We start from the raw sequence: 144179 nt of genomic DNA on the forward strand, positions 1-144179 counted from the left end.
TCCCAAATACTTCATAGGAAAAAACTGATGTTTGTACCCAGTGATCCTACTAATCATCCTTCTTCTATTCTCATGTGAATGAGTTGTAGTTAATAGAACACTTTTGTCAATATTGATCTCTTGACCAGATACCCTCTCAAACTGCTTTAGAATTCTAGTGATCATTTTGATGGTTCTCTTGTTTCCAGATGAGAAAATTACTGTCATCTGCATAACATAGATGATTGATTAAAGACCCTTTCTGTTGCATAGTGCAACCAACGTACCTTTCCTCGTTGTGTAGATTATTCAATGCCTTGGACAAAGTCTCAGCTGCCAATACAAAAAGTCCAGGTGACAAAGGGTAACCTTGCTTAAGACCTCTGGTAGAATGAAAGAAACCATGTCTCACACCATTGATCATGACTGAGTACCAAACCTCAGAAATGAGTCTATGAATGACATCAATAAAAATTTCAGAAAAAACCATTTTCTTATAGCAGCTTTGAGAAATAGCCAAGAAACTTTGTCATAGGCCTTGGCCATGTCTAGTTTCATAACTATATTCCCATATTTGTTATTCTTCTTGATGGCCTGGACTAATTCTTGAGTAAGTAACACATTATCTGTTATCAGTCTGCCTTTAATTAACCCAGTCTGATTATGAGAAATCAGTTTAGGTAACAGGTTAGTCAGTCAGTTGGAAATAATTTTAGAAATTACCTTATTTGAGAAGTTACTCAAACTAATAGGTCTCATCTGAGAGAAACTACTGGGAGAGTCCACCTTAGGTAATAAGATCAGGCAGGTATGGGTAAAAAACTTGGTGAGTTTTCCCCCTCTGAAGAAATCCCTTACCATATTATGGACATCATCTTTGATAATCTCCCAAGTAGCTTGATAAAATCTTCCATTAAAACCATTAGGCCCAAGGGCACTGTCAGGATCCAAGAAAATAATAGCTTGGTAGGTTTCCTCCATACTAGGGATAGCCACAAGATTCTTATTATCCTCATTAGTCACCTGTTTCTCAATATTATCCAGGATCTTGAATTCAGTGAACTGATCAGGCTGTGAGAACAATCTATTGAAATGTCTGATGGCAGCATCAATAATTCTATCATCCTCTTCAAACTCATTTTTGATCCTGTATAGGTGAGCTTTTTTCCTCTTATGTCTAATAACACTATGAAAATATTTAGTGTTACTATCTCATTCTTCTTGCCACTTAATTCTGGCTTTTTGTCTGAGAATAACAGTCTCCTTGTTCATCCAAAGTATTTGCTCTGCATATTTAGCATGGAGAAGACTTCTATTTTGGTCAGTGTTCTGATAGATGTATAGACTTTCTGCACTTTCCACTTGACCTTCAAGATCCTTCACTTTATCAAAGACATTGCTAATGTTTTTGGACCACTGGCTAAAACAATTGCTAAGTCTCTTCAGTTTCTGTTGCATGATCCATATGGGATTACTCCTTACTTCTATTTGCCAAGAATTCTTCACTGTTTCCAAGAAGATATCCTGGTCAGTCCAAAAGTTCAAGAACTTGAAAAATTTAGCCTTTGGAGGTTCCATGTTACCACATTTCGTAAAGAGGGTCCTATGGTCAGATCCTTTTCTTGGAAGATGCCTCACATTGACAATAGAGAAGCTCTGAGACCACAAGTCATTATACATGACTCTATCCAGCTTCATAAGGATCCTTCCCCTCAATCTTCTAGCATTAGTCCAAGTGAAATTATCACCAGAGTACCCAGCATCCATCATGTTGCAATCCTCCATACATCCTACAAAATCTAGACTTCTGCTTAGTCTATGCTGTCTTCCCCCTTGTTTCTCTTCTGCTTCCATGATGCTATTGAAATCCCCCATGATGGACCAAGGCTTGTTAATGTGACTATTCACTTTTATTTTAGGTACAATACCTTTTTTTTAACCTTTGAAGAAATCATGCTGAATTGCCTTGGTAGTTAATTTCTTTAAGAGCAAGTACTGTCCATGTTTACTTTTGTTACTTGCAACATAAAGTACAATGCCACCCTTTTTGTACTATTAACTTCTCACGTTTCATGCATCCATTTTTTTTCATGTTAATTGCTTTGTTTTCTTTATCTGGTTGAGCAAGTACAATCTACTTCTTGCTTTATGTCACATCCAAAAAAGTACATTGTGTAATTGTTCTTGTGAACATAACCCAGAAAGAGTTTGAATTTTGTCTTCCTTACCATCTGTATTTTTGATATGGTAAAGATTTAATCACAAACCCTAACATAGAAAAGTCAAGAATGATGGCCCACATAATTGTAATGTTTGCTCTCCCTTCTTGTTATGAACGTAGCCTTGAACTGTTTTTTTTTTTTTAAATTTACAGCAACCAACGTTCTCCTTTATTTAGGCTGTTGCTTTCCTATCTTCCTTCAATTATGTGATGTAAAGCTTCTCATGTTTAATATGCAGCACCTTCCCCTTATCAACATAGTACTTCACCGTATTTGCATAATGGCTGTGATGACTTTTATCATTTGTACGCACTTTTTTTTTTTAAAAAATTCATCTCATGACAATGAATTATTTTTACTGTACATTGTATAGCTTCGTCCTCGGTGTATTTGTTTGTCTTTGGTATTTTCAGAAGCCAACTCAATCTGTCTTGGATTTTTTTTTTTTGAGCTCTGCCGTGAACAAATTTAAAGACTCCGATTTTTTTTTTTTGAAGCAAATACCAATACAACTTATGAGCTGAAGACTTTAATTTGTCCGAAACAAAGGCCATTACACCGTCTGAGTCAAAGACCCCTTTTTTTTTTAATCCGAAGCAAGGCCATTACACTGTCTATGCGAAGGAATTTTACTTTTTTTTTGTTTGTCCGAAGCAAGGCCAATACACCGTCTATGCTAGGACCTTTTTTTTTTTTTTTTTTTTTTGTCCGAAGCAAGGCCATTACACCGTCTATGCTAAGGACTTTTTTTTTTTACTTGTCCGAAGCAAGGCCATTACACCGTCTATGCTAAGGACCTTTTTTTTTGTCCGAAGCAAGGCCAATACACCATCTATGCTAGGACCTTTTTCTTTTTTTTTTCTTTTTTTATTTGTCCGAAGCAAGGCCATTACACCGTTTATGCTAAGGACCCCCTATTTATTTTTTTTGTCCGCAGCAAGGCCAATACACCGTCTATGCCAGGACCATTTTTTTTTTTGTCTGAAGCAAGGCCAGTACACCGTCTATGCTGAGGACTTTAACGCTTTTGTCTGAGGCAAAGACCACTACACCTTCTAAGTCAAAGACCCTTTTAATCCGAAGCAAGGCCAATACACCGTCTATGCTAAGGACTTTAACCTTTTTTTTTTTTGTTTGCGGCCATACAATGCTTGAATTTAAAACCATGATTATTATTTTATAAAGTTAAGGTGCTGATAAGTTCTCCCTTTTGTTTTTACAGTTTGAATCATGGTTTAATTCAAAGGTTCGACATATTCTTCTTCCAAGGCACAATATCCTATAATATCGGAACACAAGGTCAGCAAAGTGGAGACGAGATTGCTTGTCGAAACACCTTTAGTTGGACAATATGTTGCTTTGCGGCCTCCTTTGGGGAATCCATCTACTTGGAGTAATTGGACTCTTGAATACCATAGCCGTCTGCCCAAAACGTGGGAGCTTCGCTCCTCTTTTCATCATACTAAAAATTTTGCAAGTTCTTTACCATGCTTGGGGCGATGAATTCTGAATGGAGAAACTAGTTGGAGTGATACTTTCACACTTGGTGGCGAGTTTCATTACATGCCTGGTTATTGGGAGTGGGCTGAAGACATTCTCAGCAGGAGTCACAAAACTTTGAAGGAAGCAAAAATTTGTGATGTTGTGTATAAGTCCCTTTTTACTTATGACCGTAATACAAACATCATGCAAGCCTTCTGCGAAGCTGGGTGTCCACTTACAAACATATTACTTACTTCAGCTGGAGAAATATATGTGTCACTTTGGGACTTAAACGTACTTGGTGGGCTACCCATAGCAGGAACTCCGTACGAAGAGGTTGTGCCAAGGACAAAAGGTATCTCTCTCAAGTTTGTGAGCATTTATTTCACGTCTTCCATCAGCTACCAGAGGGAGGTAGCAATAACCTACATGTTCCCATGAGAAAATAGGTAATGTTTTGGTGTATGAAAGCTGCGAAGTATGAACAACCTCCGCCAAGAAGTGAAACGAAGTCCGCTCATTTCAAATCATCGCACAATCCAACTGGGGAATTTGATGAGGCTGTTAATTGGTCGACTACTGAAGAAGCCTTGTTACAAAAGTTAGGGATTATGGGTCACAAGAATGATGAAACAGAAGTTAGGGATTATGGGTCACAAGACAGATGAAACATACTTGGCTGCCTTTTTGTTTTGTTGGTTGTGTATATTTGTGATGCCTAGAGGGGGAGACTTCATTCGTCCGGGCGTTTTCAAGCCTGCATGCCATCTTGCATGTGGAAAACGAGTTGGCCTTGCAATTCTAGTTTTAGCTAGCATTTACAGGGGTCTGAACACAATTTCGCAGTGCCCACAACTTGATCTTAACCAAGCTTGCTTCCCGGCCCACTATGTGTATGCTTGGTTGCCTTATTATTTCAAGACTCACTATCCATTAGCAAATACGCCAAATGACCATATCATGACCTTTTATTCGGGAGAGGGTGCTGCAAAGTATTTTGGAAAAGAGGAAGCAAGGAAGCGTATTCACAAAGGTGAGAACATTTCTTGGGGTGCAACAATGGTTGAAAGGCCTGATCCGTATTTCTACTATGATGATGGCACTGCTATGGAGTATCTGTCAAATAAATTTTTAAGTATTCGTTTGAACTATCTTCCCTTGGGGGATGGGGGAGCCTGTATTATTGAGCCTTATTGTCCTCTTAGGTTTACCCACCAAATTGGTTATTTCCAAGTTGTCCCCGGTCGATTGGATCAAGATTTCATGAGGCTTCATTAGAAGATGGGTTAAGACTTGCACGAATTTGTGTGCTAACTAAATCCAAGGCAAGAGTAGTATTTCCTCCTAGAGGGACCACTTTGAAGAATTTCTTATCGCCGAATTATAAATCCTAGTAAGAGAAAGTGCATGAGAGCTTTCTCGAAAGTCGCATGCAATCCTTGGTAAATGCGGTTGAGTCAGTTACAAATGTCCTTCAACAACGTGAAAATGAGGTTTTGGCGATTGATAAGCCTCCTGTTTTGCAGTCCAAGGTTGTTGTGCTGAAGAAAAGTAAAGGACCTCCAGATGAAGAAGGTCAAAAAGAGAAGGCACCTACTCAGGCTCGTCAAGCTTCTAACAAGCAACTATCACGAGATGAAAGCGATGACAGGGATGTAGATCGTAATTTTAAGAGAGTGCAAGCATATCCAAGCAACTTGGGAGACACTAATTCAACTATGGTTGACAGCATTGGTAGTTCTTCAAGGATTTTGACGACTATTAAAAAGGTTATAATCATGAACCTCTCATCTTCAAGCCATGACTAAATAACTTTGCTACTAATTTTGTTTTTTTTAGCCAAATGCCGTTGAGCATCAAATGGGAATGCCTCATAAAGGACCACAAGCTAGTGATGAATCTATTGTAGGGCCAAAACATAAGGCAAAATCATCTTCAACTGCTGGGCGAAGACAAGAGACATCCTCTACTTCCTATGACTAAGTTTTAAAAGGGGAAGCTCCTGGTTTGAATGAGATCACTCGAGTCCTTCCAAAGCCAAATGCAGTTGTATCTATTTTTGAAGGAAAAGGCGTTGTCTCTAACCACAAAAAGAAGTAAATCTTGGGCCTTTGGATGAAGATTTGTGATAAACTTTCCAGAATTTCTCTAGAATCTATTTCATCTTGTAAAGAGGATATTTATGAGATTTTCAAGAAGATGAATGAGGTCCATTTCTTAGATCTTTCATCTTTGAAGAACTTGGTAGATTCTCTTTTCGAGCTTGCTACTTCATATGATCAAGAACAGTCTAATTCAGCCGACAAGACGTGTGAAAACAAGAAGCTAGAATTGCTTTCCAAGGCTAAGGAACGTCTAAGGCTAAAGAACGTCTTGAATCATTCAAATTGGAAGAAGAAGGGAAGGCTAAACAAGTTTCTTCTAAACAAAAATCGCTAAGGAAAGTTATGAGGAAGTTAAAGATGCTACAAGAAGAGAGGGACACACTTGAAGCTTCTATAGAAGTTGTTAAAAAGGAGATTGAAGAGATTCAAGCCAAGATTTCAGTTGCAGAGGACGAGGTGTCTTCATATGATAGCATGGATTTGTTGACTGCTGATGATTCAACTCGTCTAGAAGAGAAGAGGGATTGCTTGGAGGCTAGCCGTCAAGATTTAATCAACTACAAATTATGCTTAGACTAGACTTTCCTCTTTTTTTTTTCTTGAATTTGATTGGTCCAAATAGATGCTTTTATAGTAATAAAGTTGCTTTTGTCTCGCTTTATATTGTGCCTTGTGATCTTCATTATGCTTTTCAACTCGATTTTTTTTCTTCTTTGGGTTGCAAGCCTTAACAGTTCAAAATCAGATCATTCAGCATGTTAAGCATGCAAATGAGAAGAAAAATAATGGAAACCTCTTTCTTTAGTTGATGATGATGCCTATCTTGCATATTTTATAGAAGTTAATCACATCTGCTGCCATGTTTGTATCCATCTTTGCGCACTGTTTCCGAAAATTTCATATATTGAGCTTCAAAATCGTGTTTGGCCTTATATAATGAACATACTACAAGCATACCAAGTGTAGAGGCTCAATTCGAGTCAGACAAATACTTGTAACTTTTTATTGATATCGTATGCATTGAAAAAAAATTCTTCCAACTTGATAGAAACGTTCAGAGCGAGTTTGTTATATCCCGTATTTTTGAATGTCGGATTATTTGTAAGCTGAGGTGGGGCCCACACGTCAAGATTTTTTTTGGAACATGTGACAAGCTATATGAATCACATATGTAAAGTTAAACACAACTCATGAAGGACCCTTGGGCCAAATCAAAGTGGAAGCCCTCCAAACGAATATTTTTAAGAAAACGTTTCCGGGTGACCTGACTTGGAGGGGACAAAACGATATTATAAGTTTGGAATTTGGAAACATACCAAGAGATAGAAGTTATAGATAATTGAATGAGCTTTCCAACCATAGGTCGTGGGTTCCTAGGTGAAGTCGGTACAAGGAGATATGGACGTTTTAAGGTCGAAAGGTCAGTGGGCTATGCCCAACTCGGGACCAACCGGTTTGGCCCAAGAAAAATGAAAAGGAAAAAAAAAATGAGGCCCAAGTTTAAGAGGGTGGCCGGCCAAATCCATGGCCCAAACCCACAAAAAAATTAATGAATTTTCCATGTGTTAAAATAGATGAAAGGGACCATATATTATCACTTATCCATTAGAATTTTCAAGAAACACAAAAGATGAAGAACAAAAACAAAGGGCCATTTCGGCCAAGACCCATGGAAATTGAGTACCTTAAATATTGTTCCAAAAATTGTTTTCTTGTAGTATTCCTACCAATTCAAGTACCCTCTACAACGTGGTATGATTATTTCGGAAGATGGTTCATCCGTTTCATCGTTTCCGCACTTTGGTTAAGTGAAGAAGATTGGAGAAAAAGGTAAGAATTCATTCCATGTTATTATGTTATGAAGGTTTGTTTGTGTTGTAGTATGTAGAAATGAGTAGAAAGTATGGAAATATGGAAGTTTGCAAAGTGGGTATGTAAGTTGGCATGTAGCCGTGTGTGTATGTATGTTAGATACGTATGGTGAGTTAAATTTATGTTGTATTCTAGTTGTGAGTATGATGGAATTCATATTGAGAATGAAAGTTGAATGAATTTGGTTGAAGTTGGAAATATAGGTATTGGCCGTGTGGTATATGGAGATTAGAATGGGAATGAATTAATTTTGTTTAATATGTTGGTTGTGTTGTTGCGATCCTTATAATGTAAAGGAAGGTAATATGATTTAAGTTGGCATTGAAATGGAATGTAAAATGTTATGTCATTCTAATATGATTTTATGATATTGTGGACATGAAGTGGTAAGGTGTAAATTATGATGATTGTTGATGAAGTTGGAAGATAGAAACATGTTATGAAAATGTTTGTTAAAGATTAGAAGTTTTGGTGGAATTATGACTTTGGTGGAAAGCTTGTATATTGTGTATATCTTGTGAATATTTTGTGGAATTGATATGAAATGCTTCCAAATTATATTGTGATGATCTTGATTAATGATGAATGTGAAACCCTTGAGATTTGTTTGGAAATTTGAAGTTGAAATGGAAGTATCGCACTATGTTAGAAAGGGAACTAGTTGTGCCATATTGTGTCTTGTAGTTATTGTTGTTGTTGTTAGTGTTGTTATTGGGTTATTGTTGATTGTTTTGGCCGAGTTGAATTCTCGGGGATGCTATATGTATAGGGAAATGCTGCCCAAATTTTTGTAGAAAAGTGTTGATTTGATATTTAAGTCCTAAAGTCTTAGGGTTAACATTTGGTAAATGTGACCATTTGTAGATTTTGGACGAAACGGGAAGTGAACTTGGAAAGGCGTAAAAAGCATAAAAGGTATGTAAAGCTATCCCAATTCGTCTTTTGGCATGTCCTAGATGTACTAGGATCGGATTCGAGCCTCGGGAAATATTCTGTCTTTCGAAATCCGCGTTTCAAATTGTCCCTTCTTCATTCACTGGAATTGAACCCTATAAGTATGCTTTGTTAAAGAATTGTGTAAACTTCCGCAAATTGTCTATGAAATGTCCCTAGGACCTCCGTAGGTGACTCCATAAGCTTAATATACGTAATTTGAGCCCACCGCTTAGGTTGTCCCGAGGTGGGCCCACTATTTCCGACTTTACCCTTTTTGTGTTTATAACTTAATTTCAAGCGGTTCTAAAGGAAACGCCTTAACTACTCTTCTAACTACCAATGATATTTATTCTAAATACTTTATTGAATCTCTGTAAAGGTATGATATTTTGTGTCTCATTTAGTCTCCCACTATTCCCGCTTTGCCTTTTAGTGTACTATTGCCTTATTTTCGAACAATATAAAATGAAACGTTTTAACTATCCTTTTAACTACTAAGGAAAATTGTTTTAATGATTCCCTCGAGTCTGGTAAACTATTTTGGAATATGAAAATGATCCCAGAAGGATTATTCTTCCGTAACTCATTATGACATACGACATACCCTTACTATGATTCTGTCCGATTTCATTGGTTTGATTTGTCATCCGATATGCCTCATTGAGTCTCTGGAAATATATGGTATTTTTATTGATTTAGTTTCTCACTACTCCATTCGTGGATGCCTCAATGTTTCCCCCACTGAGCCCGGGCCAGGATATGTTGTCAAGCGTATTCCACTGCATTGTTCGCCGTGCCTCGATGTGAGGGGGCAGGTATATATGTACATGGGTTGTGGAGTATGCTGTGCCATGTACACACATTCTGATATGATATGATCTGATATGGCCATCTGATATGTTATGTTACGGGGTTATCCCCTATTCTGCTCCTTATGTGTGGTGGCACCAGCGTCGGGGGGTGGCCACGTTCTGTTTGCCGAGTCCCTTGGCAGGGGTCGGATATGATATGGTATATGTTTCTGTACACACTCCTCATGTTTTTAAAATATGCATTTGATACTTCTGATGTTACACTCACTTCTCTGTAAGTTTTGTTTCGGTTATGATCTTGTTCCGTAATGGGACCAGGTACGACATATGCTTTCAGCGAATACTATTTATGCTATATGATCAGCATTTTGCTAATCTGGATATTCAGTTCATTTTCTGTATCTTCTGCTTCGATTATGACTTTGTTTACTACGTTCCGTGCTTTACATACTCAGTACATATTTCGTACTGACCCCCTTCCTTCGGGGGCTGCTTTTTCATGCCGCGCAGGTACAGACGACAGATTTGCTGACCCGACTGCCTAGGACATCTATTCTGCTATTTTGGGAGTGCTCTTTTGTCCAGAGCCTATATGTTGGTACAGTCTGCTGCTATTATATATATGTATGCTATTCAGGGGTATGACGGGGCCCTGTCCCGTCTTATGATTCTGTTATAATCTGTAGAGGTCTGTAGACATACTTGTGTGGGTTTTGTATATGTTTTGGGATGATATGATCTGTGACAGCCTTATCGGCTTCCATGTACTATGTCGGTTCATTTATGATGATTACTAACGCCAATTGACTTTTACATTTAAAAAAATATTCTGCTGATATGCTAGTCTGGGTTATTGGGTACGTTTGGGTGTCCAGCACGGACACTAGTCGCGGCCTACGGAGTTGGGTCGTTACAGAGTTGGCAACAACTCCTTTCTTCTGATTACTTTCATGAATCGGGATGTCGGATAACAATTGTTTCTTTTTTTATCCTTCACCTATGATCGACATATCAATCTCTCAATATTGAGCCAATTTATTCGATAACTTTATCAACTCAATCTAATCATCACATAACACCATGCATATAATTTGTTTTTTACTCATGCGACTGAACTTAGCATAAAACTCTAAGCACCTACGTACCTGGGTGAAGAGGATCAAGTCATGCCATAGTTCAGAAAAGTGGTTTTTTTTTCCGACTGAACTTGGAATTAATCTCTAAGGGCCTACGTACCTCGGTGAAGGGAATCAAGTCATGCCATAGTTTAGAAAAGTGAGTTTTTGTTTTAGTCCTAACTTTTTTGTTATATCCCGCATTTTTGTGCATTCGGATAATTCAAGACAAATTGCGGGAGGTTAAGTGCAAGCATACACTTCAACCTTGATTAGTACACAAGATGTTTGTAAGAATTATGGACGCGAAAATATGGGGGAAGACGAAGGGCAAATTTGGAAATTGGAAAAATAATTTTGTTCATGAATTGTAGAAAAAAAAAAGAAAAAAGAAAAAGAAATGGGTGGACTTGAGTTTGGGCCAAGTTGGCCATCCAAATTGGTGTGGGCTTAAGCCCACATAAAAGGTTAATGAACAATATTAAAAGAAGACCAAGTCTTCTAATTGTCCACATAACATTCTAGACATTTCAAGACTTGGAAAAAAAAAAAGAAGGAGAAAGCTCTAGGCCATTTTCGGCCAAGCTCAAGACCGGGGAAAAAAATCCCTTCAAAAATCATTTTCTACCAATTTAATGGTCCTTAGCAAGTTGGAGTGCTTATTGGAACAAGAAAAATTCATAATCTTGCAAGTTGGAAGTTTTAGCCAAGTGAAGAAATTGGAGGAAGGTAAGAATTGCATTCTTTTTATGGAAAACTTATATTGTTATGATGATTAGAATTTAGAGAAAATTTTAGAAGTGTTGTGTGTGGTGTCCAAGCCATGTGTGTGTGTGTGTGTGTTGAGGCCGTGGGGTGCTATATGGTGAAGGGGAGATGAGTCGATTTTATTTGGTATGTTAGTTGTGTTGTTGTGACCTTGTGATGCAAATGGAAGAGTTCTAGTTCAAGTAGCATGAAAAATTTGTTGTTGAGTTGTTGTCGGAAAGTATGTGATTCTATTATAAATTATGTAATTGAGGAAATGAGGTTGTTAAGGTGCAATTGTGACGATTGTTGATGAAATTAGAAGATGGAAACATGTTATGAATTAGTATGTTAAAGATTAGAAGTTTTGGATGAATTATGCCTTTGGTGGAAAGTTTGTATATTTTGTATATCTTGTGAATATATTGTAGAAATGATATGAAATGCTTCCGAATCATATTGTAATGATCTTGAATGGTAATGAATATGAGCATGTTGGTATTGACTTGAAAATGTGAAGTCGGAATGGAAGCTATTGCATTATGTTGGAAAGAAAACTAGTTATGGCATATTGTGATTTGTAGTGATTGTTGTTGTTATTGTTGGGTTGTTGTTGAATTATTTTGGCCGAGTTGAATTCTCGGGGTGTCGTATTTATAGGGGAGGTGCTGCCGAAATTTTGGTAGACAAGTACTAATTCAGGATTGGGTGCCAAAAGCCTTATAGTAACATTTGGTAAATGTGACCATTTATAGGTTTCGGACGAAACGGGAGTTGAGGTTTGGCGAGCGTAAAAGGCAAGAAAGGTATGTAAAGCTCACCCTTTCCTTCTCTTGGCATGTCCTAGATGTATTAGGTTTGAAGTGGACCTCGGGGACTACTCTACTCTTCGGAATCCGCGTCTAAATTTGCCCCTTTTCCATTCAGTGGAATTGAACTAATTATGTTGCAAATGGTTAGGAAAGTTGTTTAAATACCTAGAACTTGTGTAAATAAAATCCGATTACCTTAAAACCCTCATAAGAGACTCCATAAAGTTTATTACACATACTTTGTGTCCGGCACCTCGTTTGACCCGAGGTGGGCCCACTACTCCCAGATTTTTCTGATTTGTTCCGTTTGACTTGTTCTGAAGTAGAATTCAAAGGAAACTCTTGGCTACTCTCCTAACTACCATATGACGTTTGTTTGAATTATTTCGTTGACTTCTATAATGCATTTTGAAACATGAAAACGATTTCAGAAAGCTTATTTTGATATAAACCATCGTGACATCCGAAAGGCATACGCTATGATTACCGTTCAATCTCTTTTATATGATTTGCCATCTGAGTTATGCTATCGAGATTCTGTAAATGTTATATTTTGATATGTTCAAACAATCCCAAAAGCTTTAATTCGATATAATCCCCCGCGACATCCGAAAGGTACGTGCTATGACTATCGTTTGATTTCTTTCTTAAATGACCTATCATTCGGATTATTCTGTCGAGTCTTTGTAAATATTTTATGATGCAAAAGTTTCTCACTACTCCACTCGTGGATGCCTCAATGCTTCCTTCACTGAGCCCGGGCCAGGATTTTTTATCAAGCGTATTGCACTGCATTGTTGGCCGTGCCTCGATGTGAGGGGGCAGGTATGACATGTACATGGGTCCGGAGTATGATGTGCCATGTACACCTATGTTCTGATATGATATGATATGGTATGATATGATGTGGCCATCTGATATGTTATGATATGTTACGGAGCTATTCCCTACTCTGAAGTATGACGTGTTGTGGCGCCAGTGACGGGGTGGCGCCACGTTCTGTTCACCGAGTCCCGTATTGGGGCCGGATTTGGCATATGTTTCTGCATGCATTATTTACGTTTTGTAAGTATACATTTTGATATCCTGGACTTTGCACTCATTTCCTGTATTTTCTGTTCCGGTTATGATTTCGTCTACTGTACTTCATGCTTTACAAACTCAGTACATATTCCGTACTGACCCCCTTTCTTCGGGGGCTGCGTTTTCATGCCGCGCAGGTACAGACGACAGGTTTGCTGATCCGCCCGCTTAGGACTTTGTTCTGCTATTTTGGAGCGCTCTTTTATCCGGAGCCTATATTTTGGTATAGTATTCTGCTATTGTATATATGTACGCTATTCAGGGGTACGACGGGGCCCTGTCCCGTCTTATGTTTCTGTTATTACTGTTCGTAGAGGTCTGTAGACACATATGTGGGTTGTGTATATGTTCTGGGAAATACGTATTCTGTGATGGCCTTATCGGCTGTTGTGCGCTACATCTGCTTATGTACGATAGCTTGTGAGTCCGTTTGGCTTTATATATTTATGTATCTAATTTATATGTTGGTTTGGGGTTACTGGGTACGTAAGGTGTCCTTCTCGGACACGAGTTGCGGCCTACGGGGTTGGGTCGTGACATTTTTCCTAGGCCGCCTCTTTCGAGATTTTCAACCTAGCGGACATTTTGTTTTGGGCCGTGCACAGTTTTTACTCTTGCGGGCCAGGAGTTACATTGAGTTTATGCTCGTGCCTTAAGGAGCTATTTCTTCTCTTCAAGAATAATATCTCTTCACGAATTTCCCATTGATGGGCCCAATCTGCAAGCCTTCTGAGTCAACAAGCTTATAAGCGCCACTTGAGTATACTTCTTGCACAACATATGGCCTATCTCATTTAGTAGAAAACATTCCCCAGATCGACAAGAAGTAACAATTGTCCTTCTTACAACAAGGACTTGGTCACCCACTAGGAAGCATCTTAGACGAACCCTCTTCTTGAAAAATCGAGATAGACGGGCTTAATATCATTACAGGCTTTGTTGAGCTTCTAGCCTCTTTTCATCGAGAGCTTCAAATTCTTCAAGGCGCAATCTGGCATTTTCTTCATCAGTGAGTCCTTCTTGAATAGCAAGCCACAATGATGGGATTTGACGCTCAAGTGGAAGGACTGCTTCAACTCCATAAACAACCGAAGAAGGAGTCACTTGTGTTGTGTGCGATAGGTGATCCTGTATGCCCAAAGAGCTTCTTCCATTCTTTCATGCAAATCTCTCTTAGATTTAGAGATGACTTTCTTCAACAAGTTGCAGAGTGTCTTGTTAAATGCTTCAACGAGGCCATTGGCAGCGGCATAATACATAGAAGAATTACGTTGCTTGAAACCAAAAAGGTCACAAACCTTAGTCATCAACTTGTTATCAAATGGCTTGCCCTTATCTGTCAATATATATCGAGGAATGCCCAAATGATAGATAATATTGACTCGGATGAAGTTTGCCACATTCTTTTTCTTTACTTCTTTAAGAGAAACAGCTTCTGCCCATTTCGAGAAGTAATCAGTTGCAGCTAAAATGTATAAATGCCCGCCAGAAGACTTCGACTATGTCCCAACAACATCCAAACCCCAAACTTTAAATGGCCATGATGCCACGGTAGGGTGAAATACTTCTGGTGGTTGATGTATGAAATTAGCATGGAATTGACAAGATTTACACCTTCGAGCATAATCCAAGCAGTCTTTCACCATAGTTTCCTAATAATACCCAATTCTTTTTATATGAAAATGAAGTTTTGGCCCAGATTGATGCGCCCCACATACTCCAGAATGCGCTTCTTGCATGGATTGAACGGACTCATCTGCCCCCAAACAACGTAAGAGTACTCCATCAAATGATCGTTTGTAGAGTATATTCTTATAGTAAAGGAAACGAGGGGCTCGCCATCAGATTTCTGTCTTTCTTCAAAGATTTTATGGAAATATCCCATAACACAAGTAATCAATTATTGGTTGTCGCTAATCTTCAATTTCAACCTCTGAAGTGGTGATGGCATGCTCAACTTCTTCCTCACATTCATTTGGTGGTGGTACTACCCATCTATGGCAAACGACAACTTGCATTTAATTAGGTGATACTAATGCAGAAGCTAAAGCTGCTAATGTATCAGCCTTTTTATTTTCCTTTCTAGGAACATGTTGAATAGTCACCACTCCGTGCCAACTTATCAATTTCTGAGCATAGTTGCGATATGGCAGCAGCTCTAGCTTCTTGACCTCATAACTACCCAAAACTTGATTGACCACTAACTTGGAATCTCCAAAAATTTGTACCTGTAATTGTTTCATGTCAACAGCCATTTCGAGCCCAGTGTGAGTGCTTGATATTCAGCAACATTATTGGAGCAGTGTGGTGTCAGAGTGAAGGAGTATGGCAAGACCTCCCCTAAGGAAGTGACAAACACTATTCCAGCACCAACTCTTTCACAATGTGCAACACCATCAAAGTACATCTTCCAAGGAGGTTGAATTTCAACAAGCATTGCATCTTCATTAGGTAACTCATCGGATAACTCCCAATCATCTGGAATTGGATGGTTGGCCAAAAGGTCGGCTAGCACTTGTCCTTTTACCGGCCTTTTGTGAAATATTCAAATTGTTGAAATCGGAGGTACCACTTTGCTAACCGATCACTTAGGACGGGTTTGGACATGACAAACTTGATAGGATTTGCTTTCGAGATGAGTCGCACCACATGAGCTTGGAAGTAATGCTTCATCTTCTAAATTGATAATACAAGTGCCAGACATAACTTCTCTATAGGTGAATAATTTATCTCGTTCGGTGTCATCATTCTACTCAAGTAATAAAGGGCATTTCTTTTCCCTTCATCGTTTTCTTGGGCTAGAAGTGCTCCTACTGACCTTTCTTGTGCCGCAATATATTATATCAATGGTTTTCCAGGTATCGGAGATACAAGTACTAGAGGCTTCATCAAATAAGATGTGATGCTCTCGAAAGCATTCGTGTAGGCTTGGTCCCATTCAAAAGGAACATCTTTCTTCATAAGACGACTGAATGGCTGACATCTCCCAGCTAGATTTGAGATGAACCTCCTGAGGTATGCCAACTTTCCTTGCAGGCTTTTTAACTCATGGACATCTTTAGGTTCGAGCATCTTCAGAATAGCATCGACCTTAGCTTGATCAATTTCGATCCCTCGCTGTCGAACGATATAGCCAAGGAACTTTCTAGAAGAAAACTCCAAAGGCACACTTCAAAGGATTCATTTTGAGTTGGTACCGTCGAAGCCGTTCGAACACCATTCTCAAATCTTTCAAGTGGTCATCTCTCTCTCTTGATTTCACCACCAAGTCATCAACATAACACTCGGCGTTTTTATGTAGCATGTCATCAAAGATGTTCTACATAGCTCGTGGATAAGTAGCACAAGCATTCTTTAAACCCAAAGGCATCAACTTGTAACAATATATACCTTTAGGGGAAGGTAGTAAGTTCTTCATCCCTTGGTGCCATGCAAATCTGACTGTACCCAGACGAACCATCCATGAAAGACATTGCCTCATATCCAGTCGTGGCATCAATCATAAGCTCAGGGATTGGAAGAGGAAATTCATCCTTAGTGTATGCATTGTTAAGATCCCTAAAGTCAACACAAACTCGGATTTGACCATTCTTCTTTCTTACAGGTACGATGCTCGACATCCATGTGGGATACTTAACTTCACGAATGAAACCCGCCTCAATGAGTTTATTCACATCAGTTTCAATCAAGGGAAATAGTTCAGATCTAAAGTGACGTTGAGCTTGCTTAACAGGACGAGTACCTTATTTTATGACGAGATGATGAAATGCAACTTTGGGATCTAATCCTGGCATCTCCTTGTAACTCCAAGAGAAAACATCTTTGAACTCCATAAGTAGCTCAACATATTTGTTTTCTTCATCAACATTCAGTGAGTCACTTACATGTGTGGGCCTTGGGTCTTCACCAGTTCCAAGATTAACTTCCTTTAATGCATCAACAGTTGTCTTTACCCCTTCCTCAAACTCAGGCGGTGCATCTTTAGCGTTTTCATCTTCTTGGGATCACCATAATTGAAAGATATGTGATGACATGCATGAATATCAATAAACTTTTCCTCAACTCTTGAATGATGTGTAGCGCTTCGTTCGTCCCAAATTGCGATGTGATATGATGATCCTACACTTTTCTCATCTTTATCACGCTCCTTGGAATGGATTATGGTACGTGTTTTTGCTTTGAGGACCTCCCCACATGAGACTACAAGTTTTGTTTCTCGCCTTATTCTAAAAGGAATCAAACTTGGGAAATCCCCAAAAATGTTTCACTTTTGAGCATAAACAGGCGTTTCCATCTTTCTATTATTCCCTTGGCGCTTGTGTTTCTTCTTCAATGGTCCTAATCTATCAAACACTGAAGTCCTTGGAGTTGGGTTAGTAAGCCAATCAAACACAGAAATCCTTTGGTTAGACGCTGTCGACTCTTCTTTGGTGGTAATGTAGTTGCTGCTTGCCCTTCTTATAGAGATGTGGATTGGTGAAGGTTATTTGTAACCTAAACCTTCACGCGATTTTTTGACGGCATACCCTTTCTCTGTCATCATCCTCTGAGTAGGGGTTAGTCCATGATTTCCCTTTCCAACAGCTTCTGGCGGGAGCTTCCCTAATTTAGAAGGCTCATTGGGATTATATCTAGCTTTCTCCAATAACTTGTAGGCGTTTGGTTCAAAACCCTCATCTGTGCGCTTTTTAGGAAGTGATTCGTGTGAACTTCAATTGGATAATTTGACAAATCCTTCTACCATTTTTGAAGATGATTTGATTGCATCAATTTGCTTCATAGGAAAGGTCAGCCCACTTAACGCACTAGCCTGCAACTCAGAAGAATGGCCTTCACCCTTCTTCGCCTTTGAAACATAGTGATGAAAAGCAGTAGTTTCTTGCTTGTAGATGTCATTTTTATCTTGGGTACCTTGCTTATGTTAGAAAGTGGTTGATCCTTTTCAACTATAACCTTCACCTTCCCAGCTGCTATATCATCCTTCTTTGTAATATCAACCTTTTTCAGTGGCATCGTTTTATCAACTTTAACCTTCTTCGAGACACTGTTCTTCAAGTAGAATTTCGCATCTGCAAAGTGTGCTTCTGTTTCAGCAAAAGGTTCATCATCAGCAACTATCTTCTTTTGGACCCCATCTTCAAATTATTTAAAGCATTGATGATAGGTGGATGGAACCACTTTTTTTCCGGGTATCCATGGCCTTCCCAACAAAATATTATATGAGGTCTTTGCATCAATCACGTACATCTATGCGCTTGAACACATATCTCCCATATTGATTTCCAGCTTGACAACACCTATATCTCTTTGCCTCCCTTGATTAAATCCTTGAATCATCAAACGACTTTCAGATAGTTCATCTATCGAGATTCCAATCTCTTTCACAGTGTGAATTGGGAGAATGTTGACTCCAGACCCATCATCAATTATAAATTTGTTTACCCTCTGCTCATGCACAAAACCAACCATATATAAAGGACGATTATGCAATTTTTTGCCCAACAAAAGATCATCATTAGTGACGATGATTTTTGCATCACAAGTGTCCACTTCTTCAGAGTGAGCCTCGATGATGTCTTCATGCAATGGAAGTGATGGCAATACCACATCTTCTTTTTTTATCTCTTCTTCGTCAATGTTGCAACATGAGGCCTTGGTACCATAGTGATAAATCTTCACGCGAAACCAGCTTGGCAAGAATTCCTCTAATGTTACCGGACAACGTGGCTTTTGATAGTAAGCCTCTTCATTTGTTGATTTCTTCACATTCTTCTTTATCCTTCGCTTGTTGGGTCTTTTTATCATCTTTCCTCTTGTCACTTGTTTACTTGGCTCTCTTCGTGAGCTCGTTTTGCAGCGTCTCCACCGAGTAACTAAAGTCCATTCATCATCATCAGTTTGATCAACATACGATTGACTTTCTTCTAAATTTTTCTCCTTCACAATTACATCATGCATTATAGGAAGGAAAAATGGCATGTTGACATTGATGGGATTGAAGTCCCCAAATTTAATCAGCTTTGGTAGTGACGCGGTCAGAATATCTCCACATTCATGTACTTTAGCAAAGTTGCAAAGAACTATGGGATCCAGCGAGCCAAATGTGACTGAGACTTGATTTGAACTTTCCTTCTCATCTCCGAGCAATATCTTACCTTCACGGGCCAAATCCATAACCTTTTCTTTGAAGATGAAACACTTTTCAATAGGGTGACCCATCAATCGATGATACTTGTAGTAATTTGGATCATTAGTCCTCCCAGCTTCATCTGGCTTCTTCATTTCGGGTAACTCAACAAGCTTCAATGCAAGTAGTTCTTTAAATATTGTTGGAACATCTGAGTCTAGGAATGGATATTCTTTTGCTTTCATGTCCTTCAAAGTTAACTTTTTGCAACCATTATTTTGGAAAGATGTAGTCTTCACACTTTTCTTCTTGCTTAGCTTTGTGGTGACCTTTAATGGTGCAGAATTAACATTCATCGACTCTTTGCTTTCAAACTTTGGCACAAACCTACCCCCCTCTTTACTTCTAATTTTTCTTTCCCTTTATGAGGCTCATAAACTGGCTGCCTTTGATTTCCATTTGAGGACATGCTTAATTCCATATCGTGAGCACGTGTAGCAAATTCTTCAAAAGACTTAGGCTTGATTCCTTGTAGGATATAAAGAAGTACCAGTGCATTCCTTGGATACACATTTCAATGCCAGAAGCCTCACTAAGTCTATCTTTGCAATTGAGGCTTGCATTCCTCCATCGACTGATGAAATCAATGATAGTTTCATCCTTCCATTGATGCATATTTGTAAGTTCAACCATGCTTACAATATGCCTCGTGCTATAGAAGAGATTGAGAAATTCATGTTCAAGTTGCTTCCCAACTATCAATGGAACCAACATCGAGATCTGTATACTAGTCAAATGCATTCCCTTGCAAGGAGTGCACAAACTACTTAACAAGATAATCTCCGTATGTTCTAGCATTATTACAAGTTTCCACAAAGTGAGAAACATGTTGCTTCAGATTTTCTTTACCATCAAATTGTTGAAATTTTGGAGGTTGTTAACCTGCATGCATCTTTAACCCATCGATCCTTGAAGTGTATGTATTGGCGTATGTAACCGAAGACTTGGCAAGCAACATCATACTTGTCTTTAATGGTTCCCATAATGAAGTCCTTCAGTTGATGAATCGGGATTAATCCTTCAAAGGATACTTGTAGCTCTTCAGCAACATGCACTTGTTTTGTAGACGGATCTTCTTTTTCTCGTCCCATAGGATGCTTCCCAAGAGTATAACTCAAATCCCCCTTCATCACGCTATCAAATCTGTCTGTCAACTTGACAATTCCATTATCTTGGTTTTGCACATATTTCGTCAAGTCACCAATCGCCTTCGTCAAGCTCGCAAGTTGTTCTTCAATAGTTGAGGTGTTAGTCATCATTTCTTGGATGGCTGTTGTAGATGATGGAGCGAAACATGGATTTTCCCTCAAACTGAAATTCAAAAGGAAAAGATTTCGTAGAGTGATTGGGGCAGATCTGGTGATCAAGGTATCATCTTCATCTTGGATGATGAAATTCTTAGTTTGGAGTGGGCTAAGCCAAGCCAACGTCTTTGCAACGATCTCAGCGATATTCTCTCCTTCTTCTAATCCATCTGGAAAGACTCTTGCCCCTTTTGAGGATTGAAGTTCAAAGGCAGGAACTGATGCGGATGGCACTTGAGATGCTCGTTATTCTAGTAAGTTCGCTTTGTTCTTGCTGACGGGTCCCAAACTTCCTATAGTAGTTTCCAATATGTTCTCCACCTCAGAGGAAAACTTGGAATCAGTAGCCTCAACAACAGTAGACTTGGAGTTGATCTTCTTGGATGACATTTCAGTGGTCTTGTGATTTGACGATTAATATGAAGAGATGAGAGGTAGAGATGGTCCCACTCGGCGTGCCAAAATTGTAACCAACAAATTTTCGAGTCTTAGAAAAATAAATAATCAAGACAGGAAAAATGAGTAACAAAATGTAGTATTTTATTTCAAGAACGTTGAATGTTACAATCTCTATATAATCCTCTGATTCTCCAACAATAATGTAAACTATGTTGAAACTTTGAATTTGATTTAGATTCAAGGGCTTCAGCAGCTTGATCTTGAATCTTCGTATTTGAATTTGGAGTTACATTATTTGCCACGAACAAGTAACTTGATCTTGAATGCCTTTGTATTTGCCTTCGCTCTTAATCTTGAACTTGAACTTGAGCTTGAACTTGATTGCTTGAACTTGTAGCTTGTAGAGAAATATGTAGACTTTGATCCACGAGATCTTTTCTTGCTTCTTGTTGTTAATTCCTCCTTCTTTGTGAGTTATGAGGACCCCTATTTATAGTTTTAGGGAAGGTGTAGCTTTGTGATTTGATTGGCTAGAGCATGTCATCCGTACACTTGGTATGATTTCATTGGCCCATTAATTTGACTTGGATTGCCACCTCACTTGACATGTGGCATGGGCCTGAATTTTAAGATGGGCTTGGACCTTGGGCTATTAAAGTGGGCTCATTATTTGGAGCCCAATTAAATGGACTAGCCCAATATATTTAGGATTGGATGAATAATCCAATCATATTAGACACGTTATTTGAACTATTTTCTTGAATTTAATATAGTCCAAATTAATTTATGGATTTATATCCAATAAAATTTAAATGACTACAGACACCATGCCAATAAACTTATCTTTCTTGAAGAACAATCCCAGAAAGATCACTGTAGAACAGAATCAAAGCCTAGAGCAATTACCTAAAAACGAAGAGGTTAGAGAAACAATATTTGGCCTTAATGCAGAAAGTGCAAGCAGTCCAGATGGTTTCACTGGACAGTATATAAGAAATGTTGGGACATAGTTGGTAATGACATTACTTTGATGGTAAGGGCAGTTTTTTGGGGGTATGAACTTGCACAATTGATAACATACAAAAACTTGGTGTTTATATTTTCATACGTTGGGATTTGTCGTAGTAAATCATATGAGCTTGAAGGGATTAAGGTCATTCATGAAGTTATAAAGGGTTTATGACTGTCCTATTGTAAGATCCCATAAGTTTGACAATCTTGATACGATTAGATATTATTTTGATATGACGTAGATATCCTTTTAAGTAAAACCTCTTGGTAAAGATTTGATAACTATGATTTCGGGTAGTTACTATTATTACTACACACAGATATGTTTAAATTATACACTTGATATGAGGAAGTTTATAAATGAGATTTTCTTTATTATGATGACAGAAATTATTTTTGCATAAGAAAAAAAAGCTATCTTTTTACCGTTTTGAGAAGTAATAGTACAAAAGTTTGTACTTTTGATATAATACTGAAAATATTAGAATATGATGAATTATATTTTTTTAGATATCTCCATATTTATGAAATGTTAGTATGTGTTATGAGATATTTTTGATTTATTAGTATTTTAATTGTGTGTGTAATTAGTTAGATATTGGATTATAGTAGAAAATAGAAGAATTAATTAAAGCTATTTTTAGATAATTGGTGAGGGGACAACATGTCCACGTGTCACCATGGGAGAAAAGTAACAAAGTGACTATGCATTTAATGGGTAGTAAGAGCATATTTGAAAGGACGAGAGCTTAACTTGCTAGCATGTGGACCCCACGGTCAACAATTATATGGCATCATTTGAGAGCTTATTTTTCTCTTAGTATGTAAACATATGCAGCAATTTTCTGGAATTAAAAGAGTTCATCAGAAAAGTTGCCTGCAACTATATGTAGAAAACAATGAAGGGTCTTTTTCCTCTTTCTCATTTTAGTAAGCCTTGATGTTCAGCATCTAAATACTTAGTAGCAACAATGATTATTTCCCTTTATAGCAGCAACGTGCTATACAAATGTAGCAGCAACATTGATTCTCCCTTTTGAGATTAGTAACAATGTTTCTATCCAATTTAGACTATTTTAGCTAAACGATTGTGTTTCTCAAGAAAGGTAGCAGCAACGTACTACTATTTTCATATGCATCAACTTGACGTGCATTTTGAGATGAAATTTATAATTTTTCTCAAGAACAATATTTGGGTTTTGACCACCGCTTCGATCTCGTTGTTTCGATTTGTCGTGTTGCTGAATCTGGGCTTTCTTCGAAATAAAGTAAGGTGGAAGAAGAGTAGTTCTTGTATAATATTGGTTATGACGAGGAGGACGCAATCGTCGTCATAGAAGATTCAAGTTTAAGGTGTGTAATGGCTATCCTTTGTTTTCTTGGCATGATTCGTAGACAGTAAGCGTTTATAGAATCTTAAAGAAAGAGAACTATTGTTTAGAGTTGTCATAGAGGTGTAACGTTTCTAGATGTGGTATTATATCTTCCAAGGGATTTATATCCGCTTCTTAGTTCATTGCTAGTAGAAGAGTTAGAGAGAAACATGTTGACGTCTTCATATATTTCAGCTTACACTTGATATACAACATGATATAAATATATTTTCTTTAGCATGACCACTTGGTCAGAGAGATGGATATGCCTGGCCTGCGGGTCAGTGAGATAGATTTTTCTGGCCTTATGATCAGTGAGATTTATTTATAAATTAAGAGCTTATCAAACTTCTTAAAGCGAGATTATCGATTGGAGCATGTCTTAGAGGCGTATAGCCTCCCAATGTTGTGTTGTATTTCCGAGAGACTCTTATCAGCTTCTTGTGTTCATGATCCTAGAGAAAGGTATAAAGAGACATGTTGTCGTCTTCACATATCTCAGTTCATACTTGACATGTTTTGAATAAGAAATTTCTAGTAAAAGAACTTGTTTTTTCAAAAGAATTCCACTTCCCTTTCTTTAGAATTATATTGCTATTATCTTATTTGTCCCTTGTCGGGAGTACTATCAGTGTTAGATCTCATGGTTATGTAATAGAATTATGATAGTTTGGTATAGATGTTGTTGACAGCATGTTGGATTGGTATAAGAGAATGGCACCGAGCCTGTACGGCCGGGTAGACAGAGCACCGAGCCTCCGGTGGCCGGGTAAAGATTGCACTGAGCCATCTATAGCCGGGTAGAGATGTACCGAGCCATGCATGGCCGGGTAGTTCGCACCGAGCCTCAGATATGGCTGGGTAGACTCGATAGTACAGTTTTCTTGTGAGTTGAGTAGAGGCAGATAGATGTATTTCTCAATTTTCTCTAATCCTTGTTTATTTAAGAAGATTTATGCATTTCAAATTCAGTTGTACTTCAGTTTCAGTTATCTATTGCCTTACTTACTCAGTACATTATTTCGTACTGACATACCTTTTGCAGGGGCGCTGCATTCATGCCTGCATGTACAGATAGACAGACTGGCAGACCTCCCTAGTAGACAGGACCCGATGTCAGCTGATTGGTGAGCTCCCTTTATTCAGAGTTGCTAGGTCTTTTGGAGTCTTTCATTTGAGCTTACAGACTTGATGGGTAGGCCGGAGCCTTATCCCGTCCATGATACAATTATGCTTTCTTTAGAGGTTTGTAGACGAGACCTATATATGGTGTGCCAGTGTGATACCCTTGCTGGATTGTGTATACCTATTTTGGTACTGCTATTTTTGTACGATCATAGAAGCCTAGTCGGCTTGCTCAGTTATGTATACATGTTTAGGTGTGTGTGCCTAGTTCAGACGAGAAAGTGTTTATGTTTATCCAGATTGCGGCCTTGTCGGACGGTTCGTATTGTCTCTATGCAGGTAGGCCCTATCGGCCTAAGTTAAGGGTTGCCTCTCTAGAGTTACAGATTTCAGGGTGGTTCGCTCGGGCCGAGTATGGCATCGGGTGCCGGCCACGCATCTCCAGATTTAGGGCGTGACACTTGTTCCTGATTCCAAAAAGAGGAACAAATTACTACTTTTTGGTGATATAAGACCTATTAGTTTAAATTCATTTTCAAACAAGATTCTATCAAGAGTCCTTCATGAGAGACTAGTAGGTTTTCTACTTGATCTAATATCTCCTACACAAACTGGATTCGTTAACGGGAGGAATAAATGATCTGTTGGCCAAAGAAGTCATCACGGATATCATGTTGAGAGCCAACCATCTTAATTTGATTATTAAAATAGACATGGCTAAGTCCTATGATAGATTGTCTTGGTTAAAAAGCTTTGAGACAGTTTTGCTTTAGTGAAGTGATAGAAGACATGGTTTTGTGATTTGTTTCTAATAATTGGAACTCTATGTTAATTAATGGTCAAAGCCATGGTTTTTTTCAGAAGATCAACAAAAGGAGTGAAACAAGGAGATCCATTATCACGTACATTGTCTATCCTAGCAGCAGAGGTCCTATCAAGAAGTCTTAAGGCATTACATGAGAAATCAAGTTTACTGGATATGGGTTACCAAAATAGAGCCCCCAGTGAATCATTTATCCTATGCTGATGACACCACTTTGTTTTGTTCAGGAAATAAAACATCATTAAAGTTAATGATGAGCAGATTGAGAAAGTATGAGGCCTTATCTGGACAGATAGTAAATATGGACAGGAGCAATTTTTACATACATCAAAAGGTGGATCGCCTTATAGAAAGGATAATTCGCAGGATAACAAATATGAGAAAGGGTTCCTTTCCATTCACCTTTTTTGGTTTCCCTTCGTTTTATGGAAGAAAAAAGACTATATACTATGTTGATTTGGTGAAAAAGGTAATGAAAAGCATGCTTCCATGGCAGAATAGATTTCTATCTTTTGGTGGTAGGTACATTCTTATTACTCATGTTTTAGAAACCATGCCCATATATCAACTATCTGCCATGAATCCACTATTAGGGATTATTAATCAGTTGCACAAGTTATTTGAAAAATTCTTTTGGAATAATGCAACAGGAAGAAAAAAATAAGCATTGGGTGGCATGAGACAAACTCTTATTTCCTAAGGAGGAAGGTGGACTTGGGTTCAGATCATTACATGATATTTTTAATGCTCTTTTTGCTAAGTTATGGTGGAGTTTTAAAACTTCACACAACTTATGGAGTGCATACATGTGGAATAAATATTGTAAAAAGTTGGATCCAGTTATTGCACAATGCAGGGGATGATCTAATGCATGGAAGAAGATGATCATAGTTAGGGAACATGTTGAACACAACATTAGGTGGAAGCTAAAGAATGGTAGCTCTAGTTTTTGGTTTGAAAATTGGACCAAACTAGGGGTTCTATTCTATGTGATCCCAGATACTATTTTAGAAGAGGAAGTGGAAGTGAAGGAGAATGTAGTTGTAGGTATATAGAATCTAGAGAAATTATCTGAAGCTTTTCCTGAGGATATTGTACTGCATATTCAGCAACATATTACAGGACCTACAGAGGGTTGAGAGAATGACAAAGCATGGTGACAATTGATAAAAAAAAATGGGCTCTTTACAGTCAAATCAGCTTGGGAGTTCATGAGGCATAGAGACGAAAGAAGGGAGGTATTTAATTACATTTAGGAAAAAGGAGTTCCAAAAAAGATTAACTACTTTATGTGGAGGGCATGGAAGGGAAGGATTGATACAGATGATATTTCTAAGAGAATGAGAATTCCATCCCTTCCAGATGTTAGTGATGTGCCAACCCACAACAAGAGACCATGTCACATCTATTCCTAACTTCTCATATAGCTATAAAGCTATGGAGAACTTTTGCTTCTTGCGCGAGTCTTATCATTGGAGGAAGGCATCTACACCAGGTGATCTTAACATAGTGGTCAGCAGATGTCAATACCAAGTTGCATGTTATATTCAGAGCACTTCTATCAATAATTATGTGGGAGCTATGGAAAAGAAGAAATGCAATCAAACATGACAATAATTTTAAATTTAGCAGGTTACAATATCAAGTTTTGCACACCATTCATCAACTGTACAAAATAAGATATCCCTGGTTATGTAATATTCCCATGGAATGATCAGCTTTGGTACAATACTGTAACGACCTGCCCGGTCGTTATTAGACTCCCCGCATCACGCATATAAAAATCGAGTTGATTTGCCATATGATTGGTCCACAGGGAAGTTTTACGTGTAAATTAGATTATAGAGGAATCGCTAAGGATTAAAAACTATGGGGCCGGATATGGCCGCTTCATTGCAGAGGTCAAAGAACCGCTGTAGTGAGACCTCCCCAGTGGACGAGAAGACCGCTGAAGGGGTCGATGCGAACTAGACCCTGTTTAAAAAACCTTATTTCAATATTTAATCCCACATTTCCTCCAAACCTTCTCTAAGTTGTCACTTTGGAGAATTTTTGGGTAGAACGCATAGGGACCTGAGCAAGGTAACCCTTCTAACCCTTTTATGCTATCTTTTCTACAGTTAATCCCTCACTGTTAGGTCTGACCTCATGATGATAATAAATATGGAGTTCTTGAATTGGGAATATAAAGGCAAGGATATTCAACTATATAATCTAGATTTCTGCGCATGATTTATATTGACTCTTGTTTTAGGAATTCGTACTATTCCTAGACTGCTCCGTCGTGGTTCCTAGAGTTGGAAGCAGAAAGATGAAGACTCCATTACTGTTCGTGGCACTTGCTTGGCCTCGAGGTAGGTTATGGTTTACTTGAGTTAGACTTTGATTAGTGAGTCGTATATGTGTTATATATTTGACGGGAGAAAGCACGACTAGGTCTTCGGACACGGAGCTCGGTTGGAGTTTATCTAGGCTAGTATGAATGTTGTTTTGTGGGCTAGTTGCCATTAAATGAGAAGTAGAACCAAAACGTGTAGTAGTTATGCTTGAGGAGAAGGAGGTGTTATGTATATATTCTTGGTGCGGATTAGTTAGTGTGGGGTAGTCGTCTATTACTGAACTGGCCATAATAGGGTCATGTTATCCCATATGCTGGGGTGACTCCTACTTTGAATGTAATTGACTTCGTTGTGTATCCATGATGTTGTTGAGTTGGTTCTGTGAGTCTATCATGAAACTGTGAAATTGGGGTCTTCCATTCATTGGCATTGGTACTCTTCTTGTGGATTGAGATGGTTGCATATTCTTGTTATTCTTGAGTTGAATCATCTGAGTCTTGTTATAACTTGTGGCATGATACCTTGTATTTCTTGGCATCGACATTATTGACTGATTTTGTTCTATATTAACTGTTGAACTGGAAATACGTTGAGATTGAGATTCACGTTGTGATCAGATACAGAGACATAGATACAGAGAAATATATATATATATATATATATATATATATATATATATACACAAATATTATAAGGCACATTTGACAGGGGGTGAGGATGTGACCTAGTTACAGGCGCATGATCCGCGGTCAGTTTCAGAGCAAGTGATATATGGACACTATGGGTCCCCTGCAGGTCATGGCTAATTGGGAAAACATTACCAGTTGGCATGTGTGTGGACAGATGTGATACCATTATTATTGCATTGGACTCATATTATGTCACGCCCCAAATCTAGAGAGATGTGGTCGGCACCCGGTGCAGCACTCGTGTCACGACCCTACTAGAGGCCGTGTCGAGGGTCCGATACTACTATACCGAGCACCTCTTATCTCGTATTCCATTCTTATTACTAAGTGGGCCACATGGAAGATACAAGCATATTTTACTCAACGTAGTCAGCAATAGCATATCCATAAGTATGTCAATAAGCTTTACCAAAATATAAGATAACGACAGGGACGAACAAAATTATGAAAACATCGATCCACATACGTCTGTCTACGAGCCTCTAAATAAGATACATATGTCCATAAGGAGGGGCCGGATTTCACCGTGCCCAAACATGTACACAAAAGTAGTACCAATAAACTGGAGCTCTGGAACAACTGGAGCGCTCTTAATATGCCGCTGGTGGAGCTCCTAAGGATCAGACGCATCTACCTGTTTAGCTGCGGGCATGAACGCAGCGTCCACAAGAAGGGACTTCAGTACGAGTAATGTACCAAGTATGTAAGGCATAAACAATAACATAGTAAGGAATACAAAGCATGAGTAATAATAGAATGGAAATATAGAGCATATCGTGAGATAAAGAGTAACCTGTACATATGAGTGCCTCTTAGGGCGGAAGCCATGCATGCTTAGCTTTCTTTGAACAAAATTTCTTGTTCATGTATACATAAAATAGAACATATCATATTTCCGAGGAACGTCGGCTCCGATTCATATAACCACATATGTCTCGCGTCCGGATGATATCATATTACACCAACTGATCAGGTGGTTATGCGTCTATAGCGCCTCAACCTTTTTCCCCATATTCCCCATATACATATACATATACATATATCATATAAGCAACATGCAGGAGAGCCTAAGGAAGATTATGTCTCTATCGGAGTGACGTAAGGTCGGTAATCTCCGATTATATTATGGAATAATCATCATCGCTTTGTCTCACCTTAAAGGAACAATTAATGTAAGGTGAGACTATCAATGAAGAATAACATCAAGAGAAAACATAGAATAAGATCATAAATCTCATAAGGCGTCAATTCATATACTTTGGAATCTTTAAAAAAAAAGTCATTATCCATGAATAAAATTGAGAAATCAAGAAATAGCTCAACATTCTTATACCGTCATTGAAAACATAAACTTGGAACCTTTAAACATCAAATCGTTTTCATCATAGTCATCATAGTAATATTCTCCTCTTTTGTATCATTGTCATCATGATAAAAACATGTCCATCATTGTTGTCATAAGAGCATACAAAATCATAAACCTCTGTTTTTGAAAAAATATGAACATTTTGGAAAACATTTACAGGTTATCGGGAAAGGAATCATGCCTTGGAATCATAGACCTCTAACTTTTGAAAACAAAGAAGTTATGGAAGCATTTATGAAATTGTAACACAGGAATCATGCCTTTGAAAGAAAGGGACGAGCCTTAACATACTTGCTCGACATCCTATTAGCTACGTTTATCCGCCCGAGCTCGTAAATCTACATTCGAGAGGATTCACACTAACGTTAGTCTTATCATCACACACTTGTCCTAGTTTTCAAATGAAACTATTTTATATTATGCAGAAAATCGGGCAGCATCTCCCCTGTTTATACGCCTAGCCCGAATTCTTAATCCAACAACCAACAACAACAACAACAATACCAACATCAATAACATCATTTCTTATACCAAAGTATTCCAAAAGGCCACACGCTGTTTTCCAATTTCCATGACTAATCAACTCACTATACAATCATTTAACCACTCTATCTTTGTAGATAAGCTGGTATTAACATAAATAGGAAGAGATCCATACCTTTCTCCCGTTAAGATTGTTGTATCTTCACTTTTCCACCTTAAGTTTAGGCCACAACACACCGCTATATGATTCCGCAACAATAACTATACGCTATCCGGACCGAAATTTGGAAATTAGACCTGGTTTTCGCTTAAAAGTGGGTGTGGGAAGGTTGGGGAATTTTCCAGAGAATTTGGGAGGTTTTTGGGTGTGTTTGGCTAAGAAATGGGGGGTGACCCCCTTTTTTATAATGGTACAGGTTCTGCCTGGACCGACTTAAAATTAACTCAGCGCGTTTGCGCCACCTTCTGGCGCATTCACGCTGAGTTCCAGGGTCATGCCCTGCGCGTTCGCGCCACCTTTTGGCGCATTCGCGCAGGGTTAATTCCCTGCCCTGACAGCCGATATTAAAACGAGCATAACGTAAGATACTGATATCATATGAGGGCCCACGAACTATGGTTAGAAAGCTCTTTCAATTATCTACAACTTTCATTCTTGATGTTTTTCCAAATTCAAAACTTATAGCGGCGTGTTGGCCTCTTCAATTCAGATTGTCCGAAAACACCTTCTTACTTTACCCTTTTGGAGGGCTTATGCCCATATTTAGCCTAAGGGTCCTTCTTAAGACTTGCTCAACTTCCCATGTACTACTCATATTACTTTCCATGTGTCTTTTGTAAAATCCTGGCGTGTGGGCCCCACCTTAGCTCTCTTGATTTCTTTGTGCTCAAACCTTTCCATGACCTATTATTCAAACTTAAGCCCAATGATCATAGGATGATCATATATATAACGTCGTACATCCTTAACTACACCCCGCGCCCGCAATAGTACGACTATCACCTAGCGAATCTTAACGTGCCAAACTGCGAGGTGTAACATTCCTCCCCCCTTAGGAACATTCGTCTTCGAATGTTAGACTCTTACGGGCCTCAAAATTTTTTACCGGAGTTTCCCCTATAACTGTACCACTATTGTCTTGTCACAACAATCCAAAATTCGATCAAAGAATCATTTTAGAGAAGTATTACATACCTGAGGGTACTGAGGGCTCTGTTTGCACATCTTTTGGGGGCTGAAATAGATGCGGGTACTTAGACTTCATTTCTTCCTCAGCTTCCCAAGTTATTTCTTCTCTGTTATTATTTCTCCACAGAACTTTGACTGAAGCCACGTCCTTGGTTCTAAGTCTTCGGACTTGTCTATCCAGAATAGCAACCGGTACTTCCTCATAGGACAGTTTCTCCGTGACTTGTACATCGCCCACAGGCATAATCCTGGAGGGATCTCCGACACACTTGCGTAGCATGGATACGTGAAATACTGGGTGGACTGATTCTAATTCTGGAGGTAAATTCAACTTATATGCTACTTGGCCTACTTTGCGCACAATCTCATAAGGCCCAATATACCGAGTACTAAGCATCCCTTTTTTACCAAATCTCATCCCCCTTTCATTGGTGATACTTCCAAGAACACCCAATCATTGACTTTGAATTCTAAATTTCACCGACGATTGTCCGCATAGGATTTCTGACGACTCTGAGCTGTTAGTAGCCGTTCTTGAATAAGCTTGACCTTTTCTACCACTTGCTAAATTAAATCTGGGCCTACTAACTGTGCCTCTCCTACTTCAAACCATCCAATAGGCGATCTACACTTTCTCCCGTACAGAGCTTCATATGGGGCCATTTGAATGCTAGAGTGATAGCTATTGTTGTACGCAAATTCAATAAGTGGCAGGTGATCATCCCAATTGCTTCCAAAATCTAGCACGCATGCCCTTAGCATATCTTCAAGGGCTTGGATAGTGAGCTCCGCCTGTCCGTCGGTTTGCGAATGGAATGCTATACTGAGTTTCACCTGCGTTCCCAAACCTTCTTGAAAGGATCTCCAGAAATTAGTCGTAAATTGTGCTCCTCTATCTGTAATAATAGACACTGGAATCCCGTGAAGTCACACCATCTCTTTGATATATAACTTTGCATAATCTTCTGCTGAATACGTCGTTCTGACTGGCAGAAAATGAGCGGACTTCGTGAGTCTATCTACTATCACCCATATTGAATCATATTTACACCGGGAACGAGGTAAGCCTGTAATGAAGTCCATGTTAATCGCCTCCCATTTCCAAGTGGGGATCTCTATAGCTTGCAGTAATCCTCCAGGCTTCTGATGCTCTGTTTTGACTTGTTGGCAATTTGGACATTGGGAAACAAACTCCGCTATGTCCCGTTTCATGCCATGGCACCAATATAGACATCTGAGGTCATGATACATCTTCGTTGACCCCAGATGTATAGAATAACGGGCATAATGTACCTCACCCATGACCTGTCGTCGTAGCCCGGCAACATCAAGTACACATAATCTACCTCTATACCGTAGTACTCCGTCAGGTGCAACCTCGAATGGTGGCTTTTCCTTTTGAAGAGCTGTATACTGTGCTAGAACAGGGTCCTTGTACTAACATCTCTTTACCTCTTCTATGATAGAGGACTCAGCAACTCCCCGGAGAGAAACTCCATTATCTCCAGAACTAGCCAAACGGACTCCAAGGCTAGCTAACTGGTAAATCTCACGAACCATCTCCCTGCTTTCTGGCTGCACATCTGTCAAGCTGCCCATAGATTTATGGCTAAGAGCATCTGCTACAACATTTGCTTTCCCTGGATGGTATAGGATGTCCACATCATAATCCTTTAGCAGTTCTAACCACCGTCTTTGTCCTAAATTCAACTCCTTCTGTTTGAAGATATATTGTAGGCTCTTATGATCTATATAAATGTCCACATGAACACCATATAAGTAATTGCTCCATATCTTCAATGCGTGAATAACCGCAGCTAATTCTAAGTCATGGGTTGGATAATTCTTCTCGTGTTTCTGTAACTACCGTGAGGCATAAGCAATTACTTTGCCATGCTGCATCAACACACAACCTAGTCTGACACCTGAAGCATCACGGTAAATAAAAAAGCCCTTCGATCCTTCGGGGAGTGTCAGAACTAGAGCCGAAGTCAACCTGGTTTTCAGCTACTGGAAACTGCGCTCACACACATCTGTCCATTGAAACTTAGCCAATTTCTGAGTCAGCTTCGTCAGTGGTGCAGCGATAGAAGAAAATCCTTCCACGAATCTTCTATAGTAACCGGCCAACCCCAAGAAACTACCGACTTCTGTAGGCATTGTAGGCCTTGGCCAATCCTTCACAGCTTCAATCTTCTGAGTATCTACCCGAATTCCATCAGCGGAAATAATGTGACCTAGAAAAGTCACAGAATTCAGCCAAAATTCACATTTTGAGAATTTGGCATATAACTCCCGAGCTCGAAGGATTCCAAGAACAGTACGCAGATGGTCTGCATGCTCCGCCTCTGATCGGGAATATACCAAAATGTCATCAATGAACACAATCACGAACAAATCTAAGAAAGGCCTAAATACATTGTTCATCAAGTTCATGAATACCGCCGGAGTGTTGGTCAGGCCAAATGACATTACCCGGAACTCATAATAGCCGTATCTCATTCTGAAAGCTGTCTTTGGAATGTCCTCCTCCTTTACCCTCACTTGATGATACCCCGATCTTAGATCTATCTTCGAGAACCACTTGGCACCTTACAGTTGGTCGAATAAATCATCGATCCTTGGGAGAGGATACTTATTCTTTATGCGCACCTTATTTAATTACCTATAATAGATACACATCCTTAAGGAACCATCTTTCTTTCTTACGAACAACACAGGCGCTTCCCATGGCGATGAACTTAGTCTAATAAAGCCTTTTTCAAGTAAATCCTTCAATTGCGCCTTTAACTCCTTTAATTCTGCAGGGGCCATTCGATATGGGGGAATAGATATGGGCTCAGTATCAGGAAACACATCGATGGTAAACTCAATCGCCCGCTCTGGTGGTAGACCTGGAAGCTCGTCTAGGAACACGTCTGGAAACTCGTTCACTACAGGAACAGATTGAAGAGTTGGTGTTTTTGCTTCTATTTCTTGGACCCGAACCAAATGATAAATGTAGCCCTGGAAATCATCTTTCTCGCTTTAAAGTAGGAGATAAATCGACCCCTCGGAGATGCCGTATTGCCTTTCCATTCTAACACTGGTTTTCTTGGGAACTGAAATCAAACCACCTTTGTTCTACAATCAACGTTAGCATAACAGGAGGCTAGCCAGTTCATTCCCATAATGACATCAAAATCTAGCATCTCTAGCTCATGTAGATTAGCAGTAGTACAACAATCGCAAATTACGATCACACAATCCCTATATACCCGCCTAGCTATTATTGGGTCTCCCACAGGTGTAGCCACCTCAAAAGGTGTAATTGGCTTCGGTTTCATCCCAATGCAGTTAGAAACATAAGGAGTAATGTATGACAAAGTAGAACCTGGATCAATCAACGCGTACACATCATATGAGAATACCGATAATATACCTGTAACCAACTCTGGGGAAGATTCAAGATCCTGCCGTCCTGCCAGTGCATAGATACGATTTTGAGGGCCGCTTGAACTGGGTGTTCCTTCTCTGCCTCGGCCACGGCCTACCGGAGTCTGGGAAGTTTGTCCAAGAGGGCGCATGGACGATGATGAACCAATTGCCGATCCGGCGGGCTGAGCCTTGTCTCCATCATTCCTCAGTGGACAATCATGCATCAAATGGCCAACTCGACCACAGGCAAAACAAGCACCTGTATCTAAGCGACACTGTCCAGAGTATGGCCTGCCACACCAAGTACACCGTGGTAGGGGTGGTCTTGTCCTGCTAGAATCAGCTTTATACTGAGACCTTGAAGCTCTAGAACTCTGGCCTGGTCCTGAATAGTTAGGACGATCAAATCTTTTACTCGCGAATCGAGGAGGTGCGCTGGCCACTGATTGGCCCGAATACCTGGAATATTGTTGTGTCTGCCCTCCTTTATACTCACTACCGGCTCCAAAAGATCTGGACCTTTTGCTGCGCCCCCTATTAGAATCACGTTCACCTCTTTGCGGCCGCTGCTGTTCCTCCAGGTTCTGGACATGGGCCTGAATGCGAATGATATCTATCCCATCCTGGAGTGAGGCCATCAAGCAATCCTTAACCAAATGTGGCCCCAACCCGCTCACGAACCGATGCACACGATCCCCCATGTCAGCTACCATGGCTGGGGCGTACCTGGCCAAAGAATTAAAATGGAGACTGTATTCTCAGGCGCTCATATTCCCCTTCTTGAGATTTAGAAACTTATCGGCTCGGGCCCGTCGGACCTCCGGTGGTAGGTAATGTCGCAGGAATGCATCGGTGACTCTTGTCAAACTAGGGGAGGTGCATTTTCTCCCCTCGAAGATATCCAAGCATTATACCGCTGAAAAGCTACATCCCGCAATCTATACGAAGCCAATTCTACTGACTCCGTATCCGAAGCATGTATCGTCCTCAGCATCTCGTCTATGAAGCCTTGCCGGTCTTCATCGGGTTTCGACCCATAGAACTCTGGAGGATTTAGATTGATAAAATCGCGGGCTCTTGCAGTGACCGCCCTGTCACCTTGGCCCGTACCTTGCCGCTGAGCTTGCGCAGCAACCAACTGGGTCAGCAACTGAATAGCTTCTGTTATCTGCTGGCCCGGAGCTTCTGGCGATGGAACTGGAGGTGTTGGGGCTGGAGCTGAAACTCTTTCCTGCTCTGCTGACACGGGTGAAGCATGAGAAGTCCGAGAAGGTACTTCGTTATGAGACTCGCCCTCTTCTACCTCCACCGGTGGCTCCCGTTCAACTCTTCTTTCAGCCACCGTCTTGCCCTTTTGGGCCGCCGTAGCTTTCCTCTTCACAGGCATTGCTGAAATCATAACACACGATTAAGAAAAAAGGGGAACCTGATAACATGGCTCTATCGCACGCTTTAGAGTACAAAAAAGGTTAATTATTGCTAAATGCCCTGTAGCCTCCTATTTATAGATGTGCCGCGCTTCACACCCATAAATAGGACTCTACCGGACACGGCTCGTAGACATACCCTAGGATGAACTGCTCTGACACCAATTTTGTCACGACCCTACTAGAGGCCATGACGGGTGCCCGATACTACTATACCGAGCACCTCTTATCTCGTATTCCATTCTTATTACTAAGTGGGCCACATGGACGATACAACCATATTTTACTCAACGTAGTCAACAATAGCATATCCATAAGCGTATGTCAATAAGCTTTATCAAAATATAATACAACGACAGAGACGAACAAAATTATGAAAACATCGATCCACATACGTCTGTCTACGAGCCTCTAAATAAGATACATATGTCAACAAGGAGGGGCCAAATTTCACCGTGCCCAAACATGTACACAAAAGTAGTACCAATAAATTGGAGCTTCGAAACAATTGGAACGCTCTCAATATGCCGCTGGTGGAGCTCCTAAGGATCAGACGCATCTACCAGTTTACCTGCGGGCATGAACGCAGCATCCACAAGAAGGGACGTCAGTATGAGTAATGCACCGAGTATGTAAGGCATAAAAAATAACATAGTAAGGAATACAAAGCATGAGTAATAGCAGAATGAAAATATAGAGCATATCGTGAGATAAAAGAGCAACCTGTACATATGAGTGCCTCTTAGGGCGAAAGCCATGCATGCTTAGCATTCTTTGAAAAACATTTCTTGTTCAAGTATACATAAAATAGAACATATCATATTGCCGAGGAACGTCGGCTCCGATTCATATAACCACATATGTCCCGTGTCCGGGATGATATCCTATTACACCAACTGATCATGTGGTTATGCGTCTATAGCGCCTCAACCTTTTTCCCCATATTCCCCATATACATATACATGTATAATATATAAGCAGCATGCAGGAGAGCCCAAGGAAGATTATGTCTCTATCGAAGTGACGTAAGGTCGGTAACCTCCGATTATATTGTGGAATAATCATCGCTTTGTCTCACCTTGAAGGAACAGTTAATATAAGGTGAGACTATCAATGAAGAATAACATCAAGAGAAAACATAGAACAATCATATACTTTGGAATCTTTAAAAATAAAGTCATCATCCATGAATAAAATTGAGAAATCAAGAAATAGCTCAACATTCTTATACCGTCATTCAAAACATAAACTTGGAACCTTTAAACATAAAATCGTTCTCATCATAGTCATCATAGTAATATTCTCCTCTTTTGTATCATTGTCATCATGATAAAAACATGTCCATCATTGTTGTCATAAGAGCATACAAAATCATAAACCTCTATTTTTGGAAAAATACGGACATTTTGGAAAACATTTACAGGTTATCGGGAAAGGAATCATGCCTTGGAATCATAGACCTCTAACTTTTGAAAACAAAGAAGTTATGGAAGCATTTATGAAATTGTAACACAGGAATCATGCCTTAGAAAGAAAGGGACGAGCCTTAACATACCTGCTCGACCTCTTATTAGCTACGTTTATCCACTCGAGCTCGTAATTCTACATTCGAGAGTATTCACACAAACTTTAGTCTCATCATCACACACTTGTCCTAGTTTTCAAATGAAATTATTTTATATTCTGCCGAAAATCGGGCTGCATCTCCCCTGTTTATACACCTAGCCCAAATTCTTAATCCAACAACCAATAACAACAACAACAATACCAACATCAATAACATCATTTCTTATACCAAAGTATTCCATAAAACAGCCCACACGTTGTTTTCCAATTTCCATGACTAATCAACTCACTATACAATCATTTAACCACTCTATCTTTGTAAATAAGCCGGTATTGACATAAACAGGAAGAGATCCATACCTTTATCCCGTTAATATTGTTGTATCTTCACTTTTCCACCTTAAGTTTAGGCCACAACACACCGCTATATGATTTTGCAACAATAACTATACGCTATCCGGATCAGAATTTTGAAATTATACCTGGTTTTGTCTTAAAAGTGGGTGTGGGAAGGTTGGGGAATTTTCCAGAGAATTTAGGAGGTTTTTGGGTGTGTTTGGCTGAGAAATGGGGGGTCACCCCCTTTTTTATAACGGTCCAGGTTCTGCTTGGACTGACTTAAAATTAACTCAGTGCGTTCGCGCCACCTTCTGGCGCGTTCGCGCTGAGTTGCAGGGTCTTGCACTGCACGTTCGCGCCACCTTCTGGCGCGTTCGTGCAGGGTTAATTCCCTGCCCTGACAGCCGATCTTAAAACCCGCATAACGTATGATACCGATATCGTATGAGGGCCCACAACCTATGGTTGGAAATCTCTTTCAATTATCTACAACTTTCATTCTTGGTGTTTTTCCAAATTCAAAACTTATAGCGGCGTTTTGGCCTCTTCAAGTCAGATCATCCGAAAACACCTTCTTAGTTTACCCTTTTGGAGGGCTTATGCCCATATTTGGCCTAAGGGTCTTTCTTAAGACTTGCTCAACTCCCCATGTACTACTCGTATTACTTTCCATATGTCCTTTATAAAATCCCGACGTGTGGGCCCCACCTTAGCTCTCTTGATTTATTTGTCCTCCAACCTTTCCATGACCTATTATTCAAACTTAACCTCGATGATCATAGGATGATCATATATATAACCTCGTACATCCTTAACTACACCCCGCGCCCACAATAGTACGACTATTACCTAGTGAATCTTAACGTGCCAAACTGCGAGGTGTAACAACTCGGCCCAAGCGAACCACTCTGAGTCTATAACTCCGGAGGGGTAACCCTCAACTTAGGCCGACAGGGCCTACTTGCACACGGACAATGCCAAAAAGCCAACAAGGCCATACTCTGAGAATATGTGTAAATTGGCTATCTCATCTGAACCGAGCCCACACATCCGAACATATTAACGCTCCTTAGGTTGTTAATGAAGTGCTAAACAAGTGCTAAGAAGGTCCATAAGGATTTGAGATCAAATGAAATGACGGAAATAATTTCAGAAAAGTGGAGTTATACGACCACTTATACGGTCCGTATAACTTTGTATGGTCCGTATATAACCTCAACAGGAAGGGACGATCCCTGATGGTGAAGTACGATCACTTATACGGACTGTATACGTATCCGTATAGCACAATCGGGACAACTTTTTTTCAAAGTATAAATAAGTGATCCAAGTTATTATTTTTCATTTCCCAACTTCTCCACCTTTATCAAGAGCTCTAGAACATTCCATATATCATACCAAAATAAATTCAAGGTGAATCCAAGATCAAACACCTATAATTAGTGGAATCAAGTGCAAGAATGCTAACAAAGGTTCATGGAAGCTAGAAATTTCCTTGGAACTGAAGCTAGGGTTTTCTCCAAGTGCAGCAATTCCATCCAAAACCCATTCCTTCACAATCAAAGGTGAGTTTTATGTTCATTTCATGCTATTAAGAGTATTGAATGGTTGAAAGACTTCGATTATGGAAGAAAGTAGAAAATGGGTTACAAATATAAGAATAGTGGTATTCTTGAATAGAAGTTTGACATGGATCATGATTCTTGAGATGTTATGAGTGATATCTTGTTGTGAATGATACAAATGATGTTAATGAGGTATTATATGAGAACGAATACGACGTTATGCCATAGCTATGGTCATGAATCATTTTAGTAAGGAATTGTGGGAATTGAATAATGTTGAACTTGTCGAAGTTATTGATTATGATATAATAAATGTTGTTATTGATGGTTGGGAGCTGTTATATCATATGGAGGAAGTTGTAGAAACAAAGGAAATGCTTCCCAATTTTCATTAGCTTTAGCTTAAGCCTAAGTATGTTCCAATTATCTAATCTTAGTACGATTTCTCTTGAATGTAGAATCGTGAACATCGGAGGAAAGCATTTAATTGATAAAGTTGGAGAGACGAAAAGGTATGTGAGGCTAGTCCCTTCTTTTTCTAAGGCATGATTCCTATAATATGACCTCCTTTATCTTCCCATGACTTTCTCATATTCCGAAAATTATAAGCCTATGACTATTAAGAACTTATCATGAGATAAAGATAAGCGATATGTTATGAATATGATAATGATGATGATGAGTCTAAGTCTAGAGATTCTAAAGCTGATGATACGATATTCCTACGAAGCTAATGATCCTTTTACGATTCTTTGATGTTGTTCATTGTTGCAAGACTTACCTTATAATGTTAGTTCCTTCAAGGTGACACATGATGATCATGACTAATCCATAATGGAATCGGGGGTTCTCGACCTTACATCACCCCGATAGAATTGTAGTATGTAACGGATTTCTAATGCATGCTTTATGATGAGTATATGATGGTTAGATTACACCGTGCCTAGATGGCCGGGCATGACACCGCTAAGGCGGGAGGCTTATGACTACACTGTGCCTAGATGGTCGGGCATGACACCGCTAAGGCGGGCGGCTTGAGATAACACCGTGCCTAGATGGCCGGACATGACACCACTAGTGGGCGGCGTGCGATAGTTACCCGGACGCGGGTTAACGATGATGGTATATTTGGTATGCATAACATGTGTTTTCTATTAAAAGCTAAGCAGGTTATATCTTCACCTCATGTCTCATTATCTCTTTAATATGCTAGTATTACTCATGCCTTACATACTCAGTACATTTTTCGTACTGACGTCTTTTCTTTCTGGACACTGTGTTCATGCCCACAGGTAGATATGGTGACTGTGCAAACCTATAAGAGCTTATCAGCAGATTCAAAGGAGCACTCTCCCACTCCGGAGGTGCTACTTATGGTCATATTCTTTTGTGTATATATTTGGGTATGACGGGGTCCTGTCCCGTCCTTATGTCTCAATACTCTAGTAGAGGCTCGTAGATACGGATGCGTGGGTAGTAGTTATCTCATGGATACATCAGTGTATATTTTTGTATATCATTTTTGCAGCCGTGAGGGCTTATATATATATTATATGTATGTATGTGTTGCCTTCGAGATTGTGTATGTTCAGGTTGGGTATAATGATTAGCATAATGAGTGGTGCTCGGTAGTCAGCTCCGGGTACCCGTCATGGCCCCCTAGTCGGGTCCTGACAAAAGCCGGAAAGGCTATCACACTGACATAGTATATAAAGGACTCGTCTACAAGCCTCTTAAGAGAACATAACTGCATCATGGTTGGGATATGGCCCTGGCCTACCCATCAAGTCTGTAAGCGCAAAAAAAGGACTCCAAAAGACCTGGCAACTCCGAATAAGGGAGCTCACCGAACAGCTGATATCAGATCCTGTCGACTGGAGATGTCTGCCAGTCTGTCTATCTATACCTGCTGGCATGAATGCAACGCCTACGGTAAAAGGGGCTTTAGTACAGAACAATGTACCGAGTATGTAAGGGAATAGATAACTGAAACTTAAACTGAACTAAGAGCATAATAATATGGAGGTCAAATATTGTCCTTAATACCTCACCTGACTTGTCTTGTATGAAATGCAATATAATAATAATGTATATCTCACTGACCAAGTGGCCAGACAACTGTAAAATCTCACTGACCATAAGACCAAGCAATCTGTCTCACTGAGCCGTTCGGCCAGGCAAATCTATCTCACTGACCTGTAGGCTAGGCATATCTGTCTCACTGACCAAGTGGTCGGGCTAAATAAAATTTCTCACTAGGCTAAAGAAAATGTCTCACTGACCAAGTGGCCAGGCTAAAGAAAATATATGTATATATCATGCTGTATATTATGTGTAGACTGAAATATATGAAGATGTCAACATGCCTTTCTCTAACTCATCTACCGACAATGAACTAAGGGGCAGATAAGAATCACTGGGAAGATACAAAAACGTTGCACCTCTATGATAGCTCTAAACAATAGTTCTCTTTCTTTAAGATTCGATAAGCACTTACTGTATATGGATCATGACAAGAAAAGAAAGGATAGCCATCACATACCTCAAGTCTTCAATACAATCCAACAACAAACTCGTCGTAACGCTTACAACAATCCTATAACAAGGGAATATTTATATAAACTTAGATGTCGCTAGTATATCGTGTATATCAAATGATAAATGCGTTTTACGTTGAAATGGGCAACATTTCCCCTATTTCTTAATCACTACAACACATCCAACAACCAACAACAACAACAATAACCTCATATAAGCCTATTTAAACTCACATCAAAAACATTTAGAGATGTACAACAAAACAACCCAATATACTCTTCGTAGACGATACTTAATACACTTCTTTATTCCAAATTCACTAAGTATACCAAAAAAAACACAACAACAGCATGCTAAAGTCCTCTTATCAATTACGAGCCATAAAATACTACAAGAATATCCTCTAACAGTTCGACAAGCAACAACAACACAACTACGATTTCCGACTAATATTTCACGGGGTTTCAAATGTACAAGCTAGCTACAACATCTACAAGATCAAATACATAAAGGAAGAGTATAATCTTACCTTAATCCACTTAATATAGCAGCCAACACGAGCTGGAGTAGCCTACAAATCCACAACAACAACAAGAACTCGAATCTCAGTAGCATCACGGGATTCCCGATATTTGATTTGCTTCCTTCGAATGAACCCCATAATTTGAGAACGTGTTGTTGCTTCATCCCAAAGTGAACAAGTTTTCTAGTAACATTTTACTTCATCAAAGTGTAATATTTTATTTCCCAAATGAAAGGGAGGTTGCTATATAAGTTTATACGAGCTTATCTATATTTTGGTTATGGGTGGTTGTGTTTACATGTAACTTCATGGCTCCGTTGACTAATGAGGAAAGGTGGTGTTGGAGTGATTTCATTTAGCATTGTTCAGGTTTGGAAGTACGGTTGAGATACTGCCGTTGGTTGTATTGCATTTGCTTAGTTTTTCTATTTGATAAGTGATTTATAACTAATGTTTGATGTGGGTTGTCGTGCTGTTGTGTCTATTTGTCAAATTACGAGTCTGTTAAATTAAGGAGGAAAAATGTAAAAATTAGTGGTCGTACTTAGTATTGGTTGATATGGAGGTTGATGTCTGTTCTTTATAAATTGATGTGGATTAGCTAGTCTTGGAGTCTATCTTGAATGTAACTGTTTGTTGTCTGTTGATCCTTACATCATGTAGTTGCGTTGACATGGTAAAGGGATATGAGCATGTTTATGTTGGAACTGGTAAAGTATGGGTAGCATTTAGAAAGGTGTTATGACTGTACTTATCTGTTGATTCTGATTGACTCTATATCGTATTGCGTGAACTAATCTTAGTCGGCCTATGATGCTTACCAGTACGTATGGTGTACTGATACTACTTTTGCTACATCCTTTTCGAGGTGAAGATGTGTTTCAGGTTACGGCTTGAAGGTTTCGATAGAGGAAGGGGCATACATCTCTCTATAGCTTCTGTGTGTCTTATTCCAATGCAAAAGTGGTGTCATTTTATTTTGAGTTTACTCCTTTGTATTGTAGAAGCTCATGTACATGTCTAGACTAGGTCCCGAGAATTATAATTTCTAAATTTATAAAGAGGGTCATTTATGTTTCCTCACTTATTTTTATGATTATCAGTTATTGAATTGAGAAACAAGTTTTAACAACGAGTTGGTTGGTAATGGTTTGCCTACTAGGTGAGAATAAGGTAGGTGCCAGTGCGAGCCATAAATTGGGTCGTGACAAATACTTGGGCAATGACAAACCTAGATTGTTCTATGTCAAAGTACAATGGAACACACCAATGAATGAGATGTTGAAATGCAATACAACTAGAGCTAGTAGAGGAAATATCATATGCATTCTGTGTAAGGAATCACACTAATGATCTTACATATCCACAAGAAGAGGAAATCCACATGGCAACATATATGGAGACAAAGGCAGTAGCAATCAGGCAAGCTTTATTATTTTTCAGATATGACCAAATAACAGACTTTCATACTGAAATAAATTCAAAGGTTCTTTAGCAAATCATACAAAACAATAAAAACCACCATGAGAGCTCATAGAACTGATAGAAGTAATTTAAAGGGACATAGAAACTCGTGAAGCACAAATAAAACACATTTTCAGAGAAGGTAATCAACTAGCAGATTGCTTGGCCAATTATTCCTTGGACAACATGGAATATTTCAAGCATATCAGTTCAAAGATTTACCAACAGCAGCTAAGAAGATACTTAACATGGATAAAGCTCAATGTCATATTTAAGGATACGGACCAGGCTAATACTTTATGAATGAAGACGAAAAAATCGTAGGAAGTGAGGGATAGGCAAAGAACCCTCACAACACAACAATAAAAAACAGATTACCATAAGCAGCGGTAAGTACTCACTTAATGGTTCCAGATCCTTGTTGTTCTTCAAAAGCCGCAATGGAATCTCAGATGTAACACAACATCGATGGCATCGAAAATAAGTTGAAGGTCAAATGGTAAGTACACACAAGGAGGACAATTAAGCTGAAACTGAAATATTAAAAGTTGAAGATCGAACGAAGCAACAAACATTGGGAGCAATTTGGGGGATTTTGGAGATGGAGGGTCCTAGATCCCATCTTCTTGTTTTTTTTGGTAGTTTAGCTTTGTTGTATTTATTTGTTTTGAACATCCTTTTTATTTTATTTTTTGTTTTAATATATAAAAGTCCCCACTAAGTACGCTTAGTGGAAATTAATTTAAAAAAAATGTAATGTTTATGTTCCAATTTGTTATGTTTGAGGAGTTGTGGTGAAAATAGTTGAACTAAAAGATAATAGTACCGAATAATAAAGAAAAATAATGTCAACGATTTTTGAATTTTGGTTTAAATTAATAAATGTTATGTGTTAATTAATGAAATACCCAAGGATTTACTAAAATCACTAAAGAAATTCAGTAGAGGACTAAAATGTGGCATCACACACACACACACACACACACACACACATATACATATATATATATATATATATATATATATATATATATATAGAGAGAGAGAGAGAGAGAGAGAGAGAGGGGTTATGAGTATAAATATTACGTACTTATAATACTAACTCTTTTTTTTTTTTTACGCAGATTGCCTTTCATTTGGGGTGGTCTTTAATTTTTGTCCTTCAATTTGGTGGTCTTTAACTTTTGCCCTTCGTTGCAAATCTTCCCATACAAATTCTGCCTTTATATATATATATATATATATATATATATATATATATATATGTAAGGCAGAATTCTGCCCAAGTTCTGCCTTAGGGCATATTTTTACAAATTCTATCCATGTAAATTATGCCTTGTGAAATGTTGTGGGCAATTTGCAGGATTGCCCTTCGCTGTGGTGGTCTTTAACGTTTGTAGCGAAATTCTGTCTTAAGGAAGAATTTGTAAATTTTTGCCTTAAGGCAGAATACTTTCCATGCAAATTCTGCCTTAAGGCCCAAATTCTGACTTAAGGCAGATTTGTAAAATTCTGACTTAAGGCAGATTTGTAAAATTCTGACTTAAGGCAGATTTGTAAAATTCTGTCTTGTGATTTTTTTTTATTGAGCTGGTGTTCGAACACACAACTTCAGGGTATTAGGCGAAGGGAAAAATTTAAAACCACCGATTTGAAGGACAAAAATTAAAGATCACCCCAAATGAAGGACAATCCGTGCAAATATATATATATATATATATATATATATATATATATATATATATATATATATTTGCAAAGGCCGAAGATAAAAATTAAAAACCACCGATTTGTGGGACAAAAGTTAAAGACCATCCCTGGCAGAGCAATCCTGCAAATTGTCCATACTAACTAGCAATTCTTTTCAAATTACTAAGCACCTGTTGGGGAAAGAAAAACAAAAGCCCTAAACGTGTTGTAGAATGGTGGATGGGAGTAACATTGATGTGGAGAAACTGAAGTTGTTTAGTAAAGATCTCGTTGATTTCCTGAAGGATGATAAAGACGTTTGTTTCTTCAAACAGTGTTTAGAGCAGTCTAATGCTCTTCAATCACACTCTCATTCTCAGCACCAGACCCTTCAAGATTCCGTTCAAGGTAAGGTTCTTGTTTTTTCCTTCTCAATACTATATTTGGTTTTACTGAAATTGTTTTTGTTGGCTTAAAGTTGGAATATCAGTGGCCTGAGGTCGTTGGGGTTTTCTTCAACAAGTTAGCTTAAAGATTGAAAGTGGGAGTTTTCTCAAAATTTTTTGTGGATTTCTTGGCTTAATGTTTGAATATCAATCGTTGTTTTCCCTAATCCTCATAAACTATGTGAGAAAGAACAAGTTAGCTTAAAGGTTGAACCTTTGAAATAGTATAGACAATGTTTACCTCGTATTTGGATAATCAATTAAATTTATGGGTGAGGTATAGGATATGTGGTTGAGCCTCAATTTATTTGATAGAGAAAAGGCATATCTGAATATGCTATGAAGGAGCAACTGAGAATCAGTGGTTTTCTATAGATTTGTATCTAGTAATATATAAATATTGTTTGATCGAACAGATCTAAAGGATGAACATGCTAATCCGGACCAAAATCAGATGTTAGAGAGGGAGATTTTATATATTTAGCTATTACAAAGTGTTCTTAATATGAGGAAGCCAACCCCTCAAAAGTAGGGCAATGAGCCCTATTTATAGTATTGCCCCATGGGCTTCATACAACATGAGAAACTAAAAAATAAAGAAAAAACTCTGAAATGGATTAGGTTGGGTTAGGTTGGCCGTACGGTCTGACACCCGTACGATTGGCAGTTGAGCATGGCAGGACGTTATCGACGCGTGGCAATCGCGTAACGGATCTCCCGGACTAACGGCCACGATCAAACGGACTAACAGCCACGATCAAACGGAGGAACGGTCATGATCAACTCGGCTATGGAAAAATCGGACCAAACAATGTTCTTCCCTTTCCTCGGTTCAAGCACTCCTCCGATCCAGAAAGTAAATCTCCATACCCGTGTTGATCTCTTTCTTCCCTCGGTCACCGGTCTCACCAGTCTACCATATATTCGATTTTTACCGTATACAAATAGTCTCCACACTTTCCGGACCGAAGTTTTATTGGAGTAACGGGAAGTGGATGAATCAAGAAACCGGTGACTCCATTTATCCGTTGTTATATTTTCATTTTGGTGGGAACCGTTGCGTCACGTCCCTATGCCATCGACCACGTGTCTCACCCCGGATGGTCCGCGCTGACAACCGCCGCAATGCACGTCGCTTTAAGTTATTCCTCATTAATGATGGGACACGTGGCACTCCCCGATTGGTCGGGAACTGTAACCGTCTCAACCCCATGTCTATATAACGTCTTCCAACGCTCCATTTTTCCATTTTACGATCCCCTTAATCTCAGCTTCAATCTTTCATTTCTTACAGCTTCAGTTCTTCATTTCTTCTCCTCACTTACCATCTTCCAATTCACATCTCTCGTTGATTTGTTGCTTGTAGTACGTAAAAAGGAACGATTCTGCCAACTTCTCCACTTTAACCATTTTTGTTGAGTAGGCTGCTGCTTCTCCCTCTCATTTTCTGCCATTTTTGAATTCTCTGTCTGTTCTCTTACTTCACTTTTTAACTTCTCTTTCGAATTTTGCCAAATCTTTCTTCGTAATCTCCAAATGTCTGATAACACTGAAACCACTTCCCACGATATTCCCTCGGTTTCGTCTCAAGGAACTGAGCCAACTTCTCCACCTAAGAAAAATAGCACTTTCGAGCCCACAGCCTCGAACATTATACCGGCCAAACCTAACTTCAACAAAGATTTTGAGGTCGAAAAACCTTCTCCGGTATCCGATAGAGGGTTTGATGTGAGACGCTATCCCTCGTCCATTACCGAGGGAAAACTCGACTTAGTCCGGGCTGATTGCGGGTGAGACACCCGTTCAGTTTAAGTTTTTGCCCCCGGGCTAAGCGAATCAGTCACTGACCATCGGGAAGGTTTTTTATACGTTTATACTTACCCTTTCACTCTCAAGCTCGACCCCCTGGTCGATCCGGTCATCTTAGACATGTGTCGGACCTATAACGTAACCTTGGCACAGATTGGTCCGATTGTTTGGAGGGTCATGGCCTGCCTCCGGCTGTTGGCCAATAATACCGGGAAGGAGCTTACGCTGGCCCACATGATACGCTTATATTCTCCGAGGTTATTCTGGGGTGGCGTAATAAAACTCGCAAAGCGTAGCCAGAATCCATTTTTCTCAAAAATGGACGGAGATAGAGACAGGGGCTGGTTGGAGCGATATGTCCAGGTGCGGACCTCGGACATTATCCCGGACAACTGTATGCCTTTTCCGGAAAGGTGGAATAATAATCGTAAGTCTGAATTCTTTTAATAATTGCTAGTGTGTTTTGTTGAACTTCAGTTTATCCACATTCTCACTACTCTTCTTATATATGTTAGCCGTGGGTTGGATTCCTCCGGTCATCCGAGATCTCAACGATTGGGTTACTGCTCTCCTCAGCCAACATGCCCACGACGATCAGATGTGAGGACACCTGTCACGTGTCCGATGGGTCGCCCAGAATCACGGTAAAACCCAGCTTATATCCGTATTCATTGCATCTTCTACCCTTCTGTAACATCTTCGATTTTCAGGTCTACCTAAGGGCTCGGTGGATCCAAGGCCGGAGTCAGCAGCAGAACCAGCAACGTCGGCACCCAAGTTCGATTCGGCGGGTGCATCCCGTATCCTTGCTGCTGCTGCCAAGAGAAAAAGGCCCTTGGACAAAGGGCAGAAACCAAAGAAAAGGGCAAGGAGCGTCGTTAGGACTTTAAGGGATGAAGCAGAGCCCCAACTCCTCCTTCAGAGTATTAGTGCGACCCCTTCCGTGGCTCTCATTCCGGAGGAGGGCATCACCGTTTCACCCCTTCCTTCAGCCGGGGAAGGACCTTCGGTTCCGGCATTACACACAGGTGCGGAAGAAATTCTTTACCCGACTCCTCTAAGGTCGATTGAATTCGTCGATTTTTCAGGTGAAGCTTCTTCCGAAGAAACCCCCCTGCAAAGGACAAGAAGATCCGGGGGGGGGGGGGTAGCTGCTGCCGAAGCTGGTCAAAGAACTGAGCCGGCCCCCGAGAGTGAAGATCCAATGGCCATTGGCCCGTTTCCTGACTACGAGACAGCTGCAACTACGGAGACCCCTACCTTCTCTGAAGCTACTGAGGCCGCTCCAAGTTCTCCAACTCCGGCTTCAAGGTCGGATGAGTTTGAGGACATGTTCTCGGGCACTCCTCCTGCAACCGGCGAAGCTGCTGGTTTCAGAAATCTCCCAATCCGTCGAGCTACGAGGGCTGCTAATCGGACCACCGAGCCCGGTGCTAGGGATAGCTTGGTCCGTACCTTTTCGGCCCCAAGTATGGAATCGAGGAGGACAAGGTCGGTTGTGATCACCGTTCCCGAGGATTGCAGCTTTCTTTCTGGCCCGGTGAGCGTGGCGAGCTACCTGAGGCCCCTTGTCTCGGACTCGAACAAACGAACGATGAGCGGATTCCCTTGGCAATGCCTCATCAACGAGGGTATGTACGCAGGCAATCGGGTAAGTTTATCAACCATCCTTTCATGATTTCATTTAGAATTTTAATCACATTTATTCAAGTTTTTGACTTCTTTTGCAGAGTGTGGTGCTCGTCAATGAGGCTTTCATCCGTGCCCAGTAAGAGGTCGATGATCTCAAGGGCCAGCTGGACGCTCAGACGGAGAAATTTCTGCACCTTCTGCGGGTGAAGGAGGATGAGTTGAACCAAGCAGTTACTCTTTACAACCTCCGACCCGAGCTCGATGGAACAAAGGCCGAAAATCGTCAATTAAAGGGTGAGTTGGTCGAGATGGTCAAATATAACCGGCGTCTCGAAGCGGGCAAGATCAGCCTTAGCCGAGACAACGCTCACTTATCCTCAAGGCTTGGCGAGCTTGAAACCACCGTCACTCAACTCCAGGAGGAGCTGGACTCTGTCAAGTCCGATGCTACGAGCATGGCCGAGAGGCATCGACTGCTCGAATCTGAGAATGCCCGGTACAAAGAGCGTATGAGGGTGCTCGAGGAGAAGGTGGTGAAGAGGGCCCAAATATGTGATGATCTAAAAATCGAGCTCCAGGAGACGGTCGATGCTAATGACACTCTCAAGGCCGAGCTCGAGTCACACATTCAAATGCGAAGTGTCCTCGAAGAGGCTCGGGATGTTCTGGTGGCAAAGCTAGCCCGGGCCGAGGCCGATTTGGAAGAAGATCTAAAGAGCGTGGAGGCCGCCGAGGCTAATACTACTATTGTTGCTGAGTATGAAAAGTGAAAGTCTCGGAAGATCACCCTTGAGCAAGCCGAGCATGTCTTTGCGGATCTTCCGGCCCTGATCCTTGAAGCAAAAAGAATCGAGGAAGAGGCTAAGGGTGCCCTCGGGGCTGACTCCGACGACTCCTAGTGGACAGTGTCCGAGCACTTCGGATCCATCCATACCGGATAGATTAAGGCCCGTACTTAGCTTTTATTTTTTTTGTCTTTGCGGGAGTCCCCAATGTAAAATCCTTTGTATAAATAGAACATGCGTTTTTCTTGATTCTTTACTTTGTTTGAATGTTTGCTATGATTTCTTTCCCGAATTGTCGGTCTGTTTTAAGGAGTCATTATTTCTGACTGTGCTTGAATATCGGCTTTTCTCTTCATCCGGTACATTTTGTCTGGGAATTTTATGGAGTTTTTGCCTGTGGGACTTATCTTATGCTTTGTGAATTCAGACGTCTCCGAATCACTTTGAACATTTTTAGGGCCGGTATTTTTCGGACACCTGAATCTCAGCCTTAGCTAAATTTTGATGTAACAGTCCCCATTTGAGGGGTTAACAATTTTGGCTCGGTTCACTATGACCTTGTTTCCTTTGTCGAATTTCGACCGTAGTGCTCGGAATAGGGTATGTGAATGAAGTAATGCCGAAATATGGCGATAATCATCGGGGTAGTGTTTTAATCAAGAAGACATCCGAGATATCGTTATCCGAACTTTTGATGATTTTTGTATTGCAAGTATTCGTACATACATTATGGGAATTTTGTTTCCTTCTGCTTTTGCCGTAGCAAATACTAAATGGACACGATTCATTCTGATCGTTTGGCCCTTACATTGAAGCCTACTGCAGAAGGTCCGGTCTTGGCTTTGCCGTAGCAAATATTGAGTGGGCACGATTCATTCTGATCGTTTGGCCCTTACATCGAAGCCTTATATAAAAGGTTCGGTTTTGTTTTGTTTAGCTCCTCCGATTTCCGCTAATCGGGGTAAGCTTCGAAGTGGGTACAATAGTCCCTTAGTGCTTATCCGAGCTGCAAGGTCGGGTGAGTGCTATTAAGTCCCCACTCGTAGGGTGTGACCCCGAGTTTCCGGGCGTTTGTCCTTTATCTTCGTCGAGTAACACGTTGTACTTGTTGCCTCATTAAAAACCCTGTTGGAAAACTCATTTAGGGACAAAACCGTACTAAGGAAAAGAGTGCAACACGTGTTTTCAGACCTAGATTCTAACTTTATCCGGTACTTGACCTCCTGCAAAAGAAAAAGTTTAAAAGAAAAACACGGGGAGTCCATACCTTAACAGTAGTATCTTTTCAGATGAGCCACATTTCAGTTATTGCGCAACCGTTGCCCGTCCATGGATTCCAACTGGTACGATCCTTTGCCCGTTATCTTGGTTATCTTGTACGGTCCTTCCCAGTTCGGACCCAATTTTCCTTCGTTGGGATTCTTGGTGTTCACGGTAACTTTTCGAAGCACCAAGTCCCCAACTTGGAAATGCCGAAAATTGGCTCTCCGATTGTAGTACCTTTCCATTCTCTGTTTCTGGGCAGCAATACGGACCAACGCGTTTTCGCGGAGTTCATCCGTGAGGTCGAGTTTTACGGCCATGGCCTCCTCGTTTGACTCCTCGGTGGTATAGCTGAACCGGAGAGTCGGTTCACCAACTTCTATGGGAATAAGGGCTTCGGCCCCGTAGAACAACGAGAAAGGAGTTTCCCCCGTGCTAGTTTTCGATGTGGTTCTGTAAGCCCACAATAACTCCGGTAATATTTCGCTCCAGTGATGCTTTGATGCTTCGAGTCTTTTCCTCAGATTTTGGATTATTGTTTTGTTCGTGGATTCCGGCTGTCCGTTCGCACACGGGTGATATGGAGTTGATACAATTTTCTTGATCTTCAACCCTTCAAGAAAATCACTGACTTTGCCGCCCATGAACTGAGGTCCATTATCACAAGTTATTTCGGCCAGGATGCCGAACACTGATGATGTGATCCCATATGAAGTCAATGACTTCCTTCTTTTTTCAGAGGCCTGCGCTTCAACCCATTTGGAGAAATAATCAGTCATAAACAAATTAAAATGGTCTTTACCTGGTGCCTATGGTAGTCGACCGACAATGTCCATTCCCCACTTCATGAAAGGCCAAGGTGACACCACCGAATGCAGCAACTCCCCGGGCTGATGAACCATCGGAGCATGTCTCTGACACCCGTCACACTTCCGGACAAAATTTTTTGAATCCTCCTCCATCCGGTTCTAGTAGTAACCGGCCTTATAACTTTTCGAACCAAGGCTTCTGAACCGGAGTGGTTGCCGTAAGTCCCCTCGTAGAATTCTCTTAAAACATAGTCCGTTTCTATGGGACCCAAACACTTGGCTAGGAGTCCGAAGAAAGATCGTCGTTATAATTGGCGATCTACCAAGCAGAAATGCGCAGCTTTTGTCCTTAGTGACCGGGATTCCTTTGGGTCACTCGAGAGCTTTCCATCTCTTAAGTAATCGACGTACTTGTTGCGCCAATCCCAAGTTGAACCCGTTGTGTTTATTTCGGTATACCCGTTGTCTATCACCGTATTCATTAAGCGCAGTGTAGTACCAGGGTTAATTTCTCCCCCTTCGAGGGAAGATCCCAAATTGGCCAAGGCATCGGCTTCGCTGTTTTGCTCCCTCGGTATATGTTGAATGGTCCATTCTTTAAACCGGTGTAGTATCACTTGGGTCTTCTCCAAATACCTTAGCATCCGTTCATCTTTGACCTCGAAGATGCCATTCACCTGGTTAACGAACAAAAGCGAGTCGCACTTTGCTTCAATTATTTCAGCCCCCATACTCTGGGCTAATTGCAAACCTGCAATCATAGCCTCATACTCGGCTTCATTATTAGTCAATTTAACAGTTCTAATGGATTGTCGAACGGCATCCCCGGTCGGGGTTCTAAGGACGATTCCTAGCCCGGAACCTTTGAGGTTCGAGGCTCCATCCGTGTGTAGTGACCAATTACCCGAGGCTTCCCCTGAGGTTAGCAAAGGTTCTTTCTCAACCTCGGGGACCATAGCCGGGGTGAAATCCACCATAAAATCGGCCAAGATCTGGGACTTGATGGCCGTTCGAGGTTTGTATTCGATATCATATCCGCTAATTTCTACGGCCCATTTAGTCAGTCTACCCGATAATTCCGGTCTGTGCATGATGTTTTTTAAGGGATAAGTAGTCACTACACATATCGGATGGCATTGGAAATAAGCTTTGAGCTTTCTAGAAACACTAACCAATGCCAATGCCAATTTTTCCAAGTGGGGATAACGGGTCTCCGCATCCCCCAAAGTTCTACTTACATAATAAATAGGGAATTGCGTACCTGATTCTTCTCGGACCAAAACGCCACTTACCGCTACCTCGAAGACAGTAAGGTAGAGAAAAAGTTGCTCGTCCGCCTTTGGTGTGTGCAACAACGGCGGGTTGGACAAGTATCGCTTTAATTCTTGCAAAGCTCTTTGACACTCCGGTGTCCAAACGAAATCGTTCTTCTTCCTCAGTAAGGAGAAGAAACGATGACTCTTATTCGAGGACCTCGATATGAAGCGACTCAACGCCGCTATCCTTCTGGTGAGCCTCTGCACTCTTTTGACGTTATTCACTACCTAGATGGCCTTGATTTTGTCCGGGTTGATTTCAATCCCCCAGTCTAACACCATGAAGCCCAAAAATTTTCCAGACCGGGCACCGAAGGCACATTTTTCCTGGTTGAGCTTCATGTTATACTTTCAGAGCACATCGAAGGTTTCCTGCAAATGTTTCAAATGGTCCTCTGTTTCCAGGGACTTGACTACCATGTCGTCAATATAAACTTCTATTTTTTTCCCTATTTGTTCTTCGAACATCCCATTAACTAGGCGTTGGTAAGTTGCACCGGCATTTTTTAGTCCAAAAGGCATGACATTTTAACAGTAAGTCCCATATCGGGTAATAAAAGATGTTTTCTCTTGATCCTCCGGGTGCATCCGAATTTGGTTATACCCGGAGTAGGCATCGAGAAAACTTTGCATCTCATGCCCGGCCGTCGCATCGCTCATTCTATCGATGTGAGGCAACGGAAATTAATCCTTCGAGCATGCTTTGTTTAGATCCTTGTAATCAACACACATTCGAAATTTATTACCTTTCTTCGGCACCACTACTACGTTAGCTAGCTAGTCCGGGTACTTTACCTCCCGGATAGAGCCTATGTTCAAAAGCTTTGTTACCTCATCTTTTACGAAGGCGTGTTTTGCTTCTACCATGGGCCTTCTCTTCTACTTTACCGGGGGAAACCTCCCGTCTAAACCGAGCTTGTGAGTTGTTACTTCCGGTGGTATACCTGTCATATCTATGTGGGACCATGCAAAGCAATTGGCATTAGCTCGAAGAAATTCAATTAACTTGTTCCTGAGCTCCGAGGTTAACCCCGTGCCCACGTATACCTTTCTGTCCGGTAAATATTCGAACAAGATGATCTTCTCCAGATCCTCCACTGTTGACTTGGTTGCATCCGAGTCATCTGGCATGACGAATGATCTGGGTACACCAAAATCATCCTCTTCATACCCCGAATCTGACCCCGACTGCTTTGATTGCTATTTGGTGTCCTTTTCTCCGGCTGAATCGTCTTCCTTTTGACCCGATTTTTTAGGCTGATGTGTCGCTTCCTCGATCGCGAACATCTCCCTTGCAGCGGGTTGTTCGCCTCGGATGGTTTTTACCCCCTCCGGAGTTGGGAATTTCAGCAGTTGATGTAATGTGGACGGCACGGCCCTCATGCTATGTATCCAGAGTCTACCCAGTAATGCATTATACTTCATATCTCCTTCGATTACATAGAACACCGTTTGTTGGATAGTGCCATCGATGCTTACCGGCAATGAGATCTCCCCCTTTGTGGTTTCGCTCGCCATGTTGAACCCGCTGAGTACCCGAGCTACCGGTATAATCTGATGGAGTAGCCTTAGCTGTTCGACCACTCTCCACCGGATGATGTTGGCCTAGCTACCTAGGTCAATCAAAATACGTTTAATTTGGGTTTTAAAGATAAGAATAGAGATTACCAATGTATTATTGTGCGGTTGAATGATGCCTTATGCGTTCTCGTGGCTGAAAGAGATGGAACCCTCGGGTGTGTAATCCCGGCCGCATTTTTCACTCACAGCAGAGACCTTGGTTCGTTGAATCACCGACCCTCGTGGGGTATCGGTGCCCCAAATTATCATGTTGATTATATATTGGGGTTCTACTGGCTCGGCCCTTTTAGGGGTCTCCCTTTCCTTGTAGTGACCTTTGGCTCTTTTACTCAGCAATTCTCAGAGATAGCCATTCTATAGTAACCGGGCTACCTCCTCTCTTAACTGGAGACAATCCTCAGTTCTATGTCCATGGGTTCCATGATATTCACACATCATGTTTGGGTCCCGCTGGTCCAGATCCGACCTTAGAGGTCTCGGCCATCTTACATCCGGAATACGGCCAATGGCCGATACGAGGTCCGAGGTGTTGACGTTGAAGTTGTACTCCGATATCCTCGGAGAATCTTTGTTGCTGGCAGAGCTTCCGGTATCACTCCTGAATGAGAGACCTCAATTGTTCGATGGGCGCTCGACCCGTTTATCACCCCGACCGGAGAAATGGCTCGGGCCAACCCTGGATTTCTCTGACCTGAAGCTTGGTTTCTCCGAATGAGAATATGGCCGATACCTTTCCCTCGATGACCTTGCCTCCGGTTCGTAATTTTTCCTTAGTCTCTCAAAACTTTTGTTCATGTTTACTGGCCCCGGGGGAAGCTCGAGTTGGTCATCCTCCACCCGAATCTTCGACTCGTATCAGTTATGGACATCTGCCCATGTCACAGCCTCGTATTCCAGCAAGCTTTCCTTTAATTTGAACGAAGCCGTCGAGCTCCGAACATTGAGCCCCTTTGTGAAAGCTTATGCAGCCCATTCCTCCAGAATCGGTGGGAGCTCCATTCGTTCCCTTTGGAACCGGTTGACAAATTCACGCAGTAACTCATCGTCTCTTTGGGCTATACGAAAAATATCCGCCTTCCGAGCCTGCACCTTTTTGGCTCCGGCGTGTGCTTTTATGAACGCATCGGCGAGCATTTCGAAAGAAGTGATTGAATGCTCGGACAGATAGTCGTACCAAGTCAATGCTCCTTTTGATAGAATTTCCCCGAACTTTTTCAACAATACGGATTCGATTTCATCCTCTTCCATATCATTGCCTTTTATAGCACAGGCGTATGAGGTCACGTGTTCGTGAGTGTTATATCCCATATTTTTATACGTTGAATTATTCGTAAGCTAATCGACATAAGTTAAGGACGAGATTATTTTTGGGATATGAGACAAGGACTTTTAATCACAATTTTAATAAGTACACGATTTTCTTGTAATTCCAATTAGTGTGGAAATATTAATGGAGATTAGAGATTAATTAATTATGATTAGATTATTAAGTGGAGATTAGTGACTAAATTAAGATTAATTAAGTTAGCTAACTATATAGTTAAAGTGGGCCCCCACCCGATTCTTTAATTAAAAAAATAAAAATAAACAAATATATTAAAATGATGATTCACCATGGAGGGCACATGTAGGGCTAGTAGGATTCATATAAATAGTAAAGCTAAAGACCAAATTTAGCATTCATTTCATTTTGCAAATTGAAGCTTAAGAGAAAGAGAAAGAAGAGCATAGCCATGGCTGCTGCTCTCGGCTAGCCATGGCTGCTGCTCTCGGCTAGCCATGGTTGTTGAAGAAAAAAATATGTTTTGTTGCTTTGATTAAATTCTAAGGTGATTTGCAAGTCCAAGGAGGTGATAGCAACATTGGATATTGAATTGAGGAAGAAGAAATAGTGAAATTGGTGCAAGTGAGTGTAGAAATTGCTCCGATTAAATTAAGGTAAGATTTTCTCATTTTATGGTATAATTGGATTAATGGTATTGTAATGGAAAGATTAAAATTGTATTAGATGAAATTGGAAGTAAGAAATTGTATGAATTCGTTGATATTGGGAGTTGTAGTTGTTATGTGGAATTGTTGAGTTGAAAAGATTAAAAGTGTGGTTTTTGTTCATATGTTGTTGTTCGTCTTGTTGTCGTGTTGTCGTGTTGTCGTTGATATGGCTTCTAAATTTAGAAGAAAGAAGTGTATAACGTATCGTATACAAAGCGTATGTTGGTCTGTTTGATGTATAATCTTAAATGTTAATGATTTGGATTGGAAAAGGATTAAGAAAGGCTATTGGGTTGTTTTAGTTGTTTATGGGCTGGATTGTAAGGATATGATATGAATATTTCTATTACTGTCGTTTTTGGTATTGCTGTGTTAACAGGAGATTAATTGGAAGTTCGGGTTAGGCGAGTTATATAGGGGAAATGCTGCCCGATTTTCGTTATGTTCTTAACTAACAAAAATCCTAATCAAGAAAGTTTGAACTAAAGAATGATTCCTATAAGCGATTGGTTGTAGATTTATAAGCTAGAAAGTATAGTTTACTAACGATAGCGTTACTTTCATATTAAATAGGCTAAAGGGACGACAAAGCGAACTTGGTTACGGTTAACCTATAACAGGTATGTAAAGCTAACCCTTCTTTCATTTTGGCATGATCTTTATGAAACAAACAGACGACGTATATATATGACTCCAAAGAAGCTCCTATTCTTAGAGCCACTAGGATGGCTAATGTTCTTGATTTCTAGAAGCTATTTCATTATGTCTTAATACGTGTCTATGATTCCAGAAGTTGTATTTTGATATAATCCATTGTGACATTCGAAGGGTAATCTACTCGTGCATGCCTCAATACATCTTTCACTGAGTCCCGGGCCAGGATACGTTCTCATGCACAGTTTACTGCATTTTTCACCGAGTCCCTCACTAGAGGACCGGGAGACGGTATATATATATATATATATATATATATATATATATATATATATATATATGATGTGATGGTGTGATGATGTGATGATGTGATGATATGATGATGTGATTATGGCACCAAGGATGGTATGTGGCAACCTTATTCACCGAGTCCCATAATCGGCCGGATATGATATAGGATATTGATATGCATGATTTTCATTTTATAAGGCAAGTGTATTGATATTTTAAAAGTCATACTTATTTCCGGTAATCTCTATTTCAGTAATGATCCTCTTTATTGTATTTCATGATTTATATACTCAGTACATATCTCGTACTGACCCCCTTTCTTGGGGGGGGGGGGGCTGCGTTTCATGTCAGCAGGTACAGATAGTCGGTTTGGTGACCCCTTAGCATAGGACTTCCACTCAGCTGTCTTGGAGAGCTCTGTTGTTCCGGAGCCTAGACTTTTGGTACAGATCTTATGATGTATGTATATTTTTGCCCAGGGGTACGGCGGGGCCCTGTCTCGTCATATTTCGCTATCGATACTCTTAGAGGTCTGTAGATATATGTGTGGGTTGTGTATAAGTTTGTTCAGCTATGTCTATACGATGTGCTATGGATATGTTCGTATGTAGTGGCAGCCTTGTCGGCTTGCGCATGATATTGATATGTAGTGGCGGCCTTTTCGGCTTGCGTATCATTTTATGATTTGATCAGTTGTGACTCCTCAGGAGACAGTTATCTGGAAATATATATATGATGACGTAATGAACCTTCGGAGTTCTTTTGCAAGTTTCCATATTGTTCATAGTCAATTTGGCTATATCTAACAGGTACGTGTATGAGTGTCCAGCTCAGGCACTAGTCATGGCCTATGGGGTTGGGTCGTGACAAATGTGGTATCAGAGCAGTTCATCCTCGGAATGTCTACAGACCGTGTCTAGTAGAGTCTTATTTATCGGTGTGTTGTGCACCACATCTATAAACAGGAAGCTACAGGACATTTAGGATGTTACCTTTCTTTCATATCTAAGATCGTGCGATAGAGCCCAGCTATAGGAAATGAAATTCCTTATACTAACCCTTTTTTCAGCTGAAGAACGACATCGCCAGAAGAAAGTGACTGATGATATTGGAAGCTACAAAGTACATAGGTAAGCAACGGTGCGAAAGAAGCATGTCAGATAAGGTAAGAATATTGAAGTATGATTGAAATGTAAAGTTGAAGAATGAAAGGGAAGGTAGATAGGAAGGTACAACAGGACAGATCGTTAAAGGATTAGCTACGTCTCGAGGTGTGATATGTGAGGTAAGTTTCGACATCTTTATACTTTTACTTGAAATTGGGAGCCCTGTGTGGCTATGATATGATATGATATATACGTATATATGTTGGCCCTGTGAGGCATTGTTGGTATTTCCTGCGTGCAGGTGTTGGGATAGTAAGAAATATAGAGGAAACTCTGTCAAAATTTTCTTAGAAATAAAAAGGGAATGAGATATAAGTTCGTAATATGTCTTGAAAGGTTGTGTCAATAGTAATGATAGGATTTGACCAAGTTGCAAGTCTGACTTCGAGAAATAAGTTAACAGTTGAATTGATGGTAATAGTAATTACGAGGTCAAGATCAATATGGTAAAAATGAAATGTTAAGACAATTTGGAAGGGCTTGTGATAATAAAAGATGATTTAGAAAGGGCTGGCAAATCTTAATAGAGTGTTATGTTGAGATATCAACTGAATTGATCAGTAGGGATAAATTACGACGAGTCTATAGTTAAAAGGAGTAATAGTATGATTGAGACAAGAGTACGGAGGAGGAAGAATTGTGACGAATATGAATGTATTGATAAGACAGCCTGTGAGGTATTAAGGCTAAGATTAATCAGAAAGGGTAAAAGGGTTAAGTACGCCTATTCCACAGAGTGTAATTAAACCATAGTAAGAATCTTGAATCCTTAAGGTTAAGAAGTGTTACACCATAGGATTAATTACGAACAGGATATTATGTGAATACAATAAGGATTGTTATGAAAATGAGTAAAGCCTAGTGAGGAAGTGACTAAAGGATATGACGTGGTCTATGCGACTGAGGTATAAAGGCAAATGCGAAATGGAAAGGCAAGGTATAGAACGAATAAGAAAGACTTATAAAGTTCTTTTATAAGGAAGGTTCAGAATACAGATTATGTGGTAACGGAAATGAAAGCGAGCACAAGAAAAGAAGGAGTTAATTGAAAGAAGGAAATAAGAAGAAAGCAAGCGAGATAACAGTGTAGCAACAGGTTATGACGTAGCCGAGAACACGAGTAATATAAATGGCATAACTTGTGAAAGACCAAGCTACAGAAAAATGATCAACGAGGTAGAATGAGTGCTAGAAAATGACTAGTATGACAAGAACAAACAGGGATGAACAGAATACGTTTAGAGGATGAGAAAAGGGGTTATGCAGAAATAGTGTTTTCCGAAGGATACAGGAGTAGCATGAGATTCCTCATGCACAGAATGAAAGATGGACATAGACTGGAGAAATGGTAAGGGAATACTAAAGGAAGCACCCTAAATAGACAAAATTAATTGAGTACGAGTATAAAATAGAAAGGAAAATATATAGCTACGAACATAAAGGTGCAGTACGACGACAAGGTGGTAAGATAAGACCATTATTAAGATGAATTCGATATGATTTTGAGTAAGTTAGAAGTTAGCGTTGGGTACACAACAAGGGTGAAAGAGCATAAGACATAAAAGAGTACAGCGCGTATACGACTTTACCTGTGAAATCCTTAAGGGACAGGGACTGTAGGTTGAGGAACAAATGATGTATTGTAAATTCATTAGAGGAAACATATGATACAGGTTAGGATAAAGATAATGTTACAAGAGAGCTTTGAACACTTATCATCAGAATATAGGTGCTACCTAATTGAGAATTTGGAACGACTATAAGTACTAATTAATTACTGGTTGGAGTAAGTGGAATGTGGCCTTGGACGAGCTGCTACATGGGTTGCATTACTTGAGTAGAGATGATTAGATGGGATTTTGTACCATACATAGAAGAGTTCTCATCGCTTCGAGATTTTGTTAAGATTTCGTACCCAGATAATCAAAGTTATAGATTATAAAGGAAGGACGCAGATATGGCACAGTTGGGATCAAATGAATTTGAGATTGGAAATAGGGACATAAAGTAGAATATAAACAGATAATGGTATAAGTACAACCCCAAAAGGGGGAAGCAGGTGAGAAAAGTGCAAGTGTAAGATGGAAACGATTGACGCTACAATATATTTGATATGGATGCTTAAACTTCAAGTGAGATCCCTTGCTAAAACAAGTTAGTAAGATCTGAAGGTCAACAATAAACGGATAGAAGTCAGGATGGTATTTGAGACAAGACCGAGGATCATTTGTAAAGATCTTATATGATATGACATTAGGAAGTGGGTGCTTGTAAAAAGAAAGAGTACGACAAGAGAATGGTAACGAGTAACTTAAGAGATATTATAAAGGATAGCTACGCTATACTGGGTTAAAGACTAAGATGTTGGCAATAGAGTTGTTCGCTAATGATATTGCGACTTATAAGTAGTAAGGAGAAGGGATAGAGAATCTCCTATAGTAGAATACAAGAAAAATCAAAGGGTGAATAAGGGAAAGGAAAGGAGTATGACAAGATAGGCTACGAGCGAGTTTTAGTACGGATGAGATATGTAAAGCAGAATGAGTCAGGAGAAGGAAAGACTATGACTAGGATTGGATATATATTATACAAGTTGTACAAGAATAGTTATGAAACCTACGAATATTTGTATGCTAAGGATGAGACCAAGTGAGTACTTGATAAGAAGAGTAAGGATTCAGTAATAGCAATGCGGTAATGATATTTTGGGTACATTAAGAAAAGGTGTAAGATGGTTTGAGAAAAATTACCGAGATAGAATTAGTACTGAGGGAAAATAGGACATAGCCATAGTTGAGCCCCGATACCGATTGAAAGATACAAGAGGAGGATGCAAGGTAAGGCATAAGGACTAGTGAAACGACGCTAAGGTATTTGAGAACCTTCGCACATTCTTGTAAAGATTGTAACATAATGTGTGACAGGAAAACTAGAAACAAAATCTGAGTAAAGGGGCAATAGAATATGCCTAAAGTGTTACAAGTTGGGTTAAGGGAAATTGTGAAATGGTTTAGGCGAGACGATCAGAACAAGCTGGTTACTGGATGACAGTGAATTTATATGTCAAATCAAAAATTCTTTCAGAATTATACCAACTAATGATAGACAGAGCACAGAGCAGCTATGTAAAGTTATAAAATGAGGAAACTCCAGCACTACTTGATCGCCAACTCTAAGGATTGAAATTAAGAGATAAAAGCAAGTGAAAGTTAAAAACCTTTAAGATAAAGTAGAGAAGTGATACATGATGCGGAAGATTTCAGAATACGGACTGTAACAGCAGGACATAGCAAGGTTATTGGAGTAAAATAATATTACGCCTTGGGGAAATTTCATTTTATTCGAAGAGTTACGAAGGGCCTACAGGTTACCAGAGGCATAAATACCCCAAGGATTGTAAAGTATAATGAATCGATGAGGAAAATCTGCCCGTTATAAAATCTTAATTAAGGATTAAGAGGTAAGATGAAGTGAACGATACATCTTAAGAGAGTAACTATAGGAGAAGAAAGAGAGCCGAGTTATGACTGAGAGCACCATGAATACAAGTCAGAATCAATCAGTGCCAGTACAACTGAACAGTATGCATACAAGAGAGATAGTAACATTTCAGCAGAAGCGCTCGCAATACAACTGACAACCGATTGCGAAATGAAAGGGAGAGTAAAGACAACGACGTGGAATTACCACCTCGAGAGGAAAGGGCAAGAACAAATATTATGGAAATGGTTACTAAGAGAGCTGGAATGCGTTATAATAAAGTGAAGGGATCGACCAATGAAAGAGGCATGTGGAGGGCATAATTCAGTAAAAGAACATTTAAGAAAGTATTGGGAACGCAGGACTAGTTTAACATTCGAGGACGAATGTTCCAAAGGGGGGGAGGATGTTATATCCCGTATTTTTATACGTTGAATTATTAGTAAGCTAATCGACATAAGTTAAGGACGAGATTATTTTTGGGATATGAGACAAGGACATTTAATCACAATTTTAATAAGTACACGATTTGCTTGTAATTCCAATCAGTGTGAAAATATTAATGGAGATTAGGGATTAATTAACTATGATTAGATTATTAAGTGGAGATTAGTGATTAAATTAAGATTAGTTAAGTTAGCTAACTATATAGTTAAAGTGGGCCCCCACCCGATTCTTTAATTAAAAAAATAAAAATAAAAAAATATATTAAAATGATGATTCACCATGGAGGGCACATGTAGGGCTAGTAGGATTCATATAAATAGTTAAGCTAAAGACCAAATTTAGCATTCATTTCATTTTGCAAATTGAAGCTTAAGAGAAAGAGAAAGAAGAGCATAGCCATGGCTGCTGCTTTCGGCCAGCCATGGTTGTTGAAGAAAAAAATATGTTTTGTTGCTTTGATTAAATTCTAAGGTGATTTGAAAGTCCAAGGAGGTGATAGCAACATTGGGTATTGAATTGAGGAAGAAGAAATAGTGAAATTGGTGCAAGTGAGTGTAGAAATTGCTCCGATTAAATTAAGGTAAGATTTTCTCATTTTATGGTATAATTGGATTAATGGTATTGTAATGGAAAGATTAAAATTGTATTAGATGAATTGGAAGTAAGAAAATGCATGAATTCGTTGATATTGGGAGTTGTAGTTGTTATGTGGAATTGTTGAGTTGAAAAGATTAAAAGTGTGGTTTATGTTCATATGTTGTTGTTCGTATTGTTGTCGTGTTATCGTTGATATGGCTTCTAAATTTGGAAGAAAGAAGTGCAGAACGTATCGTATACAAAGCGTATGTTGGTCTGTTTGGTGTATAATCTTAAATGTTAATGATTTGGATTGGAAAAGGATTAAGAAAGGCTATTGGGTTGTTTGAGTTGTTTATGGGCTGGATTGTAAGGATATGATATGAATATTTCTATTACTGTCGTTGTTGGTATTGCTGTGATAACAGGAGATTAATTGGAAGTTCGGGTTAGGCGAGTTATATAGGGGAAATGCTGCCCGATTACCGTTATGTTCTTAACTAACAAAAATCCTAATCAAGAAAGTATGAACTAAAGAATGATTCCTATAAGCGATTGGTTGTAGATTTATAAGCTAGAAAGTATAGTTTACTAACGATACCGTTACTTTCATATTAAATAGGCTAAAGGGACGACAACGCGAACTTTGTTACAGTTAACCTATAACAGGTATGTAAAGCTAACCCTTCTTTCATTTTGGCATGATCTTTATGAAACAAACAGACGACGTATATAAATGACTCCAAAGAAGCTCCTATTCTTAGAGCCACTAGGATGGCTAATGTTCTTGATTTCCAGAGGCTATTTCATTATGTCTTAATACGTGTCTATGATTCCAGAAGTTGTATTTTGATATAATCCATTATGACATTCGAAGGGTACTTGATATGATTATTGTCTTGATTTTCAAATGATAGTTCATCTTGATTATTCTATCGAGTAATAGATATGACTTAGTTTGCATATGGTTGCTCACTACTCTACTCGTGCATGCCTCAATACATCTTTCACTGTGTCCTGGGCCAGGATACGTTCTCGTGCACAGTTTTACTGCATTGTTCACCGAGTCACTCACTAGAGGGTCGGGATACGGTATATATATATATATATATATATATATATATATATATATATATATATATATATATATGATGTGATGGTGTGATGATGTGATGATGTGATGATGTGATGATATGATGATGTGATGGTGTGATGATGTGATGATGTGATGATGTGATGATGTGATGATATGATGATGTGATTATGGCGCCAAGGATGGTATGTGGCGACCTTATTCACCGAGTCCCATAATGGGTCGGATATGATATATGATATTGATATGCATGATTTTCATTTCATAAGGCAAGTGTATTGATATTTTAAAAGTCATAGTTGTTTCCGGTAATCTCTATTTCAGTTATGATCCTCTTTATTGTATTTCATGCTTTATATACTCAGTACATATCTCGTACTGACCCCCTTTCTTCGGGGGGGGGGGGGGGGGCTGCGTTTAATGCCCGCAGGTACAGATAGTCGATTTGGTGACCCTTCAGCATATGACTTCCACTCAGCTGTCTTGGAGAGCTTTGTTGTTCCGGAGCCTAGACTTTTGGTACAGATCTTATGATGTATGTATATGTTTTCCCAGGGGTACAGCGGGGCCCTGTCCCGTCATATTTCGCTATCGATACTCTTAGAGGTCTGTAGATATATGTGTGGGTTGTGTATAAGTTTGTTCAGCTGTGTCTATACGATGTGTTATGGATATGTTCGTATGTAGTGGCAGCCTTGTCGGCTTACGCATGATATTGATATGTTGTGGCAGCCTTTTCGGCTTGCGTATCATTTTATAATTTGATCAGTTGTGACTCCTCAGGAGACAGTTATCTGGACATATATATATATATATATATATATATATATATATATATATGATGACGTAATGAACCTTCGGAGTTCTTTTGCAAGTTTCCATATTGTTCATAGTCAATTTGGCTATATCTAACAGGTACGTATATGAGTGTCCAGCTCGGGCACTAGTCATGGCCCATGGGGTTGGGTCGTGACAGTGAGGGTCCGTTGTGCCGTCATATTTTTGGATATCCGGCATTTTGAACTTCTTTGGGATCAATTTCGAAGCTGCACTCGTAGGAAAAGGCCTTTGGATGTACCTCTTTGAATCCGGCCCTTTCAAAATAGGCGGAACCCTCGGGATTTGATCCACCCGAGAGTTGTATGTTTCCATCGTTTTTTCGATCGAGTCTACCCGTTTCGCCAACGTTTCGAGCATTCTCAGAACCTCGGTGGATGAACCAACTACGGACCCATTGCTTTCAACCTTCCTTGCCTCATCTCTTCTGGGTTCAGCAACACCCTTCGCCTCTTCCAAGTTCGTTTTATCTCTTCCGTTTTGCAACTGGGCTATTGCGATTCCCTGTTCGGAAATCGCCGCTCTCTGTTCCTACAACATTTCAAAAATTAAACGTAAGTCAATATTATCATTCGGGGTATCTGGTTCTTTCCGGCCCTGTGTCCGGGACAAAGTAATTGAATTGTGAGTATTTAAAGGGTCAGTAGCCGGCTGGGCGGCATTCTCCTGGTCCACGGTGTTTTGTCGGTTGAGGCCCTCCTTCGAATTAACGGGGTTCGGGTAAATGGGGTTTGGTAATCCTCGTGGTCCGCTGCCTTCATTTTTGGCCACGATTTCGTTGTTGTTGACGTGACCAGATTGCCCACTGCTAGCCATTTGGTCCGTTTTTCCAGAGACGAACAGAAGACGTTTTTGGTTTTGACCGGTAAGATAAAGATCAAGATCAAAGACCACTATTATCCTGGCCCCACGGTGGGCGCCAAACTGTTTACCCTGTATTTGGATAATGAATTAAATTTATGAGTGAGGTATAGGATATGTTGTTGAGCCTCAATCTATTTGATAGAGAAAAGGCATATATGAATATGCTATGAAGGAGCAACTGAGAATCAGTGGTTTGCTATAGATTTTGTATCTAGTAATATATAAATATTATTTGATCGAACAGATATAAAGGATGAACACGCTAATCCGGACCAAAATCAGATGTTAGAGAGGGAGATTTTATATATTTAGCTATTAGAAAGTGTTCTTGATATGAGGAAGCCAACCCCTCAATAGTAGGGCAATGAGCCCTATTTATAGTATTGCCCCATGGGCTTCATATAACATGAGAAACTAAAAAATAAAGAAAAAACTCTGAAATGGATTAGGTTGTGTTAGGTTGGCCATACAGTCTGACACCGGTACGATTGGCAGTTGAGCATGGCAGGACGTTATCGACGCGTGGCAATCGCGTAACGGATCTCCCGGACTAACGACCACGATTAAACGGACTGACGGCCACGATCAAATGGAGGAACGGCCATGATCAACTCAGCTATGGGAAAATCGGACCAAACAATGTTCTTCCCTTTCCTCGGTTCAAGCAGTCCTCCGATCCAGAAAGTAATTCTCCATACCCGTGTTGATCTCTTTCTTCCCTCGGTCACCGGTCTCACCGGTCTAACATATATTCGATTTTTACCATATACAGACAGAGTTTACAATGTGCTTTGCTGTTGGATGCAGTTTTTTCTCATAGCACCTTTGCTTTATAGATACTTCTTTTCACTTGGAACTAAAAAACCCATTATTTGGTTAAAAAATTGAAATTTGCTTTTTAATGATATCATTATTTCTGGATGTTTCATTTAGTAACATTTCTTTGACAAAAGAGTAAATGGGGATTGAGTCAACTTCTTTCTAGATTAGTTAGCTTAAATATTGTTCTCAAGGGACATCTGTTGCCAAGAGCCTATAAATCGAACCACAACACACAAGGTCAAACTCAGGGTCAGCACTACGCAATAGGATTTTCCTTGTAGTGAAAAAACAAAAACTCTTTGGCTAAAGATTGCAATTTTGAATCAATGTAGACAAACTTCACAATGTTCTTGCTGCTGGAAGATTCTTATTAGTAGATATTTCTCTTTACATGGAACTGAAACACCATTTTCTGTTTGCTTGTGTACTGGAGTGTAGGGTCAAAATTGCTTCTTTCAAAATATCGTGATTTCCGGATGTTTCTCTTATTACTACATTTTGGGAATTGTGGAGTCTCTGTCTGTCTTTTATACCTTTAGTACTACTGTTGGAATCTGGATGCTCTCATGCCAACCCTCATGGGATATTGTAGTAAGTATTATATGTAGTGTAAAATTGATGCTAGTAGTTTTGGTATACTTTGTTTCTGAGATGAAGTTCTTTTAGCCAATTATAATGCAAATATAAGAGTAGAAGTCCAGTATGTGCGTCTAGTGTTTTGTTTAATGAATAGCTCAACAGACACAACACTGAGCTTATGAACTCCCTCGGTTATACATGTTCTTTTATTATTATTATTATTATATAAGTTGGAAATGTGTTGCCATGGTATTTAGTGGCTTTGTTCGAGCATTAATTTATGATTGTGGAAATGTCCGGATTTCTGAATTTGAAAGTATTAAATATAATTAATTTCAAGTCATTACATCTACTTAGATTACCAAGAAAAGATAAATGTGTGCAAGCAAAGAACAACAGAAACACAATCTAAAGCTACTGCATATGCTGATATAGATAAGCTGCAGAAAGAGTTAGAACATGAGATCCAGAGAGAACAACTGCTAAGAGAAGAACTTAGATAAGTATATTTAACAACTTTAGATACATGTCTGATAATTTTGTATACGGTAAAAATCGGATACACTTTAAACCGGTGGGACCAGGAACCGAAGGAAGAAGGGGACAAGAACATGCACGAGGACTTTCATTCTGAACCGGAGGAACGCCCAGACCAAGGCCGAGGAAGGGCATCATTTGATCCGGTTTCTTCATGGCCGAGTTGATCCGTTTGGTTGTGGCCGTTAGTCCGTTTATTCTTGACCGTTGGTCCGGGAGATCCATTGCGCGATTGCTACGCGTCGATAACGTCCTGCCGTGCTCAACTGCCAATCGTACGGGTGTCAGACCGTATGGCTAACCTAACCCAACCTAATCCAAGTTAGATTTTTTCTTTATTTTTAGTTTTCTCTTATTGTATGGAGCCCATGAGGCAACACTATAAACAAGGGTCAGTGCCCACTTTTTAGGGGTTGGCTCCTCAACATCAAGAACATTCTTTTATACTAGAAATATATACAAATCTCTCTCATTATCGTGTCGCAATCCGAGTTCATTGTGTTCATCTCTATTACATTTCTTCAATCAAGTAACACACCTATATTAGTAAACATACAAGTATATAGAAAACCACCAATTATTAGTTGCTTCTTCATAGTACATTCATATATTTCTTTTTTCTATCAAAGGGATTCAAGGCACAACCACATATCCTATACCTCACCCACAAATTTAATTGATTATCCAAATTCGGGGTAAACAAGTACATTCATATATTTCTTTTTTCTATCAAAGGGATTCAAGGCACAACCACATATCCTATACCTCAACCACAAATTTAATTGATTATCCAAATTCGGGGTAAACAGTTTGGCGCCCACCGTGGGGCTAGGATAATAGTGATATTTTATCTCGATCTCTACCTTACCCATCAAAATCGAAAACTTCTTCTATTCGTCACTGAAAAAATGGACTAAATGGCTGACAGCGGGCAATCTGGTCATGTCAACAACAATGAGATCGTGGCCGAAAATGAAGGCAGAGGTCCACGAGGACTACCAAACCCCGCTGATCCTAACCCCGTTAATTCGAGGGAGGGCCTCAACCACCAAAACACCGTGGACCAGGAGAATGCCGCCCAACCAGCTACCGACCCTTTAAATACACACAATTCGATTACTTTGTCCTGGACTCAGGGCCGGAAAGCACCGGATACCCCGAATGGTAATGTTGACTTACGTTTAATCTTTGAAATGTTGCAGGAACAGAGAGCGGCGATTGCCGAACAGGGAATCGCAATAGCCCGGTTGCAAAACGGAGGGGATAAAATGACCTCGGAGGAGGAAAAGGGTGTTGCTGAACCCAGAAGAGATGAGGCACGGATGGTTGAGAGAGATGGGTCCGGAGCTGGGTCCTCCACCGAGGTTATGAGAATGCTCAAAACTATGGCGAAACGGGTAGACTCAACTGAGAAGAGGGTGGAAAGGGCCGGATTCGAAGAGGTATATCCAAAGGCCTTTTCCTTCAAGTGCAACTCCAAAACTAATCCCGAAGAGGTTCAAGATGCCGGATATCCAGATATATGACGGCACAACGGACCCACACGAACACGTGACCTCATACACATGCGCTATAAAAGGAAATGATATGCAGGAGGACGAAATTGAATCAGTATTATTGAAAAAGTTCGAGGAAACTCTGTCGAAAGGAGCATTAACATGGTACGACCATCTGCCCGAGCATTCGATCACCTCATTCGAAATGCTCGCCGATGCCTTCATCAAAGCTCACGCCGGTGCCAAAAAGGTGCAGGCCCGTAAGGCCAACATTTTTCATATAGCCCAAAGAGACGACGAGTTACTGCGAGAATGCGTCAACCGATTCCAAAGGAAACGGATGGAACTCCCCCCAGTTCTGGAAGAATGGGCTACACAAACTTTCACAAAGGGGCTCAATGTTCAGAGCTCAACGGCTTCGTTCAAATTAAAGGAAAGCTTGCTAGAGTACGAGGCTGTGACATGGGCTGATGTCCATAACCGATACGAGTCGAAGATTCGGGTGGAGGATGATTAATTCGAGCTCCCCCCGGGGCCAATAAATGTGAACAAAAGTTTTGAAAGACCAAGGAAAGGTTACGAAACGAAGTCCGAATCGTCGAGGGAAAGGTATTGGCCATACTCCTATTCGGAGAAGCCAAGCTTTAGGTCGGAGAAATCAAGGGTTAGCCCAAGCCATTTCTCCGGTCGGGGTAATAAACGGGTCGAGTGCCCGTCGAACAGTCGGGGCCTCTCATTCAGGAGCGATGCCGGAAGCTCTGCCGGCAACAAGGATTTACCAAAGATATCGGAGTACAACTTCAATGACAGTACCTCGGGCCTTGTCTCGGCCATTGGCTGTGTCCCAGATGTAAGATGGCCAAGACCTCTAAGGTCGGATCCGGGCCAACGGGATCTGAGCATGGTGTGTGAATACCATGGAACCCATGGTCACAGAACCGAGGATTGTCGCCAGCTAAGAGAGGAGGTAGCCCGGTTACTGAAGAATTGTCATCTCCGAGAATTGCTGAGTGAATGAGCCAAAAGTCATTACAAGGAAAGGGAGGCTCATCGAAGGGCCGAGCCAGTAGAACCCCAGCATGTAATCAACATGATAGTTGGGTGCACCGATGCCCCTCGAGGGCCGGTGATGAAACGGGCCAAGGTTTCTGTTGTTTGCGAAAAACGCAGCCGAGATTATTTACCCGAGGGTTCTATCTCTTTCAGCAACGAGGATGCAGAAGGCATTATTCAACCGCACAATGATGCATTGGTAATTTCTATTCTTATCTTTAAAACTCAGATTAAACGTATTTTGATTGACCCAGGTAGCTCGGCCAACATCATCCGGTGGAGAGTGATCGAACAGCTAGGGCTGCTCGATCAGGTCGTACCGGTAGCTCGGGTACTCAGCGGGTTCAACATGGCGAGCGAAACCACAAAGGGGGAGATCTCATTGCCGGTCAACATCGATGGCACTATCCAGCAAACAGTGTTCTATGTAATCGAATGGGACATGAAGTACAATGCAATTCTGGGTAGATCTTGGATACATAGCATGAGGGCCGTGCCCTCAACCTTACATCAGCTGCTGAAATTTCTGACCCCGGAGGGAATAAAAACCATCCGAGGAAAGCAACCCGCTGCAAGGGAGATGTTCGCGGTTTAGGAGGCGAAGCCTCAGCCTGAAAATCAGGTCACAAGGAAGGAGATCCAATCGGGGAACCAAACACCAAATAGCAATCAAAGCACTCGGGACTGGATCCGGAGTATGAAGAGGATGATTTCGACGTACCCAGATCATTCGTCATGCCAGATGACTCGGATGCAACCAAGTCGACAGTAGAGGAGCTGGAGCAGATCATCTTGTTCGAGTATCTACCGGACAGAAAGGTATACCTGGGCACGGGGTTAACCCCGGAGCTCAGGAACAAGTTAATTGAATTTCTTCGAGCTAACGCAGATTGCTTCGTATGGTCCCATATAGATATGACAGGTATATCACCGGAAGTAGCAACTCACAAGCTCAGCTTAGACGGGAAGTTTCCCCCGGTGAAGCAGAAGAGAAGGCCCATGGCGAAAGCAAAACACGCCTTCGTAAAAGACGATGTAACAAAGCTTTTAAAAATAGGTTCTATCCGGGAGGTAAAGTACCCGGACTGGCTAGCTAACGTGGTAGTGGTGCCCAAGAAAGGTAATAAATTTCGAATGTGTGTTGATTACAAGGATTTAAATAAAGCATGCCCGAAGGATTCATTCCCGTTGCCTCACATCAATAGAATGATCGATGCGACGGCCGGGCATGAGATGTTAAGTTTTCTCGATGCCTACTCCGGGTATAACCAGATTCGGATGCACCCGGAGGATCAAGAGAAAACATCCTTCATTACCCGATATGGAACTTACTTTTATAATGTCATGCCTTTTGGATTAAAAAATACCGGTGCAACTTACCAACGCCTAGTTAATGAGATGTTCGAAGAACAAATAGGGAAAACAATAGAAGTTTATATTGACTACATGGTGGTCAAGTCCCTGGAAACAGAGGACCATTTAAAACATTTGCTGGAAACCTTCGACGTGCTCCGCAAGTACAACATGAAGCTCAACCCGGAAAAATGTGCCTTCGGCGTAAGGTCCGACAAATTTCTGGGTTTCATGGTGTCAAACCGGGGGATCGAAATCAAACCGGACAAGATCAAGGCCATCGAGGATATCGAGGTTGTGAATAACTTCAAAGGAGTACAGAGGCTCACCGGAAGGATAGCGGCATTGAGTCGTTTCATATCGAGGTCCTCGGACAAGAGTCATCGTTTCTTCTCTTTACTAAGGAAGAAGAACGACTTCGTTTGGACACCGGAGTGCCAAAGAGCTTTACAAGAATTGAAGAGTTACTTGTCTGGCCCCCCCCCGCTGTTGCACACACCAAAGGCGGACGAGCCGCTTTTTCTCTACCTTGCTGTCTCCGAGGTGGGGGTAAGTGGCGTTCTGGTCCGAGAAGAATCAGGTACGTAATTCCCTATCTATTACGTAAGTAGAACTTTTGGGGATGCGGAGACCCGTTATCCCCACTTGGAAAAATTGGCATTGGCTCTAGTAAGCGCTTCTAGAAAGCTCAAGCCATACTTTCAATGCCATCCAATATGTGTAGTAACTACTTACCCCCTGAAAAACATCATGCATAAACCGGAATTATCGGGTAGACTAACCAAGTAGGCCGTCGAAATTAGCGGATATGATATCGAGTACAAACCTCGAACGACCATCAAGCCCTAGATCTTGGCCGATTTTGTGGCAGATCTCACCCCGGCTATGGTCTCCGAGATTGAGAAAGAGCTTCAACTAACCTCGGGGAAAGCCTCGGGTATTTGGTCGCTGCATACGGACGAAGCCTCGAACCTCAAAGGTTCCGGGCTAGGAATCGTCCTTAGAACCCCGGTCGGGGACGCCGTTAGGCAGTCTATTAGAACTGCTAAATTGACTAACAACGAAGCCGAGTATGAGGCTACGATTGCTGGTTTGGAATTGGCCCGAAGTATGGGGGCCGAAATAATCGAGGCAAAATGCGATTCGCTCTTGGTCGTACACCAGGTGAACGATGTCTTCGAGGTCAAGGACGAACGGATGCAGAGGTATCTTGAAAAAATCCAAGTGATACTACATCAGTTTAAAGAATGGACCATGCAACATATACCGAGGGAGCAGAACAGCGAAGTCGATGCATTGGAAAATTTAGGATCCTCGGTCGAAGGGGAAGAAATCAACCCCGGGACTACGGTGCACTTGTTGAACACGGCAATAGAAAACAAACATGCCAAAATAAACACAATGGGTTTAACTTGGGATTGCCGCAACAAGTACATCGACTACTTGCGTGATGGAAAGCTCCTGAATTACCCAAAAGAATCACGGTCATTAAGGACCAAAGCTGCGCGTTTCTGCTTGGTAGACCGCCAATTGTATCGACGATCTTTCTTCGGCCCCCTAGCTAGGTGTTTGGGTCCCGGAGAGACGGAGTATGTGTTGAGAGAGGTACACGAAGGAACCTGTGGCAACCACTACTGTGCTGAAGCTCTGGTCCGAAAGATCATCAGGGCCGGTTATTACTGGAACCGGATGGACGAAGACTCGAAAAATTTTGTCCGAAAATGTGACGGGTGTCAGAGACATGCTCCGATGATTCACCAGCCTGGGGAGTTGCTGCATTCGGTGGTGTCACCTTGGCCTTTCATGAAGTCGGGAATGGACATTTTAGGTCCATTACCATGGGCACCAGGTAAAACCCGTTTCATTCTGTTTATGACTGATTATTTCTCTAAGTGGGTTGAAGCGCAGGCCTTTGAATAAATCAGAGAGAAGGAAGTCATTGACTTCATATGGGACCACATCATCTGTCGCTTCGGCATCTCTGCTGAGATAACCTGTGATAACAGACCCCAGTTCGTGAGTGGCAAAGTCAATGATTTTCTCGAGGGATTGAAGATCAAGAAAATTGTATCAACCCCGTATCACCCGTGTGCAAACGGACAGGCGGAATCCACGAACAAGACAATAATCCAAAATCTGTGGAAAAAACTTGAAGCGTCAAAGCATCACTGGAGGGAATTATTACCGGAGGTATTGTGGGCATACAGAACCACATCAAAATCAAGTACGGGAGAAACTCCTTTCTCGTTGGTCTACGGGGCTGAAGCCCTTATTCCCGTAGAAGTTGGTGAACCCACTCTCAGGTTCAGCTATACTACCGAGGAGTCAAACGAGGAGGCCATGGCCGTAAAACTCGACCTCACGGATGAGCTTTGCGAAAACGCGTTAGTCCATATTGCAGCCTAGAAGCAGAGAATGGAAAGGTACTACAACCAAAAAGCCAATTTTCGGCATTTCCAAGTTGGGGACTTGGTACTTCGAAAAGTTACCTTGAACACCAAGAATCCCAACGAAGGAAAACTGGGTCCGAACTGGGAAGGTCCGTATAAGATAACTGGGATAACGGGCAAAGGATCGTATCAGTTGGAGTCTATGAACGGGTAATGGTTGCGCAACAATTTGAACGTGGCTCATCTAAAAAGATACTACTGCTAAGGTATGAACTCCCTATGTTTTCTATTTAACCTTTCTCTTTTTTGCAGAAAAATCGACAGCCGGATAAAGTTAGAATTTAGGCCTGAAAACACCTGTTGCACTCTTTTCCTTAGTGCGGTTTTGTCCCAAAATGGGTTTTCCGACAAGGTTTTTAATAAGGCAACAAGTACAACGTGTTACTCAACGAAGACGAAGACAGACGCCCGGAAACTCGGGGTCACACCCAGCGAGTGGGGACTTAATAGCACTTACCCTATCTTGCAGCTCGGATAAAAGCTAAGGGACTATTACACCCACTCCAAAGTTTACCCCGGTTAGCTGAAACCGGAGGCCGCCCTCAACAAAATAAAATCGGACCTTCAATATTAGGTTCCGATATAAGGACCAAACGATCAAAATGAATCGTGTCCACATAACATTTGCTACGGCAAAACCAAGAACCGGATCTTCTGCATTAGGTTCTGATGTAAGGACCAAACGATCAGAATGAATCGTGTCCATTTAGTATTTGCTACGGAAAAAGCAGAAGGGAAAAATTCATTCTTATGTACACAAACACTTGCAATGCAAAAATTATCGAAAGTTTGGATAAACGATATCTCGGATGTCTTCCTATTAAAACAGATCACCCCGGTGATAACCGCCGTATTTCAGCACTATTTCATTCATACACCCTATACTGAGCACTACGGTCGAAATTCGACGAAGGTAACAAGGTCATAGCGAACCGAGCCAAAGTCGTTAACTCCATAAATGGGGACTTTTACATAAAAAATAGGCTAAGGCTGAGACTCAGGTGTCTGAAAAATACCGGCCCTAAAAGTAGCCGAAAATACCGGCCCTAACAATGCCCGTCGTGATTCGGAGACGTCCAAATTCACAAAAGCGTAAGATAAGTCCCATGGGCAAACCCTCCATAAAATTCCCGAATGACATATACCGGAGGAGGAGAAAAGCCGATAAATAGGCACAGTCAGAAATAGTAACTCCTTAAAAACGAATCGACAATTCGGGCGGAAATCATAACAAACATTCATTCAAAGAAAAGAATCAAGGAAAATACATGTTCTATTTATACAAAGAATTTTACATCGGAGCCCACTACGAAGGCAAAAAATAAAAAGGCTAAGTACAGGCCCTAGCCTATCCGGAATGGCTGGAGTCAGCGTGTTCGGACACTGTCCGCTCAGAGTCGTCGAAGTCATCCCCGAGGGCACCCTTAGCCTCTTTCTCAACTCTTTTAGCTTCGAGAATAAGGGTCGGAAGATCCGTAAAGCCATGCTCGGCTTGCTCAAGAGTGATCCTCCGAGACTTCGTTTTTTCGTACTCGGCAACGATAGTGGCATGAGCCTCGGCGGCCTCCACGCTCTTCAGAGCCTCCTCCAAATCAACCTCGGCCTGGGCTAACTTTGCCGCCAGAACATCCCGAGCCTCTCTAAGGACATCTTGAATTTGGATGGCCAACTCGAGCTCGGCCTTGAGGACGTCATTAGCATCGGCAGTCTCATATCCGGGCCCTCTTCTCCGCCTTCTCCTCGAGCACCCTTATACGCTCTTTGTCCCGGGCACTCTCAGATTCGAGCAGCCGATTCCTCTCGACCAAGCTCGTAGCATCAGACTTCGCTGAATCCAGCTCCCCCCGGAGTTGAGAGAGGGTGGTTTCGAGCTCACCAAGCCTCGAGGAAAATTGAGCGTTATCTCGGCTAAGGCCGATCTTGTCCGCTTCGAGACTCCAGTTGTACTCGACCATCTTGGCCAGCTCTCCCTTCAATCGATGATTTTCAGCCTTTGTTACATCGAGCTCGGGTTGGAGGTTGGAGAGAGCAACTGCTCAGCTCAACTCATCCTCCTTCACCCGCAGAAGGTGCTGAAATTTTTCCGTCTCCCGACCTTGGGCATCCGGTTAGCCCTTAGGATCGTCCACCTCTTGCTGAGCATGGACGAAAGCCTCGTTGACAAGCACCACACTCTGCAAATAGAGCAAGTTAAAAACTTGAGCAAATAAGGCTAAAACTCTCGGTGGAATTCTGCAAAGAAGGCTGATAAACTTACCTGGTTACCCGCGTGCATACCCTCGTTAATGAGGCACTGCCAAAATACCCGGTTCATTTTCGCTTGTCCGCGTCCAAGACCAGGGGCCTAAGACAGCTGGCCACACCCACCAGGCAAGAAAGAAAGCTGCAATCCTCAGGAACTATGATCACAACCGATCTTGTCCTCCTCGGCTCCACACTTGGGGCCGGGAAGGTGCGGACTAAGCTGTCCCTAGCACCGAACTCGGTGGGCCGACTAGCCACCCTCGTGGTCCGGGGAATCGGGAGATGACCGAATTCAGCAGCTTTGCCGGTTGCGGGAGGAGTATCCGAGAACGTGTCTTCGAATTCATCCGATCTCGAGGGCTGAATTAGGGAACTCGGAAGGACTTCAGCAGCTTCTGCAAAAGCAGGGATCTCCGAAGATGCAGTAGGCTCGTGCTCGGGCACTGGATGAACGTCAAGGGGGACTTCGGTCTCCACGACCGGTTCGGTCCTTTGACCGGCTTCGGCAGCAGTCGCCTCCTTGGATCTTCTTGTCCTTTGTAGAGGGGTCTCCTCGGAAGAAGAGTCGCCTGAAATATCGATGAATTCAATCGACCTTAGAGGAGTTGGAAAATGAATTTCTTCCTCACCTGTGTATAATACGGGAGCCGAGGGTCCTTCCCCGGCTGAAGGAAGGGGTGAAACAGTGACAACCCCTTCCGGAATAGGGGCCACGGAAGGGGCCTCACTGATCCTCTGAACGAGGAGCTCGGGCTCTGCTTCGTCCCATAAGGTCCTAACGACGCTCCTCGCCCGTTTCTTTGGTTTCAGCCCTTTGTCTAAGGGCCTTTATCTCTTGGCAGCAGCAGCAGCGAGGATACGAGATGCACCTGTTGAATCGAACTCCGATGCCGACGTTGTGGGTTCGGCTGCCGACTCCGATCTGGGATCCACCGAGCCCTTGGGCAAACCTGAAAATTGAAGACGCAATGAATACGGTAGTAGAAAATGCAGTGAACATGGATAGCAACAGAGTATTACCGTGGTTCTGGGAGACCCATCGGCCGCGTGACAGGTGGCCCCACATTCGGTCGTCGTGGACATGCTGGCTAAGGAGTGCAGTAACCCATTCGTTTAGATTCCGGACGACCAGGGGAATCTATCCATTGGCTGATATAAATAAGAGTAGCGGTGAGAAAGCGGAACCAAAGTTCGATAAAACATACAAAAGCAATTACTTAGAGTTCAGGCTTACGCTTGTTGTTCCACGTTTCCGGAAAAGGCATGCAATTGTCCGGAATGATGTCCGAGGCCCTCACCCGGACATATCACTCCAACTAGCCCCTGTCTCTATCTTCGTTAATTTTCGAGAAAAATGGATTCCGGCTACGCTTTGCGAGTTTTATTACGCCACCCCGGAACAACCTCGGGGAATATAAGCGTATCAAGTGGGCCAGCGTGAGCTCCTTCCCGGCATTGTTGGCCAACAACCGGAGGCATACCACGACCCTCCAAACGATCGGACCAATCTGTGCCAAGGTCACGTCATAGGTCCGGCACATGTCCAAGATGACCGGATCGACCGGAGGGTCGAGCTTGAGAGTGAAAGGGTAAGTATACACATATAAAAAACTTTCCCGGTGGTCAGCGACTGATTCACTTGGCCCGGGGGAAAAAACATGAACCAGTTGGGTGTCCCACTCGCAATCAGCCCGGACTAAGTCGAGTTTTTCCTCGGTAATGGATGAGGGATATCGCCTCACATCAAACCCCCTATCGGATACCGAAGAAGGTTTTTCGACCTCAAAATATTTGTTGAAGTTGGGCTTGGCCGGTAAGATGTCCGAGACAGTGGGCTCGAAGGTGCTCTTTGCTTTAGTTGGAGATGCAGGTTCGGTTCCTTGAGATGAAATCGAGGGAATATCATGGGAAGTGGTTTCAGAAATTTGAGAATATGAAAAGAAGAAGTTGAGTGGATTCAGAAAGGAAGTTAAAAAAGAGTAAGGGAACAAACGGTTCAAGGAATGACAGAGTAAGAAGTAGCAACACTCAAACAAGGGCAGCTAGTAAAGATGGTGGCAAAGTTGCTTCCTTTCACGTGGTATAAGCGATGAATCAGCAACAAACTTGATATGGAGGATAATTAGATAGAGTGAAGATGAAGAGAAATGAATCATGAAAATGAGAGAATGAAGCAATTGAAGACGTTTTATAGACGTGGGGTTCAGGCGGTTACGGTTTCCAGCCAACTGGGGGGTGCCACGTGTCCCATAATTAATGAGGAATGACTTGAAATGACGGGCGTGCGGCAGTTGTCAGAGCGGAACATCCGGGATAAGACACGTGGCCGATGAAAGGAGGATGTGACGCAACTGTTCCCGCCAAAGTGAGAAGATAACGACGGACAAATGGAGTCGCCGATTTCTTGATTCATCCACTTCCTGTTACTTCGATAAATCTACGGTCCGCGAAGTGTGGGGACTAGCTGTATACGGTAAAAATTGGGTACGCTTTAAACCGGTGAGATCAGGAACTGAAGGAAGAAGGAGACAAGAACATGCACGAGGACTTTCATTCTGAACCGGAGGAACGCCTGGACCAAGGACGAGGAAGGGCATCATTTGAGCCGGTTTCTTCATGGCCGAGTTGGTCGTTGCCGTTGTTCCGTTTGGTTGTGGCCGTTAGTCTGTTTATTCGTGGCCGTTGGTCCGGGAGATCCGTTGCGCGATTGCCACGCGTCGATAACGTCCTGCCATGCTCAACTGTCAATCGTACGGGTGTCAGACCGTACGGCCAACCTAACCCAACCTAATCCAAGTTAGAGTTTTTCTTTATTTTTAGTTTTCTCTTATTGTATAGAGCCCATGAGGCAACACTATAAATAAGGGCCATTTTCCACTTTTAAGGGGTTGGCTCCTCAACATCAAGAACATTTTTTTGTACTAGAAATATATACAAATCTCTCTCATTATCGTGTCGCAATCCGAGTTCATTGTGTTCTTCTCTATTACATTTCTTCAATCAAGTAACACACCTATATTAGTAAACATACAAGTATATGGCAAACCACCGATTATTAGTTGCTTCTTCATAGTACATTCATATATTTCTTTTTTCTATCAAAGGGATTCAAGGCACAACCACATATCTTATACCTCTCACCCACAAATTTAATTGATTATCCAAATTCGGGGTAAACAAGTACATTCATATATTTCTTTTTTCTATAAAAGGGATTCAAGGCACAACCACATATCCTATACCTCACCCATAAATTTAATTGATTATCCAAATTTGGGGTAAACAAATTTAGTGTTATGCTTACTGATCGGCACCTTTTTTCTAAAACACAGTTATAACCGATGAGATCAATGATTTGGATCATCAAAGAGCCTCTATTGAGGAGCAAAGGCAATTGGAAACTTGAGCAAGATCAGCTTCGAGCAGAGTAAGTAATCATAACCTCTTTTTGTATTTAAATATGTTTATGATTATGCCAGACGTTTACTTCTAACATACTTCTATTATGGTTCGTTGAAACAGTCCCATCGTAGAATTTTTGTGAAGTTTATATTTATCTCTCTTTCCTTGTAATTATGGCCTTCAGATGCTTTTGTGATTTCAATACAGATATGTTACCATTTCAATATTTGTTTTTAGGTATATTAGTGGTAACCCAGAGGTAACTATATCTAGGGAAAACATCCAATTTATCCTCAGATAGTCAAACAGGTAGCTCAATCTGAAATGCAAAGGAAAATTAAGATCACTTGCAATTGAACATCGAAATATACCTAGGCAAGGAAAAAGGGTATTGTGTTGAAGTAAGAGCTTAAAGGTACAAGGAAAGGGAGGGAAGAGGAGGAGGTGGACAATTAGGCATGCCAAAGGAGATTATGTCTTCTTGAGAGCAGGTAAAAGAGTAATGTACCAGACTTTTATGTACTTGCTGCTAAAGACGATATCTCAGCCCATCTTTTTGTCTATCTGTCTTGTTTGGTCCATCCCTTTATTTTGAGGAAGAAAAACACCTCCCTTATTTTAGGGAAGAAAACACTTCCCTTGTTTTGAGGAAGAAAACATCTTCCTTGTCTTTGGAAAATTGTCAAGTGCTTGCTTGAGTCACTAATGACATCAATAGGTTCATCTCATACCTATAAATAGGGAAGCTTTCTCATTTGCTAGACACACCAAAAATTGAACAAGACAACACATCCCATAGAGAGAAAAATATAAGAGAAATACTCTTAGTGAAAGGCTTAAGTAAGAGAAGTCTTTGAGAGAATTTTTAGTAAGGATTCTTGAGTGTAATTGGGATTGGGGTTGTGAGGTTGAATGTTGTAAACAGTTGTAATATTTCTTCTTTAATACGATCTGCAGCAGCAACGTGGACGTAGCTCTCACATTAAAGGTGGACCACTATAAATCTGTGTGTGCTATTTATTCTTCGCTTACATCACGGCGTAAGTAGGTTCTGTCTAAGGAGGTTGGTATTTAAGTGGTCCAGCTGTGACCCTCCAATCTTTCCTGGGAACCTGCTTACAAAGGTCGGATTTGGGATTAAAATCCTAACAACTGGTATCAGAGAAACAGGTTGTGTTGTGATTTAGAGACGATGGGAGGCGAAGATGGTACGACGCACGGCATCGGTAAATTCGATGGTACAGATTTTGCGTTCTGGAGAATGCAAATTGAAGATTATTTATATGGCAGAAAGCTTCATGAACCTCTGAGTCCGAAACCAGAGGAGATGAAGCAAGCAGATTGGGATCTCCTCGATAGACAAGTTCTGGGAGTCATTCGGCTGACGCTGTCGAAGAACGTTGCTCACAACGTGGCAAAGGAGAAGACCACCGCAGATATGATGAAGGTATTGTCTGATATGTATGAGAAACCTTCGGCAAATAATAAGGTATTTCTCATGAAGAAACTATTTCATCTAAAGATGATGGAAAATGCTCATGTTGCTACACACATAAATGAATTCAATACCATTGTAAATCAATTGTCATCTGTAAAAATTGATTTCGATGATGAAGTACAAACTCTAATTTTTTTGGCATCCCTACCAAATAGCTAGGAGCCAATGAGAGCAGCGGTTAGTAATTCTGTCAGCAGAGACAAACTAAAGTTCAACGATGTTAGGGATCGTATCCTTGCTGAGGAGGTGCGCAGGACAGATTCTGGAGAGGCATCAGCGAGTTCTGCTTTTAATGTTGAAAACAGAAGCAGAAATTATGACAGAAACTACAACCGAAATAGGGGCAGATCGAAGTCAAGGAATGGCAAGGGTCAATCCAGACCAGGACGAACACTTGAGTGTTGGAACTGTGGAAAACCAGGTCACTTCAAGAAGAACTGCAGGGCGCCAAAGAAGGAGGACAACAAGGGGGCTGGAATCAACGCTGCTACGGAAGACATTGGGGATGCGTTGTTGCTATCGGTTGACAGCCCGATAGACTCTTGGGTGCTTAACTCAGGAGCGTCCTTTCATACCACCCCACATCATGATATAATGACAAACTACGTGGCTGGGAATATCGGCAAAGTTTGTTTAGCCGATGGAGAGCCGCTAGACGTTGTTGGCACGGGAGACATTATTTGAAGATGTCAAATGGATCCTCGTGGAAGATTACAAAAGTTAGACATGTTCCAAAGCTAATGCGAAACCTGATCTCAGTAAGTCAGCTTGATGATGAGGGATATGATCTCAACTTTGGTAATGGGTCTTGGAAGGTGGCGAAAGGTGTTATGGTAGTTGGCCGAGGAAAGAAGATTGGCACTCTCTACATGACGACTAATTGTCGTGATACTATTGTTGTGGTTGACAACACAAAGAATACAGATTTGTGGCATTGTCGGCTGGGACATATCAGCCAGAAGGAGATGAAGCTGTTGGTGACAAATGGATTAATTCCGGAGCTGAAGACGGTGGACCTTCATACGTGTGAGAGCTGCATTCTCGGAAAACAAAAGTGAGTAAGCTTCTCAAATGCAGGCAGGGAGTTGGAAGTCGAGAAGCTGGAATTGGTGCACAAAAACGTCGGGGGACCTACCACTGTCCCCTCTCTTGGAGGATCACACTACTACGTGACCTTCATTGATGATTCAACCAGGAAGGTATGGGTTTATTTTATGAAAAATAAATCCGATGTACTTAGTGTATTCAAAAGATGGAAAGCCATGGTCGAGAATGAAACAATCCTCAAGTTGAAGTGTTTGAGGTCCGACAACGGCGGAGAATACACTGATGGTGATTTCAAACGGTACTGTGCCGATAATGGGATCAAGATGATGAAGACTATTCCTGGAACACCGCAACAAAATGGAATAGCCGAAAGAATGAACCGAACGTTGAACGAGCGTGCTCGGAGTATGAGAATACACTCTGGACTGCCCAAGACATTCTGGGCAGATGCAGTCAATGCCGCGGCCTTCTTAATTAACCGAGGACCGTCAGTTCCCTTGGATTTCAGAATTCCAGAAGAAGTCTGGAGTGGCAAGAAGGTAAATATTTCATTTCTGAAAGTGTTCGGCTGCTTATCATATGTTTATAATGATGATACGGCTAGAAGCAAGCTTGATCCAAAATCAAAGAAGTGTTACTTTATTGGCTATGGTGACACCGAGCTTGGTTACTGATTTTGGGATGAACAAAATCGAAAGATCATCCGAAGAAGGAATGTTGTCTTCAACGAAGAGGTACTATACAAAGACAAGTTGGAAAAAAATTCAGAATGTCAGGACAAGGAATCGGAAATAGCCGATTTGAGGGACTTCCCGACACCTGAACCGCAGCCAGGTACAGCCGAGGCAGAGGAACAAACAATCCGAGAAGGTGCTGATGAAAGTGCTGATCCTGAAACAAATAAACAGACTCCAATCACAGAACTGCGTAGATCATCCAGGATCAGGAAGCCGATTCACAGGTACTCTCCATCCCTCAACTACATTCTACTCACTGGTAGAGGGGAGCTGGTATGTTATGAAGAAGCAATGCAAGTCGATGAATCGACTAAGTGGGAGCTGGCAATGAAAGATGAGATGGATTCACTATCGGCAAATCATACATGGGAGTTAGTCGAGTTTCCAAAGGATAAGAGGGCACTGCAAAACAAATGGGTTTATCGGATAAAGGAAGAACCCAATGGAAGCAAGCCTTATAAAGAAAGGATGGTTACAAAGGGATTTCAACAGAAAGAAGGCATCAAACTCTCACAAGAAAAATATGTGAGGAAAGTTATCAAAAGGTTCAACATGCATGATGCCAAGCCAGTCAGCACTCCCTTGGCTGGACTCCTTCGGTTTTCAAAGGATCAGTCGCCGACAACCGAGGAGGAGAAGAAGCAGATGGACAAGATACCTTATGCATCTGCAATCGGTAGTCTTATGTATGCAATGATATGTACGAGGCCAGACATTTCACATGCAGTGGGAGTTGTCAGCCGATTTATGAGCAATCCGGGAAAGCAACACTGGGAGGCTGTGAAGTGGATATTCAGATATCTGAAAGGCAGCTCGAGTTTAGCTCTGTATTTCCAAAAATCAAAAAAGGATTGCAAGGGTATGTTGATGCTGACAACGGTGGTGATGTTGATAGCAGAAAGAGCACATCCGGGTATGTTTACACCTTCGGAGGTACTGCAATCTATTGGGTTTCCAAGTTGCAAAAGATAGTAGCTCTCTCTAGTTGTGAGGCTGAGTACGTTTCTGTGACGGAGGCCACAAAGGAAATGATGTGGCTACAATATTTTCTGCGGGAATTGGATCAGGACCACGAGGGAATTGTGCTATATTGTGATAGCCAAAGTGCCATTCATTTGGCAAAGAACCCGGTCTACCATGCTCGAACGAAGCACATACAACTCCGGTACCATTTCATTAGATCAGCTTTGGAAGATGGAGCGCTAGTGCTTGAGAAGATCGCAGGGAGTCAGAATCCAGCAGACATGCTGACAAAGGCAGTGACGATAGACAAACTGAAGCTATGCTCAGCTTCAGTTGGCCTGCACGAAGTATGAAACTAGGAAAGAGCTGTTGCATCGATCAAAGTGTAAAGACAAATTAAAATTAGTCTTCAAGTGGGAGATGTTTTGGGTCCATCCCCTTATTTTGAGGAAGAAAAACACCTCCCTTATTTTAGGGAAGAAAACACTTCCCTTGTTTTGAGGAAGAAAACATCTTCCTTGTCTTTGGAAAATTGTCAAGTACTTACTTGAGTCACTAATGACATCAATAGGTTCATCTCATACCTATAAATAGGGAAGCTTTATCATTTGCTAGACAGACCAAAAATTGAACAAGACAACACATCCCATAGAGAGAAAAATATAAGAGAAATACTCTTAGTGAAAGGCTTAAGTAAGAGAAGTCTTTGAGAGAATTTTTAGTAAGGATTCTTGAGTGTAATTGGGATTGGGGTTGTGAGGTTGAGTGTTGTAAACACTTGTAATATTTATTCTTTAATAAGATCTGCAGCAGCAACGTGGACGTAGCTCTCACATTGAGGGTGAACCACTATAAATCTGTGTGTGCTATTTATTCTTCGCTTACATCACGGCGTAAGTAGGTTCTGTCTAAGGAGGTTGGTATTTAAGTGGTCCAGCTGTGACCCTCCAATCTTTCCTGGGAACCTGCTTACAAAGGTCGGATTTGGGATTAAAATCCTAACATGTCTGTCTATCTGTAAAAAATTCTATGTTTCATATTTGGTTGTTCTTTCCTTATTCGCCAGCCTCTGCAAGAAACCAGGGTTTTCTTCCCCTTTCCCTTTCATGTTCATTAATTTTGACTTCATTGGAAGATGGAAATATTGCTTATTTTCGTTTGAACCAGCATCATTGTCCTTCCAAACTCTCTTTTGTGGTCATGAGGTCCTTTTTTGGAGCAGGTAAGTAAAAATTTCAATATAGGAACAGGACAGTAGAGTTATGGAGTTCTTATGTAAATATGGTTTCGTACAACCCATGTAATGTTTTGCTCCAATGAAATATAGATACAATTAGCACTTTAAAAAAAAGGGTAAAAATTTCAATACTAAATAGCACCAGGAAGGTGCTTAAACTGTACGATAGGAGATAAGAGGGGGTTGCTCAAGCGGTAAACACCCTCCACCTCCAACCTTAAGGTTGTGGGTTCGAGTCACCAAGAGAGCAAAACGGGGGAGCTCCTTGGGAGGGGTAAAAAAAACTGTATGATAGGACTAATCACCAGGGTTTACGCCACTAGTACATTTCCCAATGTTGTGTTCGGTGACCACCATTTGTATGATATTCCACGACAACTACATCCACAGATTTCTAATTCTGAAGAGTACTAATGAACTTTGAGGGTTTTTCCCGTATCTAATCATTCTGTAATGAACCAAAAGGACATCAGTCACAAACAGGTATACTTGTTTTTTTTTTTGAATAATTGTGGTGTACGGGCCAGCTTGCGTGCACCTCACTCCTCTCACCAGCACATGTACCGGTAACTCTAGCCACCAAGGGTTTGACAAATGAGAAGAAAGCACCTAAGTGTTCTTACCTCTGCTGATGGGTTCAACCTTGTTCTCGAAACACCTAAGATTTCTCTCTTTTAAGATTATCCATCAAATGCAAGAAGGTTGTGACATTTCAAGTCCATTTCAGTAGATCTCTAAACAATTCCCATATCTGCATAAATTGAAAGTTAAGGACAACCGAACAAGACCTGAGAGACAGAGGAGCATTTTGCACCAGGCCAAAGATGAGGAACTGAATCGTCATCTATCTTTTCTTTTCCTTTTGAAAATTTAATTTTTACAGTTGCCTATTATATTAATTGTTAGCTAAACTTAGGAAATTGTTCAATAGAATCTCGGCTTCCGCTGCAGCTTTACCTCATGAACATCATCTGGGGATTGAAACTTATCAGACGTGTTAATTTTTTTTCATTAGTGGTTTACACTCTGTAGACGGATAACCACTTGCAGAATATCCTGTACCAAGGATACTAGTGTCTTTATCCAGAAAATTCCTTTTTCTTTCTCTTTTCTTCTTTAAAATACTTTTTATATTAATGTAGTACTCCCAGTGTGCGATTGTTGTTTGGTTAGTTTGTTAAAATAGCAATTTAGTGATCAATTTAGTGATCTTCCCATGTCTCTCTCTAGCTATTATTTCTTGTAATGCTTCTTCTCTATTACTGCTTTAAGAGCTTCTTTCATGTATATGTTTAATTTCATGCAATCTTCCCCTCTTATCTTGTAGGATGAGGCTATCATTGTATGCCTCTGCTACAAGTATCATCCCGGACTTGGATGATCAATCCAAAATATCAGGCCGTATCCTACTTTGCTTGCTAAGATAAGATTTTTTATTCTTTTCTTGTTTCACCTTTTTATGTTGGTTTTCAAGATTGTATGAATTCAGCAGCAATTCGGTTCACCTTGATCAATCCTAGAAATCGTGGAGAGAGATAAGAAGGTGGTTTAAAATTTCAAGTTTCATCCATCAAAGCTGACTACCTTTGACACTTGTAACAACATCTTGATTAATTATTAAGAAGCAACATTGCTCAAGGGAGTCTTAGTTATCACTTGGATAGTTAAGAGTACCTCATCTCCCTGGCTGATCAGATTTAATCTAATCATATCTCTCATATGTACACTGTTTCTTGTGTTTACTTGTTAATTCTCTTACTGTCTGCTTTCTGGGAAATGAAATAATTCCGGGCATCCACCCTTTCATTTTTCTTTTCGCTATTGTTCGTTTGGTTTGGTGCTCATCTTTGACTCAGTTTGTATTATGTAGTACAAGAGGTGTGTGGAGGCTTCGCTAAGATGTTGCTTATTTCCTGTAACTAGCTTTAACTAGTACAGGAATCATTGCATTTCCAGTTTAGTTTTAAGATTGTTTAAGTTGATCCTAATGTATCAGCATTTACATTTAGAAATGCTAAATGTATCCCAAAAAAAGTTGATCTAAATATATTAGCGGAGAAATCAAAATACTATTTTAGTAGAATATCAACGGCATGCAGCTATAAATTTTGAAAGATGGAGTAACGGATAATTTATCTTCTCTTTTTGCCCCTTCGCAAAAGTTCCAAGAGAACTACAAATTTTGCCGTATAAGTTGTAATTCAAGTAAAATAACTTCACCTATGGGTGTGTTTAGTACGATGGAAAGTGTTTTCTTAGAAAATGATTTCTTGGAAAACAAGTGATTTTCCTATGGATGGAAAACATTTTCTAGTATTTGGTTTGACGGAAATACCAATACAATCCCTCCAACCCCCCAACTCACTACCTCTCACTTCCTAACCCCCCCCCCCCCCCTACCCCGGGCATTTTGAAAAAGCTGCTACTTTCACAAAGTGGCCTTTTTTTAAGACAACCACAAAAATGACTACTTTGCACTTTGAAAGACAACCCAAAAAAGTGACTATGTTTGTAAACTAGCCATTTTTAAGAAGTGACACAAAAATGGCTATTTTTGTAAAGTTGCCAATTTTTTGAACGTGACATAAAAATTCCTATTTTTGCAAAAATATATTTCTTACAAAACGATCGAAAATGCAAATTTACAAGATTACCCCGTGTACAAGGGTACCAGTAGGTATTCCTGGCAATTTACAGGATTAGAAGTTGAACGAATTGAATCGACGCAACCTGAACTGATTCAGGAAAATCTGCAGACACTAGTCATCTTCGACGGGCAGTTGACATGTCGATGGACCGTCGTTGTGCGGCGTCATTATGTTTTCGTAGCCTTGAATCTGCAGGCGCGGGTCGACCGAGTCGAACAACACTGCTGGAAGTTTTAGTTCCAAGTATAAATATATGACCCCACGACTTTATTTCTCATTTTCTCTCTTCCAAGTCAGAGAAAACCCTAGTATATTTACTCCCAATATTTTTCTATCATAATACTGGAGATTTGGTAAGATCTGAGCCCCGTAAAACTCGAGCTTGTGAAGAAAAAGGTTGCTCCTAGGGTTTCATAAAAGTTGTGAAGCTTGGGAAGTTGAAGTTGAAGCTAATCCTTGGAATCTTAGACCCCTCAAGGTATGTAAATGATTTCTACCTTTGTACTTAAGTTAATTACTAAGAGTGTTAGTGGTTTTAAGTAAAGAGAAGGTAGTTATGAAAGTGGTAAGTTGTTGAAGGGTAAAATAGTGACTATGGGGTCATTTTTAGAAGATTATTGGGAATGGATTTGAGTATATTTTGATATGTAAGTGTTGTCATGGTTGTTGTGGATAATGGGGTTGATGTTGGATGGAATGGGAAGTTGAAGGGTTGTAATCTTTCAAGGGAAATGTTGTCCATAATTCGTTAAGCTCTATTTGTGTTTAAAAATGGTTAGTAAATGAGGTAAATAGTCTAATTGAGGCCTATGTTATCTTGATTGTATACTTAAAAGTTCGAGGAGTAGTGTCACGACCCAACTAGTAGGCCATGACGGGTACTCCGAGTTGATTACCGAGCAACACTCATCATGCTGTCTATCATACTCAGCCTGAACATACATCATTCTCAACAACAGACTCATCATGAAATAATCTCTAAATATCTCCCAAAACATGGGTGCAAACATAGGCCCATAAGGCTACAAAATGATATACAAAGTATAGGCTAAAGAAGTCTCATAACATCTATTACCTACACATAAGTATCTACAAGCCGCTAACCGGAATACTGAAGTCATAAGGAAGGGACAGGACCCCGCCATGCCCCAAATATGTACACAAAAGAATATACCAATAGGTTGCACCTTCGGAGTAGTGGGATGCTCCTGTATAACTACTGAGTAAGCTCCTAAGTGTCTGCACCATCTCCCTGTCTACCTGTGGGCATGAACACAGCGTCCACAAAGAAAAAGACGTCAATACGAACAATGTACTGAGTATGTAAGGCATATATGGTAACATAATAAGGAAATATAGAAAACATAAGAAGAAATGATAACTGTAACTACTTGCCTCTTGAGGCGGAATCATGCATGCTGACTTTTACCTTTAAAACCAGATAATAACACATATATAAAGATATAAGTAAGCTGTCTGAGTCATATGTCATCACTAGCCCGCGTTCGGGTATCCCGCGTCCGGGATAGTCATCTTACACTGCCCACTAGTGGTGCTGCCCGTGCCATATAGACACGGCGTTATATCATTATCATAAGCCGCCCACTGCGCCCAGCGTAGTGGTGCTGCTTGGACGTATAGGTGCGGTGTAATCATATATAAAAATAAGCATATATGTGAGCCCAATCAAAGCTACAATCATATCGGAGTGACGTAAGGTCGGGAACCTCCGATTATGTTATGGCACAATCATCATCGCTACGCCTCGCCTTGAAAGAACTAATATCATGAGGTGAGACAACAACAAGGAATAACATCAATGAAATCATAAACATAGGAGTATCTAGCTCGTGAAAGCATCATTATCATCATCACTGTCATAGAACATATCTCATAAGAAACTCTTAAGAATCTTTAACTCTCATCTTTTGGAATGTAAGAAGGTCATGGTAGTATGGAAAAGAAATCATAATATAGAAGTCATTCCTTTGAAAGAAGGGGACTAGCCTTACATACCTTTATGTCTTCTTAATGACTAAGAGTTCTCATTCCAAGCTCGCGATTCTACATTCAAGAGAATCCGTACAAATTTAGCTCATTGAGAACATGCTTAAATCTAGACTAAAGCAACTAAAAGGTTAACGAAAATTGGGCATCATTTCCTTTGTTCCTACAACTTTCTCTATATAATCAACAACTCTCAAATATCATTAACAACACCCAAGACATCATAATCAATAAACTTCTTCAAGTTAAACATTATTCAATTCTTACAATGCCCTTCCAATGTCACCCATAACCATAACCATGACATAATACCATGTTCATTCTCATATAATACTCCTTTAACATCATTTGTAATATTCACCACAAGGTTGTATCCTTAACATGTCAATAACTATAATTCAAGTCAAGTTAATATTCAAGAATACCACTATACTCTACTTTCCTCCATAATCCATGTCTTTCAACTACTCAATATTCTTAGTAACAAGAATTAAATGTGAAACTCACCTTTGATCACATAGGAATGGTCTTTAGATGAACATACTCCACTTGGAGAAAATCTCAACTTCAATTCCAAAGGAATTTCTAGCTTCCATTAACCCTAATGAGCACCCATATACTTAATTTCCCTTGATTATTGCTAATTAATCCTTTTTTTCTCTTGGATATGTACTAACATGATATGGAGAATATTCTAGAGTCTTCAAGACCTGTAGAGAAGATGAAATCTGAAAATTATGAACAAGGGCTGTTTATTTATAGCTGGGACTGGAATATTCTAGAGAGGTGGTTCGACGAGCTGGTCGACGATCCGTCGTCGTGTCGACGGTCCGTCAACTTGCCCCTACAGATCACCGATTGTAGAAACATATTGACGGTGCACAGTGACGGTCCGTCGACAGTGACTGATGTTTGCAGAATTTCTTGAATCCGTTCCGATTGTATCGATTTGATTCGTTCAGCTTCTAACCCCGTAAGTTGCCGGGAATACCTGCTGGTACGTTTGTATACGGGGTAAGGCACCTTTTACCTTAACTTTCTCCAACGAGCTTTCTTCTCTCGCCTCAATTGTCTTTTGAATCATAATTAGAATCACTAAGTATCCCTTCTTACTTGTAGGGGCATCATTATCACGACCCGTCTAGGGAGCGTGACGGGTACCCGAGGCTAACCACCGAGCACCGCTCATTCTGCTACTATCATACTCGTTAAGCGTTCTTTCATCAAATTCATACTCGAATCATAGAAAAATCATTTTTCATTTGAAAACATAAATACCTATGTGCATAAGCCCTTCGGCAATCAAAATAATACACACATACATATATACGTATATACGCTTATCAAAATCGTGAGACCATACTACCCACACAGACGTAACTACGAGCCTCTACTAGAATACTAGACATATAGAAGGGACAGGACCCCATCGTGCCCAAAGCATACATGTACAACAAATGGTAAATCAATGGCACCTCCGGAATAATAAAGTGCTTTCAAAACTCCGCTTATCGGCTCCTATAAATCTGGGTCGCCTCCCTGTCTACCTGTGGGCATGAACACAGCGTCCAAAGAAAATGGACGTTAGTACGAATATTGTACTGAGTATGTAAGGCATGAATGAAATAAGCATAATAGAGAATCATAAGACATAAGATGAAGACATAACCTGCGTAACCTTTAAGGGAGGATATCTTTCAGGCCCATATCATATATTATCACTGTACATGTATCATCATAGCACATACACATTAAACGTTATCCGTATACGGCCACGTAGTGGCTTGACAATATCACATACATATTTTCCGGGCTTTTCCTACATATATCATATTCATGTCTATATCATGCACATATCCATATCATATACATATTCATATCCTATACATACTTATATCATATACCTATTTATATCATATACATACCTGGCCAACCAAGGCTTTAGGGTTACACATACCTGGCCCTACCAAGGCTTCAGGGTTATATCTACCTGGCCCTACCAAGGCTTCAGGGTTACACATACCTGGCCCTACCAAGGCTTTAGGGCTATACTACCTGGACCTACCAAGGCTTCAGGGTTATCCGTACCCAACTGCAGAGGTGTGCGCACGCTATATAAATATATACATTCTACCCGGCCTTATAAGCTCGAGGTTCCATAATAGTCATACATAGGCACATATATACATAAAATCCCATAAATATCTTTAGCGAGATCACTATTACCTTCGTCATCATTATCACCATCACTATCAACATCGTCATTATTATCATCACATATATCTCGTAACTTATCGTAACTTTCCATAGAGCATACATTTGAATTTAAAGACAATCTATCAGAATCGCATCGTATTCGTAGCATGAACTTTGTAATAATATCGCATAAGAGACTTTATAATCTATAAACTTAGGATCATCATTACTGTCATCGTATCTATGGAATATCTCCTACCTTAATCTCATATGGAACCCCTTATGAACATAGACTCGTAACTTTTCGGAACATTAGTCATAGGACATGCATTAGAGCTTATAGACAATCTATAACAATGTCAGGGTGACATAAGGTCGAGAGCTCCCGATTCCATTATGGAGCATTCTTCAGCATTATGCCTCACCTTGAAGGAATTAGCATATAAGGTGAATGTGGTCAATGAGCAACATCAATGGATCGTAATATGGATCATTAGCCTTGTAGAACCATAGTATTATAGGCCTTAAAATCTTTAGACTTAGACTCATAATCATTATTATCGCATTCGTAACATGCCTCTTATCTTATCCCATATGGCTATTCATGAACATAGGCTCTTAGTTTTCCGGAGGTAGGATAGTCATGGAGGGGTAAGGAAAATACTATCATAGGAATCATATAAGGATCATTAGCTTTGTAGGAATATCATATCATGAACTTTATGATTTCTAGACTTAGATTCATCATCGGTATTGTCATGTTCGTAACGTATCTCTTTTCTTTATCTCATATGAAGTTCTTTATCCTCGTAGATTCATAGTTCCCAATATGTAGGAAAATCATGGAGAGATAGGAGGATTCATATCATAAGATTCATGCCTTAGAAAGAAAGGACTAGCCTTACATACCTCTTTCGTTTAACAATTCCATCGCTTGATTTTTCTCCTTCAATGCTCATGTTTCTACCTTCAAGAGAATTCGTATTCACATTAGCTAATCGATTACATGAACGTGATTACTAAAGCTAGAGAAAATTGGGCAGCATTTCCTTTGTTTATACAACTTTTACCATATTGTATATCAACTCCCAAACATTTATAATAACGTTCACAATATCGTAACTAACAATCTTCATTCATCTACTTTACCCTCGTTTCACAATTCCACCTCAATTCATCCATAATCATGGTCATAGTATACTAGTACGTTTTCTTGCATATAATACCTATCCCGTGTCCTCTATACCATTTATAACATACTTATAATCACAACATATCAAAATTCATAACTCATTCCAAACTACTATTCAAAATCTCATTATTCTCATGTTTATGACCCATTTCCTTTATCCTTCTACAATCCAAGTATTTCAACTTTCAAATACCTTAAACAACATGGAATAATCGTGAAAGTCAGCTTTGAAGGCATAGGAATGGGTTTTGGTTGGTAATACTTCACTTGGAGAAAACCCTAACTTCACTCCCAAGAGAATTCTTGACTTGTAGGAACCCAAGTGAGCTTCTTGCACTTGATTCACTTGAAATCTTGATATAGATCTTTGCTTTCCTTTTAATTATTGTGGATGAAATGTATGGAACCTTCTGGAGGTCTTGAGAGAGATGAAAGAATATGGGAAAATGAATTTAATGAAGTGGGAACACATTTATATAATCAGAACGTATTCAGTTCGTCGGGACTTCCATGGACACTTTCACTGTCCGTGGAACATTGTACGGCTCGTGGAAATGGTCGTGGATCACCACCAGAAGACCATCATCTCTGTTGGGTATTCACAGCTTGTTTAATACTCCATTAACCATCTAAAGGGAATTATAACTCTTCTCTAAAACTTCATTAAGCTATCGTTAACTTGTCACTCATAATTCTTACCCGACACGTAACATATCCTTTACTTTCTTTGACAACCTTCTTCCCTTACGTCAAATATCCTTGGACCTTGATTAGGATCCTCAAATGCTATTTATTACTTATCGAAAAATCTTATACGTCGTACCCTTCGTCAGTCTATTCACTGTGCATGAACGAAAATTTTTCTGAGGTGTAACATTCTTCCCCCCTTGGGAACATTCGTCCTCGAATGTTAAGCTATCTGGGATTCCACGAATATTTCACCATATATTTTCCTTCAACTGACCCAGAGTATCATGACCACACTATTCTTGCTTACCTCTTACTCCTCTTTTTAGGTACCCACTTGGTTTCATTGGCGACGTATAAATACTTGCAAGTTACATAATCGTTCTTGCGTGATTCGTGTACATACACACTTATACATATACATGTATCCATATCCGTCTCTGTATTCATAATCGTACTCGTTTACATATCGTATCCATAGTCATACTCATATACATGTCATTTACACAGCATGCCCGACCACGTAGGTTCGGTGTTTCGCGTACCCGACCATGACTAGGCTCGGTGATCATTCATACCAAAACTATTTTGTCTATCTGTAGTAACTTATCTCGTCATGCTCTCTTCCTTCCTTTATTTTTCTCTTGATTATCGTATCTTATGTTCTACAAAAAAACAACTTTAGGTCTCATTTTTCTTTGTCACTTATGAATAGCAATATCATTAACAACAACTCTATCGTTAGTGCCTTTTCCTCCATTCTAGTATCACATCGCCATCCTTTACAATACCCATTGAGTTATTTGCTCTTAATGTCACGTGGTTCAAGGTCTTCGCGGACGATTTCCAGTGCATCCTCAGATGCCTGCTCAATTCGTATTCGTTTACTTACCAGTCATTAGACTGATTTCTGCATAACTCTCACTTCTTTGTTTTAGAGTATATATCTGTCACATCTTAGGGTCCATCATTTCAATCTCTACACTCGTATTCTCTTTACTCGCTTCCCCCCTTTAAGGGTTTTACTTGTACCATTCTCAATTTATCTTATTTCCTCCCATTTTATAATCAATCCTTTATTCTTCGCACGTGGGACCCTATTCTTAACTTAGTACCGCTTGTCCTTTAGAATATACTACCTTTGTACAATCCCTTCTTTGCTTCCAAAACTCATTCTGATCATCCCCTCTCATCCTTATTGTGTTGATCCTTTTCCTAACAATCGTCCTATTTCGTTATTCATCTTTCCATAGTCTTGGTCTTTTACATCCAGCTAAAAATATCATTCATGTTCTCAATTGTACAAATCACAAACTACTACTACTCTTCCACATCACATTTCTCTGATTCCTCTCTTCCTTTTTTTTTCAAGCTTACTTGCTATCATTCCCGTCATTGCGGAACCCCTATGCTGGACTTTCCCCTAACAAGGTCTTATAAGCTTTCTCATCTACTGATCCATGGCTCGCTTGTTGGTTTCATATTTACATTCACTTTTATTCATATAGGACATGTCACATCTTTAGTCATTTCCTTGCTATACTTTGTATTACAGTTCTTGCCATGCTCTCATTATCTCTCGATCATAATCAACGCTATAGAGTGATACTTCTTTACCTCGTTCGCAAGCCTGCCCATAGAATAAAATAAAATAAACCTTACCAAGTAAGCATACTCAACCCGTTACTCTTTCTAATCAGCCCTCTTACACTCTACCATATAAGTTGTTTTACCAATGGATTCACATTCGTCGTACCCCTTCCTCAGTCAAGTTGTTACTCTATTCTGCTAATAGACTTATCGTATCTTACTCGTGCCTATCCATCCAACCAATACTCCAGTATCGCACTCTATTGGAGTTACCATTCCTCTCTTATGTCGTGTTTTAGCACTACCAGTCTCCCAAATTTACTCTAGCATTTCTCTTTACCGTAGCAATGTCGATCTTATAATTATTGTTACTATCAATTAAATAGTATTTAACTAATCTCTTGTAGTTGTCAACGATACTCCTAACTTAATCCCGTCTTTCCACTTACTTTTTTCACAACATCTTTTCCCGTTAGGACATATTACAAGCTTATATCTTATCTCCTTTAGATTCTAGGAAAATTTGGCAGAGTTTCCTCTATATTTCTTACTATCTCAAAACCTGCATGCAGCAAATACCAACAATGCCTCACAGGGCCAATATATATGTACGACATACCTCAGCGCTCCCACTTTCAAGTAAAAGCACAAAGATGTCGAAACTTACCTCATATATCACACTTCGAGATGTACTTGATACTTTAGCGATCTGCCCTATTATCCCTTCCTATTTACCTTTCCTTTCACCCTTCAGCTTTACATTTCAATCACACCTCAATATTCTTACCTTACTCGACACACAACTTTCATGTCGTCGCTTACCTTTGTTCTGATTCATTCGATCTGCTTAGTTCACAACTTATAACTGAACTTATCATCAAGAAACCCATTTAGTCAATTTCTCTGTCATATGAACACTGCCTTACCTATACGACAATCAATTCATTATCATATAAATACATATTCCGATAACGTAGCCTCAACGAAGGGGCTTACCTCCGTAACTTCAACATCATCAATCACTTTCTTCGGTCAAATACCGTTCTTCTGCTGCAATCAGGGGTTAGTATAAGGAATCTCATTTCCTATGGCTTATCTCTATCGTACGATCTTATAGATGAAAGAAGAGTAACCATCCTAAATGCCTTATAGCCTCCTGTTTATAGATGTGGCGTGCAACACACCCTAAACAAGACTCTACTAGACACGGCTCGTAGACACTTTCTCGGACTGAACTTATCTGATACCACTTTTGTCATGACCCGATAAGGGCCGTGACAGGTACCCGGGGCTAACCACCGAGCACCGCTCATTCTGCTACTATCATATTCGTTAAGCGTTCTTTCATCAAATTCATACTCAAATCATAGAAAAATCATTTTTCATTTGAAAACATAATTACCATTATGTGCATAAGCCTTTCGGCTATCAAAATAATAAACACATACATATATACGTATATACACTTATCAAAATTGTGAGACCATACTACCCACACATATGTATCTACGAGCCTCTACTAGAATGCTAGACATATGGACGGGACAGGACCCCGTCGAGCCCAAAACATACATGTACATAAAATGGTAAATCAATAGCACCTCCGAAATAATGGAGTTCTTTCAAAACTCCTCTTATCGGCTCCTATAAATATGGATCGCCTCCCTGTCTACCTGTGGGCATGAACACAGCGTCCAAAGAAAACGGACGTCAGTACGAATATTATATTGAGTATGTAAGGCATGAATGAAATAAGCATAATAGAGAATCATCAGACATAAGATGAAGACATAACCTGCGTAACCTTTAAGGGAGGATATCTTTTATGCCTATATCATATATTATCACGGTACATGTATCATCATAGATCATACACATTAAACGTTATTTGTATACGGCCACGAAGTGGCTTGACAATATCACACACATATTTTTCAGGGTTTTCCTACATATATCATATTCATGTCTATATCGTGCACATATACATATCATATACATATTCACATCCTATACATACTTATATCATATACCTATTTATATCATATACATACCTGGCCAACCAAGGCTTCAGGGTTACACATACCTGGCCCTACCAAGGCTTTAGGGTTATATCTACCTGGCCCTACCAAGGCTTCAGGGTTACACATACCTGGCCCTACCAAGGCTTCAGGGTTATATCTACCTGGCCCTACCAAGGCTTCAAGGTTATCCGTACCCAACTGCAGAGGTGTGCGTGCGTTATATTAATATATACATTCTACCCGGCCTTATAAGCTCGGGGTTCCATAATAGTCATACATAGGAACATATATACATAAAAGCCCATAAATATCTTTAGCGTCATCACTATTACCATCGTCATCATTATCACCATCACTATCAACATCGTCATTATTATCATCACATATATCTCGTAACTTATCGTAACTTTCCATAGAGCATACATTTGGATTTAAAGACAATCTATGAGAATTGCATCGTATTCGTAGCATGAACTTTGTAATAATATCGCATAATAGACTTTATATTCTCTAACTTAGGATCATCATTACTGTCATAGTATATATGGAATATCTCCTACCTTAATCTCATATAGAACCCCTTATAAACATAGACTCGTAACTTTTCGGAACATTAGTCATAGGACATGCATTCGAGCTTATAGACAATCTATAACAATGTCGGGGTGACATAAGGTCGAGAGCCCCCTATTCCATTATGGAGCATTCTTAAGCATTATGCCTTACCTTGAAGGAATTAGCATATAAGGTGAGTGTGGTCAATGAACAACATCAATGCATCATAATATGGATCATTAGCCTTGTAGAACCATAGTATTATAGGCCTTAGAATCCTTAGACTTAGAATCATAATCATTATTATCGCATTCGTAACATGCCTCTTATCTTATCTCATATGGCTATTCATGAACATAGGCTCTTAGTTTTTCGGAAGGTAGGAAAGTCATGGAAGGGTAAGGAAAATACTATCATAGGAATCATATAAGGATCATTATCTTCGTAGGAATATCATATCATGAGCTTTATGACTTCTAGACTTAGATTCATCATCGGTATTGTCATGTTCGTTACATATCTCTTTTCTTTATCTCATATGAAGTTCTTTATACTCGTAGATTCATAGTTCCCAATATGTAGGAAGATTCATACCATAAGATTCATGCCTTAGAAAGAAAGGACTAGCCTTACATACCTTTTTCGTTTAACAATTCCATCGCTTGATTTTTCTCCTTCAATGCTCATGTTTCTACCTTTAAGAGAATTCGCATTCACATTAGCTAATCGATTACATGAACGTGATTACTAAAGCTAGAGAACATTGGGCAGCATTTCCTTTGTTTATACAACATTTCCCATATTGTATATCAACTCCCAAACATTTATAATAACGTTCAGAATATCGTAACTAACAATCTTCATTCATCTACTTTACCCTCGTTTCACAATTCCACCTCAATTAATCCATAATCATGGTCATAGTATACTAGTACGTTTTCTTGCATATAATACCTATCCCGTGTCCTCAATACCATTTATAACATACTTATAATCACAACATATCAAAATTCATAACTCATTCCAAACTACTATTCAAAATCTCATTATTCTCATGTTTATGACCCATTTCCTATATCCTTCTACAATCCAAGTGTTTAAACTTTCAAATACCTTAAACAACATGGAATAATCATGAAACTCACCTTTGAAGGCGTAGGAATGGGTTTTGGTTGGTAATACTTCACTTGGAGAAAACCCTAACTTCACTCCCATGAGAATTCTTGACTTGGAGGAACCCAAGTGAGCTTCTTGCACTTGATTCACTTGAATTCTTGATATTGATCTTTGATTTCCTTTGAATTCTTGTGGATGAAATGTATGGAACCTTCTAGAGGTCTTGAGAGAGATGAAAGAATATGGGAAAATGAATTTAATGAAGTGGGAACACATTTATATAATCAGAACGTATTCAGCTCGTCGGGACTTCCACGGACACTTTCACGGTCCGTGGAACATTGTACGGCTCGTGGAACTGGTCGTGGATCACCACCAGAAGACTATCATCTCTGCTGGGTATTCCACGGACCAGTATACGGTCCGTGGTAAGTTTCACGGTCCCTGAAAGGGGTCGTGGAACTCACAGCTTTTTTGGAAGTTGTCCGCGTCATTTTGTTTGATCTCCAATCCTTATACAACCTTCCTAACACTTGTTTAATACTTCATTAACCATCTAAAGGGAATTATAACTCTTCTCTAAAACTTCATTAAGCTATCGTTAACTTGTCACTCATAATTCTTACTCGATACGTAACATATCCTTTACTTTCTTTGACAACCTTCTTCCCTTACGTCAAATGCCCTTTGATCTTGATTAGGATCCTCAAATGCTATTTCTTACTTATCAAAACATCGTATACGTGGTATCCTTCGTCAGTCTATTCACTGTGCATGAATGAAAATTTTTTCGAGGTGTAACAATTATATTGTTACACCTCCGAACTTTGGGTTGCTGACCGACGAAGGGACTAATGAAAGTTATGGCGAACATGATGTCCCTACAAGTAAGAAGGGATACTTGAGAATCCTAAAGTAAATTTTCAGAGAAGTTAAAGGCAAGGGAGAAATTGAGTTAAATAAAACTTCACCGCAGTCCTGGGAGAAGGGGGTTCGATGGTCTTCCCTTGTACCGTCGAACAAGTCGATGCCCCGTCGATGGTGCCGTAAAACTGAGATGGAACAAAGACCATTCGACGAATGGGTCGACGCTCCGTCGATCAGTTCGACGGACCGTCCTTCTCACCGTCGAATGAAGAGAAATGACAGATTGTTCACTGAAAATTTAACGATATCGACGGTCAGATCGACACCCCGTCGATCCAATCGACGCTTCGTCGATCGCACCGTACATCACGGATGGGACTTATTTCATGAATTTATATAAGACCCCTCCTCCATTTTTATATTTCATTTCATCTTTCACTCTCTTCTCTCTAAGAACTCTCTAGAACCTTCTCCACCATTCTTCCACTAGAAATCAAAGGAAATCCATGGTCAACTACACCAAATACATGAAATCAAGTTTATGAAACCCATTAAAAGTTCATTTAAGCCAAGAGAACTCAAGAAGAGTGAGTTAGGATTTTGGTGCAAGAAGAGGAGTTCCCCTCAAAAGTTGTTCATCCATCATTAGGTGAGTTTTATGACCCTTTTTATATGGTTTGAGTGGTTGGAAGTTGAAACACTTGAATTGTGGGAAAACATAGAAATTGGGTCATGAGTGTGTGAATAGTGATTGGTGTGAATTATGAATGTTGGTATGCTGTGATTGTGAAAATGTTATAAGTGACATTTAGACCATGAAATAAGTATTATATATATGAGAAAATGGAATAACGAGCTATAATCATAATTGTGGAGAAATTTAAGAGAAATGGTGAATTGCGGTAAAAGTAGATAAATGATGATTGTTGATGCTATGTTGTGGATGTTGTTATTAACGTTGGGAGTTGATATAGAATGTGGGAAAAGTAGTATAAACAAAGGAAGTGCCGCCAAATTTTCCCTAGAAATGGTGAAATGTTCTTATAGCCGAGTAACTAATGTTAATGCGATTCATTTCGATGGTTGAAATACGAGCATCGAAGGAGGACGATCAAGCGATAAGATAGTTAAACGACAAAGGTATGTGAGGCTAGTCCTTTCCTTCTATGACATGAATCCTGTAATATGACTTTCTCTCTTCTCCATGAATCTCTTAAGTTCCTAAAAGATACTAGCTGATATCCCCAAATTGCTACACAAGGTAATGAGTTAGAGTATAGGAGTTCTAAATGTTCATACTATGATGTCATTATTGCTTACACTCACCTTATATACTATTCCCTTCAAGGTGAGGCAGGATGTTAATGAGTGTCCATAATGGCATCGGGGATCACGACCTTACGACCCCCCGACAAAGCATTGTTAACCTTGAACCGTTATGCATGCAGCATGATGAGTATGTTATACTTATGATATCACACCGCGTCTATTTGGTCGGGCAGTCACCGCTAAGGAGGGCAGCTATACACCATGGCCAGATGGCATGGGCAGACACCACTAGTGGGCGGCAGGAGATGGTACCCCGGACGTGGGAGGCCTGGACGCAGGCTAATGCTAATGATTATCACACCGATCCAATAGGGACGGGCATCTTATATATATATTTATGCATTTACGATATGATGATGATTAAGAGTAAGCCAGCATGCATCACTCCATTTCTATGTGACAGTCAGATACAGATGTTCCTCAGTGGTGTTTCCTTTATTTCATTGATGTGATATTATTGCTTATGCCTCTCATACTCAGTACAATGTTCGTACTGACGTCCTTTTTCTTTGAACATTGTGTTAATGCCCACAGGTAGACAGGGAGGTGATTTTGCCCCAGATTCGTAGGAGCTGTTAGCTGTTGAGAGCACTCCATTGTCCCGGAGTTGCTTATGGTTTTCCCTTTTTGTACATGTATGTATTGGGCACGACGGGGTCCTGTCCCGTCCATATGTCTAGTACTCTAGTAGAGGCTCGTAGATATGTAGTGTGGGTGTTATGGTCTCACGATGTTGCTACTACGTGTATATATATATATATGTGTGTGTATATTTTATTTCAATGACCAAAAAGGCTTGTGCATAGAAAAGTATTTATATTTTCGAAGGAAAGATGATTTTCTTGTAACTTGAGTATAACATTGATAAAAGCATTAGACGAGAGTGATAAGTAGTCGAATGAGGGGTGCTCGTAGTTAGCCCCGGGTACTCGTCGCGGCCCCTGGTCGGGTTGTGACAAAAGTGGTATCAGAGTAGTTCAGTCCTAGGAAGTGTCTATGTGTCGTGTCTAGTAGAGTCTTGTTAATGGTGTGTTGCGCGCCACATCAATAAACAAGAGGCTACAGGGCATCTTGGAAAAACGACCACCCTTCTTCTCATGAGATCGTGCGATAGAGCCGTGTATAAGATTTTTCCCTCCCTAATAGTGTGTTGTGATTTCAGAATGCCGCCAAAGGGGAAAGCTACAGCTGCCCAGATGGGCAAGACTACAACGAACAGACGAGTAGTAAGAGAGCCGCCAACGAATATAGAAGGAGGCGAATCACACAATAAGGCCTTATCTAATACATTCTCCACCCCGCCTAATGTGGAAGAGCAAAGAGGAGCTCCAGCTCCAATCCCTCCTCCAGTTGCTTCGGGTCAGCAAATGACCTAGGCCATACATCTGTTGATGCAGTTGGTCGCTGCTCAGGAACAGCAGCAGAATACGGGACCAAGCGATCGATCAGCCGGTACCAGAGCCCGTGACTTTATGACTTTAAATCCTCCATAGTTCTTCGGGTCGAAGCCGGAGGAAGATCCGCATGGCTTTATTGATGAGATGTTGAGGACCCTAAAGATTATTCATGCCTCCAAAACTGAATCCGTGGAGTTGGCATCCTATAGGCTCCGGGATGTGGCAGTCTTATGGTATAACAACTGGGTATTGTCAAGAGGAGAGAATGCGCCTCCTCCGGTTTGGCAAGAATTCGTTGATGCCTTCATCCGCCACTATTTGCCACCCGAGGTCTGCCGAGCTAGAGCGGACAGATTTCTAAATTTTAAGCAAGGGAGTATGAGTGCCTAGGAGTATAGCCTGCACTTTAATTATTTGGCTAGATATGCCCCTGCTATGGTGGACGACATAGGAGATCGGGTGCATAGATTCGTGTGTGGCTTAGGGCCACACATACTTAAAGATTGCTTGACAGCTTCGCTACAAGATGGGATGGATATTTCTCGGATACAAGCCCATGCCCAGAATTTAGAGGGGCGACAACAACCACAAATAAGTGATCATGATATTGACAGGCGACAGAGCAAGAGGGCTAGGTCTATGGGGGCAGGCAGTGATTATAGAGGGGGACCAATGCAGACATCTTCTAGACATTTAGGCCAGTCGGTGACTAGCGCACCTTCTCGGTTTGCGGGTAGGAGATTTGATCGCTCTTTTTGTTCAGGACAGGGTCAGAGTTCGAGGGCCTCAGATTTTCAGTTCAGGGAAGATTATAGTCAAAGGAGGCCCTCAGTACCGCGATGTATCCAATGCGGTAGAATACATTCCGGACAATGTCGCCAAGGTTCGGATGCTTGTTATACTTGCGGTCAGGTGGGGCACATGATGAGAGATTGCCCGTCGGCGAGTAGTAGAGTTAGGGTTCAGCCCATAGGTTCAGCAGCTGGTTCTTTCTCAGTGCACCCGGTAGGGGAGGCTCCTCAGATGTCAGCGGGCCGAGGTAGAGGCAGAGGGGCAGCATCTACTTCAGGTGCTACTCAGCCCCGTATATATGCTCTAGCCGGACGACAGGATCTTGAGTCCTCCCCCGATGTGGTTACAGGTACATTATGCATATTTTCTTATGATGTGTATGCCTTGATAAATCCGGGTTCCACTTTTTCTTACATTACCCCATATGTTGCTGGTCGCATTGGGGTGAAACCTGAGCCAATAAAACCTTTCGAGGTATCTACTCCGGTTGGTGATCCCGTGATAGCTAAACAAGCATATAAACATTGTGTGATAGTGACATGTGGTCGCCAAACTAAAGCTGATTTAGTTGAGCTTAAAATGTTGGAATTCGATGTGATCATGGGTATGGATTGGTTGGCCTCATGCTATGCTAATGTTGACTGCCGAACGAAAGTAGTTCGGTTCCAATTCCCGAGAGAACCCGTGCTGGAATGGAAGGGTAATACAGCGTCTCCAAGAGGTAGGTTTATTTCCTATCTCAAGGCCAGAAAGATGATAGCAAAAGGCTACATTTATCATCTAGTCCGAGTTCAGGATACCGAAGCTAAGCCGCCAACTTTCTAATCTGTCCCGATAGTAAATGAATTCCCGGATGTATTTCCAGATGAACTTCCAGGCCTTCCTCCAGAAAGAGAAATTGACTTCGCCATTGATGTGTTTCCGGACACCAAGCCTATTTCTATTCCTCCTTATCGCATAGCTCCGGCAGAATTGAAAGAGCTAAAGGCTCAATTAAAAGATTTGCTTGAAAAGGGGTTTATTAGACCCAGTTCATCGCCGTGGGGAGCACCAGTCTTGTTTGTAAGGAAGAAGGACGGTTCCCTATGAATGTGCATCGATTACAGGCAGTTGAACAAGGTGACGATAAAGAACAAATATCCTCTCCCAAGAATCGACGATTTATTTGATCAGCTGCAGGGTGCCAAGTGGTTTTCTAAAATAGGCTTGAGGTCGGGTTATCATCAAGTGAGGGTTACAGAAGAAGATATTCCTAAGACGGCCTTCAGAACGAGATATGGCCATTATGAGTTTCGGGTGATGTCGTTTGGGTTGACTAACGCTCCGGTCGTGTTTATGAATTTGATGAATAATGTGTTCAGATCACTCTTGGACTTATTTGTAATAGTATTCATTGATGATATTTTGGTGTATTCTCGCACAGAATCAGAACATGTCGATCATTTGTGTATCGTACTTGGAATTCTTCGAGCACGAGAACTATATGCAAAATTTTCAAAATGTGAGTTTTGGCTGAATTCCGTAACATTTCTGGGCCATGTTATTGCAGATGATGGTATTTGAGTTAATACTCAGAAAATTGAGGCGGTAAAGAATTGGTCGAGCCCTACGACGCCTACCGAAGTTCGTAGTTTTCTGGGATTGATAGGTTATTACAGAAGATTCGTAGAGGGTTTCTCATCTATTTCAGCCCCATTGACGAAGCTAACCCAGAAGTCGGCTAAATTTCAGTGGAATGATGCTTGTGAACGCAGTTTTCGAGCGTTGAAGGACAGATTAACCTCAGCCCCAGTCTTAACACTTCCAGATGGGTCCGATGGTTATGTAGTATACTGCGATGCGTCCGGTGTTGGGTTAGGATGTGTGTTAATGCAGCACGACAGAGTTATTGCTTATGCCGAGATAGCTGAGGAAGCATGAAAAGAACTACCCAACTCATGATCTTGAATTGGCTGCAGTTATTCATGCGTTGAAGATATGGAGGCATTATTTGTATGGTGTGCATGTTGATATTTATACAGATCACAAAAGTCTCCAATATATTTTCAAACAGAAGGAGTTGAACTTACGACAGAGGCGGTGGCTAGAATTGCTGAAGGATTATGATGTGAATATTTCATACCACCCCGGAAAAGCAACTGTGGTGGCTGATGCGCTTAGCCGCCGACCCATGGGTAGTTTATGTGAAGTCTCTCCGGAAAGGAAAGAAATAGTTCATGAGCTTTACCAGCTAGCTAATCTCAGAGTGCGGGTAATTGATACAGGTAGTGCAGGGATTAGCATTAATGATCCCGCGGTTTCGTCTTTGAACGCGGAAGTGAAAGAGCGTCAGTATGAAGATCCGCGGTTGAGCCACTACACAGACGCATTCCATGGAAAGGAGAGATCTCCATTTAAGACTTCGATGGACGGGGTCCTTAGATACCATGATAGGCTGTGTGTTCCGAATGTTGCAGAATTGCGCTGATGAATTCCAGAAGAAGCCCATTACTCTCGGTATTCTATTCACCCAGTCGCAACAAAGATGTACCACGAACACAAATTGATGCATTGGTGGGATGGAATGAAAAGGGACATAGCAGAGTTCGTAACCCAATGCCCAAATTGCCAACAAGTAAAGAAGGAACACCAGAAGCCAGGAGGGCTATTGCAAGCAATGGAAATCCCTACTTGGAAGTGGGAAATCATCAATATGGATTTCATTGTGGGATTTCCCTGTTCCCGAGGCAAATATGACTCTATATGGGTTGTTGTGGACATGTTAACAAAGGCATCTCATTTTCTTCCCGTCAGGACCACATACTCCGCCGAAGATTATGCGAGGTTGTATCTCAAGGAGATTGTCCGACTCCATGGTTTTCCATTATCCATTATTATAGACAGGGGAGCACAGTTTACCGCCAAATTCTGGAAATCCTTTCAAGAAGGCCTAGGTACCCGGGTGAAGCTTAGCACAACATTTAATCCGCAGACTGATGGGCAGGCCGAACGTACTATTCAGACCTTGGAAGACATGCTCTGAGCGTGTGTGCTAGATTTCGGTGGTAGTTGGGATGATCATCTACCCCTTATTGAGTTCTCTTATAATAATAGCTACCATTCGAGTATCCAAATGTCCTCGTATAAAGCTTTATACGAGAGAAAGTGTAGGTCCCCAATTGGGTGGTTTGAAATCGGGGAAGTACAATTAATAGGCCCGGAAGTGATTCAGCAAGTAGTAGAAAAAATTAAAGTAATCCGGGATCGGTTGTTGACAGCTCAAAGCTGCCAAAATTCTTACGCGGACAACAGCCGGCGAGACTTAAAGTTTCAGGTTGATAATTGGGTATTTTTGAAGGTGTCGCCAATGAAATGAGTGATGAGATTCGGCAAGAAAGGGAAGTTAAGTCCTCGATACATCGGGCCTTAAAAATCATCCGTAAGGTCGGCCAAGTGGCCTATGAATTAGATTTTCCTTCAGAGCTTGAATCAGTTCATCCAATCTTTCATGTCTCAATGCTCCGCAAGTGTGTTGGAGATCCCAAGAGAATTGTTCCTATAGGTGATATACAAGTGACAAAAAAGCTAGCATATGAAGAAGTACCCATTTCCATCTTAGATAGACAAGTACGCAGACTTCGAAACAAGGAAGTGGCTTCAGTTAAGATCTTATGGCGGAATAAAAATCGAGAAGAAATAACATGGGAAGCAAAAGAGAAAATGAAATCCAGGTATCCATGCTTATTCCAAACCCCAAGAGAGGTCCAAGATGAAGCGCCGGCAGTGTAAGGTACGTATGCAGTAAATGAAGTGTAATAATTATAGTATCTGAATACCCCTATTTGCATCATTACTCAGAAGTTATGTCCCCTTATTTTCAGCAGCTTTCGTAAGTCTTTCTTAGAGTTTTATTGTGTTGTAGCCCCGTGAGGAAAATTATTAATGTTGTTGTGACAGGAAGATAGCGCCATATTACAGGGGAAACTCTGGCGAAATTTTTGTAGAATTCCCGAGTACTTAACATTCGAGGACGAATGTTCCAAAAGGGGGGAAGAATGTTACACCTCGGAACTTTAGGCTGCTGACCGATGAAGGGACTAACGAAAGTTATGGCGAACATGATGTCCCTACAAGTAAGAAGGGATACTTGAGAATCCTAACGTAAATTTTCAGAGAAGTTAAAGGCAAGGGAGAAAAGTCCGTTAAATAAAACTTCACCGCAGTCCTGTGAGAAGGGGGTTCGACGGTCGTCCCTTGTACCGTCGAACAAGTCGATGCCCCGTCGATGGCGCCGTAAAACTGAGATGGAACGAAGACCATTCGACGAATGGGTCGACGCTCCGTCGATCAGTTCGACAGACCATCCTTCTCACCGTCGAATGAGGAGAAATGACAGATTGTTCACTGGAAATTTGACGATATCGACAGTCAGATCGACGCCCTGTTGATCCAATCGACGCTCCATCGATCGCACCGTACATCACAGGCGGGACTGATTTCATGAATTTATATAAGACCCCTCCTCTATTTTTTTATTTCATTTCATCTTTCACTCTCTTCTCTCTAAGAACTCTCTAGAACCTTCTCCACCATTCTTCCACAAGAAATCAAAGGAAATCCATGGTCAACTACACCAAATACATGAAATCAAGTGTATGAAACCCATTAAAAGTTCATTTAAGCCAAGAGAACTCAAGAAGAGTGAGTTAGGGTTTTGGTGCAAGAAGAGGAGTTCCCCTCAAAAGCAGTTCATCCATCATTAGGTGAGTATTATGACCCTTTTTATATGGTTTGAGTTGTTGGAAGTTGAAACACTTGAATTGTGGGAAAACATAGAAATTGGGTCATGAGTGTGTGAATAGTGATTGGTGTGAATTATGAATGTTGGTATGTTGTGATTGTGAAAATGTTATAAGTGACATTTAGACCATGAAATAAGTATTATAAATGAGAAAACGGAATAACGAGTTATAATCATAATTGTGGAGAAATTTAAGAGAAATGGTGAATTGCGGTAAAAGTAGATAAATGATGATTGTTGATGCTATGTTGTGGATGTTGTTATTAACGTTGGGATTTGATATAGAATGTGGGAAAAGTAGTATAAACAAAGGAAGTGCCGCCAAATTTTCCCTAGAAATGGTGAAATGTTCTTATAGCCGAGTAACTAATGTTAATGCGATTCCTTTCGAAGGTTGAAATACGAGCATCGAAGGAGGACGATCAAGCGATAAGATAGTTAAACGACAAAGGTACGTGAGGCTAGTCCTTTCCTTCTATGGCATGAATCCTGTAATATGACTTTCTCTCTTCTCCATGAATCTCTTAAGTTCCTTATGTCACGACCCAACCCCGTGGGCCGCGACCAGTGCCCTAGCTGGGCACCTATACGTACCCGATACCCACATTAGCATATTATCAGAATAATAATATAATAATAACATTAGTGGATGCTACAGAATTTAGCAGAAGAGCAGACTTGGCACACAGAAGCCGATAAGGCTATCATAAAACAAAACATCCCAAACATATGTACAGAACCCACACAGATGTATCCACAGACCTCTACACAACATATCATAATCATAAGACGGGACAGGGCCCCGTCATACCCTGAACAAAGTACATATCCTGATAGTAGTGACAGACTGTACCAAAAGATGGGCTCTGTAGAAGAGAGCGCCCCAAAATAGCAGAAATGGGATCCTAAACGTGCGGATCAGCAAACCTGTCGTCTGTACCTGCGCGGCATGAAAACGCAGCCCCCGAAGAAAGGGGGTCAGTACGAAATATGTACTGAATATGTAAAGCGGAATCACAGAAGTCAAATCATAATGATTACAGAAGATGGGTACAAAATCCAGAGTGTCAAATGCATATTTCCAAATCAGACAGAATGTGTACAGAAACATATGTCATATCATATCCGATCCCTGCCACGGGACTCGGCAGACAGAACGTGGTCACCCTCCCGACACTGGTGCCACAATACAGAGGAATCAGAAAAGGGGCGTGGCCCCGTATCACATAATATCATATCAAAATGGCCATAACAGATCAGATCAGAATAGGCGGACATGGCACATCATACTCCACAGACCCATGTACGCGTATACCTGCCCCCTCACATCGGGACGCGGCGAACAATGCAGAGAATTACGCTTGACAACATATCCTGGCCCGGGCTCAGTGTGGGAAACATTAGGACATCAACGAATGGAGTAGTGAGAGACTAATGCAATTTAAAAATATAATAAATGTTTTCAAAGACTCGATGAAGCGTATCAAAGACAAACAAATCCAATGGGGTCGGACGGAATCATAATAAATGTATTTCGGATATCATAATAAATTACAGAAGTATAACTTTCCCGAAGTCATTCCGAGTGTCAAAATAATTTATAATATTTAACAGAATATTTAAAATAATATTCGTTAAGCGATTAGTAGGGTAATTAAAACATTTCTTTCAAAAATCGCTTAAAAAGGAAGCTTTAACACATTAGGGGCAAAACCGGAAATAGTGGGCCCGCCTCAGAACAAATAAGGCGGCGGGCTCAAATTGTGCCCTCTAAACATATAATATCATCTACGAAGGTTATACAGACATTCTATGACTTTCTGAGTAATTTAGAGCACAATTGCATAATTTCAGAAAAAGCGTATCAAAATGGTTCAATTCTACTGAAGGAAAAACAGAAATTTTATCTTGCGGATTCCGAGGGCCAAGAGGTCCTTCGAGGCCCGGATCCGACCCTAATACACTAAGGGCATGCCAAGGGAAGAATTGGGTTTGCTTTACATACCTTTCACGCCCCTTAAGCCTTTCCAAACTCACTTCCCGTTTCGTCGAAAAACTGCAATTGGTCAAGTTTACCAATTTTGAGTTATTAATGCCATTATTACAACTTTAAGCATATTTGGCTACCGAAATTTCGGCAGCACTTCCCCTATACATATGGCACCCCGAGAATTCAACTCGGCTAGAAATCATCAACAACAACCCAAACGACAACATTAACATCAACAAAGAACATTAAGAACACAAATATCCTTCAACTAGACATTTTTCTCGCAAGTTGACATAACCTTCATTTCAATCCAAACTTCCACTAATATCAATAATTTCACATTCATCAACAATCAAGATCATCACCATATAGTTCTAGATACATTTCATATCGTTTGCCTTAAGATATACACTCGATATACATAATATACAACTTTCCGCCAAAATCATAACTTATGCAAAACATCAAATCTTTGGCATCCAACTTCATAACAAGTTTCCAACTTCCAAATTCATCAATGATCACCATAATTCACAACCAAACAACTTCATTTCCTTAATGTCGGAAAATCATACTAAAACGACATAAGTTTCTACATTCCAATTTAATACAAACTTATATCATTCTAACTTCATTTACATTACAAACATCACAACAACACTCTAACACACTAAACAACTTAATCCATCCCATTCCATACCACTCCATACCACACGGCCAAATGCTATTTTCATCAATTCATCCAATTTTATTCAACTTTCATTCTCAATATGAATTCCACCATACTTACAACTAGAATACAACATAATTTCAATTCTTCATTAGCATAAAATGCATGCATATACACGGCCATACATATATACTACATACCCACTTTGCAAACTTCCATTTCTTCATACAATCAACACATTTCCATAAACTACAACACAATCAAAACTTCATAACACAAATAAAAGGTAGAAATTCTTACCTTTTCTTCAAGTTTTCTTCACTTGGATATATGATCACTTTGGTGAATTGGATGCTCCCCACTCCAAACCAACTATACCAAGTTACAAAGGAACCTTGACTTAGTAGGAAAACAACAAGAAATAAATTTTTGGAACAATATTTTTGATGGCTATTTTTCCATGCTCCACCCGAAACCCTCTATCTCTTTTGCTCTTGTTCTTGATTTTTTTATAAGTCTCTTAATCCCTTAAGTCTTCTAATGTCTATCATTTAAAGACTTGGTCACATGACCAAGTAATGGGCTTGGATCATGGCCTTAAGTTAATTGATTCACATGGAAATTTAATACAAATTTTTGGGCTTGGGCCAAGGCCATCATGGCCGGCCACCCCTAATCTTTTGGGCCTCAATTTGCTTCTTATTTTACAAGCCCAATAACTTGTGGATCGCATTTTGTAATTCCCGAAACTAATTTCCAAAATTCCAAAATTACCCTTAACCTTGTCCCACACTTTCATGACTCTATTCTTTTATGCATAACTCATATGTTCAACAAAATATCAAATTGATCTTATATCTCAAGAATCCAATGTAATTCAAGTCTTTCCAAACGTGTGAAAACACGGGTCATAACATCCTCCCCCCCTTTAGAACATTCGTCCTCGAATGTAAAATTAATCTTATAGGGTTGGAAAATACTTTGGGGGAGTTCATGCTTACAAACAACACATAGGACATACGATTGACATTGAAATGAAATTAAGCAGGATTTAAGGTTACCTGTGGGCATAGGGAACAATTGAGGATACTTCTTCTTCATTTCTTCCTCAGACTCCCAGGTCATTTCCTCCCTGTTATCATTCCGCCACAGAACCTTAACAGAGGCTACATCTTTATTCCGGAGCCTCCTCACCTGACGATCCAAAATAGATACGGGCTGCTCCTCGTACGATAGTTGCTCCGACACCTGAATATCATCCGCAGGGAAAATTCTGGAAGGGTCACCAATGCATCTGCGAAGCATAGAGACATGGAATACCGGATGTACCGCTTCCAAATCAGATGGCAAATCTAACTCATAGGCGACATTTCCAACCTTCCGAACAATCTGATAAGGCCCAATATAACGCGGACTGAGCTTACCCTTTCTGCCGGACCGCATCACGCCTTTCATAGGCGATACCTTCAGAAATACCCAATCGCCTACCTGAAACTCCAACGGTCGACGCCGTTTATCCGCGTATGATTTCTGTCGACTCTGGGCTGCCAACAGTCGCTCTCGAAATGCGCCGTAAACTGGGCGCCTCTGTCAGAAATAATAGATATAGGAACTCCGTGAAGCTTCACAATCTCCTTAATATAGAGCCTGGCATAATCCTCGGCGGAATAGGTAGTCCTGACGGGAAGAAAATGGGCTGATTTCGTCAGCCTATCAACGACGACCCAGATGGAATCATACTTCCGTGGAGTGCGAGGCAATCCTGTAATGAAGTCCATATTAATAACCTCCCACTTCCAAGTTGGGATTTCCATCTCCTGCAACAGTCCACCCGGCTTCTGATGCTCAATCTTGACCTGCTGACAATTAGGGCACTGGGCGACGAACTCTGCGACATCCCGCTTCATACCGTCCCACCAGTATAAGCATCGGAGATCATGGTACATCTTCGTAGACCCAGGATGGACCGAGTAGCGAGCATAATGTGCCTCGCTCATAACCTGCTGCCGAAGGCCTGCAATATCAGGTACACACAGCCTGCCTCTGTATAACAAAGTGTCGTCCGGTGAAAACTCGAACGGAGTCTCCTCCTTATCATAGGTTGTGTCCCTGTACCGAGCTAAGACAGGATCTTCATATTGACGCCTTTTAATATCGTCCCTGATGGATGACTCAGAAACCCCTCGAACAGAAATCCGTGTATCTCCAGAATCGGCCAGACGAACACCGAGACTAGCCAACTGCTGAATATCACGGGCTATTTCTCTCCTGTCTGGCTGTAAGTCGGCCAAACTGCCCATAGACTTCCGACTGGGTGCATCCGCAACAACATTAGCCTTACCCGGATGATACAGAATATCTACATCATAATCTTTCAGAAGCTCCAGCCACCTCCGCTGCCGCAAATTAAGCTCTCTCTGTCTGAAAATATACTGGAGACTCTTATGATCAGTATAGATATCCACATGAACGCCATATAAATAGTGTCTCCATATCTTCAGAGCATGAATCACAGCCGTGAGCTCCAGATCGTGGGTAGGATAATTCTTCTCATGTTTTTTGAGCTGCCGGGAAGCATACGCTATAACTCTGCCGTGCTGCATCAATACACAGCCTAACCCCATGCCAGAAGCGTCACAATAAATAACATACCCGTCCGGTCCCTCTGGAAGAGTCAGAACTGGGGCTGTAGTCAGCTTCTCCTTCAGCAACTGGAAGCTCCGTTCACAAGCGTCAGACCACTGGAACTTAGCTCCCTTCTGAGTCAGCCTTGTCAAAGGCGCTGAAATCGAAGCAAACTTCTCCACAAACCTCCTGTAATAACCTGCTAACCCCAGGAAACTGCGTACCTCTGTGGGCGTTGTAGGTCTGGGCCAATTCTTCACAGCCTCAATCTTCTGTGTGTCCACCCGGACACCATCAGCTGCAATAATATGCCCCAAGAAGGCCACTGAAGACAGCCAGAATTCGCACTTAGAAAATTTCGCATATAACTTCTGATGCCGGAGTACCCCTAATACCGATCTCAGATGATCTGCGTGCTCCGCCTCAGACCGAGAATAAAACAGGATATCATCAATGAATACAATTACAAACATATCCAAGAATGGCCTGAATACCCGGTTCATCAAATCCATGAATACTGCGGGAGCATTTGTCAGCCCAAAAGACATAACCCTGAACTCGTAATGCCCATATCGGGTCCGGAAAGCTGTCTTAGGGATATCGGCCTCTCGTACTCGCACCTGGTGGTAACCGGATCGAAGATCTATCTTCGACAAACACTTAGCGCCCTGCAGATGATCAAACAAATCATCAATCCTGGGGAGGGGGTATTTATTCTTTATAGTTACCTTATTCAGCTGCCGATAATCAATACACATACGCAGCGACCCGTCTTTCTTACGCACAAATAATACCGGGGCTCCCCAAGGTGAAGTACTGGGTCTGATGAATCCCTTATCCAACAAATCTTTCAGCTGCTCCTTCAACTCCTTTAATTCTGCAGGCGCCATTCTATACGGAGGAATAGAGATAGGCTGAGTGTCTGGGAATAAGTCAATAGAGAAATCTATTTCCCGCTCTGGAGGAAGACCTGGAAGCTCGCCGGGGAAAACATCTGGAAACGCGTTAATCACGGGGACTGATTGAAGTGTCGGCGTCTCTGCGTCCAAGTCTTGCACCCGTACCAGATGATAGATATAACCCTTTCTAATCATTTTCTTTGCCTTAAGGTATGAAATAAACTTACCTTTCGGTGATGCTGTATTTCCAGCCCAATCTAAAACTGGCTCCCCGGGAAACTGGAAGCGAACCACCTTATTCTGGCAGTCAACATTAGCATAACAGGAAGCTAGCCAGTCCATACCTATAATAACATCAAATTCAGTCATATCTAACTCTACCAGATCTGCCTTAGTATCACGGCCACATACAATCACAGAACAGTCTTTATAAACATGTTTCGCTACAATAAAGTCCCCTATCGGTGTGGCTACCTCAAATGGCTCTATAGGTTCAGACATAACACCAATTTTACCGACAACAAGAGGTGAAATATATGATAAAGTCGAACCTGGATCAATTAATGCATACACAGACCGAGAGAAGACCAATAAAGTACCTGTAACGACATTAGGAGATGCCTCCTGATCCTGGCGGCTGGCCAAAGCATAAATGCGGTTCGAAGGACCGCTAATACCAGAAGCTCCACCACGGCCTCTGCCGCGACCCGCTGGTGCCGAAATACCCTGCCCCGTAGGGCGCATAGCCACTGACGAAGATGAAGACCTAGCGGCTGATCCGGTAGGCTGCGCTGCACCACCCGAACTACCCTTATACGGGCAATCTCTCACAGAATGGCCCTGACGGCCACAAGAAAAGCATGCACCGGTGGCTCTGTAGCACTCTCCCGTATGGTATCTGCCGCAAAAAGAACACTGAACCCTGGGTGGCCTCATCTGACCAGAACCCCTATCTGTCCGCGAACCTGAAGCCCTGGAGCTCTGGCCTGCTCCTGAATACCCTGGGCTATCGAATCTGCGACCTGTAGGCTGGGGAGGCACGCTCTGCGCCGGCTGAGATGAAAATCGGCTAGGCTGCTGCGGCTGTTGGGGCTGTCTGCCCCGAAAATCTTCAGATGACCTGGCCCTCTTGGGCTGTCTCCGATCCTGGCCCCTGTCAGGCTGGTGTCCCCCTCTGCCCCGATCCTCCATACCCTGGGCATGGGCCTGGATACGGGCAATGTCCATACCGGGCTGAGCAGCCAATACTAAGCAGCTATCAACAAAATACCGATCCAGCCCCATAATATATCTGTGCATCCGGTCCGCCATAGTAGCAACCACAGTAGGTGCATATCGGGCCAAGGAATCAAACTCCAAACTATAGTCCCGGATACTGCGGCCCATCTGCCTCAATAATAAGAATCTATCAGATCTGGCTCGTCGCAACTCTGGGGGCAGAAAATGTCCAAGAAATGCCTGAGAAAAATCGCCCCAAACTGCTGGAGGAGCGCCGTCCCCCCTGGATAGCCCCCATGACTCGTACCAGTTTGCCGCCACATCATATAACCGGTACGAAGTTAACGCGACTGACTCTGTCTCGGAAGCATTAATCAAATCTAGAGTGCGTCGCATCTTCCTGATAAACTCCTCAGGATCCTCCTCGGGCTTTGTCCCGAAGAACTCTGGAGGGTTACAAGTCAAAAACTCACGGGCTCTCGAACTATCACGCCTGACTGCCCTGTCACCTCCCAGTCCATGCCCCTGAACCTGCCCTGCCACAAGTCTCGTCAGCAGCTGGACTGCCTCCCTCATAAACTGATCCTCAGTGCCTGGCCGTGGAGCTGGAGGCTCAGGTACTGGAACTGCGGGAGCTGGCGGTGGAGCCGCCCCCCGATCTGCGGCTGCGGCCTCCCCAATCTCCTCCACGAGTGGCGGTGTAGACGAACCCTCTGTCTGGGGCAAAGTCCCCGGAGCAATATGTGCCTGGGCCCTGGTAATCCTCTGGACCCGGCTAGTCTCTCCCAAGGCTGCTGACTTGGCCTTTTGGGCCGCGGTTGCCTTTTTTGGAGGCATATCTGCAAATATAGCCACTCGTTAGGGAGGGGTCATCCTGATAACACAGCTCTATCGCACGATCTAAGACAGAAAGAAGGGTAGTTTCCTAAATGCCCTGTAGCCTCCTGTTTATAGGCGTGGTGCACAACACACCGATAAACAAGACTCTACTAGACACGGTCTGTGGACATTCCGAGGACGAACTGCTCTGATACCACTTTTGTCACGACCCAACCCCGTGGGCCGCGACCAGTGCCCTAGCTGGGCACCTATACGTACCCGATACCCACATTAGCATATTATCAGAATAATAATATAATAATAACATTAGTGGATGCTACAGAATTTAGCAGAAGAGCAGACTTGGCACACAGAAGCCGATAAGGCTATCATAAAATAAAACATCCCAAACATATGTACAGAACCCACACAGATGTATCCACAGACCTCTACACAACATATCATAATCATAAGACGGGACAGGGCCCCGTCATACCCTGAACAAAGTACATATCCTGATAGTAGTGACAGACTGTACCAAAAGATGGGCTCTGTAGAAGAGAGCGCCCCAAAATAGCAGAAATGGGATCCTAAACGTGCGGATCAGCAAACCTGTCGTCTGTACCTGCGCGGCATGAAAACGCAGCCCCCGAAGAAAGGGGGTCAGTACGAAATATGTACTGAATATGTAAAGCGGAATCACAGAAGTCAAATCATAATGATTACAGAAGATGGGTACAAAATCCAGAGTGTCAAATGCATATTTCCAAATCAGACAGAATGTGTACAGAAACATATGTCATATCATATCCGATCCCTGCCACGGGACTCGGCAGACAGAACGTGGTCACCCTCCCGACACTGGTGCCACAATACAGAGGAATCAGAAAAGGGGCGTGGCCCCGTATCACATAATATCATATCAAAATGGCCATAACAGATCAGATCAGAATAGGCGGACATGGCACATCATACTCCACAGACCCATGTACGCGTATACCTGCCCCCTCACATCGGGACGCGGCGAACAATGCAGAGAATTACGCTTGACAACATATCCTGGCCCGGGCTCAGTGTGGGAAACATTAGGACATCAACGAATGGAGTAGTGAGAGACTAATGCAATTTAAAAATATAATAAATGTTTTCAAAGACTCGATGAAGCGTATCAAAGACAAACAAATCCAATGGGGTCGGACGGAATCATAATAAATGTATTTCGGATATCATAATAAATTACAGAAGTATAACTTTCCCGAAGTCATTCCGAGTGTCAAAATAATTTATAATATTTAACAGAATATTTAAAATAATATTCGTTAAGCGATTAGTAGGGTAATTAAAACATTTCTTTCAAAAATCGCTTAAAAAGGAAGCTTTAACACATTAGGGGCAAAACCGGAAATAGTGGGCCCGCCTCAGAACAAATAAGGCGGCGGGCTCAAATTGTGCCCTCTAAACATATAATATCATCTACGAAGGTTATACAGACATTCTATGACTTTCTGAGTAATTTAGAGCACAATTGCATAATTTCAGAAAAAGCGTATCAAAATGGTTCAATTCTACTGAAGGAAAAACAGAAATTTTATCTTGCGGATTCCGAGGGCCAAGAGGTCCTTCGAGGCCCGGATCCGACCCTAATACACTAAGGGCATGCCAAGGGAAGAATTGGGTTTGCTTTACATACCTTTCACGCCCCTTAAGCCTTTCCAAACTCACTTCCCGTTTCGTCGAAAAACTGCAATTGGTCAAGTTTACCAATTGTGAGTTATTAATGCCATTATTACAACTTTAAGCATATTTGGCTACCGAAATTTCGGCAGCACTTCCCCTATACATATGGCACCCCGAGAATTCAACTCGGCTAGAAATCATCAACAACAACCCAAACGACAACATTAACATCAACAAAGAACATTAAGAACACAAATATCCTTCAACTAGACATTTTTCTCACAAGTTGACATAACCTTCATTTCAATCCAAACTTCCACTAATATCAATAATTTCACATTCATCAACAATCAAGATCATCACCATATAGTTCTAGATACATTTCATATCGTTTGCCTTAAGATATACACTCGATATACATAATATACAACTTTCCGCCAAAATCATAACTTATGCAAAACATCAAATCTTTGGCATCCAACTTCATAACAAGTTTCCAACTTCCAAATTCATCAATGATCACCATAATTCACAACCAAACAACTTCATTTCCTTAATGTCGGAAAATCATACTAAAACGACATAAGTTTCTACATTCCAATTTAATACAAACTTATATCATTCTAACTTCATTTACATTACAAACATCACAACAACACTCTAACACATTAAACAACTTAATCCATCCCATTCCATACCACTCCATACCACACGGCCAAATGCTATTTTCATCAATTCATCCAATTTTATTCAACTTTCATTCTCAATATGAATTCCACCATACTTACAACTAGAATACAACATAATTTCAATTCTTCATTAGCATAAAATGCATGCATATACACGGCCATACATATATACTACATACCCACTTTGCAAACTTCCATTTCTTCATACAATCAACACATTTCCATAAACTACAACACAATCAAAACTTCATAACACAAATAAAAGGTAGAAATTCTTACCTTTTCTTCAAGTTTTCTTCACTTGGATATATGATCACTTTGGTGAATTGGATGCTCCCCACTCCAAACCAACTATACCAAGTTACAAAGGAACCTTGACTTAGTAGGAAAACAACAAGAAATAAATTTTTGGAACAATATTTTTTATGGCTATTTTTCCATGCTCCACCCGAAACCCTCTATCTCTTTTGCTCTTGTTCTTGATTTTTTTCTAAGTCTCTTAATGCCTTAAGTCTTCTAATGTCTATCATTTAAAGACTTGGTCACATGACCAAGCACATGACCAAGTAATGGGCTTGGATCATGGCCTTAAGTTAATTGATTCACATGGAAATTTAATACAAATTTTTGGGCTTGGGCCAAGGCCATCATGGCCGGCCACCCCTTATCGCATTTTGTAATTCCCGAAACTAATTTCCAAAATTCCAAAATTACCCTTAACCTTGTCCCACACTTTCATGACTCTATTCTTTCATGCATAACTCCTATGTTCAACAAAATATCAAATTGATCTTATATCTCTAGAATCCAATGTAATTCAAGTCTTTCCAAACGTGTGAAAACACGGGTCATAACACCTTAAAGATACGAGCTGATATCCCCAAATTGCAACACAAGGTAATGAGTTAGAGTATAGGAGTTCTAAATGTTCATACTATGATGTCATTATTGCTTACACTCACCTTATATACTATATTCCCTTCAAGGTGAGGCAGGATGTTAATGAGTGCCCATAATGGCATCGGGGATCACGACCTTACGTCCCCCCGACAAAGCATTGTTAACCTTGAACCTTTATGCATGCACCATGATGAGTATGTTAAACTGATGATATCACACCGCGCCTATTTGGCCGGGCAGTCACCGCTAAGGCGGGCAGCTATACACCATGGTCAGATGGCATGGGCAGACACCACTAGTGGGCGGCAGGAGATGGTACCCCGGACGCGAGAGGCATGTACGCAGGCTAATGCTAATGATTATCACACCGATCCAATAGGGACGGGAAGCTTATATATTTATGCATTTACGATATGATGATGATTATGAGTAAGCCTGCATGCATCACTCCATTTCTATGTGACAGTCAGATACATATGTTCCTCATTGGTGTTTCCTTTATTTCATTGATGTGATATTATTGCTTATGCCTCTCATACTCAATACAATGTTCGTACTGACGTCCTTTTTCTTCGGACGCAGTGTTAATGCTCACAGGTAGACAGGGAGGTGATCTTGCCCAGATTCGTAGGAGTTGTCAGCTGTTGAGAGCACTCCATTGTCCCAGAGGTGCTTATGGTTTTCCCTTTTTGTACATGTATGTTTTGGGCACGACGGGGTCCTGCCCCGTCCATATGTCTAGTACTCTAGTAGAGGCTCGTAGATACGTAGTGTGGGTGTTATGGTCTCACGATGTTGCTACTACATGTATATATATATGTGTGTGTATATTTTATTTCAATTACCAAAAAGGCTTGTGCATATAAAAGTATTTATATTTTCGAAGGAAAGATGATTTTCTTGTAACTTGAGTATAACATTGATAAAAGCATTAGACGAGAGTGATAAGCAGTAGAATGAGGGGTGTTCGTGGTTAGCCCCGGGTACTCGTCGCGGCCCCTGGTCGGGTCGTGACACATATACACCTTAACTTGCATTAGTCTATTCACCGCACAACAACCCGAAATTTCGAGGTGTAAGACTCTCTCCCCGCCCCCTCCCCCAGGAAATTTCGTCCTCGAATGTAAAGTTCTCGGGGATTCTACAAATATTTGGCAAGAGTTTCCCCTATAATATGGCACTATCATCCTGTCACAACAACAAAAAATAACATCACCTCACAGGGCTACAACAATAATATCAAGCAGACATGGCCATACGCGACCAAAAAGTATTAAAAGAACATTACATACCTGGGGATAATGGCGTCTCATCTTGTACTTCTGCTGGGGGTGGAAATAAGTACTAGTATTTGGACTTCATATCTTCTTACGCTTCCAATTTCACCTCTTTTACTTCTGTGCCCCCTCATAATACCTTCGTCAAGCTTATATTTTTTGTTCTTCTTTCACTACCCCAGAACCTTTTGGGAGTGCAGTAAGAAATCCTATCAGAGTCTTTTAATGATATTTCTAAATTTGGCTTCAAGATGAAATTTCCACATTCCACTAATTCGATACTCTCCCATTCTTGCAAGCTTCATACGGCCATCTGGATATATCATTTCCAGATCATCTTGACATGTCTTTAAAGGTCTGACATACATACTTCTAGCATGCCTTGGAAAGTTAGAAAACAAGCTCTATTCGCTTACCCATCTCAGAATGGGGGGTTTACTAGAATAACCTATCTTTCCCAGATCTCTCGGAATGCATCGATCTTCAAGTGCCGATAGGGAACCAAGCATTTTAGCCTGAAATTTTTCCATAGATAGTTTATATGATTCTTTACAATTACAACCTTCATCTCAGCTTTAGGTTCATCCTCATTCTTGACTAGTGTCACTAAATTGTCTTACACAAGTTTACTCCCTATTATTTCCTTCACCACCACCTTTCGCTTTCAGTTTCTCATTTAAATCCATCTTACTGTATTTACCTCGCGATGCGGCCTTAATTCCTTCGTGTTTGAGTACTCTAAGCTTGGAATTCTCGTATCACCCATACACTTTCTCTTCTAATGATCATACATATTTGTTCCTCTTCATTGTAGGTTGCTACCGTTAAGTATTCACATGCTTTCAAATAGTTCGTCTCCATTTCAATCCTCTTATCTTGTTAACTCCGCATCCTTCCATTAGCATGACATTACCAAATTCTAAGTCAATTATTTTTGCCTTCAAGGCTTTCCCTGTGCAATGCTTCCCTAATCATTATGTGACATTGGAACTTTTCATCTATGTGTCTTGCTTGCGGTGGCTATTCCACTTGACTTCCCGTCTTCGTCCACCATTCACTTTTCCCTCTAATCCAAATCTTACTTTCATCGCCTGTAGCTCCTCGCTGTGAAATCATTCGCGTGAGCTTTTATTGTATAGAAATACCATTTTTTCCTAGTCTATCTTGTGCCTGAACTAAAGTCGCAATGCTCACGTGATGTATCTTCTTGATGATAAAACCGCTCTTCTGTCATATGCCCATCCTTTAACTCTACCTCATAACCCACCTTATTGTTGTACAAATGCCATGTTGAATTCTCCGCCCGTCTTTCATTCTATGGCCTATATCTTGTATTATCTCATTCTTACGCTTTCGGCGGCCACGTTGCCTCGAAAAATCGAAGACTACTTCTGTGATGGTCTCTTTTTGGTTACCATTTTGTCGCCGTGGCTATTAAACCATGAGGGAATTGTCTTTACCTCAATGTTTCTTTCATTACTTCTATCAATACCCAGAGACCGTCTTTTATGTGACCATTTCCATCGATATAGCCCATAATCTCCCTATACTCCTTATGCCACATCGTCCCCAAGCTCGCTCTCTCTTGGCTCACCTTTCTCAGTAATCTCTCCCTGGGACCTTTACGGTGTAACTCACCGGGGATACAATTCTATTTGTTGCTGTCTTGACATACGTATAAAGTCAGTCCATTAGTCATTCACAACAAAACCTTGTTCCTCCTTTCGTCTTAACCCTCATCCTTTCCTCGAATGATTTCATTCATAGGACAATAACCTTAAACCTATTTTAGAGTACCATTAGCTTCCCTTTCCTTTCTTCTCTTTTCTCTCAGAACACCATTGTAACGCCCCGTAAACTCGAACTAGGTGTGAATATGTAAAACTCTAGTGTTAAGATTATATTATACCTATATGAATCCATTCTTGATGAATTCGGGTGGAAGATGGCCGTTTCGAAGTCAAACCAACAATTGAAGATCTTAAGGGCTCTTAAATTCGCCTAAGTTTTGGTAGGTCTGACTTCTAAGCCAGTTTCGTGACAATAGGTTGGGAATTTCGGAACACTTCCTAATAAAAGTTGTGGATCTTTAAAATATCTTTCAAATGGTAGGTTGCCCAGCTCCAACAGAGCTCTGTACTAGGAGTTATGCCCATTTTACTGAGCATCATCTGTGTAGCGCGAATATTAGGCGTGCACGGCGGCCCAGGCCAAATTTTCAGCAAACTCAAAATTTTGACGCCATTGAAATGGATACACTGTGTGCAGCGCCCTGGACGACGCCCCAGGCGACGCACCAGGCCATTTTACCCCTGAAGCGATTTTTCCCGAATTTTATAAGGGCCTAACTTCGTTATATTCATTCCCACTTCATTTTTGCCGACATCCTGAGAGGAAACAACCCTAAAATATCCCAAAAATATATAAGGTATGTTCTTGATCAATTCCCATCATTTCAACATCAATCTAACATAAAATTAACACTAGTTCATCTTCCACAAACCCTAGATTCTTGAAACCCAAGAAAGAGAAGAGGGAGGGACGTTTGGGAGAAATTAATATTCCTTCAATAAGGTATGATTCTTGACTTTTGTGATGTTATTGAAAGGGTTTAGACTAGTGTAGGTTGTCCTATAAGATTAGAATCTATGATTGATTTATGAAGCATTCAAGAACACGTTCTAGTCATGAAAACCCTAGCTTTCATTGGTAAGAAGGGTTTATGGGTGGAAATAGGTTAGAGTTCTAACCTCTCCTATCTAAAAGTATTGTAGAATAATTGTTGGATTGTGTGAATTACGCTTGAGCGGGAATTAAGGTATGTCTCTTTTAAAATCATTTTTGACTATAAAGGTGATTTGTATGTCTCTCTTTTGAAAACTTATTCTGAATGAAAATCACTTTTTGAAACTATTGTTGGAAGTATAAATTTTATTCAAGATTCTTCAATGAATGAAAGGAAAAGTAATCTTTTCATGTTTCTTGAACTCTAATTCATTTCTATATGGTGGTTAATGTGTGTGAGGGGACAAACCCACATTAAACCTAGATTGTAACAAACCCTACATATGTATAAGATATTATGAATGCTTTCCTCTATGAGAGATGCTTAATAATAATGGTTAAGATTTGCTAATGACATTCTCATTGATGAATTGGGACATGGAAATCTTTTGTAAAGAAGTTATACGTTTTCAAAACATTGATTGGAATGACTTATTCTTTCGATATGGCATAATGAACCTTACTGACAATTGATGATGTGGCTACCTTACAAATGCATTATGAATCGGCTCTTATGCCATGAATTTTGTTGTTGTGTTTGCCTTGCTATTCGGGAGGAAGCATAGCCACTATGGATCCTAGTGTATTCATTGCCTTGCCATTCGGGAGGAAGAGTGGCCACTTCGGGGTTCGCTACCTGGGGTGTATTAATTGCCTTGCTATTCAGGAGGAAGAGTAGCCACCGTGAATCAATATTCTGGTGTATTGCGCAGTGTTGTTGACATTGAGTTGGGCCTATATGGACGATAGTGATATCCATCTTTATTATGGAACTGGTATTTATGCGTGATCGATTTAAAGCATAATGGAAACTGGGATCTTGAAATGGCTTGTAAACTGTTTAACAAATGATATTAAGAATCACAAAGTGGAATAACAGTTTTTATACTATCTTTTGAGGACTGATTTCTTTATGTATTATTATAATTTATTTTCGTATTACTTGTTGTCCCCGAGGCACTCATTGAGTAGGAAGTACTCAGGCATACCATTGTTATTTTTTATGGTATGTTAGGTAACGGAGAAGAGCAGGTTCTTGATACTTCTAGCGCTTAGGAAGGACTTGTCGTTGCTGCTGATTTTGTGAGCCCACACGTTCATTCGTGGGACACCCTATTTATTCCTTCATTCATTATTAGTTTTTGGGCTGCGTCTCGATGAGTCAAACTATTATTTCTTTATCTTAGAAGCTCGATAGTATACATTCTTGTGGGTAGTTGTTGAGTTATTGATTAAATCTCAGGCACGTCGTGATGTTTGACAAGTATTGATTAGTAAAGACTTCCACTGATTTAATTCATATATGCCTGATTTGTTTACCTTTATTTTATAAACTGTTGGAGGCGAATGTTGAACTTGGCGGGTTCAAGTGTTATTATTGTGTCATTTAGGTTCTTCTGATGTTGTTTATGACGTCGGATGCCGGTCACCTCTAGGGTGGGTTTTGGGGCATGACAAGCTTGGTATCAGAGCCTAGGTTTATATGTCCTAGGATTATGGTCGGTGTCTGTGGAGTTGTGTCTACTGGAGTTTTCCTTGTGTAGCCTAATCACCTGCATGACCGAGAAACTCCCAAGACATTTATAGGTGTTTCCTATTCTTATTGATTCTAGATTGTGCTATAGAGCTTAAAGTCCTTTTAGGATCGTTCTGATTCGCTTGTTAATTCGTGCCTTGCAGAAATGGCTCTGACGCGATCCAAAAATGGTAACCGAGGACGTCCTGCGAGAGTTAACTGAAATCTTGGGTCACGAGAGATGGATGACCCCCCAACACTTTTTAGATGAGACCTTCAAGGCATTAAGGGCAATGGATGCCCAGGATTCCGAAGCTGTAAAGCTTGCTTCTTATCAGATGAAGGATGTTGCTCACGTATGGTTTGAGATGTGGGAATCTAAGAGGGGTGACGCTGCTTTAGCTCCGACCTGGGCTGAATTTGAAGAGGCATTCATGGAAAGGTTCTTGTCTGATGAGGAAAGAATTGCTATAGCTACGAAGTTTGAAAAGCTAGAGCAGGGTAACAAGTCAGTTCGTGAGTATAGTTTGGAGTTCACCCGTCTGTCAAAGTATTCTTTATACATGATTCCGACTGAAAAAGCATAAGTTGACTCGTTTTGTGATAGGCTTAGTACCACGTATCAAGTCTGCATGTGCTGCTGTGGCTATGTCTCCTACTTGCACTTTCTCATCTCTGGTTGGGTTTGCTAAACAACAAGAGAGGTGGAAAAATGAGGAGAGGGTGGATCGAGATCAGAACAAGAAGGCCTGATCGGCAGGTGGTTTTAGTGGTAATAATTATAAGGGAGGTCAGAGTAAAGGGTATTCGGCACCTGCTCAGTCTGGCGCATATTCGAATGCTAGTGTACCTTCTAGTAGGCAAGGTTAGAAGAATAATAACCAAAGTAGGTTTTCCCAAGGCAGTAGTCGGTCCGTTGTATGGGAGGATCGTATCTGTCATCACTGTGGTATTAGGGGGAATCTTAAGAGGGACTGTAGAAAGTGGCTACGTGAGATGGCTGCTATAAAGAATGATTCGCCTGCTTCTGCATCTGCTAAAAATCAACCTGCTGGTAATGCTAACAATTATAATCAGAATGCTCGTAACAACGGAAAGGGAAAGGTAGTTGCTAATACTTCTGGTGGAGGGACATCTCGACTTTATGGGCTGACTCGTAGAGAGGTGGCTGAGGCTTCTGATGTTGTGGTTATAGGTATCCTTAATATCTGTTCTTATGATGCTTACTCATTGATTGATTCGGGTTCAAATTTATCCTATGTGACCCCATGTTTTTCTCTTGATTTGGGTATGAAACCTAAACCTTTGTGTGAGCCTTTTGCTGTGGATACGCCTTTTGGTGTTCTGTTTATTGCTTCTAGAGTGCATAGAAATTGTGTTGTTGTGATCAAGGGACGTGAGACGATGGCTAATACTTTTGAATTTTAGATGGTAGATTTTGATGTAATTATGGGAATGGACTGGTTGTTCGCATGTTATGCTAATATGGATTGTCTCCATAAGTTAGTTCGCTTCGCCTTTCCCGATGAGCCTGTTATTATGTGGGAGGGTGAAATTGCTAAGCCAAGGGGTAGATTTAATTCCTATCTTAAGGCTCATAAGATGATTACGAAGGGGTGCATTTACCATTTGGTTGCTGTTAATGATACAAAAGCCGTAGTACCTGAATTTGCATTTGTTCCCATAATTAGTGATTATCCCAAAGTGTTTCTTGAAGATCTCCCTGGTATTCCTGTAACGACCCAGCTAGGGGCCGCGACGGGTACCCGGGGCTAACCACCGAGCACCGCTCGTTGTATGACTTATTCTACTAATTTAATGCTCTTTTAATCAATTTATATTCAAATCATAAAGAAATCATCTTTCGCTTGAAACATAAATGTTTTCATAAACATAAGCTATCAAAATAATATGCACGTATATGTATATAACTTTGGGAGACCCCATAACCCACACTACGTATCTTCGAGCCTCTACTGGAGAACTAGACATATACAAATATATACAAAAGCATAGCCCGACTGGCACCTCCGAAATAATGGAGTGCTCCTGTAAATCCACTGATAGCTCCTATAGGTTTGCGCCGCCTCTCTGTCTACCTGTGGGCATGAACACAGCGTCCAAAGAAAATGGACGTCAGTACGAATATTGTACTGAGTATGTAAGGCATAACAATGAAAATACATCAATGAGATAAAGGCAACATCGATAAGGATCAACTGTATGTGACTGTCTCGTATAGAAGAAATAGCACATGCTGACTTACTTCATATCCATCATCATATCATATATTGCTGTGGAACGTGCAGCCCAATCCATGTATCATCATATATATATATATATATATATATATATATATATCTGTTAGTGCCGAGGAACGTACGGCCCGATCCATCACCCATATACCCCGCGTCCGGACACCCCGCGTTCGGGATGAAATCATGATACGCCAGCTGTACAGGTGGCTATGCGTCTATAGCGCCTCACCTTTCCCCACTTCCCCTGAAAACATTTTCATATCATATATATCTATATACATACATAGTATATGCAGCATGCATGAGAGCCCAAGGAGAGTTGTGTTCCTGTCGGAGTGACGTAAGGTCGAACACCTCCGATTATATTATGGATTAATCATGATCGTCATGTCTCGCATTGAAGGGACAATCATCATAAGGCGAGACTATCAACGAAATCTAATATAAAAAGAACAGAAAGTAGGGTCACCATCTTGTAAGAAGTCACTTCGTATACTTTTGGAAATCTTAAGGGAAGTATAGTCGTCATCCATGAATAAAATTTAGAAATCAAGAAATAGCTCGATATTCTTATATCGTTATTGAAAACATAACTTGGAACCTTTAAACCCGGAATCATCATCACCATAATCAAATAGGAAAATATTCTCATCTTAACATCATATTCGTCATTGCAAAAGCGTGTCCATCATTATGATCATAAAATCTTACGAAATCATAAACCTTCGTTTTGGAAAGACACAAACATTTTGGAAAACATTCACGGGTTATCAAGAGAGGAATCATAAACGTTTAGCTTTGGAAAATGAGGAAGCTATGGAAGCATTCATGAAGTCGTAACATTGGAGTCATGCCTTTGAAGGAAAGGGACAAGCCTTAACATACCTTGTTTGCTTAGCTAAATATCGTTCACTTGCTCTTCTTCAATATTGCGTCGTTACCTTCATAAGGGAATTCGAATTATCATTAGTTGATGGACTATAAGAACGCGTCGCTATTTCTAAAGAAAATTGGGCGGCACTTCCTTTGTTTATGCTACTTTTCCCATGTTCTATATCAACATCCAACATTCACCACAATATCACAATCAACAAACATCATTTACATACCCTTATCACATTCCACCAATTTCCTCCAATTTTCCCCATTTTTTATCCATATAGCTTATTATTGTGTTTCCGCGCCTTTAATACTTATTTCATGATAAAAGCAGTGTTTCTAGCATATTCATAACTATAACACCTCAACTTCCATGACTTAATTTCATCATTATTCACTAGTGGCACTATTCACCCTTTTAAGACTCATCTTCCATGTCTTTCTACAATTCAAGCTTTCCTTAGTCTTCTAACACTTAAATAACTTGATAAGGTCATGAAACATACCTTGGATGGTGATTGAACAAACCTTGAGTTGAAATACTTCACTTTCACAAAACCCTAGTTCCACCATCTAGGGAATTTCTTGACTTATGGCACAATCATCATCGCTACGCCTCTCCTTGAAAGAACTAATATCATGAGGTGAGGCAACAACAAGGAATAACATCAATGAAATCATAAACATAGGATTATCAAGCTCGTGAAAGAATCATTATCATCATCACTATCATAGAACATATCTCATACGAAACTCTTAAGAATCTTTAACTCACATCTTTTGGAATGTAAGAAGGTCATAGGAGTATAGAAAAGAAATTATAATATAGAAGTCATGCCTTTGAAAGAAGTGTCACGACCCAACCCTGTAGGCCGTAACTAGTGCCCGAGATGGACACTCGTAAATATTTATTAGCCAAAATCTACTTGCGTTTAGCTTATTAAGGGCTCTTATACATACAAGGCAATACGTCATTTAAAATTGTCACTTATAATATCGCACACAAGCCGGTCAGGCTATCGTAGTGTAGGGGAGTGCCAAACATAAACCATACCAACATAACTGGACAATAGCGACCCACGACCCACATACATGTCTACAGGCCTCTAAGAGTAACATCAACATCATATAGCGGGACACGGCCCCACCGTACCCTAATTAGACATATGCATATACATATATATACAACAGAAGGATCTGTACCAAAAGTAGAGGCTCCGGAACAAGGGAGCACTTCAAAGTAGCAGAATAGATGTCCTAAGCTGGCGGATCACCGTAACGAGCGTCTGTACCTGCGGGCATGAAACGCAGCCCCCGAAGAGAAGGGGGTCAGTACGGAATATGTACTGAGTATGTAAGGCATGAAATACAATAAACAAAGCCATAATCTGAAAAAGGAATACAAAAGTAAGTACACTATCCAGAATACCAAAATGTATACTTTTAAAACACAAATCATGCATGTCGAGGGGATATGTCACATCGGGCCCATTATAGGACTCGGTGGACAAAATATGGTCGCCACCCCGTCACTGGCGCCATAGCACATCATACTCCGGAATAGGGAATAGCTCTGAAACACATCATACTCCAAAACACATCATACCCCAGAACACATCATACTCCAGAACCCATCATACTCCAGAACATATATATACATATAACAGATCCCGACCCTCTAATGAGGGACGCGGTGAACAATGCAGTGGAAGGCGCACGATAACGTATCCTGGCCCGGGCTCAGTGAAGGACATATTGAGGCATCCACGAGCAGAGTAGTGACAAACTATATGCACACAAATCATTTTTTTTAAGACTCGATAGATAAGTACACAAAACGACACTTGAAGGATCGTAAATACGTTTCGGGTCAATCCGAGTTTGCATAAGAAAGTTATGACCACCATTTACTACAGAACCCTCTACGAACGTTTTAAAGCAATCCGAGACCGTATACAAAAGTTGGGGACATTAATACTTATAGAACTCTTTTAAAAACAAGAACTCTTTATACTTTGCTCGTTATGCAATCAAACAATAAGCTCGACTATACTAAGTGTACTCATATTAAGAAGTGAATAAGAATCATAAACAAGCTCGGAATTAAAGATTAGAGTTACCCCAAGATACGTATCATACCTTACTTGGCTCAAGGACATACCAAAGAAAGAAAGGGTAAGCCTTACATACCTTGCCTGCTTCCTAAGCTAATCCGAACTTAAGTCCCGGCTTTCGCAAGATCTACAACAATATAGTAGGTACCAAACATTAGCTATAGACACTTAAGAGTCCAATCCTAAACTAACACTTCGTTCACAGAAATTTCGGCAGCATTTCCCCTGTAAATACAATCAACCCCGAGAATCTAACTCGGCCAAATCATCAACAACAATACCAACAACCATTTTTCCAACTTTCACAATCAATTTAAAGTGCATTCTAACTTTAGTAACTCTCTTTTTACATAATTCAACGGTACTTCATTTACATTCATTTTACCCACATACAATCAAGTCAACATTAATGCTCACGCGTTCAAGTACTAACCTAAGACCTTTCACACCAAACTCAAGAACACTTCAAACAATCCGTGCAATGACCAAAACAGCCCAACCAATGTACAACACCACCCGAAACCTCACAACACCACCAAGGACAACAACACATTCTTTTCTTCCAAATTCATGAACTACACTAACAATCCGCACGCCAACAACATTATTCTCATGAATACAAGAAATGATATAAATGTCACGACCCAACCCCCTAGGCCGTGACTAGTACCCGATCTGGGCACCCAAACACATCTATCCAATGCTATCTCAAAGGTTATCGAACGCATTCAAGTATAAAGCAGAAGCCGTCAAGGCTATATTTCAAATTTGGATAATTTCCAGAAAAATTTTGGCAGAGTTTCCTTTGTTTTACAGACTATCCAAAATAACCCTGCGCACAGAAAATACCAACAAAGGCCACACCGACCAACAAAGCAACATATAAACATATGCGGACCGGCCGCCGCGGCGAATGGGATCGCCCCAAACACAACCTATACACACATCCGTACAGAAAGACCCTAACCCACAAACATGTCCACAGACCTCTAAACAGACATATAGAATCATATGACGGGACAGGGCCCCGCCGTACCTAGAATTACCATACGTACAAAATGTACAGATGTCAGAAGATATATACCAAAAGTACACGCTCCGGATCAAAGGAGCTCTCCAAAATAGCAGAATCTGAGCCCTAGACTGGCGACGTGTCTCCAGGTGCGTCCGTACCTGCGGGCATGTAACGCAGCCCCCGAAGAACCGGGGGTCAGTACGAAATATGTACTGAGCATGTAAAGCGGAAACATAACAAACATAATCATGGTCTGAATCAGAAGCACAGAAGTATAGCAAACGGAATCGTAATCCAACGAACAGACAGAGATATACCGGACAGAGTCGTAGTTCAGACAGACAGACGGAAGGATACCGGACAGAATCATAATAGGGCACAAGAACGTGGTCGCCACTCCTGCCTTTGGCGCCACAACATATCATATTTCAGAAGATTTCATATCTTCGAACATCTCCGTCACATAACACATTATATCCTAACCACGGTAACCCCGGGGACAGATCACACGCCGGGAAACCGGACACATCATACTTCGTAACATATACACGGTAACCGGGAACGACATGTACCACAGTACCCCGGAACCGAACACATCATACTTCGGAATTCATACATGGGACCCGGACCCCGACAAGGGACTCGGCGGCCCATCCGCACGATATAAACCGGCCCGGGATCCGGTGAAAGGAAGCATTGAGACATCCACGAGCAGATTAATGAGAATCCACATACATACAGATCGTTATACCGACTCAATCAAACTGAAGTAGGCCAAATGGCGAGTCAAATCAGGGTATTCGGATAGCGTTCATAATATGCGCCTATATCCTGCTTGGGAAGGCACGACGGATTATTACCAGAATCAGATTTTCAGATGTCAAAGACATTTTGTAAGATTTGCATAAAAATAGTCATTTCATAATCACAATAATAGTCCAGATGTTTTCTGAGAAAATCGGACAGAACCACAGTAATTAAGGTTATCCAGAAGGCATCGGGCCTTGTGGGCCCGCCTCGGACCAACTCGAGGAGACATATGTAAATTACTGATAATAGAACTTATGAGGTCATCCATAATCATTTGGAAGTATTCCGACTCCGTTTAGGAAAGTTTTATACAAAAGTTCACTTTAGGGACAAGTTATAAGAGAAATGATTCAATCTTACTGAAGGAATTGGAGCGGATTTCCATCTCGAATTCCGAGGAACGGAGTCGTACTTAAGGCTCGCGGCCGAGCCTATTACATTCAGAACATGCCTAAGAATGAAGGGGTAGGCTTTACATACCTTGGTTGCGTCCTACGCTCGTCCAAACTCGATTCCTGTTTCGCTCAAAAACTGCAAATGGTCACATTTACCGGTTACTATTCATGAGACTTAACATTTCTAACCTTAACCAATACTTGTCTATAAGAATTTGGGCAGCACCTCCCCTATACATATAGCCTCCCCGAGATTCAACTCGGTTCCAAACAACCAGCAACAACCCAACAACAATATCAACAACATCAACAATTATCATAATTCATAATATACACAATTAGTCTACTTTACGACATAATACAATAATCCTCATTTCGACTTCACGCTCCCAAATCAATACCAACATTCTCTCATTTTTTCTAATCAAAGTCATTACAATACCATTCGGAATCATATCATAACATTTCTACAATATATATACGAGATATACACAAGATATACAAACATGCAAACTTTCCATCAAGGCCATAATCTATCCAATTCTCCTAATCTTTAACATGCCAGTTCATAACACATTTCCATCTTCCAAGTTTATCAACATTAACCATTATTTGCACCTTAACCACTTCATTTTCTTAATTTCATAAGATCATACTAAACAACATACTTTCCGACAACATCTTAACAACAAATTCTTCATGTTAGCTTAACCCCTTATTCTTCCATCTACTTCACTACAACACAATTAACATACTAACAAAATTTAGTTCATTTTCCACCATCAACACAACACCACACGGCTACATTCCATATTTCCAATTTCCGTCGAATTCATTCAACTTTCATTTCTAATACAATTTTCACCATAACTACAACTAGAATACAACATAAAAATTCAACTCAATACATCAACACACACACACGGCCACTTTCCAACCAACACACCCACTTTGCAAACTTTCATATTTTCACAAATTCTATTCATTTCTACATTCCACAATATGAACAAAGCTCCATAACATAATAAAAAAAAATGATGGATTCTTACCTTTTTCCAACTCTTCCACTTGCCACAATTGGTAGTTTCTTGCCACAATAATTATACCAACTTGAAGAGCACCTTGAGCTTAGTAGAAATTTTAAAAGATATGGATTTTTGAACCAAGAATTAAGCTCCAAGAATTTTTCTTTCTTTTTCTCTTTCTCTTTTCTTTGGCCGAATTCTCTCCTTTTCCTCTTGTTCTCAATTTTTCTTGAACCTTCTATGGATAAACATGTATTATTACCTCTTTATATTAATTAGTCATGTGACTAATCACATGACTTATGGCCATGGGTTTGGGCCAACATGGCCGGTTGGGCCTTGTTTTTCCTTTTTATTTTTGAGCCCATTTGGTTAGAATTCTTGTTTTGTAATTCCCGAAACTAATTTCCAAAATTCCTATTTTGTCCTTGGCCTCCTTTCGTAATTCCACGCCAATGTATTCTTAACCGACACGTTCATACCAAGTAAGGTCCAAATATGGCCTCATTCATTACAAGCCAAGTTATCTCAGATTTTTCGAATATGCAAAAATGCCGGATGTAACAATAAAAATCACGTTAGCTTCTAAAACATCCCCCAACGGTTACAACTTCAACTTAAATCATTAACTTTCATTTTCAACATAGAATCCATAACAACAACAACCAAAAATACTAAATAAAGTTATTTCATCACTCCTACACAACACACACCTACACGGCCCAACACCAACACATAGGGTTTCATGAATTTCATTCATTTCTACATACTACAACATGCACAAACCACCCATATAAGAAAGGAGATTAAACCTCACCTTTTTCCACTTATCTTCTTACTTGGCTAGGGTTGTAAATCGCCACAAGGAATGGTTTGATTGCTCCAACAACCACTCTACGTTAATAAGGGCCTTCCAATTGGTTGGAATATTAGAAGAAATTAATTTTTTGATCAAGATTTGAGGGCTTCAATTTTCGGTTACCATGGCCGAATGGTGCTTTTTTTTTTTCTCCAAGTTTCTTCAAACTTCTTAAGTTGAAAATATGAATAAATTGGTCATCCCTCATATATATATATATATACTTAGTTACTACAAATACCAAGTGGACACATGTCCCCACCCATGGCTTGAAGCAATTGGCCAAGCCATGGGTGGGGTCCACACGGCCACAAGTGGCCTTATCATGAACCTTCTTGAATTGTTTGTGAATTTCCCTTTTTGCCCCTAGCCTTCCTCAATATTTCCATGAACCACCTTGTGAATTTCCCTTTTTACCCCTAGTCTTTCTCAACATTTCCATACTAATAAACAACTTGTGTATTAAAATAAATCCAGAAAATAGTCTTGCCCTTAACTTATCGCGGTTATCTTGAAATATCCGAATGTACAAAATACGAGATATAACAAGAAGGGGACTAGCCTTACATACCTTTATGTCTTCTTAATGACTAAGAGTTCTCCTTCCAAGCTCGTGATTCTACATTCAAGAGAATCCAAAAAAAATTAGCTCATTGAGAACATGGTTAAATCTAGACTAAAGAGACTAAAAGGTTAACGAAAATTGGGCAGCTTTTCCTTTGTTCCTACAACTTTCTCCATATAATCAACAACTCCCAAATATCATTAACAACACCCAAGACATCATAATCAATAAACTTCTTCAAGTTAAACATTATTCAATTCTTACAATGCCCTTCCAATGTCACCCATAACCATAACCATGACAAATACCATGTTCATTCTCATATAATACTCCTTTAACATAATTTGTATTATTCACCACAAGATTGTACCCGTAACATGTGAAGAACTATAATTCAAGTCAAGTTAATGTTCAAGAATACCACTATTTTCAGATTTGAACTTCATACTCTACTTTCCTCCATAATCCAAGTCTTTCAACTACTCAATATTCTTAGTATCATGAATTAAATGTGAAACTCACCTTTGATCACACAGGAATGGTCTTTAGATGAACATACTCCACTTGGAGAACAGCTCAACTTCAATTCCAAAGGAATTTCTAGCTTCCATTAACCCTAATGAGCACCCATACACTTAATTTCCCTTTATTATTGCTAATTAAACCTTACTTTCTCTTGGATATGTGCTAACATGATATGGCAAATATTCTAGAGTCTTCAAGACCTGTAGAGAAGGTGAAATCTGAAATATTATGAACAAGGGCCGTCAATTAATAGTTGAGACTAGAATATTCCAGAGAGGCGGTTCGACAAATGGGTCGATGATCCGTCGACGTGTCGACGGTCTATCAACTTGGTCCGTTGACTTGCGCCTGCAGATCATCGACAGCAGAAACATATTGACGGTGCACAGTTACGGCCCGTCGACACTGACTGATGTCTGCAGAATTTCCTGAATTCGTTCTGATTGCGTGGATTTGATTTGTTCAGCTTCTAACCCCGAAAATTATCTGGAATACCTGCTGGTATGTTTGTGCACGGGTTAAGGAACTTTCTACCTTAACTTTCTCCAACGAGCTTTATTCTCTCACCTCAAATGTATTTGTAATCTTAATTAGAATTACTAAGTATCCCATCTTACTTGTAGGGGCATCATATATTGTCATGACCCAACCAGAGGGCCATGACGGGCACCTCTTAACGTACATTTTCATTCACATCTAGGTGAGCCACATGGCTTACTCATAATTTACATTCATCCATAGTGCAAATCTCGTTGGGCAACAACACATTTATATCATCATCAACAAACGATGCCTATATCCATATACACAAGCCGACGAGGGTATCAAAAATGATATACATATAAGTGCCGACAAGGCCGCAAGATATCTAACCATACACAACTATCTACGAGCTTCTAAGAAGAATAGGTAACAACATATAGGCGGGACAGGACCCCGCCATGCCCATATGTATGTACACAAAAGAATAATACCCAAAAGCTGTAGCTCCAGATGAAATGGAGCTCCTCTATGTAGTCCCTAAATAAGAAATCTATGTATCGAGCCTGTCTCCCTGTCCACCTGCGGGCATGACGCAGCGTCCACAAACAAAAGGATGTCAGTACGAATAATGTATTGAGTATGTAAAGGATAATCAACATCATAATAGAAGCATAAGAGACAACACAAGAAATAGCATAAGATATAGCATAAGATGGGAGAATCATGAGGTAATAGAGTCATTTGTATCTCTAGTGGCCTTCATCATATCTACTTACTTTTCTTTCATAGGGACCTTCCATTTATAATTCTTACTCATGTACATACATACATATACATATATATATATATATATATGTATTCATATTCGTATTCATATTCATACCCGTATCCATATCATACCCGACCATACAGGTTTGGTGTTTCACATACCCGGCCATGACAAGGCTCGGTGATTATACATACCTGGCCCTACCAAGGCTCAGTGTTATCCGTACCCAACTGCAGTGGTGTGCACGCGACAGGTATCATACCCGGCCACATAAACTCGGTGTTACATAATGGTCATACCTAATTAGATACGTATACATAAAAGTCCATAAATATCATCAACATTATTGCCATCATTGTTTTCATCACTTCTATCCTTAGAGGATCAACTATCATATAAAGGAGGTAATAGTATCGTGAACGTATCGAGAATCATGAACTTTGGTAATCGTAGAGATAGAGTCATTTGACAATCATTATGGAACTCATGAAAGGATATATATATATATATATATATATATATATATATATATATATATATATATATAGCAAAGGAACCATGCCTTAATGAAAGAAGGGTTAACCTTACATACATCTTTATCTTCTTAACTACTTAACGTTCATCGTCGTAGCTTGAACAATCTACATTTAAAAGGATTCATACCTTAGTTAAGCCTTAAAGATACTCTTAAATCCAAACTAGAACAATTCATGACTTAACGAAAATTGGGCAGCATTTTCCCTATTTCATCGACTTCCACCATATTACAAACCAACTCCCAAATAACCATAACACACCCACAATATCATAATCAAGTAATCACATTCCATTAAGCCTAAAAAATTCATCTTTGTATTCAACTTATACCAACAACCTCACACCCATTTTAGCACATTTTCATACAATGCTTCCTTATCACTATTACTACCTTCCATAACAAGATTATATCCATATTATACTAAGAATCATGACTCAAGTTAGCTTACTATTCAAAAACATCATAAAAGTTACACTTAACCCTTATTTTCTACTTTCATCTTCAACCCAAGTTCTTCAACAACTAAGAATTCATGATAACATGAAATAATAATGGAAACTAACCTTTTACCTCATGGGAAAGATCTTTGGAGTAGCAATCAGCTTGGGTGAAAACCCTCGCCTCAATATCCAAGAATCTCTTGTAGTCTACTAACCCTAGGAAGACTTCTAACACATGAACACTTTGATTCTTGCCTCTTGATCTTTGTTTTCTCTTGGATTGGGGGTGGAATAGGCTTGGAGAAGCGTTTGGAACTCTTAATACTTGTGGAAGATGAAAAATGAAATAAATGAGCAAAGGTCATCTATTTATACAAAAACTTAAAATCTGCCCGATGGACTTTATACGGGACACTTATACGGTCCGTATACTATTATACGGTCCATATAAGTGGACCATATAACACCACCATGGAAAGTCCCTTTCTGTAATGGGTCGAATTATACGGACCCCCTTATACGGACCGTATAAGTGGTCATATAACTCCCAGTTTTACGAAACTTTCTCTCGTTGATTCGTTTGACTTCTAATCCTCATGGAACCTTCTTGGTACTTACATAATATTTCATTTACCATAAACTAGGCCCTATAGCAGAACCTCAAGATATTCTAAATAACCATTAGCTCAATTATAGCGAAAACCTTTCCGACCGCGGCTTATATTTCACTTCTTTCAACAAACTAAATTTCACATTTTCGTATGACTTCAAAATCTTATGGTATGATCCTTAAGTTATCTACTACCTTCCATAATCTCATAAGGATTTCATAATCACCTTAAGCTCACATTAGCCTATCCACATGGCAACAAGTCCGAAAATTTCGAGGTGTAACATTCTTCTCCCCCTAAGGAACATTCGTCCTCAAATGTTAGGTTCTTGGGGATTATATAAAAATTTCGCCAGAGTTTCCTTTATAATATGGAACTACCATCCTGTACAGCAACCCAAAATACATCGCTTCACAGGGCTGCAACAACAACATCAATAACTGCGGCGACACACGACTAGGAAATTATCAAGAAAAACACTACATACCTGAGGATAATGGCGTCTCTGCCTGGGTCTTCTCTGGGGTGGAAATAGTGTGGGTACCTGAACTTCATGTCTTCTTTGGCTTCCCAAGTCATTTCCTCTCTATTATTATTTCTCCATAAAACTTTTGCTGAAGCTACTTCTTTGGGTCCGAATTTCCGTACTTGCCTGTCTAAAATGGCAATGTGGACTTCTTCATAAGACAATTGTTTAGTAACTTGGAAATCGTCTATTTGTACAATTCTAGAAGGATCTCCAATGCACTTACGAAGCATCGATACATCGAAAACTGAGTGAACTGACTCCAAGTCAGAAGGTAGGTCTAATTTGTAAGCCACCCGACCTACCTTGCGTATGATCTCATAAGGTCCAATGTACCAGGTACTAAGCTTGCCCTTCTCGCCAAATCTAATGTCGCCCTTCATTGGCGACACACCTTTAAAAATACCCAATCTTTCACTTGGAACTCTTAGTCTCTTCAACGATTATTTGAATAGGATTTCTGATGACTCTGAGCTGTTAATAATCTATCCTCTATCAGTTTGAATTTCTCCATAGCTTGCTGGACTAAGTCCGGCCCAATCAATTTGGTCTCTCCTATTTCGAACCACCCAATTAGAGATATACACTTTCGCCCATATAAAGCCAAATACGGGGCCATCTGGATGATAGAATGATAGTTATTGTTATAAGAAAATTCAATAAGTGGTAAGTGATCATCCCAATTACCTCAAAACTTTAATATGCATGCCCGTAGCATATCCTCAAGGGTCTGAATGGTGCGTTCAGATTGTCCATCAGTCTGTGGGTGAATGTTGTGCTAAGACTCACTCGAGTCCCCAAACCTTCTTGAAAAGTTTTCCAAAAATTGGTTGTAAACTGAGTCCCTCTATTGGATATAATAGATACTGGAGCACCGTGAAGTCGCACTATCTCTTTAACATAAAGCTTTGCATAATCTTCTGCTACATATGTAGTCCTGACCGGTAAGAAATGAGCTAACTTTGTAAGTCTATCCACAATCACCCATATAGAGTCATACTTACGTCGAGAATGGGGTAAGCCTGTAATGAAGTCCATGTTAATTACTTCCCATTTTCAAGTTGGAATTTTTATAGCTTGAAACAATCCACCCAGCTTTTGTTGCTCAATTTTCACTTGTTGATAGTTAGGACATTGAGCTACGAATTCTGCTATGTCCTTCTTCATTCCATTCCACCAATATATAGATTTAAGATCATGATACATCTTCGTTACTCCGGGGTGAATGAAATAATGGGAACAATGGGCTTCTCTCAATATTTGGTGGCGTAATCCTGCAACATTAGGAACACATAACCTGCCTCGGCATTAGAGAATTCCATCTCCAGAAATCTCAAATGATGACTTCTCCTTCTGAGGGAGTGTATTTCTGTAATGAATTAGCATGGGATCTTCGTATTGTCTCTCTTTCACTTCCACTACTAGCGACGAGACCGCTGAATTTTGAATGATAGCTCCCATACTCACTGAGTCCACTACTCAAACTCCCAGGCAAGCTAACTGCTGGAGCTCACGAGCTATCTCTCTTTTCTCTGGCTGAACATCGCATAAACATCCTATGGATCTATGACTAAGAGCATCAACCACCACATTTGCCTTCCCGAGATGATATAGGGTGTTAATATCATAGTTTTTCAACAATTCCAACCACCGCCGTTGCCGTAAATTCAATTCTTTCTGCTTGAAGATATACTAAAGGCTCTTTTGATCTGTATAAATATCAACGTGGACGCCATACAAATAATGTCTCCACATCTTTAATGCATGAATCACTACAGCCAATTCAAGATCATGGGTCGGATAATTTTTCTCATGTTTTCATAACTACCTTGAAGCATACGCAATCACCTTACCATGTTGCATCAACACACAGCCCAACCCAACGCCTGAAGCATCACAATAGACAACATAACCTTCCGATCCCTCTGGAAGTGTCAGGACTGGGGCAGAAGTTAATCTATTCTTTAGCTCTTGGAAACTACATTCACAAGCATCTGTCCATTGAAACTTAGTTGATTTCTGGGTCAGCTTCGTGAGTGATGCAGAAATAGAAGAAAAGCTTTCCATGAATCTCCTGTAATAACCTGCTAAGCCCAAAAAACTACGAACCTCTGTAGGGGTTGTGGGCCTTCGCCAAGTCTTCACAGCCTCAATATTTTGGGTATCTACCCGAATACTATCAGCTGAGATAATATGCCCCAAAAAGGTCACTGAGGTCAACTAAAACTCACACTTAGAAAATTTGGCAAATAACTCTCGAGTTTGAAGAACTCTAAGAACAGTACGCAAATGATCTGCATGTTCTGCCTCGAACTTAGAATATACCAGGATATTGTCGATGAACACAATCACAAATAAATCTAGGAAAGGCCTGAACACCTGGTTCATCAAATTCATAAATACTGTCGGCACATTAGCTAGCCCAAATGACATTACCCAGAACTCGAAATGGCCGTATCTGGTTCTGAAAGGTTGTCTTAGGAATATCTTTCTCCCTAACTCGCACTTGATGATACCCGAATCTCAAATCTATCTATGAAAATCATTTGGTGCCCTATAGTTGGTCAAATAAGTCATCAATCTTTGGGAGCGAATATTTGTTCTTCGTTGTCAGCTTATTTAACTGCCGATAGTCAATGTACATTCGCAAGAAGCCATCTTTCTTTCGAACACACAACACGGGTGCTCCTCACGGGGAAGAACTAGGCCTAATAAAACCTTTTTCAAGCAGGTCCTTCAATTGATCCTTCAACTCATTCAACTCTGCGGGAGCCATCCTATAGGGAGGAATAGATATGGGATTGGTATCCGGTAGCACATCAATAGCGAAATCAATCTCTTGCTCTGGAGGGAGGCCTAGAAGCTCTTCGGGGAATACATTCGGAAACTCATTCACCACGGGAACAGACTGAAGAGTTGGCGATTCAGCTTCTACATCTTGAACCTGAACTAGATGGTAAATACAACCTTTTCTGATCATTTTCTTTGCCTTTAGATAGGAAATAAACCTACCTTTCGGGGACGCGGTATTTCCTTTCCATTCTAAAACCGGTTCACCCGGAAACTGGAAGCGAACCATTTTCATTCTACAATCAACATTGGCATAGCAAGAAGCCAACCAATTCATTCCTACGATAATGTCAAAGTCCACCATTTTTAACTCATGTAAATCAACCATAGTACGATGGTCACAAATCACAATTACACAATTTCTATATACTCGACTTGCTATTACCGGTTCACCAACGGGCGTAGATACCACAAAAGGTTTGATCGACTCCAGTTTGACCCCAAATCGACCCGCAACATATGGAGTAACATATGACAATGTGAAGCCCGTGTCACGCCCTGAACTATGGCCTGGGAGTAACACGGCACTCGATGCCTTGCTGCATGTGACCGAGCGAACCACATGACTTGCTGAGTCTACATGGGACATGAACTGATGCGGAATATAAAGTAAACATGCATGAATTATGAAAACATGGAGTTCAATAATCATAAGTCTGATAATATTATTATTATTATTATATCATGAATGCGGAATTATGGTAATGTAGCCATTAAGGCCAACTCAACTGAACATGACAACAGACTAGTCTATGAAACCTCTGACATGAATCTGTCTGCTAAACTGTTCACCGGGACAAGGCCCTCGGCATACCTTAAATGCCTAAATGACATAA

At 40.7% G+C, this 144179-nt stretch overlaps 1 pseudogene; it reads left to right on the forward strand.

Annotated features, from left to right (window-relative positions):
- The first annotated feature begins 46212 nt into the window (after window positions 1-46212).
- On the forward strand, window positions 46213-88172 carry LOC132642557 (kinetochore protein SPC24 homolog; annotated as a pseudogene).
- Window positions 88173-144179: the final 56007 nt, after the last annotated feature.

The sequence above is a fragment of the Lycium barbarum genome, chromosome 5, assembly GCF_019175385.1.
Source record: "Lycium barbarum isolate Lr01 chromosome 5, ASM1917538v2, whole genome shotgun sequence".
Lineage (NCBI taxonomy): Eukaryota > Viridiplantae > Streptophyta > Magnoliopsida > Solanales > Solanaceae > Lycium > Lycium barbarum.